The sequence below is a fragment of the Equus asinus genome, chromosome 21, assembly GCF_041296235.1.
Source record: "Equus asinus isolate D_3611 breed Donkey chromosome 21, EquAss-T2T_v2, whole genome shotgun sequence".
In the NCBI taxonomy this organism is placed as follows: domain Eukaryota; kingdom Metazoa; phylum Chordata; class Mammalia; order Perissodactyla; family Equidae; genus Equus; species Equus asinus.
Window position 1 is genome coordinate 56828714 of NC_091810.1, and position 117980 is coordinate 56946693.

The 117980-nt window shown below is 42.4% G+C and overlaps 2 protein-coding genes across 8 annotated transcripts; both read right to left on the reverse strand.

Annotated features, from left to right (window-relative positions):
- Nucleotides 1-387: 387 nt before the first annotated feature.
- Nucleotides 388-3446, reverse strand: RPL14 (ribosomal protein L14). Its single transcript, XM_014833471.3, has 6 exons — nt 3276-3446; nt 2621-2722; nt 2337-2431; nt 1154-1253; nt 991-1044; nt 388-728 (listed from the first exon to the last, which is right to left on the reverse strand). Exons 1-6 carry the CDS (start codon nt 3429-3431, stop codon nt 435-437), a joined length of 801 nt encoding a protein of 266 aa, XP_014688957.3. The 5' UTR covers nt 3432-3446; the 3' UTR covers nt 388-434.
- Nucleotides 3447-35417: 31971 nt separating this feature from the next.
- ENTPD3 (ectonucleoside triphosphate diphosphohydrolase 3) lies at nt 35418-71559 on the reverse strand. 7 transcript variants are annotated; one of them, XM_014859649.3, is made up of 11 exons: nt 71129-71559; nt 70341-70392; nt 66280-66407; nt 59091-59208; nt 51424-51574; nt 49129-49288; nt 47925-48158; nt 40580-40852; nt 40325-40435; nt 39761-39898; nt 35418-37494 (listed from the first exon to the last, which is right to left on the reverse strand). In XM_014859649.3, exons 2-11 carry the CDS (start codon nt 70378-70380, stop codon nt 37258-37260), a joined length of 1590 nt encoding a protein of 529 aa, XP_014715135.2. In that variant the 5' UTR covers nt 70381-70392; nt 71129-71559; the 3' UTR covers nt 35418-37257. The 7 variants fall into 7 exon arrangements, with proteins under 7 accessions (XP_014715135.2, XP_014715136.2, XP_070349378.1 ...); XM_014859650.3 differs by having other exon boundaries at nt 70341-70433; nt 71129-71400; XM_070493277.1 differs by having other exon boundaries at nt 66280-66422; nt 71129-71278.
- Between the last annotated feature and the right edge of the window lie 46421 nt (nt 71560-117980).

The window sequence follows — 117980 nt, forward strand, 5'->3', positions numbered from 1 at the left end:
AAGCTGAGAAGCCAGCTGTTGGTTAGAAATGATAGGTTAACTAGAAACTAACAGACCATAACGCATTTTAGTTAATCTTGCTTTTCTACAGTGTATTTTTATAAAATTTACTAAATTTTCAAGCATCAAAAGCTGCTGGGATTTTACATATTTATGAAGAACATATCTGTACGAGGAAAAAAAAATCACCTGGTGTCCTAATTATCACAATTTCCCATGAGAACATTAACCAGTTACATATGACCGTGTGTGACGACTTTATACTGGCCGAGTCTGGGCAGAGTGGGACAAAGTAACTGATTCTCTAAGGATGACATCAACAATTCTACCATCAATCTGTGTCACAATCCCAGCCCTAGCAAGACTTTAATCCATAGATCAAACAGATTTGCTAGCACGTCAAAAAGAATCTTTATTATTTCTATAACAGCCCCTTATGCTTTCTTGCCAGACGCCTTTGGAGCAGGTGCTTTCTGGGCTGGAGTTTTCTGACCCGGAGCTTTCTGACCCTTCTGAGCTTTTGGAGGCGCTGCCTTCTGGCCTGCAGCTTTCTGGGCTGGAGCCTTCTGGGCTGGAGCCTTCTTGCCCGCAGTGGTCGTCTTTTTTGATGGAACCTTTGCGGCAGCTGTTGCAGCTGCACCCTTAGCAGCAGGTGCCTTTTTGGGAGAAGCTTTCAGGAGAGCTGCCTTCTGAAGCTTCCTAACTTCAAGCTTGATTATTCTGTTCCTCTGAAAAATTTCAATATAAATATTTATCATACATGCATGCAAAAAATGTATAATTATGACATATGAATGCACATATTTTGTCAATCTTATCTCTACATCTACATAGGTTGTCAGCATATATAGCATATATGCGTATAAAAGACAACCCTTAAATCTAAGACTTTTATGAAGTCAATTTTGGTGTACCAAGCTTGGGTAAGCAGAATTACCAATCAAGTTTAGGGTTAGAATACAACAATCCTGATAATTTTTCAAAACTTACCATTTTCTTTGCCTTCATGACTTTATAACGATCAAAATCTGTCATCTTGGCTTTCTGTAAAAAAAAAAAAAAAAAAAACACAAAACACACAAAGATATTACCCCTCTCATACCAACCCTCCAGAAAAGAAAAGGTCAGAATTCAAATGATCTTAAGTCATTACCCTTTCCCTGGCTTCAATCTTCTTGGCCCATCTTGTGGCTGCCCATTTTGTATTGATATCTGCCTTCTGCCAGGCTTGTCGAACATACTTCTGGCGGGCACTATAAAAGAAGCAACACCATAGATTAAGGAATTAGCTTTGAAGCCACGCCAATCCAAGGACAGGTTTGTGTCCTCTGAAAAGCACAATTTATACCTCAAATTAAAAAGTGTACGCAAAACGATGCCAAAATTATCCTTCTCTTTTTTTATACTTCCAGATCTAGTTGTCTCCACTGTCATTTACTTATTTGAATGGAGTTCACTAAGCCAGGATGCCTTATAATGTCAAACACACAACTTTAATAAAAAAAGCAAACCAGACCATTTTCTGGATTTAAAAATCACCTCTTATGTATACTATCACTCCAGGATAGTGGATGTGTACAAAATGATTTCCTTTTCATAGAGAATGAGGTGAAGTTAATCCTTAGGCCTACTGTTTTATTCTGTATAAAATGTTTAAAGATTTGTGGTCAATCATCATAAAATCCAACTATAATCATTCTGAATTTCTTTCAAATATTTGAAGTATCAAAACTCAGTATACTTAAAAAATAAAGTAACAGTACACGTTCCATTGCACCGTCGCTGCAGCTCTCTAACGACACACCACGGTGTTTTAACTTCCATAATCTACAACGTGCGAAGAAAAACTCACTACTGACTGTCTCAATTCCTTTCAAGCAGCTGGTAGAACATGCTTAGCAGCTGCCATATTGAGATGATGTATGTTAAATACTAACTGACACACAGTAAAAGCTGAACTAATGATAGCTAGTTTTAGAAAAGAAATCAGTATCTTTGTTGGGAAGCCAAAGTAACTAATATTTTCCAAGAAAAAAGAATTCTGTAGGGAGGTCTTTGCTGTGTAAATCCTGAAAGGGGAACAAGAAAGAGGATGGCAAATCTGGATAAAGGGAAAGCCAGAGAACTACCAGATCACGAGACATTTAAAAAGTAAATAATACCTGTCTACATCTACACTGTAAATCCCCCTTCTAAATTGCTTTCTCTCCTCAACATTGTCTACTATATTTTCAGGGGAAAAACAAAATAGCAAAAACATTTTTTTTAATTCAACTAAGCAAACTTTTACTGGTATAAACAAATCTGGGGAGGGATGAAGGCTGGTGGATAATTACCTGTGTGGGAACTTGAGGATGAAGTCAGTGAGCTGCATGCATTTGAAAGGCATAGCCTGTCTCCTTACCTGAGTGCAAGGTCCATCAACCAAAGCCTAGAATACATAAGATCAAGGATCTCAGTGCAATACGTAACAGTAAGCAAAATGGATAAATACTCTTAAAGCTACCACCTAGAGCACTCCTACCTTAGAGGACCATTGGAATAAGCACCGTTACCACGTATACTACATACCATTCACTGCCACGTGAACTATACTTGTGACACTTTTCCTTACACTTACCCTGTTCTGATCAATAACATCTACAATCGCGACCAGCTTCCCGGCATGAGGTCCAAAGGAGACGTAGGCCACCCGGCCAACCTCCACGAAGCGCCTGAACACCTAAAATGGGGGGGTGGGGGGGAGAAGAGCGACGCTGACTAAAAAATACTCGCTAGTTTATAAGGATCTGCAGCTTAAAGACAACGTGGCTAAGTACCGCGGAAAAGAACGTCGGGGGGGGAACACGGCCAAATGTCATGGCTCGACCTGGACGGACAAAATCCTCAGAGCCGGCGGCGGCAAAAGCCGAGTTCCCTCGGGCCTCCAGGTCTATGGGGCCTGCACTCCCCAGCCCACCAGCCCACCAGCCCACCAGCCCCAGCCCGGCTCGGCCTCGGCTGCCCCACCAGGTCACCCGCCGCCCCAGCAGCCGGGATCCGCCGGGGGCATTGCGCACGCGTGGCCCAAGGCGCGCCGGGCCGGCCAGGCCCTCCACGAGCTCGCCTGCCACACGTCCGGGAAATCCCCAAACTCCGTGCTCCGCCAGCCCCGGGACCCTCACCACGGGCTACCTAAGAGCCGCTGGGCACCGTTCCGCGCCTCCGCTTCCCTGCAGAGGCAGCGGCAGAGCTGCACGGCGGTGAGAATTGGAGCCCAGAACAGCAATACTCACCATGTTGGCGGCGTTCGGCGAGAAGAGACAGGGCCCGCCCAGCCGTACGCATGTGTAGAAAGCCGCCCCGCCTTGTGGCGGGGGAGACGCCGACGTGTGCACCGATTGGTTTGGATTGGAGCGTGCGTGCGTGCGTGCGTGCGAACGCACACGCATGCGCACTGGGAAAACATGGCGGAGCCGGCCACAGTTGGCGTGTTCTTTCCCGGACGTGAGTCGAGGGATTGGTTTCGGTGATCTTGCGGGTGACGTGCAGGAAGGTCATCTCTTAGAATTTTAGGGTGAAGAAGAGCACCGAAGCTATGACGTCCAATGTAATTCTGTCCGCATTCCATTTGACTTCGTTTTTTAACATTCTTGCATCTTTCCTTCTATTAGTCAGTTCTCTGTTTGTTTTTGTCTAAATGTTGTTGCTCGTGGCTTAGTATTGTTTTTTCCCTCTCCCTAAGTGACCCTAGTAATTTTTTTAACCTTTCATTTTAAAGTAATTCAGATTTAGAGAAAAGTTACAAAACTACTACAAATAATTCCCATAAACTCTTCCTTAGATTCCCCAAACATTAACATTTTATGTTTACTTTATCGTTCTATCGGTTATTTTAGGAACCATTTGAGAGGAAATTGCAGACACGTTCCTTTATCTCTACATATTTAAATGTGTTATTTCCTAAAAACAAGGACATTATCTTACGTATTCAGAACAAAGATCAAAATCAGGAAATTAATAACGGTATATAGACTATTATTTAATTTGCAGTCCTTATTCAAATATTATCAGTTGTCCCACTTATGTCCTTCAAAGCAAATGAAAAAATTTTTTTTCCTGGCCCATGATCTAATGGAGGATTACAAGTTGCATTTAGTTATCATGTCTAGTTTTTAAAAACTTCGTAGTGAGTCTTTCGCTTTTCCTTGTCTTTCATAGTGCTGACGTTTTTTAAATACAGGCTAGTTATTTTGTAGAATGTCTGTCAATATGGATTTATTGTAGTTTTCCTCATGATTAGATTGAGATTATGCATTTTTGGTAGAAGTGTGGTGCCCTTGATCCACCACATCAGAACACATGCAGGATATCTCTTTGTTGCCTTTCATCACTTGATTATGGTAGTGATCATTGTGCTGACAATTCCCAGATGTATTCAGTCCTTTTCTTTAAGCTCTGTGCCCAGCATATCTTCCCAGGGCTGTTCAAACAGCCTTCTAAGTGACCTGCTTTCTCTGTTGCTCCCTTTAATCCTGTTCTCTGCTCATCAGTCAGAGGGATCTTTTTAAAAAATAAATCAGATCACATCACTTCCTGTTTAAAACACTTCAGTGGCTTTCTACAGTATTTAGAATAAAATCTAAACTCCTTACTCAGGGCTACAAGGCCCTGCATCATATGCTCCTGTATCCGAACACACCTTATGCTAGCCCCGTTCCCCTTCATTGTGCTTCAGCCACACTGGTCTTGAACAGGCTAAGCTGTCTCCTGCTCTATGACTTTTGCACCTGGTGTCTCCCCTGAGGAATGCTCTTCCCTCTGTTTGTACTTATCTCATGGCAGTGCCAACTCATCTCTTGTATTTTTTTCTAGTAGCTCTTCTGAGAGACTTAGCCGGACTACCACATAAAAGAAATAGGTCATTTCCCTTCCTGCTAGCTCAGCCTTTTGTCCCTCAGAGCTATTACCACAATTGCAATTGTTTGACTTACTTTTCTTTTCACTTAAGTTCTAGTTTTGTGCCAAATGGAATAAGTTCCATGAGGGCAGGACCTTGGCCATCTTCTTTTCTTAGCATAATGCCTGATAAGGGGCTCAATAAGTGGGTGTGAATGAATTAGTCTTTAGGCCTTGGTATCTTGCTTTATAATTTACAAAGCAAAAGACATGAATAAAAACATTCATAACAACACTTTTGTGGTAGTAGCCCCAAACTGGAAACTATCCAAGGCCCATAAACAAGAGAATGGATAAACTGTGGAAGTCTGTAGCAGTGGAGTCAACAGCAACTACACAGAACAATTTGGATGAATTTATACACAGCTGAAATAAATCAGACACAAAGAGTTTATGCTGTGACTTCATTTATATAAAGTTCAAATCAGGCGAACTAATCTATGGTTGTTAGAAGTAATGATTGTGTTTACCCTTGTCGCAGGCAGCAGTGGCTGGAGGGGAAGAGGGGCTTCTGAACTGCTGGTGGTGTTTCTTCATCTGGATATTTGTTACATGAGTGTGTTCAGCTTGTGAAAATTAAGAGCTCTACCCTTATGATTTGTGCATTTCTTTTCCCCAATTATATGTTAACTTAAATGTTTTTTAATGGAGTTTCCTAGGTCTACAAGCAGAGAATATGATATGCAGGTGTGGAGAGAGTCCAGAACCTGCATTTAAAAACAAGCTCCCCTACTGGTTCACTGAACACACTTTGGGAAACATTTTTGGATACTCCACACAGGAACAGAATTATTTTTCTAAAGTTAATTATCTGATTATGTCATCTCTGTCTAAAATCCTCCTAATGTTCATTTTTATTCCCTAGTCTATAGGATAAAGCCCAAACTCCCTAGCCTGGCATTCAAGGCCCTCCACAAGCTTACCCCAACACCTTGCTAGGTTTTTCTCTCTGGGCATTCTGTGTCCCTCATCCCTAATCCCGCTATAGCTACAATTCTGGCGACTTTTCCTGCAGCTGGGACCCCTCTTCCTAGAATGTGCTCCCAACTTTTTCTTCCTAGAGAACGACAGCGTGTCCTTGAAGAAGCATCTCAAGATCCCCTCCCGAGCAGCCCCAGGCAGTTTTCAGGTTTCTTCGAAGCTCTAAGAAAGCCTTGTCTACCTCGTGAGGTCGCAGTAGTCCAGGAATGAACAAGACAATCATTAGCAACTACAGACCTCAGAAACCAGATAACCAGACCAGCACATGCAGAGCTCGGGTTGGCGGGCTGCGCCCCTTCTGGGAGAACCAACTGGCTCGTCCAATCACCGGCAGGAACGGCAACTCGTGGGTGATGCCAGGATTCAACATGGCGTCTTGGTGCCGCTCGGCGGTCTATTCGGGCCTCCCCCTGCGGACCTACGCCGTAGCTGCTCGTCCAATCGCCAAGACGGAGGTCGAGCCTAGGTGCGCCCTTGCAACAAAGCTGGCGGCCAGAGGCGCTCACGTTTAAGGGATTCCGCTGGTCCTTCGTGCGAGCTGCCTTGGAGGTTGTGTCCCCCTGAACCGCGCCTCACTGCTCTTGCTGTGGCAAGAGACAGATGTGAGGGGCAAGGTGTACTCTCCGCTTCGGGTTCCTGCCCCGAGGCGCCGAGCAGAGGGGTTGCACAGGTCCCGGGTCCCAGCTGGAGGACGTGGGGAAGAGCAGCAGCACGCCCACTTCCCTGCAGTGTTTGTAGAGTACCTGCGCGTGTCACTGTGGCCAGAGCCGTCCACTTGTAACCAGCTGGACCCCAGTATTCCTGTCAGCTGCAGCTGAGTAGATGTGTCTCGTTTTTTTCTCACTCATGAGGGATGGTGGCATTAGTTTATCAGACAAAATGTCTGGGGCCCCAAAGAGAAAGAAAATTGAGCCTGTTCAAGAAGTGAACCAAAAGCTACCCCCAAATCTGACTTCCTTTCTTGTTCCTGTAAACTTTCAGATGTGTGAACCAATCCCAGTTATGACAAATTGGCATAGTAGTTCTATGCATGCCTACCTGGCATGGTGGACAGGTGCATGTACATTTAGGAGTGAAAAAAATGCGTTGTTACATCTGTTTTAAAAATTTGCATTTTAGGAGACCTGAAGCTGAGCAATACAGTGTCCAAGCCCGGTCAACCTGAAATCACCCGAAATAAACCTGTAGCCCAGCAAAAGTAGGTGTATTGATTCATTGCAGTAAGGGGCGCTGCACACCAGAAACACCATGGGGCATTTAACCAAATGAAGGAAAAGATACAGTTACAGGATTGTGGAATGGAATTTAAACAATTCCATTGTTTAGATGGAGCTTAAATGAAACACTGTTTAGAAAGGCTCAAAGCAAAGCAGGACTGTGTAAAGGGGTCAACATCAGGCCTAGACAGCAAAATGGACCCATGAAAATGTTGTCCAAAAACCCTTTTCTGAAGCTTTGCACCTGGGTTGTAAATTGAAACTGCTTTTCTATGTTAAAGTGACTTAGATCTTCCAGGCAAGAGTGAGATGTTTCATTTTTACTGATAAAATTTCAAAGACCAAAGTTTCTGAGAGTTTGATTTTAGAGAACAAAGTTTCTCAATGAGTAAAGCAGTGGTGACTCAAGAGTAGGGTTATTAAGACACTTTACAGATGTTGCATGACATTGGCAGAAATATTGTTTCCTGTTAACTTTACAGCTTTTTTTATGTTTTTCCTACCTGATAAGTAGCCATGTAGATTTTACTTTCTCAGTCAGAGCTAGTTTTTACTTAACAAGAATGCTGATGGTATAGCAGGAAGGTATTCTGAGGGTTAAGTCAATGGGCAAGTTTTAGATCTTTTCTGTTGCAAAGCAGGAGGTAAACTCACAAACTACAGGTGACAACATGTCCTGGGATGAGAAAGATGTCCGTAATGAGGAGAACATTGGCCTATTAAATCACAGGAGCCTGAGTGAGAGGCAAATGAAGGTCATTTTAGCAATCCAGTGGTTGCTCACCTCCAACTTCTTGTTCCCAAAGAGGCTGATGGACTCAGGAATGGGTCAGGACTCCTGCAATGCCATGCCCCGCTCCTTCAGAAATAGAAGCATTGGACAGTACTCTAAATGCTAGAATGGGGTTTTGTGATCTGTCTTTCGTGTTTAATAACCAAGGAGGTAGCGTTGGTTTCTATGCCTTTGAAAGATCGGTCCAGTGTCAAGAAAATACTTGAGAAACATAGCAGATCTAAGGGACATGGAAAGGCCACAGCAAATATGGAGGCTTTTGTTGCCTTTGAGTGTAAGAAACTTTTAACAGAAGTTGTGATGCCTTAAAATGGATCATTATACTCCTTATTCTCTGTAGAAAACACATTATTCCATTACATGAATGGCTCACTAACACCAAGAATGTATATGCATTCTCTCATTATATCACAGAAGTGGACTCAGTGGTAAAGAAGAATGTTAGCTAGGTACCACATGGTACTCTGGAAACAGCTGAACAAATGTAGAATGAACTGATCAAGCTAATAGGCCTCCAAATGGAGAATGAGCTCTAGGAGCAGCTAAAAGCAACCAGAGTCTTTAGTGTGATCCTTGAGGGGAGCACTGGTATCTCCTCCAAAGAAAATCTCTCCTTCTCTGTATGCTGTGTTCACTGCAGTGAAGAAGGTAAGGTGGAGCTTTGTAAGATCCGATCACTTTTGTCGAGGCCATTGGCATGATTGAGAATCTCCTGATGGAACTCTTCCTGCAGAGAATATCAGTCTGGGGTTTAGCCAAGGAAATTCTGTGGGGTTTCAGTTACCGGAGCATAATTCCATGAATGGTCAGCTGGCAAGGATTTGCAACATCTTTCCCAAGAACTTGCTCTTGGCCTCTAAGATGGAGGGGCTGAACCCAACTATTATTTGGTCCTGTGCATTGGAGCCCATCACCAGACTTGTGGTGGGCAAAGTCATGGTACTGCCAAAGGCATTCTCAGAGCACTTCCCAGCTCAGCTGGGGTTGCTGCAGGCATTCCTGATGAGTAGGGTGCAAAGCAGGAGGAAGATGAGGAGGAAGAAAGAAGCATCAGAGAAAATGCCAGGTGGGGCAGACTTTCAGTGTCTGAGCCTTTTAACGGCCCGCTGTACAATCCTCCTCAAGGTTTTTCAGGAAATAGGTACCCACAGGGAGGCTTAAAGATCTTTTTTATTCCATCACCAAGTTTGACTTCTTGGTAATGAAGGTATGGGCTGAGTGCATCCTTTCATATACTAAGTCCTTGCCTCAGGACGTGTAGCAGTCTAACTGACCTCATCTGCTTGTCATCTGAGGGTTCCTGAAAATGAAGGTCGATGGGACCCAGGCTTTGTGTCCTTGTACAATGAAGTAAAGCATGGGAATAGAAGAATCTCCCGCTTTCCCCATGTTGTGTGGTCAACAAGTTCTCCAAAATGTCTTCATGGCCACAGACCTCCAAGAGAGCCACAGAAAGGCCTTGTTTATTCCCCTTCTGAACCATGTCATTTTTGAAGTGCAGGAGCAGCTGTTAAAGTGCTTGCTGTGATTTGTTGCTCACTACCTCTTCCCAAGCAATCTGCATTTTCTGAAGAATCAGGAGTCTGAGATGGCACTATATGAGGCATTCAAGGGAGATATTCTCTACCTGGATAGGTATAGAGCAGAGCTGCAGAGGTAGCCAGCTGAGTGGATGGATGTTCCCAGGCAAGAGCAGCCAAATCATATCCTTGCTTCTCTGCAACACTTGAACCTCATCTGCTACCCCAGCATTAATACAGCCCTCTCTGTTCTGGCCACTACCCTGGCCACTATTCCTGTCCATGTCCCACCTGGAAAGTGAGAGAGTCACTCTGACAGAGGCACTCTCGAAGGGAGCAAGGGCTTGTCTGGGCTGGCCCTGACATGTATTCCTCAGGACATCTGATGTACATCAGGTCTCGGATGACTTTGACCCATACACACACTGACAGAGTGGCTGGAATGCTTCCTGAATTGCTGAGCTTATATACTGGTACTTGGAATTTGCCCCAGGACAAGTGAGTCTGCTGAACATATTTTTAGGTTTTGCTATCTATTTTATATGGTTGTTTTAAAAAGGCTTTCCAGTATAAATGGAGCTTGTACTTCTAATGAGGGAAGTGGATCTTGTGACCCTTTGATGCAGTGATATTAGGGGACAATAGGATAAGAGGCAGCCAGAGGTGCTCAGTACATTTAAAATCTAATCACTGTGGTTCAGTAAAGAAGAGTTGTGTATGGAGCTCTTAAATGCAAGTGGTATTTTAAGTTCTCTTTACCTGCTATTATTAGAACTTAAAACTTTGCAGAGAAACCTTGGGTAGAACCCAAGCATGCTTTTTAAAAAAGTAACAATATGTAGTATAGAATCATTAGAGTAGTCAAGGAATCCTTTTATGGGACTGGGGTAGGGAAAGGAAGGAAAAAGGGGAGCTTTAGAGAGAAGGGAAGAGAGAGAGAGAAAAGAAAGACATGCCCATGGTGAGGAGTGGGCACATAAATTCAGCCATTGCCTCTGGTTCTCTGGCAGAGAAGCAGTATGGTTTGCTGGGAGAAATACAAGCTGTTGAGGCAGCCCTGAGTTCACATCTTCCCTCTGTCCCTCTCTTGCTGTGTGATATTGGTTGAGTTACTTAACCTTTTCATCTCCTTTTGTCTGTTTAAAAGCTCTCTGTATTTCCCTAAACATTGTTGGAAGGGTAAATTGAGATAGGGTATGTGGAAAATACTGTGTAAATTATAAGATTGTGTATGTGGTTAACTACCTTGGTGCTGAGAGATTTGTAGTAAGACCGTAACTCATTGATTCAGCTGTTTAGCAAACTCTTAAGTACACATAATGATCATAGCTTTCATTTGTTGGTCACATTTTTTGTGCCAAGCCCTGTGCTAAGTGGGCCCTATGGTCCATAATACAGCCCCTGCCCTCAAAGAACTCTAGCCTGGGACAGCTCTTCTCTCATCAGACATGCCCTCTGGCAGCTCAGTGCTGCAGCCCTAGATGAATTCACCTGACAAGACTGGGCTTCACAGCCTGGGGCAGCCTTTCCCTCAAGGGAGCGGATCTGGATTGTTCTTACCTCTGTGCTGATTTGCAACTGGGACTGAGGGCTTTTAGTGGAGGTGAGCTGGCAGGACTTGGGAAGAGTGAGACAAGGTCGCCCTCTTTGATGGCTGTGTTGAACCCACTGATATTCCTTATTCACTTGTAGAATGAGTTTACCTCAGAAAGGTTGAGCCTGTCTGCTGGGGGAAAGGGTGGCAGAGATGTTGAGAGGTTTGTGGGGAGGTGTGCAAGGTTGGTTGGGATCCCAGGGCAAGGTTGGTGCTCCTGCACCAGTGGACAGGGTCAACTTCCGAAAAAGTAAAGTGACAGAAACACATAGGATGGCCTTTAACTCCAAGGAAGGTACACGTGATAATCTTGGCTGGCTTGATACTTCCTTGGAATTCTTTGACCTACTGTATCTTTTCATTGATTCTTTACAAGAGTCCCATGAGGTGGGGAAATGACTGTGATAGGAGACCATATGATATTGTCAAAAGACAGTTTGATGATGTTCTCAATCCTTTCTGTGACCCTGGGCAATTTACTTGCTGTCTCTAAACCTCAGCTTCCTCTGTGGCAAAATAAGGATGACAAATGTCAACCTCAAGGCTAAATGGAAGGATCTATTTCAGAGATCCACAAACTTTTCTTGTAAAGGACCTGGTAGTAAATATTTTAGACTTTGATAGCCACACAGTCTCGACCACAACTGTTCAATTCTGCCGTTTTATTGCAAAAGCAGCCATAGATAATATAAAAATGAATGGGCGTGGTTGTGTTCCAATAAACTTTACTTATAAACAAGCAGTTGGGCTAAAATTGACCCATGGGCCATGGTTTGCCAACCCCCGGTCTAGACAAAGTCCTTAACCTGTCAGAATTTGTCCTCAATTAGTCTCTGTAAAATGAGTGCTAAGATATTGAATATTTAAGTGTGTGCCGGGTGGATGTTCTAAGTGCTTTGGGCTTCATTGTCTTCAGGTAAAAGAGAAGCCAGATTCTGGCTGGGAGCTTGCTGGCAAGATTGGCTTACTGGTAGGAACTCTTCCTTGATTTCTTGAACTGAATTCTTCCTTGACTTTTGTGGGTACCATTATGCAGGTAACCTAATTTCCCGTGTTCCTGAGACAAATCTTTAAGGCATGCATATCTACTTGTCTGGGACAAATATATTGGAAGGAAAAGATGGAAAATAATACCTTATGTTTGGGAGAGTTTCATGGACTATCTAAGCTAAAGAGAAGAAGGATAAACAAGGTCTAGAATCTGGGTGAAGAGAAAAAGTATCCATGGGCCACGCTAAAGCCCTTGGAACTTGAACAAATTGCTCTTGGGCCACAGAGCCGTGAAGATTTCCCCCATTCTTCACTGGGGTTTTGTCCTCCAGGCTTCCAGGCCGGAGGTGACTGCTGAGGTTGGTGGGAGGCTGGGAGATTAATTGCAAGTGAGTTGCTGTTATGATGGCCATTCCAGACTGCCCAGCTGGGTCCCTGCTACTGCTAAGACTGGGTGACCACAGGCTGGGTTCAAACAGAGTAGAGAGGTGCACAGCTCTCCCAAGGCCAGAGGTACATGCTCTCCTTCTAGTTCTGTGAGATTGAGACACCACAGTATCTTTCCAATGATTGTTATTTGGAGAATTAAGCTAGTTTGAAGTGAATTTTTATTACTTAAAACCAAAAGAATGTGTGTATATTTCTATATATGAGATATTTTTTATTGTGTATTTGTATATTGATTGATTAACCTCCCTCTTTTCCAAAAGGGGGTAAGTTCCCTGGGGGTATGAGGCTTATCTGTTTTTAGCACTTCTCTGTCCCCAGGGACTAACACTGTGTTCAGCACATACACAGGCTCTCAATTGTTGTTGCATGTTATTGGGTGCCCCCGAGCACTCAGTGGTGTGGGGTGAGTCTTAAGCAGAAATTAGGGGGCAAGGAGTGAAGGAGGATATTGTAAAGAGGGGACTGAATGCTTGCTGGTTTGGATTGAGAAAAGTTACTGTGCACTCCTTTTGCAAGGTTTTCACTTAGCTTCTGGGTGAATGTTTGGCAGGTACACATAAATGATTATATCTTCCCTTGGTCCTAATTGATTCCTTTGGAAAGATAAGCTTTAGCAACTACACTTTTCACCCTCGGAGGAATAACTCCATTTATTCCTCATTGTGCACTATGTCAGGGGCAAAGAATGCTGGATAACTTTTTCCCATTGTTATATTCAGAAATGTATTAGCACTCCATTTTGGCAAGTACATCATGCCTGACTTCTTGCTCTTTCTCTTACGGGTACAATTTTGTTCCCTTATAAAGGTTTTCTATTCCCTTATAAAGTGTTTTCTATTATTGGCTCTTATTAATTGTGCCCTTTATTTGTTAGAAGAGTTGTGTTTTAGGGCCCTGGCTCTAGGGATGTTCCCCAGGCTATGATGGATCAATGGAAAACAGTCTGATGGAAAATGACACATATTTAGAATTAAAACACAAAAACTTGCACACAAATGTTCATAGCAGCATTATTCATATAGCTAAATAATGGAAACAACCCAACTGTCCATTGACTGATGAATGGGTAAATAAAATGTGGTACATTCATGAAATGGACTATTATATGGCAATAAAAACCAACAAAGTACTGATAAATGCTACAGAATGGATGAACCTTGAAAACATTACACTAAGTGAAAGAAGTCGGTCACAAAAGACCACATATTGTGTAATTGCATTTATATGAAATGTGCAGAATAGGCAAATCTATAGAGACAGGAAGTAGATTAGTGATTGCCAGGGGCTGGGGAGAGGTGGATGGGGGGATGGGGTGTGACAGCTAATGGGTATGGAGTTTCTTTCTGAGTTGGTGAAATACTCTAAAATGAGTATGCTGGCACAACTCTGTGAGTATATTAAAAACCACTGAATTAAATGAGTGAATTATATCATATGTGAATTGTAGCTTGATAAATCGGTTAAAATTTTTTTTAAATGTACACAGCTCTGACCTTTTGAGATTTGGTGTGAATGTGTGAAAAATAGTGAATGTGTCTATGCATGAGCAGCAGTGGTGTTGGAGAGTAGGAACGTCTGCTCTGTGTGTTTGTGTGTAGTAAGGGCGTCTGGGTGGTATGGAAGTATCAGGGTATGGTGGAGGGGCAGGGTATCTGTGTATGATGTGTAAGAGGGGCACAGGTGTGTGTGGTATGAGTGGGTAATAGCCAGGACACTGTGGTGGGTGTGTGGGGAATGGGCGTGGCTTTGTAAGTGAGTGCGTGCATGAGGGGGACAGACGTGTCTGTGGTGGGAGACATCAGTGTGTCTCTCTGTGGTGTGTGTAGTGTTCTGAAGTGAACCCAACTGAGTGAGAGTTGCCATGTCTTTTCCTCTCCTGAGTGCAAGGACAGTTATCCAAAGTTCATTCTTTCTAAGGATTATAGCCTCTAGAACTATTGGTTTGTTATGTAACCATGATCCTGAGCGCTTTTTTCCCCCCAATAAGCAGAGGAAATGTTGTGGTTTTTGCTGTACATATTTTTCTTGATGGGCTGTGAGTCCAGGAGCCAAGATAAGCAAGCAAAATCAAGATCTTTGACACTCTTCACAACATCAACAATAGGCTGAATAATTTATGATAGAACCAGGAAACCAGAGGGGAGTCACTGGTGTATTCCAGGGGCCTAAAAGAGTGCCTAGAAGAGAATAGGCCTGCCACAAATATTTTTAAGTGAATTAATGAATAACCAAAGCCTTGGAGTATACTACATGTCCATAAAAGGGGTCTGCTTTGATAAACTAGCCTACACAGCTGCTGAAAATCACACACAAATCACTTGGACTGCTTAGCTACCTATGCTGAGGGAGACTACTCTCCAGGGTAGGAATGGAAGTTCCACACGTGTTGGAGTCTTAACAGCACCAGAAATAGAACTTTGCTGCAAAGAGCTTTCCGAGAGGCTTGCTAAGTAGGTGAAAACTCTTGCATCACTATGGAAACCTCCCCACAAAATGAATCACATTACAACAAGAAGGATGCTAAATAATGCAATATAGAGAATATGGCGGTCTGATCCCCTATCATCTTGTTTTCCTCATGTCCTATTGCTCTCCCTCTAGCTCATTCTTTCTCCAGCCACATTGGCCTCCTTCTGTTTTCAGGTATGGCAAGCAAGTTCCTGCTTTGGAACCTGGGCACTGGCTGTCCCCTCTCCAAAACATTCTTCCCCCAGACATTTGCCTGGCTCACTCCCTCGTCTCCTTCAAGTCTTTGCTCAGATTCATTTTCTCAGTGTGGCCTATCCTGGCCATCCTATTTAAAGTCTAACATAAAATAATTTACTCCATTATCACATTATTGTTTTATTGTCTGTCCCCTCTCTGTCCCTACTAAAATTTAATCTCTGAGAAAGCAAAATAAATTTGTTTTGTTCTTTGATGTGACCTAGGTGCCTCAAACATCACCTCCTTCAATTGAATGCCCTCAATAAATATTTGTTGAATAAATAAATAACTTATTAATTGTGAAACTGAATCCTCTCTGAAAGGTTTGGGGCACCTTGTTTAAACAGCAAACAGAAAGTTCTGTGTTTTAAGTTGTGGCTGAGGTACCATCATCCATGATATATTTGGAGCTGGATCCTGTGATCTGGTCTCAAATAGCTGCTCTGTGGATAATTGTTGCTATCCTAGACCTTTGACCCATTCATCTCAGCCCACCTGTGTTCTAGCTATAATCCTAGAATTGGGCAAAAGATTCTACAATCCAAGGAAGATATATAGCCATGATTAAGCAAATCAAACACATAATTATAACACTTTGTGTTAAATGTAGCCAGTCTCTGAGTATTTGTTATTAAAGTATCTCTAATATTGAGACACTAACAGATTCTTCATGTAAATTCAAATGAAAACGTGTGATTGATTTTCAACTTTGCATTTTATGTTGAAAGGCTTGTGAGAATTTGATTAAGTATGTAGACAACTTTGAGATGTTTAAGAGAACTTGATTTACTACATTATACACTTGATCTTTTTTGGATTTATATGACTTTCTTTAGTGCTTATGAAGGTTTTTTAGGTTTGTAGGTCTGCCCTGTCAGGCATATGAAGTGCTTGAAAAATTCAAATATATGACATTTATGAAATAAATTTAAGAATTTCAGAAAGTTTAATTAGTAACAGTTTTAAGTGGTGCCAATGTTGCTGGAAATTTAATCTCTTAGACGAGACTTAGTTGGAGATTTATCACAGAGCAAGCTAAAGTTATTGTTTCTAATTTATAGAAAAATTACTAGATGTAAAGTCAAATATAAACAAGATTTATAAGTTGAAATCAAAGGTTTAAGAAAATTTAGGTGTTTAGACTTTAGACTTTAAAAAAAGTAACATTATATTAATGGCAAGAAACTGTCAGTCCATCCTGTGCACATAACCCTTCTTAGACATTTGAAAGGAAAAGTCTGTACTGACCACTTTGAAATAATGGGTTGAAGATAAATCCACAAACGAGCTTGAGAAGGGTCAGGACATTGAGAGCCCAGGAAACCTGAACAAAGACATAGGGCCACATCTGAACGAGAAGATGACCACATTTAATTCTGGTCACCTGGCCCCTGAGAGGTGGCGTCAGACCCAGGAAAGGCATCAGGGGGAAAACAATGACTGCAGCGGGGACTTAGTTTGCACCAAGTTCAGCTGTGAGTTACAGGGACTGTCAATAACTGTGGCTTAAAGTCATTAGACATTTATTTCCTTCTCTTGTGGGAAGCCCTGGGCTGGCCTAGTGCCTTGGCTCAGGGACACAGCTTACTCCTCCGCCACCCCTAATGTCCTGAGGTGGCCTTCTTCTCACTACCCCCGGCCTACAGATTCTGCCTTACACCCATGCAGCAGGATAGAGGAAGAAGGCAAAGGGGTCTGCCCACTGTCTTCTCGGGAAGAGTCTGGCCTGCCACATCAGGACACTTCTGCTTCCTTCCCATTGATCAGAACTCAGCCTCATCATTGCATTCACGCCTCCCTGCAAACGATGCTGGAAATGGAGTCTGTGTCTGGGTGGCCGTGAGCCCTGCTAAACCCAGACAGTCTAGTATTAGTACTGTGGAGAAAGGCAAAAACAAATTTCAGGAAGCAGATACCTAATACCCTACACCTGTGATGTGGGCAGCAGCAAGCCTCGGAAGGTGAAATTGGGTATCTTAAGACTTTCATCTGGAATGGCGGAGTTGAGAGGGGGTGGAAGTGACAGCCTTACTCACTGAAACGTGTACAGCGCGAACGTGGGCTTGCTCCCTAAACGTCACAGAACTATAGCTGGGGCTTATGTTTAAAACCGAAGAAAGGTCATTTAGGGCAAATAAGAAATGTTCTTTTAGATGTAGCATTTAAAAAACAAAACAAAAACTGAGGAATGAGTTAGCCTAAGAGACGGTATGAGAGGAAAATATAAATTTGGGTCCAGAACTTTTTCATAATTTTACCAATGACACGTTCTTAGAGGTTATTAAGAAGAGGAACCATATAAGGTTGAAAGAAACTGCTTTGCTTACAGAAAAAACAGCCTTTTGTGTACAAAATCTAGGCCTGGAAAGTCTAGTCCACATGTTACTCTTCTATTTTTTTTTTTTTAATTGAGGAAACCTATTCCTTTCCTCTTTCTCTCTTTTTAATTAAGTTATGACTTACCTGCAGTAAAATACAGAGATCTTAAATATATGGTTAATGGGTTTTAACAAGTGTTTCTGTCCTTATAACCACTATCCAGACCAAGATACAGAACATTTCTGTCACCCCATTAAGTTCTCTCTTGCTTCTTCACTCCATCCCATGTGGAGGGTGGTCTGCCCTCCCAATAGTGGTCAAACACTCTTCTGCCTTCATCACCACAGATTTATTTGGCCAATTTTTAAAGTTTTTGTAAATGGAATCATACAGTATTTATTCTTTTGGGTCTGGCTTCTTCAGCTCAATATTATGTCTGTGAGATTCATCCATGTTGTTCTAGGTATCAGGAGTTCAGTACTCTTTATTGCTGAGTAGTATTCCACTGCATGAATATATCACAATTTGTTTACAATCCCCTCCAAATTTTCCTGTTGATAGACATTTGGGCTTTTCTAGTTTGGGGCTGTAACAAATATAGCTGCTATGAACATTCTTGTACAAGTCTTTGTCCAAGTGGATATAGCCCCAACTTTGTTGTTCTTTTTCAAAAATTTTTGGCTAGTCTAGGTCCTTTGCTTTTCTATATAAAGTTTAGAATCAACTTAACTTCTATGAAAAAAGGATTTTGCATAGGGATTTTGACAGGGATTGCATGGAATCTATAGATCAATTTGGAGAGTGTGTTAGGTTAGAGTCTCTGTGAAACAGACTCTAAGACAAAGAATTATGTGCAGGAGGTTCTCTGGGAAGTGCTTTCAGGATCTACACCTATAAGGAAGTGAAGAAGCAGAATTGAGTAGAGGAAGAAGTTGAAGGCAGTGGAGTTACAACAGCATTCTCAGCCAACTGCTCAGGGAGCTCTGGAGCTGGGATGGCCCTTCAGAATGGTCCTTTTGTACCCCTCCCCCCACATAGACCAATCATTAACGGCAAGCTTCTCTTGGGTAGGAGGTGTAACTTTGGGCCAGGCAGCTCTCCTCAACCTGGGGACAAGGAGAGGGACTCAGATGGGAGCCAGCAGCAGCCAACACTCTCAGGAGCTGGGGCAGAACACCACAGCACCCACTACTGGGAGAATAGTAGTGACATCTTAACAGTACTGGCTCTTCCAATCCATTAACAAATGATCTGTCTCAATTTTAAATAGATCTTTAATTTTAGTCAATCCATTCAGTATCATAAATAACACCTTTTATTTATTTCTTTTAAAAAAGGATTTTCAGAGAAAAGCATATTCTACATCCCACAACTTACAGATTTCTAGGCCAATATGGTATTTTCTTTTTTAAATCAAAGGTGTACATTCACATAAAGAATCCAACAGTTTGTTACAGAAAACAGTAGTTTCCCCACTCCGTTCTTCCCAGACCATTCCAGAGAGGCAATCATTTCACTTCTTTCAGTTGATTATATTTCTTACATGCTTTTAAACAACAGATTTGTATAGCTACTTCTTGATTTTTCAGTTTTAAGCCCTATCTATTGATTCCCCACTGTGGAAGGTGAATATTTCTCTCTCTTTTCTCACTCTGTTTCTATCACATGTGCTCATATATGTTAGTGCAATGTTAAGTATTTACATTAAAGTGACCATCTAAAGTTACACTGCACAACTTTCCATTTCCCCATCATTAAAAATTTTTTTGGTTTTCATTTGCTTTCTATCTGTGGTCTTAATAATTTAATCTCAAACTCTTCTTCAATTATCTAAATCTCTTCTCAGGATATTAGTTTACATCAGATGTAAAATTCTATTTCATCTTTTTGTTGCTGAGGAAGATTCTTCTTGAGCTAACATCTCTGCCAATCTTCCTCTATTTTGTATGTGGGTTACCACCACAGCATGGCTGCCAATGAGTGGTGTAGGTCTGCACCTGGGAACTGAACCCAGGCCACCAAAGCAGAGTGTGCCAAACTTAACCACTAGGCCACAGGGCTGACCCCTGTTTCATCTTCTTGAAGATATTTCTGTCAGAGTCATCTGACTTGCTTCATTCTGGGCAGGTTCCCTCTATACCTTCATCATTGTCCTGGAGATTTCTTTCCTCTCTTCTCTCATATTATGTCTTCTCTTTCCTAGAGCCCATGCCTTCCTTTTTCTTGGTTTACGTCCTTGTTTCAGTGGAACACATTCTCCAGTTAGTTTCCTGTGAAAGGACACTGTCTGAAAATATCTATTCTGTTCTCACACTTAATTGATGGTTTGGCTAAATATAGAACTCAGTTTGAAAATAATTTTCCTTCGGAATTTTGAAGGCATTGTTCCTTTGTCTTCTTGCTTCCAGAGTCAGTGTAGAGAAATCTAAGCTATTCTCATCTTGAGCCTTTGTATATGAGCTGTTTTTTGCTTTTTTTCTCTCTGAAAGCTTGTTAGATCTATTTTTTTTATCTTAGCATTCTGAAATTTTATAGTTTTGTGCCTATAGTTTTCATCCATTGGCCTGGGTCTTTTCAATCATGTCCTTCTGTTCAGGGTAAAATTTTCTTTTTATTTCATGAGTAACTTCCTCTTTTCTATTTTTTCTTTTTGGAACTTGTGTTATCCAGATGGGGACCTTTGAGGACTGGTTTTGAAATTCTCTAGTCTTTTCACTCCTTTTTCCTATTCCTCTGTCTTTTTTCTCTACTTTCTGAGGGTTTGCCTCAATGTTAACTTCCAAACATTCTAGCGAGTTTTCTTTCTTTTTTGGAGGAAGATTAGCCCTGAGCTAACTACTGCCAATCCTCCTCTTTTTGCTGAGGATGATTGGCCCTGAGCTAACATCCGTGCTCATCTTCCTCTACTTTATACATGGGACACCTACCACAGCATGGCTTTTGCCAAGCAGTGCCATGTCTGCACCTGGGATCCGAACCGGTGAACCCCAGGCCGCCAAGAAGCAGAACATGTGAACTTAACTGCTGCGCCACCAGGCTGGCCCCCCTTCTAGTAAGTTTTCAATGTCTGCTGTCATGTTTTTAATTTTCAAGAGCTGTTTCTTCCTTCTGAATCCCACCTGCCCTTTAAAAAAATTTGTTTCTATTTAATAAATGCAATATCTTCTTTTATCTCTCTGAGGTATTAATCATAGTTTCCTCTTTTGTTTAAAGTTTTCTTTTCCATGCATGGTTTCTATTTCTTCCAATTCACTTTTTCTTGTTAGTTTGTTTTGTTCTTTATCCATATATTCCAGCTAATAGATGTTGATTGATAGGTTATTAAGTATATAAATCTGGAGTTAAGGGGAGAGGGTCAGAGGATAAAAATTTTATCTACCTCATATAGCTGTTGTAAATATTAAATGATATAATGCATATAATTTACTTATCACAGAGCTTGGAATATCATTCAAATGTTAGATATTACTTTTATTTTATTATTTAATGACTGCATACAGCCCATAGATGAACATAATTAACTTAACAATTCCTCTACTGTTATTGAGCACTGGGCTTCCCCCGCCCCCTTTTTACTGTTATATAAACAGGAATGTATGTCTTTGTGAAAACAGCTTTATTCACATATTTTTAAACTGATATTGTAGAAAATTTCAATCCTATACAAAAGTAGGGAAAATAGTATAATGAACTCCCGTGTGCCCGTCACTTAGTTTCAGTAGTTACCCATTTATTGCCAATCATCCAAACATGTTCATGTGTAATGAGAAATTTTGTTTTATGTGAGTATATATAGATTCTATACCAGTCCTGTCCAATAGAAACATAATGTAAACCACAAATGCAAGCCATATTTATAACTAAAAATGTAAGTTAAATGTGACTTAAAATTTTCTAGTAGCTACATTTGAAAAAGATGAAAGAAATAGGTGAAACAATTTTAATATATTTTATTTTACCTCATATATCCAAAATGTTATTTCAATATATAACCAATATGCAAGTTATTAATGACATTTTACTTTTTCTTTTTGGTACTAAGTCATTGAAATCCAGTGTGTATTATATAGTTACAGGACATTTCAAATGGACTAGCTCAATAGCCACATGTGCCTAGTGACTCTCATATGAGAAGATGTAAATATACTCCACCAAACACAATTATTTTGAAGCAAAATAATTTTATTTTGCCTCAGACATTGTATCAATGTATCCATAAATATCTCAGTATGTATCTCTAATAAGAATGTCCACATTAAAAAAAAATCCTTAGAATAAATTCCTAGAAATAAGATTGTAGAGTTGAGGGATATGCTCATTTAAAACCTTGCAGGATATTACCAAATAGTTTTCCAGAAAGTTGACACCAATTTACACTCCAATCAGGAGTGTGTGATGGAGCCCACGGCATCCATAGAGTGTATTTTTATCCCTGGCCATGGTTCTGAAATCCAGAGAAAAGCAACGAGACTTTCCCCTTGCTAAGAGGTCAAGTTCTAAGATGATTCAGAGGTGAGTTTTAGGCAGACAAGAGCAAAGGAACAAAATGAGGGGCCTCTTAGAGCACTACTTTTTTTTTTTTTTTTTTTTTTTTTAGGAAAGAAGAGGGCAAATGAGAAAAGGCAGAGGAGAGATAAGAATAACAACATATAGAAAGACCTGGGTAAAGATGGCTGATAGAACACAAATGTCCAATTGCATTCCTACCTGACACTCCACTAAAACTGTAATGAGGCTTTCCTTAGATACTTGGCAATCTTGTTGATCTTCTCATATTTAAGCGGGGGAGGGATAAAAAGCTGATGGAAGTTCTGAGCTGTTGACTTAAGCTTCAGTATAGGATGATCTGACTGGGGAACTCCAAGTGCCAGCACATTTTGTCCTTCCTCCTGGACTGCTTGGATTCCCCATAAAAGAAGACTCTTCTGATGTCCTGCCTGGAAGACAAAGTTAGCCCAGAACCTGGGTGTTAATGGGGTTAGAGGGCTTGGAGTCAAAACACTGAATATGAGCTCATTCCCTAATCCTACTGTTTTGGGTGTGATACCTCTACCTGCAACTGTGACTTGTGCCTTCTGGTTCCTCTGGCTGAGCTGGGGAGAGGTAATCGCTCATCAGCGAAGAGTGGGAGAAAAGATTAGGGAGCTACTACTACTTAAACAGCTTTAAACGAATCATGTTTATTTTATGCCCACCAACCCAACTTTCAGCTGTACCTGATGCCAGGAATTCCTGAGCTTTTTGATGATGCTACTGTTTAAATTGGTTGATTCTTAATTTCCTCGTTGATTTAGGATTAAGCTTTCTTGGGTCTGCTAAGTCAATTAGCCTTAGTCCATCAGCTTTTCAGGCGCCAAAATGTTGTTGCTGTTTTCTTTTCTCCTATTCTCCCATGCTTTGGATCTGTGCTCATGCTAATAGTCTTTTTTGAAAGCAGTCTGGATTCTAACCTTCTTCCTACTAAACCCTCTCCCTCTGCTGTATTCACATCTCAGTTAATGGCAACCCCATATTTTCAGTTGCTCAGATAAAATTTTTGGAATAATTCTTGACTCCTCCTTCTCTCTCTCACTCCACATACATACATCAGCATTGTGGGCTCTATTTTCAAATATATGCAGGATCTGACCATTGCTCACAGGCTCCACTGCTACCACCCTGATCCAAGCTACCAGCATCTCTCATCCAGATGATGATTTTTTTTTTTTGAGGAAGATTAGCCCTGAGCTAACTGCCACCAATCCTCCTCTTTTTGCTGAGGAAGACTGGCCCTGAGCTAACATCGTGCCCATCTTCCTCTACTTTATATGTGGGACGCCTACCACAGCATAGCTTTTGCCAAGCAGTGCCATGTCTGCACCCGGAATCTGAACCAGCAAACCCCGGGCCACTGAGAAGCAGAATGTGCGAACTTAACCGCTGTGCCACCGGGCCAGCCCCGCATCTGGATGATTCTAATTGCCTACCAATTGGTTTCCCTGATTCTGCCCTTGCCCTCTTCACTTCATTCTTCTCACTGCGGCTAGAGAGTCAACCCTTAAAACCAGAAGCCAAATGTCCTTCCTCTGTTCAAAACCCTCCAATGGCTCCCTTTTGCACAGTCTACTTCCTGTTAACTCTCTAACCTCATTTCCTACATCTTCTAGTTGTTGTTTCTGCTCCAATCACACTGCCCTCCTCTCTACATCTTGAATGTGCTCCTACCTCAGGGCCGTTGCATATGCTGCTTCCTTTACTGAAAATGCCTTTCCACCAGATATTCAGATGGCTGACTCCATTTTCTTCAAATTTTTGTTCAAATGTCCCCTTATCAGAAAAGACTTTCCTGACCTGTTTGTCTGAAGTAGCAATCCCCATCCCCTGCTCCTGGCACTCCCCATCCCCCTTACTCTGCTTTTATTTCCTCTGGATTAGTTACAACCCCTTGTAGAGTAGGTATTTGGTTTCTTAGTATCTATTTCTCCCACTAGAATGTCAACTCGGTCAAGGCAGAGACTTTATCTATTTTGTTCACTGGTGTAGCCACAGCACCTAGAACAGGATCTGGCTCAAAGGACACACTCAATCGGTATTACTTGAATAAATAAATGAATGGATTGAACGACTATAGAAACTGAGGCATAGAGAGCCCAAGAAGTTCAGGCCCAGGTCACCTGACAATGAACAGCAGAACTGGGATTTGAACCAGGTTTGTGTGATGTCAGGGCCTGAGTTCTTAATCATTTTGTTTGATATTTGGGAAGAATTTTTAACGAGGTGTGAAAGTGCCAATGGTATAATGCTATGAAAAAAGTAAGATATAAAACTGTTGACTCCAGCATGATCTTAACTATGTAAAAATGTATAGAGAAAAAGGTCCAGAAAGAAAAATATGAACTATAAAGCAGTGAGTTTCTGAGGGTTTTTTAAATTATACTTTAAAACCCTTTTACTGTAGAAAATTGTGAAGAACACAAAGCAGACAGAATAGTATAATGAACCCCCTTGTACCCGTCACCCCAGCCTCAAGGACCATCAAACCATGGGCCACCCCTGTCCCATCCACATCCTCCTTTCCATGTTATTTTGAATCAATTCACAGATGTGATGGTCAGTTTTATGTGTCAGCTTGGTTAGGCTACAATCCTCAGTTATTCATTAATTAGGTGTTGCTGTGAAGGTATTTTGTAGATGTGATTAAAACCCAAAATTAGTTGTATTTAAGTAAGGGAAATTAGCCTAGGTAATCTGGGTAAGCCTGAGTAAATCAGGTGAAAGACCTTAAGAGCAGAGCCAAGTCTTCCCTGAGAAAGCAGAAATTCCCCCTGGGGAGAGCCGCGGTAACTCAAAGCCTAGACCTCCAGCCTGCCCTTCCTGATGGCCTGGCCTCAGGGTTCGGATTTGCCTGGTCAGCCCCCACAATCACATAAGCCAATTTCTTGCAAATCTCTTAAGTATGTCTTATACTTTAAACCCTGACCACTATACCTGACATGTCATTTCATTTGGAAATAGTTTAGGAACTATCTAAATGGTAAAGATTCTTGAAAAAAAAAATACACAATGTCATATCTCACCTGAACAAAAAGTAACAGCAATTCCTTGATATCATCAAATGTTCAGATGTCCAGTTGTCTCATTATTTTATAAAATTAAGAATATTTTCGGAGATCTCGTCAAGATGGCGGCATAAGCAGACTCTGAACTCCTCTCCTCCCATGAACACAACCAGGTTGCAACTATTTTTTGGAAAAATTACCCTGGAGAGAAAACTGTAAACTGGATAAAAAGAACCCCCACAAGGGACAGTCCTGACTAAGGCAGAAGAGGCAGGAATTCCTGCTGGAGAGGAAAAAAACCACCTTTGGGAGCAGCAGAGCTTCTCAGCTGGCCAGGCGGGAGCCACGCTAAGGTACGCAGGCCTCCATGGAGGAGTGAGGTCCGGAGTCGGGGCAATACTGCTATAAGCATCCTTCAGACTCAGCCCAACTGAGATGGGGGTCTTACCATCTGGCTTTGCTGGCTATTAACTGCAGTGAGGATATCCCCAGAAAAGCTATCCACCAAAAGCTGAAAAGACCTGGGTCTTAAAGGGCACATGCACAAACTCACTCATTGCAGCAACCTAAAATCACCAGAGAGAAGGCTGACAGTCCTTTGGTGAAATGGGACTCACTTGGTGGGTTCTGGGGAATCTTGGTGAGAGGAGGGACCTCTCTGGAGACTGAGACATTGGTGGGGGCCATTGTTCTGAACTGGTCCAGGAGTGCTGACACAGACCCTGGTGGGCACCATTGAGGTTCATCCCTTGGCCTGTTAGCCCAGGGGTCTGCCACGCCCACTAGAGCACAGATTTAATCCAGTTCAGCCAGGGCAGACAACCCCCCCTAGGGACTGGCCCCACCTAATGGCAAACCCTCAGGCTACTTTTCAGCCTGCATTGACTGGGTGTCTTGATCCTCTACAGGCAGGCAAGAGTGTCTGCCTCTGTGGGGCAGGGCCTGTGTGAGGATCAGGTGAACTGTGGGGGGCATTGGTGGAGAGGTGGGGGCCTCTGCAGTGCGGCATTGGGGTACGCTCCAGGGGGTTGAGAAGTGTGCACCAACCAGGACTGTGTTGACAGTGTGTGTGGTCCTGGGGGTGGGGGGGTATGAGGCTTATCAAGGCAGAAGACCTGTGCTTCACAAATAGCCATAAAAAGGATCAGTCCCACCTTCCAAAGCCTGAAACAATTAAGTGCTCCCATGCCTAGGGCCAGCTGCACTCAACTGCACTCCTAAGAGAACTGACAACAGCCTTGTAGGCCTGAGGCCTATCACAAATGTAAGCCCCTGAGCCTAGCAACCAGCTACACTGGGCACCAATGCAATTAAGAGGAAAACTGCAGTAGGAGTGTGCTGATAGACTTTGTAGCCAACAGTGCTGAGGCTCCCCAAATGGGATTTACAAACAGGTGGCCAGGGAAGGAAAGACTAGACTCCCTGGGTTCCTGCAGTGGGAGCAACCCTGCCACAGCAGAAGGACACAAGTAGCCCACAAAGGGGTCACTCCTGGATCTTCTGGACTGGTGATGAGAGGGAAGCACACTGTTGGGCCTCATAAGGCATCTCATACATAAGGCCACTTCTCCAAGATCAGGAGACATAGCCGACTCACCTAATACATAGAAATAAGCACACAGAAAGAGGCATAATGAGGAGACAAAGGAATACTTTCCAAGCAAGGAAACAGGACAAAACCCCAGAAAAAAGACTAAATGAAACAGAAACAAGTGACCTACTTGACAAAGAGTTCAAACAAAATATCATGAGGAGGCTCGCAGATATGGAGAGAAGACTGGAGGAACACAGTGAACACATCAGCAAAGAACTGGAAGATATTTAAAAAAATCAGAAATGAAGAATACAATACTGGAAATGAGAAATTCACCAGAGGGACTCAATAGCAGAGTAGAGGCTGCAGAAGAACTGATCAGCAAGCTAGATGAAAGACTAGAGGAAATCACCCAAGCAGAACAGAAAAAAGAAAAAAGAATTAGACAAAATGAGAACAGTCTAAGGGAACTCTGGGACAATATCAAGCATGCTAACATTCAGATTATAGGTGCCCCAGAAGGAGAAGAGAGAGACAAAGGGGTAGAAAATTTATTTGAAGAAATAATAGATGAAAATTTTCCTATCTGAGGAAGGAAACAGACATCCAAGTTCAGGAAGCACAGAGAGCTCCAAACAAGATAAACCCAAAGAGACCCACACGAAGACATACTATAATTAAAATGTCCAAAATTAAAGATAAACAGAGAATCCTAAAAGCAGCAAGAAAAGTGCCACAAGTGACATATAAAGGGAAGCCCATCAAGCTATCAGCGGACTTCTCAGCCAAGACCCTACAGGCGAGAAGAGAGTGGCACGATGTATTTAAAGTGCTAAAAGGAAGAAACCTACAGCCAAGAATACTCTATCCATCAAGGTTGTCATTCAGATTGGAAGGAGAGATAAAGAGGTTCCCAGACAAGCAAAAATTAAAGGAGTTTATCACCAAGAAACCAGTTCTGCAAGAAATGCTGAAGGGACTTATTTAAGTGGGAAAGCAATGACCACAAATAGAGATAAAAAAAATTATTATCAAAAAAACAAAACAACAACAAAACAGGCAACAAAATCACTTGTAAAGGTAAAAATATAGTAAAGGTAGCAGATCAACTACCTGTGAAGATAATATGAAGGTTAAAAGACAAATGTACTAAAATCACCTATTTCAATGATAAGAGGGTAATGGATAGACACACACTAAACAAGAGACTATATATGATTTGAAAAACATAAAATGTGGGAGGAGGGGAGTGAAAAAGTAGAGCTTTTAGAAAGAGGTCAAGGCAAAGAGTCTGTCAACTCGATATAGACTATTCCATACATGGAATATTAAATAGGATCCTCATGGTAATCACAAATCAGAAACCTATAATAAGCAAGCAAGAAAGTAAGACAAAAGAAATTCAACATATTACTAAAGATAGCCATCAAACCACAAGGAAAGAGAGCAAGAGAAAAAGATAGGAACAGAGAAGAACTACTAAAACACCCAGAAAAAACAGTAACAAAATGGCAATAAATACATATTTATCAATAGCTACTTTAAACATCAATGGACTAAATGCTCCAATCAAATGCCATAGGGTGGCCAACTGGATAAAAAACCAAGACACATGTATATGCTGCATACAAGAGACACACTTCAGACCTAAAGACATTCACAAACTGAAAGTGAAAGGATGGAAAAAGATTCCATGCAAATGGCAAAGAAAAGAAAGCAGGGGTAGCAAAACTTATATAAGATAAAATAGACTTTAAAACAAAAACTGTAACAAGAGACAAAGACAGGCACTACATAATGATAAAGGGAACAATCCAACAAGAAAATATAACACTTGTAAATATCTATACACATTCTTTTCAAATGCACATGGAACATTCTCCAGGATTGATCACATATTGGGCCACAAAACAAGTCTCAATAAATTTAAGAAGATCGAAATAATACCATACTTCTTTTCTGACCACAAAGGTATGAAACTAGAAATCAACTATGGGAAGAAAACCAGAAAAGCCACAAAAATGTGGAGATTACAGAAAATGCTACTGAACAACAATTGGGTCAATGAAGAAATCAAAAAATTACTGGAGACAAATGGAAATGAAAACATGACATGCCAAAATCTGTGGGATACAGCAAAAGCGGTTGTAAGAGGGAAGTTTATAGCAATTCAGGCGTACCTCAACAAAGAAGAAAAATCCCAAATAGATAATCTAAAAGCGCATCTAAAGGTACTAGAAAAAGAACAACAAACAAAGCCCAAATCAGCACAAGGAAGGAAATAATAAAGATCAGAGCAGAAATAAGTGAAATAGAGACAATAGAAAAAATTAGTGAAACGAAGAGCTGGTTCTCTAGAAGATAAACAAAATTGACAAACCCTTAGCTAGACTCACCAAGAAAAAGAGAGAGAAGGCTCAAAAAAATAAAATCAGAAATGAAAGAGGAGAGATTACAACAGACACCTCAGAAATACAAAAGATAATAAGAGAATACTATGAAAAGCTATACGCCAACAAATTGGATAATCTAGAAGAAATGGATAAATTCTTAGAAACATACAACCATCCAAAACTGGACCAAAAAGAAGTAGAAAATTTGAATAGACCGATCACCAGTAAGGAGATCGAAACAGCAATCAAAAACCTCCCAAAAAATAAAAGTCCAGGACCAGATGGCTTCCCTGGTGAATTCTACCAAACATTCAAAGAAGACATAATACCTATCCTTCTCAAACTCTTCCAAAAAATTGAAGATGAGGGGAGGCTTCCTAACTCATTCTACAAAGCCAACATTATCCTGATACCAAAAGCAGACAAGGACAACACAAAAAAAGAAAATTACAGGCCAATATCACTCATCAACATTGATGCAAAAATCCTCAACAAAATACTAGCAAATTGAATACAACAATACATTAAAAAGATCTTACATCATGATCAAGTGGGTTTCACTCCAGGGATGCAGGGATGGTTCAACACATCTGCAAATCTATCAACGTGATACACCATATTAACAAAATGAAGAATAAGAATCACATGATCATCTCAATAGATGCAGAGAAAGCATTTGACAAGATACAGCATCCATTTATGAAAAAACTCTAAATAAAATGGGTATAGAAGGAAAATATCTCAACATAATAAAGGCCATATATAACAAACCCACTGCAAATATCATTCTCAATGGAGAAAAACTGAAAGCTATCCCTTTAAGAACAGGAACCAGACAAGGATGCCCACTGTCACCACTCTTATTTAACATAGTATTGGAAGTCCTAGCCAGAGCAATCAGGCAAAAAAAAAAAAAAAAAGAAAGAAACAAAAGGGATCCACACTGGAAAAGAAGTGAAACTGTCACTCTTTGCAGATGACATGATTTTATATCTAGAAAACCCTAAGGAATCCACTAAAAAACTTTTAGAAACAAGAAAGGAATACAGTCAAATCGCGGGATACGAAATCAATGTACAAAAATTGGTTGCGTTTCCATACATTAACAACGAAGTCACAGAAAGAGAAATTAAGAATACAACCCCATTTACAATTGCAACAAAAAGAATAAAATATCTAGGAATAAACTTAACCAAAGAGGTGAAAGATCTGTACACCGAAAACTATAAAACATTGTTGAAAGAAATCGAAGAAGACACAAAGAAATGGAAAGCTATTCCATGCTCTTGGATTGGAAGAATTAACATTGTTAAAATGTCCATACTTCCTAAAGCAATCTATAGATTCAACGCAATCCCTATCAAAGTTCCAACAACATTTTTCACAGAAATAGAGCAAAGAATCCTAAAATTTATATGGAACAACAAAAGACCTCGAATAGCCAAAGGATTCCTGAGAAAAAAGAACAAAGCTGGAGGTATCACACTCCCTGATTTCAAAATATACTACAAAGCCATAGTAACCAAAATAGCATGGTACTGGCACAAAAACAGACACACAGATCAATGGAACAGAATCGAGAGCCCAGAAATAAACCCACACATTTATGGACAGCTAATATTTGACAAGGGAGCCAAGAGCATACGATGGAGAAAGGAGAGTCTCTTCAATAAATGGTGTTGGGAAAACTGGACAGCCACATGCAAAAGAATGAAAGTAGACCATTCCCTTACACCATGCACAAAAAGCAACTCAAAATGGATTAAAGACTCGAATGTAAGACCCAAGACCATGAAACTCCTAGAAGAAAACATAGGCAGTACGCTCTTTGACATCAGTCTTAGCAGCACATTTTCAAGTACCATGTCTGACCGGGCAAGGGAAACAAAAGAAAAAATGAACAAATGGGACTACATCAAACTAAAAAGCTTCTGCACAGCAAAGGAAATCATCAACAAAGCAAAAAGACAACCTAACAATTGGGAGAAGATATTTGCAAACCATATATCAGATAAGGGGTTAATATCCAAAATATACAAAGAACTCATACAGCTCAACAACAAAAAAACCAACAACCCAATTAAAAAGTGGGCAAAAGATCTGAACAGAGATTACTCCAAAGAAGATATACGGATGGCCAACAGGCATATGAAAAGATGCTCAACATCATTAGCTATCAGGGAGATGCAAATCAAAACTACAATGAGGTATCACCTCACTCCGGTCAGAATGGCTATAATTAACAAGACAGGAAACAACAAACGTTGGAGAGGATGCGGAGAGATGGGAACGCTTGTACACTGCTGGTGGGAGTGCAAACTGGCGCAGCCACTAGGGAAAGCAGTATGGAGTATCCTCAGAAAATTAAGAATAGATCTACCATATGATCCAGCTATCCCACTGCTGGGTATTTATCCAAAGAACTTGAAAAGACAAAGGCATAAAGATACCTGCATCCCTATGTTCATTGCAGCTTTATTCACAATAGCCAAGACTTGGAAGCAACCTAGGTGCCCATCAAGAGATGAATGGATAAGGATGATGTGGTATTTATACACAATGGAATACTACTCAGCCATAAGAAATGATGAAATCCGGCCATTTGTGACAACGTGGATGAAACTTGAGGGCATTATGCTGAGTGAAATAAGTCAGAGGGAGAAAGTCAAATACCGTATGATCTCACTCATAAGTAGAAGATAAAAACGACAAACAAACACATACCAACCGAGAATGGATTGGTGGTTACCATGGGGGATGGAGGGGGAGGGCAAAAGGAGTGATTCGGCTCACATGTGAGGGGATGGACTATAATTAGTTTTTGGGTGGTGAACATGATGTAATCTACACAGAATTCGAAATATATTATGATGTACATCCAAAAGCTATATAATGTTATAACCCAATGTTACTTCAATTAAAAATAAATAAATAAAAATAAAAGTGTCAATATGAAAGAAATATTTTCGAACTGATGACTTTTTTCAGTGTCTTTAATTAGGGAGGAAAAAAACCAAAAGTGCAACCAGGGCAGGATTTTCTCCTGGCTCCAGCAGAGGGCCTTCAGGTCTCACGTGTTCAAGAGGAAAGAACTTTGTCTCATTTCTCCTACAGCCTGGATCACTCAGCCCGATGCTCAGCACATGGAACTTTTGGTAAATATATATGATGAGTAAATGAAGGAATAAGTAAATAGGCAAAAGAAATACATTTAAAACCTTTATTCATTGGCCATACTCTGTGCCAGGCACTGGCAAAGTGCTAAATTTTCTCTTAACTATCCCAGGAGGTGGGTATTATCCCCACTTTATATATGAGGAAATCAAGGCTGAAAGAGATCGAAAGACTTTATGAAGATCACAGAGGTAGCAAATCTTTGAGTTAACCCAGATATATAATTTTATTTTTTAAAGGTCATATAAGACATATAGAAAGTGTATAAACGGTTGAAATATGGTAACACCTGTGACTACTATCCTATTATAGAACATCACTATCACCCCACAAGTCCTGTTGTTACGGACCACATGTTTGTGTCCCCCCAATATTCATATGTTGGAGCCCTAACCCCCAGTGTAATGGTAATTGGAGATGGGGCCTTTGGGAGGTACTGAAAGTTAGGTGAGGTCATAAGGTTGGGGTCTTCATGATGAGATTAGTTCCTTATAAACAGATACACCGGAGAGCTCACACCCCCCTCTCCCCACCAGCAAGCACAGAGGGAAGGCCGTGTGGGGCCTCAGCGAGAAGGCGGCTGTCTGCAAACCAGAAGGAGGGCTCTCACCAGAAACTGGATTGGCTGGCACCTGGGTCTTGGACTTCTCAGCCTCTAGAACTGTGAGAAATAAATTTCTACTGTTTAAGCCACCATCTGTGGTATTTTGTTATGGTGGCCCTAGCAGACTAAGACACTCATTTATCCCTTTCCAAATACAACCTCCATCCTCCCCCAAATTGAAGAGTAATAATTTCCTTGCTTTTGTTTAGAGTTTACTTTCTGTGTTTAGTTTTGCCTGTTTTTGAACTGTATATAAATGGAATTATACTACATATATATTTTTTGTGACTTGCTTTTTACCCTTAAATTTACCTTCTTAAGATCCATCCATATTGAACGTATATTTGTAGTTCTTTTGTTTTCATGCTGTATGGTATTTTCTAGTACAGATATTTCATTATTCCTTCTTCCATTTTATGAGATGCGCATCTTGGTTGCTGGTAAGGACATTCTTAGGCATGTATCCTGGTGTACATTAGAACACATATGTCTAAGGTAGTATATACTTTGGACTGGAATTTCTGGGTCATTTGTATGTAAATCTTCAACTTTATTAGACAATACCACAGTTTCCCAGGGAGGTTGCATTGATTGACATTCCCACCAGCAGTGTATGAGAGTTCCCGTTGTTCTACACTCTCATTGACACTTGGTATTGTCAGATATTTAAATTTTTGCCTAACTAATGGATATATTCTGTTATCACATTGTAGTTTTAATTTGCATTGACCCAATCTATGAATGAGATTGAGCACCTTTTCATATTTATTGGACATTTAGATTTCTCTTTTTGTGAAGTGTCTTTTTGAGCCTTTTGCTCATTTAGAAAAATTGGATCATCTGCCTTTTTCTTTCTTTTTTTTTTTTTGAGGAAGATTATCCTGAGCTAACTAATGCCAGTCCTCCTCTTTTTTGCTGAGGAAGACTGGCCCTGAGCTAACATCGTGCCCATCTTCCTCTACTTTATATGTGGGACCCCTACCACAGCCTGGAGTGCCAAGCGGTGCCATGTCCATGCCCAGGATCCGAACCGGCGAACCCCGGGCCGCTGAGACGCAGAGCGTGTGAACTTAACGGCTGCACCACCAGGCCAGCCCATCATCTGCCTTTTTCTCACTGATTTACAGGAGTTCTTCATATACTTTGGAAACTAGTCCTTTATCAGTTATATATGTTGCAAATACCTTCTTCCCCTCTGTGGCTTGTCTTTTCACTCTTTTAATGGTGTTTTTTGATCAACAGAAGTTCTTAATTTTAATGTAATCAAATATATCAAGTATTTTTTATGTTAATGCTTTTTTGTGTACAGTTTAAGAAACCTTTCCTTTATTCAAGATCTCAAAAATTTTCTCCTACATTCTATTCTAAAATCTTTATAGGTGTATCTTTTACACTTAGGTCTTTACCTACCTGGAAATGATTTTTGAAAATGGTATAAGGAAGGGGTCAGATTCTCTTTTTTCTCCATATGGAAACCCAATAGTCCCACATCTTTTCCCGCTGCTCTAACATGACATCTTTGTCATAAATAAAGAGTCTGTCTGTGAATGGGTATGTTGGATGATAAAATTCTAAAGCCAAACTCTTAACTGCTACATGATACTGTCTTTCTTTGTAAAAGGAAATGTGATGGACATAATGGGCTTTAGACTCAACCAGGCTGGAATCTCAACTCACAGTCTCCACCTCCTGAAATGCTGCTGGCTGAGTGATGTTGGCACATGATTTTACCACTGAGCCCATTCCTCTCTCACATGGCTCTTGGAAGGAATGGGCACAATTGGCGACACCGCATCGCTTTTATCTTCACCACATATTTCAAATGTAAGCACTTGCTCTGGTTGGAGCCTTGGGGCTTGGGTTCTGTAGTTGTATTAATTTTCTATTGCTGTGTAACAAATTGACACAAACTTAGTGGCCTAAAACCAACTTCAGGTTCTGTAGGTCAGAAGTCTGGGTGGGCTCAACTGGGTTCCCTGCTGAGCCTCAAAAGGCTGAAATCAATGTGTCAGTGGGGTTGAGCTCTTATCTGGAGGCTCTGGGGAAATACGCTTCCAAGTTCATTCAGTTGTTGGCTGAACCCAGTTCCTTGCAGTTTCAGGACTGAAGCCCCTGTTTTCTTGCTGGCTGTCAGCCAGGGGTTGCTCTTAGCTCCTAGAGGCTGCTCTCAGGCCCTTTCCACCCGGCCTCCTCCATCTTCAGGTTAACAACAGATGTCAAATCCTTCTCATGCTTTGAAACTGACTTCCTCTGGAAAAAATACTCTACCTTTAAAGAGCTCATGTGAAGAGATTAGGCCTACATGGGTAATCTCTCCATTTTAAGGTCACCTGATTAGTAATTTCATCTGCAAATCTCTTTTACCATGCAACATCATCATCTCGGGAGTAACACCAGAGGGCGATGGTGCTGGGGACAATTTTAGACTTCTGCCTACCATAGTAATACTACATATGTTACTTGGACTGCAGATTTCATGATGGCCCATCTCATAAGAATTCTTTGATATATGTCAGAAAACCCAAAATACTTCATCAGCTTATTCCAAGTTCCCAAATGGGCTAGAAACGTTGACTACAACTTGCCTTCCTGGAACCTTGGCCCTGTTTCCTGCACAGACATATCCTTTTTTTCTTGCAAACTCTTGGTATTCGGATGCTATTTTTGTCTGATATCTCTACAGTTTATTGTCCATCCCTCATTTATGTCATTTATGGAAATAACATCAGTCAACAAATATGCCAAGTATACACTATATTCATAGCACTTATCCAAATCCAAGATCACACCTGGCGAGGTGTTAGGCCGATAGTAGTTGTTTTTTGGATGTCTGATGAATGAATGAGTGAGTAATGAATGATAGGCATTGCGCTTAAGTAGCCTACTGTCTACTTTAGAAATAAGCCATATGCACATATACAAATAAATAATAATATATTACACAGTTTTTTAAATGTAGTCAAAGAGATAGATCATAGTGTGTGTGTGTGCGCGCGCACGCGTGTGTGTGCGTGCAAGGAAAACTTTGTGGAAGAAGTAGAGCTAGCATGGGGCCTTGAGAAACAAGCATTATTTGGACTGGTGGGAGGACGACCCACAGTCTGATAGGGAGAACTGTGTGAGCAAAGGTGCATCTTGGAATGGGTGCAGCCATTCTTGGTGGGAATCAAGATCTGAATGGCAGGTTGTGGCCTTACAGAAGCTTTGAATGTCAAATAAGGTAAAGAAATGTTCGCCTCACTTATCTCAAGGAGCCAAAGGTTTATTAAAGTGAAGCACTTTGAACTCTCTGGAATAAAGGGGATATTAATGCATGATTTTCTTAACTCACTAGGAAAGTTTTCTTAAGAAAATTTTCAAAACTTCCTCTGGTAAATACTACCATTGCAAGTCAAAATCAGAGTCCTTTATTCTGTATTCAGCCAACAAACAACAATCTGAAATAATGTTGATTTTTAGTTTGCAGCCATTGGAGTTGCTCGAGTTCTTTCCCATCCCACTTTGGAATTAACTGTCCCTGCAGCTTCCTTTCTTTCCACAAAGTCAAGAAGTATGGCTACTATACAGAGAGGGCTATGATCTAGGAAAGTAATTGGTAACAAAATCATAGAATAGGATGTCTCGGCATCAGGTACACCTGTGGGAATGGTGGGCAAAATGTACAAACCCAGCTAACGATGAAAAGACAGCTCTAAGGAAAAGCCTAGCAAATGCAAAAAGATTTGGAACACAATAGCCCCTCTAGGAGTGCATGTTTTGCAGGAGAACACAGCAATGTGAACGGGAGGGAAGGCCGATGATTTACAGGCTGCAAGCTAATGACCAGAGCACTGAGTGGGAATCTCACTTTGGGAATGGCCTGCAGTTTTCTGGGAGACTGTCTGTGTGTCTGTCCTTCAGGTCCTGCCTGCATGACAGAAGTCTGGCTACGGCCACTGTCATCGGGGGGAAAGGAGTCTTCCCCTCCAGATACTATATTCTGCCAGTCTGAGGGAGCTCAATGTTTATGGGATCGCTAAAGGAAAGTCTTAGTTAAGGATCAATGGGAGGAAGCCATAAAATGAGATATCTTACTGGGCCAAATGCTTAATGGGGGCCTGCCAGTTTCCAAACTTGCCTGGAGGAATATGGCATTGCTGAGGGAGGAAAAATAGAAACTGAGTCTTGAGGTCAATTCTTCAACATTAAACTGTCATATTCTCAACTTACTCTTCCTCTGGGGCACTTGGAATAAAGAGCCTAACCTTGATGGTCTGTCTGTCCTCTGTTCCCTAAGTAGGTCAGCAAGTAGGTCAACATTACTCCCCTAGGTGGGTCACTGGGGGACCAATGTGCACAGAACAGTTGAGGGACTCCCCAAGAGGTGCTTTGGCATAAATCAGTATCAGAGAGGCACATGACCTAGGTATTTCACTTTAGTGGTGTTTCCTGAAGAGGGACACTTTGTTTGCATTGTCTGGTGCTACCCACGCTGGTTCTTAGGCTCCAGGAGCTGCTTTTTGAGGCTCACGCAGAATCCACTGCATGAGTGAAGGCCTGCTGGGCACGCCTCTGATTCCTGGATGACACACACAGGTACACAAGGAACGCCAGACACAGCAAGGTCACTACGGAGAAGAAGGCGACGGTGCACCTAAAGGCAGATGGCTTCAAGGGCAGGCGGATCAGGGGGCTTTCTGCTGGGATCTGGTTGGTCAGGCTGAGCATGTAGCCGAGAGACCAGGCTATGCTGCTATTTCCCACCTGTGGAGTAGAGGAGATGGCTCAGTTCTCAGGGCAGGGCTCAAGGTGGGAATGACATACCTGGGGCACCCCACTGTCACCCTCATGAAACACCCACAGGAAACTATGGCCTAAGGAGGCCAGAGGACTTGCCCACGTTCAGACACTGCAGAGACTAGGCGAGAACCCAGGTCCCCGTGACCACAAAGTCTCGAGGCCCTACCTCCAACACTGCAGAGAAAACAGTCAGAAGAACAAATCCTCACAAACTCGCCACAGCCAAGTGTGAAGAGGGTTCAGTTAACAACAGTGAAAGTTTTCCTGTTGTTGGGTACACAAGTGTCTGTGGCTCAAGAAAGAGGGTAACGAGTGATTCACTGAACCCAGTTCCAGTTTCTAAGAACACAAGGTCAGTGTAAATGGGAAATAGATCTTGTCAATTTCTTCTGGTAGTTCTATCAATTTTTGTTTACATGCTTTTCGGCTGTTTTATTAGATATATAAATGTTTCGAACTTGCAATCTTTGTAATGAATTGAACTTTTTATTGTTATGTTGTAATCCTCTCTATCTCAATTGATGCTCTTTATCTGAAAGACTTATTTTGTCAGATATTAAACAGTTACGCCAGTTTTCTTTTGGGTAGTGTTTGTTTGATAACTAAACATTTTTTTTTAACTTTCAATCTTTCCGTATCCTGAGGCTTAAAGCCTAAGTGTTTCTCTTAGAAACAACATATACTTGATTTTTAAAAATTCAATCTGACAATGTCTGTCTTTTAATCAGTAGGTTTACTCCATTTATAATTATTGTGATTGTGATATATTTGGACTTCCTTCTAATATCTTAGTTTCAAATTTTTAATTAGTGCTATTTTCCTATATTTATTTTTTCCTTGCTTGCCTTAAAAATGATATATATATGTTCCTCTATACCAGATGAGCATCTTTGGCCACTTTTATGTTCTTGTATCCTATGACGCCCCCACCCCACCCCCAATCACAGTAGATATTAGCCATACTTGAATTCTGGGTTGTTATGAGTGGATTCTTCACCTTTACTTTTCTTTGGTGTTAGTTTCCTTTCTTAATATAAATTTTAAGCCACATCATTTATTCTTACTTCCTATATTTTTATAACATCTCCTGGATTTATTTTTCTTATTTAATTACTTCCTCCAAAAATATTTTCAGCATAAGTCTTTGTGTGGCAAATCTTCTGACATCTTTTTATGCCCTCACATTTTGGATACTAATTTGACTAGATACAAAACCCTTTATGAATAAAGGAAAGGAACTCGAAGCCTAGAATTCTGTATCCATCCAAATTGGTATTCAATGGAAAGTCATTCTCTGTTTTCCTAATGTACTCTGCTGGTAATTAGATTCACCAGAAGCAAAGCTTAGAGAGCACATGCTACTGACAGGCCTTATATGTCTCAGACATCCTGACTCTTTCTGGATGACTCAATTTTATTTATGTAAAAGTAGACAAGCACAGGCCTAATACCAGATATTGATTGGTTTGATCTAATTATTGCCGAAGCTAATACTGAACAGACTTACTCCAGACATACCTCAGGCTTTCTGTCAGCTATTCCTGACATGAGAAAACCCTCCCAGAACCTGGGGAACATATTGCTGGATGAACTTATTAGCAAAGCTGAGTCTTGCACAGAAACAAGGTCCAGAGGGTTCCTGAGACCAGTCACCTGTGACAGGTGTGATTCCAGCTTCAGACCATTCTGGACACTTGAGAGGAAATACAGTGACCTCAATCTCATTCCAAGGGAAAATTCTCATTTAATGCTGTAATCCTTCACGCTCTATCTTATTCTGGCATCTGCGTAAAATCTGTGAGCAATTAGTTACTATCCTTGTAAAAAAAAGCTGTTATATTTGAAGCTTCTTTTCAGGATGAGAAGTCTCAAGTCCTTAACATATGTGTTTATTCACTCAACAAGCATTTACTAAGCATCTTCTAGGTTCTCGCCCTGTGCTGAATGCCAGGAATACGAGGATGATAAAATAAGTCCTGGCCTCACGGAACTGAGTCCATGGGCTCTTGGCCTCCAATCCTTTACTCAAGTGGGAGGGTCTCCAGTGAACGCCTCCTGTGAATTCGCTATCATCTCTTCTGAGAAGCTCCAACTGATCATAACCCCATCGGCTCTGTTCAGCAAGTTTAAATCACCAATACCCTTCTACCTTAGGCATTTCTTTCACACACGTACACACAAACTGCTATCTTGAGAGGAAGAGGAGAAAACAACTTGTGCTTTGACTTACTTCTTTTTTAAAATGTATTTGGGGCCAAGTCTCTTTGGTGAATTTGTATCCATTTACCAGCAAGTGATAGATATAGTGGGCTGAGAAGCAGTAGGAGCGGGCGTACACCTCATCAAACATGGGGAGCAGCTGCGGGAGCTGAAAGGAAGTTCAAAGCAGGTAAGTGGAAGGCCAGGCAGGCATGTTTTAAAAGGCACCTTTCAGAACACCTTAGGTCAACAGTCCTATTTTAAAGAATCTTATCACCCAGAGTCTCATAATAAAAATTACTATAAAATAATACAATTATATAATATAATGAAAATATCACGTAAGAATAATCTCTAAGTTTATAAGTGCTTATTATTTGCCAAACACTGTTCCAACCATCATGCCTGCGGTTAGCACTTTAATCCACAGTGCAGGTATGATGTGGGTTTCCTTATGATCCCCATTTTATAGATGTGGTGAAAACAGGACAGCATAAAGGTCACATTCAGAACGTTCACACACGTGCACACGGATGGAATACACTCTGCTCTACTGCTTTGTACCGATATTGATTCTTTCTCTTTAAATACTGACCTGACTCCAACTCTGTGAGCAGAAATCCCAGGTGCTTGAGTTGAAGGTGTTCAGGGAAAAACTACCTGAAAGATTCATAGCTCTGGCTGTGTAGTAGAATCCCGCAAAAGCCTGCAAGGAAGTAGTACAGCAGGAAATTAGTTCTCAGAATGGGAATAAGAAAGTGGGAAACAAGTCAGCAGAAGAGAAAGAGAAAGATGAGAAACAAGTATTCAATGGGGGAAAAAGGAATCTTTCCATGGATTTTGTTCTTACCACAAACGGCCCCTTAACTTTTGGCTGATAAACTCCATCAAAGGAACAGACTTCCTGGTCATGGCAAGCATCGAAGTCAAACAGAGAAGCCACCTTTTCCCTACACAGGGATGGGTCCCCGGTTCCTTCAAAAGTGATGATGGCACTGGGCTTGTAACTTCCAGGCCTCAGGTCCGCTGTGCAGAAGCTGCCAAATATGTGGTCCCCAGTGAAAGTGGTGGTATAATTCCGAGGGTAACAGGGGTTGATGAGATGGGTTTTCATGGGAGAATTCTGCAGGTACAAGAGTGAGGTGTTAGAAATCACTCTTTTATGGAGACCAAGTCCTTCCCTTTTGCAAATTCTCACTATTGCTACGCTCCAACGCCAATAGAGATGGAAAAAATGCCATTCTGTGTCAGTGTGTACTTGCAGGCGATGCCCACATTGTCTAGATAACTGAGGTGGAAGTGCAGGGACAGTGACTCTGAAGCAGGCACAATGCTAGGCTGTTGCTCACATTATCTGCTCCAGCCCTCATGATAGCCCTGTGAGGCAGGTTTTAGGAACTCCATTTTGATGAGAAAACAAGATCTGTTTTGATTAACTGACAATTTTGAATCGAATATTATCTCTCTACCTAATAAAATTAATCCAAAAAGTTCAAATAATTATGAAAATTGTCTCCTTCCCACCCACTTCCAACCACCAGCTCCCCTCCCCGGAAGTAACCACTATTGCCAGTTTTCCTATATTCTACCAGACATTTTGTGCATACTTCTTGTATGCATAGGCAAATACATTTTCTTTTCCCCCCTCTTTCTTTCTTCTTTAAATCATAAATGGTAGTACTCTATACATACTGTTTTCCTACTTAAAAATACATCACACTCACAATTAGAATATACAACTATGTACTGGGGGGCTTTGGGGAGAAGAAGAAGAAAAAAATAAAAAAGATTGGCAACAGATGTCAGCTCAGGTGCCAATCTTTAAAAAAATATATATATCTATCTATATATCTTTGAGATCTTTTCATTCATTGTACATGTAGAGGGGCCTCTCCCTTTAGAAGCTGCATAGCACTCCACTGTACAAATAAACTATAATTTATTTAAGGACTTTCCTCTAGATGGAAATTTAGGTGGTTTCAATCATTTTACCATGACAAAACAATTCTGCAATATTCTTGTTACATGTAAACCTTTGATCCTTTCATAATTTATTTGTATAAAGATTGTGGTAGGGACCCACAATTGTATCCCCTACAGTAAAATCTTGACCCAGACAACATTCAGGCCAACTCATGCATTTTACTGATGAGGAACTGAGGTACACTTCAAAATAATGTAATCATTTAACAAAGGTCAGTGATAGGATTCTGCACAGAAGTCCAACACTCATGCAATATAACTCACATGATCATCCTCCAGAAAGACCTTAATATAACTCTGTGGAGGCAGCAAATTGGCCCCTTTCTGCCTCAATAGTGTGAAATAAATCTATTATTTTCAAAAATTGTCGTGTCTAATTTGTAACATATCACTCCTATGTCACCCTGTGGCTGAAATATTGGTTGAAAGAAAAAAAATTAAGTCAACCAACTGGTTTTTAGTTTCCCCCTCAAATTTTACTCATATATATATATATATATATATATATATATATATATTTTGGCGAAGAAGATTTACTCTAAGCTAACATCTGTTGCCAATCTTCCTCTTTTTTTTCACTTGAGGAAGATCAGCCCTGAGCTAACATCTGTGCCAGTCTTCCTCTATCTTGTATGTGGGTCACTGCCACAGCATGGCTTGACAAGTGGTGTAGGTCTGCACCCAAGATCCAAACCTGGGAACCCAAGCTGCTGAAGTGGAGTGTGCTGGATTTAACCACTACACCATGGGGCCAGCCTCTAATTATACTTTTTTAATAATTAAAATAATTTCTGTCTTAGCCTGGGGAAGAAGCAAGACAATATAAATTATTTCTGGTTTGGAACATAGAAGAAGCTCAGTAAAGATTATTTCTATTCTCTTTCTGGAGTTTGAATTATTTGTTATGGCACTCTGTAAATATAATTTGCCAATGTGCCACATTGCTCAGGCCCTCGACATTCAATAAGGCTTCCCTGAACTTAGTGTTTGCAGGCACTGGCATGAAAGTGTCAACCAGTGGGTGTGAGAGAAAAAAGGCCACTAGAAAACCAGAACACAATCTGATCTTACAGTAAAACCTCTTATAAATAGAAACAATAGTGATCAAAACTATTTAAAAAAACTTACAAGGAAACTACCTTTAAAAGAAACATATAGGACCAATGACAAAAACTCTTAAGTTTTACTGAAGGATACAAACTAAGAAGTAAATAAATGGAAGGACATTTTATAATTCTGGATAGGAATTCTTATCATTAAGGCAATTTTTACCAAATTAATATATGAATCAATGCAATTCCAATCATAATCTCAATACAAATTTTTCTTTTTGTTACTACCTAAAATGATTTTGAAGTTCAAAATAAATGTCTGAGAGTAGAAAAGCAAACTACTGCAACCAGAACAACATGATACTGACTCAAGAATGGACAAATGGATGAATAGAATAGAACAGAAAATCCAGAAATAGATCCTCATCATCCAAAAACTTATCATTGGAATGTCTTGGAATCCCTGAAATTATAAGATTGCAAAAAGTCATCACAACATTGTTGGTAGGAATCTGAATGGTTTTAATTTTGTTGGAAGATTGCCTATTTATCCATTTAAGCAAAAAATATACCTATCCTTTGACCCTATCCTACAGAAGTAATATCACTAGTTCAAACGTTCTACGTACAAGAAGGTTTATAATATTATTGTTGTAGCAGTCAAACAAGACATAGCCTAGTGTCTAACAGGAGAGGAATGGTTGATAAATTTTGGAATATTAAATAGTAAAGAAAATAAGTTATATATTGACCTGGAAAGCATAGAACAACAACATTCAAGCTGTGATCAGTGAGGACGTCCAGTGAATAGGATTGGAGGGAGGTTTTTAAAATTTTTACTTTAACACCTTTTTGTACAGTTTGACATTTTTATAACAAAAATGTACTTTCTTTTATAATCAAATGATGAATATAATTTTTCTTTTTAAATAATGGTACTTGGAATATTATGCACCCATAAAACTAACAATTTCAAAGGACATTTAATAACTCAGGAAATTCCTCATGATATATTGTTAGGTGAAACAAAAAGCTGTCTATAAAACTATATATACCATATGACACCAAATTTGTAAATACACATATTCATGCATTAAAAAAAAACTAGAAGAAAATACAACAATATGTTGATAGTGGTTAATTCTGGGGTTTTTTGCTTGTTTATTACTTATATTTTTGTGTGTCTGAATTTTCTAAATTTTTTTCCCTAAACATGTATTACTTTAAAAACAAAAGAGAAAGTCTAGCTTAAAGAGGAAAAGAAAGAAAAGGAATGCATGTCTCGAATGTCTAACATGTCAGAGTGAGACTTGAGCCCTGGGGGGCCTAGAGACTTGGTAACAAGAAACTAATTTGCAAACTACATATCTAGGTATCATTCTCACCACACTACTAGCCCCTTAATATTACAGACAAGGAAATGAGACCCAGACTGCTGGAATTTACTCAGCCAGTGTCCAGGATGCAATAATCTGCATGAACCTTCTAAGTCGGGGTTGGCAACATGTATTTTGGTGCATGAAAGTATTGGTCAGGCAGGTCCAGACATGCGTTTGTGGGTGATCCTCATCACACCCGGATCCTTCCTCTCACCTGAGTCAGAAGGCTTAGAAGGCAGAACCACCCTCTCAGGCATCCAGAGGTTGCCAGGCAAGGTGGAGAGACACCCCTGTCTCTGTGAGCTAACTGTCCACAGCAAGGGGCTGGGGTTTCCCACCTCTGCCCAGAGTCCTCGGCTCACACGTTAGACCTGTGTTCTCAAACCCAAAGGAGACCTCAGACAGGAGGAGTATTCACTTCTCCACTGTAGACTGTTGGCTACATAGATAATCGTTCTTTAATAAACATTTAATAAACACATGTACACACACACATACCTATTCCTCAGGGCCGGCCAAATTTAAGAGGTTAGCTTCTCTGAACTCCACTCACCCTGGGAAAAGGATGATTTATCTGCGCCCTTCTCCTGTGGGAAGCTCAGAGGAGCCCCCCACAACTCCATCTCTGCCAGGGCCAGAGCTGGAGGAAGGGGCATTAAGCACTGCTAGAAACAAAAGGAGATGCAGAAAAGAGAATTTTCCAGAGCTTTCCTCCTGGAAAGAGGCATGTTGGATGAAATCCTTTAATGAGCGAGTGGAGATGAATGGTGGTTATGGAGACCTTGCTTGGGAGGGTTGATTGAGTCCCTAGTGGGGTTTGATTTGGCTGAGTTGGGGGTGTGTGAGAGTCTGGGGTGGGCACTGAGTCTCTTGAGGCCTGGAAGAGTAGCTGAGGGCTGCCCGCAGGGGTCCCCCTCTCTGTCTTTCCCAGACAGTGCTCAGCCTCTCCTGACAATACATGTCACATCATGTGCACTGGAGCTCCAGTCTTTTCTGTAAGGCTGAGAGAGAAGTTTTGAGGAGCAGCCTAGAACTGGAGGGCGAATTCTCACAATCCACCCTGCACGTGTGTTATGTGCCATCAAGTTGGCTCCAACTCCTGGCGACCTATGAATGAGTGATGTCCACAATGTGCTGTCCTCAACAACCCTTCTCAGCTCCTGTAGACTCATGCCTATGGCTGCCTTTATGGAGTTAATTCATCTTATATTTGGTCTTCCTGCTGCCTTCTACTTTTCGCAGCATTATTGTCTTTTCCAAAGAATCCTGCCTTCTCATGATGTGTCCAAAGTAGGACAGCCTCGGCTTTATCATTTTTGCCTCCAGCAATAGTTTGGGCTTAATTTGCTCTAGGACCCACTTGTTCATCTTTCTGGCTGTCCAGGCTATCCCCAGAGCTCTCCTCCAACACTGCATTTCAAATCAATCAGTTTTGTTCCTGCCAGCCTTCTTCACTGTCCAGCTTTCACACCCACACGTAGTAATTGCGAATATGAGGGTGCGGATAATCTTGGCCTTACTCTCTAAGTGTCTTCCTTACACTTGGTGATCCTTCCTAATTCTTTCACTGCTGCCCTTCCGAGTCTCAGTCTCCTTTGATTTCTTGGCTGCAGTCTCTATTTAAATTGATGACTGGACCAAGGTAAACAAAACCTTTAACAATTTCAATGCCTTCATTGTCTATGTTAAAGTTGTGTAGCTCTCCTGTAGTCATGATTTTTGTCTTCTTGATGTTCACAAGCCATCCTGCTTTGACTCTTTCTTCTTTTACTTTCGCCAGAAGTTGTTTCAGATCATTGCTGTTTCTGCCGGTAAGATGGCATCATCTTCATATCTTAGATTGTTGATATTTTTCCCACCAATTTCAATCCTCCTTCATCTAAGTCTAGCCCAGTTTTTCATATGATATGTTCTGTGTACAGATTAAACAGACAGGGAGATAAATTGCACCCTTGTCTAAGCCCTTTGCCTAGAGGAAACCATTCTGTCTCTCCATGTTCTGTCCTGCCAGTGGCTTCTTGTCCACAATACAGGTTATGCATCAGAACAATCAAGAGCTGAGGTACGCCCATTTCTTTCAGAGATGCCCAGAGCTTTTCATGATCCAGCAGACAAAGGCTTTATTGTAGTCTATAAAACATAGACTAACCTTCTTTTGGAATTCTTTGGAGCACTCCAGTAACCAACAAATAAATAATCACAATTAGAATTTGTGTGCCTCTCCCTTTTCGAAATCCAGTGTAGACACCGGGCATTTCTTGCTCCATATAAGGTAAAAGCCTCTGTTGCAGCACCTTGAGCATCTTTACTTGCATGGAAAATTAGAGCCACAGTCCTATGGTTACTGTATTCCTTGGCATCTCCTTTCTTGGGGATTGGGATATATATTGAGCATTTCCAGTCTATCAACCATTGTTTTGTTTTCCATATTTGTTGGCATAATCTTGCTAGGATTTGGACAGATTCAGTCTCCGTGGCTTGAAATAATTCTATCAATATCCCATCTACCTCTGGTGACTTACTTCTTCCCAGTACTTTCAGTGCAGCTTTCATTTCACTTTCTAGAACTACGGGCTCGGCAATGACTACTTGGTATATACAGGGGTCTGAAGGTGTGAGTTTTGCAGGTGACACTTTCATGAGCCAGCCCAGTTTTTCTGCAGGCTAGTGGATGGGGAATACTACTTCCTTTTCCAGGTACCAAAGTAGGCTGAAGGGGTGGTGCTTAACCTTCTGATGCTGTGCTCACTGTGTTCACTAGCTGACCCAGCCCTTGTCCCCTGCCCCTGGGCCCCATCAGAAGCCACGATCTGTGGCCTCTGGTTGGCTTTCTGCCCCTTTAGGTGGTCAAGGCCCCTTCCCTTCATCTTCATCTTCCCTTCTCAGCCATAGCTGAGACTGATGCTTCCTGAGCCCTAGAGTTTGGGGTCCGGGGTGTCATGCATGGAGCTAGTGCTCACTGAAACACACTTTGCTAATGTCAAGTTTATATTAGTGACAGCCTTCCAGCTGATGCCTGAAGCAGCCATTTGTGCCATGGAACAGTTACCATATGAATTACTGACTGATGTGAGAATTCTGTTGCTCTAAAATTCCAATATATAAAGGGCATCAAAGCTGCTTAATAGTGGCCAGCCCCATGGCTGAGTGGTTTAGTTCGCACGCTCCGCTTTGGCGGCCCGGGGTTTCACCAGTTTGGATCCTGGGCATAGACACGGCACTGCTCATCAAGCCATGCTGAGGTGGTGTCCCACATGTCACAACTAGAAGGACCCACAGCTAAAAATACATAACTATGTGCTGGGGGGCTTTGGGGGAGAAAAAGGAAAAATAAAATCTTTAAAAAAACCCCCCAAAACTGCCTAATATAGGCCCATCTTAAAAGAGACAGAGCCTGGGGAGGAATCTGCCCTCTCCCCATTAGCAAGCATTTCTCTTGTGACCACTTTTATTATTTTGTCTGCACTCAGGGGAATTTCAAAATTCTCAGGCTTATTTAGCTACTGATTTAAAACAGTTTGTGTCCATAAATGGAGCCCAGGTCTTGAATCACTTACAAGACATCTGGAGCTGTGGAATTTCCCTGCACTTCTGACTCAAATATACTGGAAGTGGTCAATACAACAGACAGACAGCGAGAGAGACAGCACTTGGCCCTTGGAAAATGCTGTTGTTTCTATCTATCTTCTAACTGTAGAGGAAAGGAGGAACCCTGGAAGGCAAGGCACCCTCCCCTCAGCTAAGACCCCCAAGGGATCACCTGCTGCCCCAGCTCAGGTACCTGAAGGAGTATTGCCAGAAATCTCTTCTCAGCCTCGTTCCGGCCGTAGCACTGGAAGCTATGTGTGTAGACCGTGTACACATAGCCGTACAGGGACACCTTCATGATGTCGCTGGTGTTCAGCCCCACCTTCTCTCCAGTGGAAAAGGATATTTGGGTGGAGGCACCACCTAAATCCAGGGCACCTGTGGTTTCCACTCCATTCGGATGCACCCACATATGCCACAGGTTCTTCTGCACAGTGGGAAAAGGAAGCAAGAAAAAAGGCCAAAAGCACTGTCTCTGTTTTCCTAGGATTCTCCACTCTGGACCCAAGACCCATTTCTTATTGCCAAGAAGTATGACATGGGGAACATTCAGGACCAAATCTCTTCACTACTTTGGGCATAGTGAACTCAAATGCTTACAGAGGCTGGACAGGTAACATAAATGAGTGAATTAGATTGGGGTATACAACAGGGAATGGTGGGGAGTGTGGCAAACTGGGGAGTGCATGAGCTACACTCTGTTTCAGTCAGTTTTGCCATGCAGGAATGTGAGTCCACTGTGAGCAGCTCTTCCAACTTTTGGGGAGTGAGGGGGTCAGGAGAAACTAGAAAGCTAGACTTTTATGTGAAATTTATAAAACATTAACTGTTGGCAATTAATTAAAACTTTTAAAATATATTTGAAGGGGAACAAATTAGATCTTGGGCTGGATATGGTGTGAGTGCCTTCAGTTTATGCCCTCTGTAACATGGTGACTGTCTCTTGGAGTCAGCTTTCCTCACCAAAGGAGCAGGAAGTGTGGGGAATGGACTGTAAGAAGACCTGGGGACACAGAATGAGTTGGGAAGCAGACTGTCTGAGGGCTCTGTAAATTCCAGAAGGCTATGGAACTTCTTGGAAGAGTCACTCTCCAGCTGCCCTTCAAAAGACCCATTGCCCAGTGTTTGATTTAGATCCCTCCAATTTCTTACCAGAAAAATATCATCACTTATTAGTAAAGTGATGATATTCCCTCTCCCCAATTTGGTCCTGCTCATGATCCAAGCTATACATGTCTTTTCTTATCTGTTATCTCACACGTATTTCCCTAATGCATTACACAATGGAAATGACACAGGACAGATGCCCCTGTTGGCATGCACCTCTGCTTACGCTACCCCCCACAGGGGACGGGACAAACAGCAAGATTAAAACCCATGCATTTGTTTTCACACACCTCCAGGAAATTTCCCATTAAATAGTTGGCTGTAATCCATCCATATATCCCTTCCTCTTGCCCAGAAATGATTTGAGCATCCCTAAAGTCAAAGGGCTGGGACTTGAAGTAGTTTTGGATGCTTGCAAGGACTTCATTAGCTGCTGTTTCGTTTTGCAACCTGTGCAAGGCACAGAACACAAAAGGCTGAGTGTCCAGACAACACAGTCTTCAAATAATCTCGCTCAGGTGAAAACGTAGGCTTGCCCACCCCTGCGGGCAGGGATGATTTTCCAGATGTGTGCGAGACATGGCAACCCCTCTTGCAAGTTGAAGCCTCCCAGGCAACCATGTGAAGGCAGGATGCACTTGTTAGCGGTCAAACTGCCAAGCAGGAAAACAGCCTACAGTAAAAATACCACTTGTTCTCTCCCCTTATCAGTTCCTGTTCCACTCTCTAGCAACCAGCTAATCAAAAGAGCCTCCTGCTTAATCACCATTGCTCTGTCTCAGATCAGCAGAGGAAAGGAAATTGCTGAAGTCATGGGAGTGGTGTAAACAATCTCTTGGGGGCACCAAATAAAGAAGCCCTCATCAGCCCAGAAGAAAGGGGCACTTAGGAGGAAGAAGGGAAGGAAGAAGATTGAGTTTTCAGCTATCACTGCTTCAATCTTTGGGAAAGCTCCATCATGAGAGGATACCATGGCCATAATGGCTGTCACTGGATTAAAATCCATCAGTGTGCTGACCCATGGAACAGTGGCAACATAGCATTACTATATCACCCATGACATAGCGTTACTATTTCATTCATCTCCTTCCATTTCAGCCTACAGCAGAAAGCTCATTAGGGAGATTAGTTTCCTTTTTATCAGTGAGTTAAGAAAGCCAGGGGCATATGGCTTAAGAGCAATGCTACAAGCGGAAGTACATTCCAGTTCAGTGGCAAAATACCACTGCTTGGAAATGAAATCCAAGTTTTCCCAGTTTGATCAGTTCCCATCCCAGCTGATTCTCATTAACTGTTTTTTTATATTTGACTTTTGTAGCAATTAAAATGTCCGCTAGTTCCTCAGAAGAAATGGATCACCATCAGAGACATTTTAACAAAGAGGAGTTAATATTTAACTTATTCAAATGGGACATTCACTTTTTTTCCCCAAGTGGTGAACTTTCTATTCCACGGTTTGTGTCACAAACTATAAACGACAGAGCCTTTTAATTATTTCTTACTGAGAGGACTGGGAGAAAAAAGCAACCAAGAAAAAGTCAGGTTCTTAAGAACTGTTTCCATAAGATAGAAAACTCAGAGGGAGGAATTTCTACATCATTTCTGTTTCAGGTAAAGAATAAATTTCAAACACAATGCAGACTCCAAAACTGAGCAAAGAAAGTGGACTTCCTTCCCCATTCTATGGTCAACCAGGACACAGGAATAGAAATAAAGATAGGAAAACTATAAGGGAAAGGCCCAATCCAACTGCAAGTGCTCCCAGATTTCTTTTGATGATCGTGTTTGCTCGTTCCTTTATATTTTCCGCATGCCCACACATATGATTTTACATCACTGGAATCAGACACAAAGCATCTTAGAAGCAGAATGAGTGTCATCTTTTGGGGATGAAACCTTGTTTTCAAAGTCTGGAGCAGCCTCTACCCTGTAGAGATTTAGGTTTGCTGTTTTTTTGTGGTGTTTCTTTTTTTTCCGAACTATTTTTCTTTTATTTCAAAGTCAAGGAAATACTATAGTGGAGAAAAAAATGAAGAGAAAGGACATTCACAAACAGCGCGCCTGGGCTAAAAGTCATGGTTGCAAATTTAGAAGGTAATTGAATGAAATGAGATGTTTGTTTCATAATAACTCCAAAGGCTTTGACTGGCATGAGGTGCAAAAATTTCATTATTTTAAAGCAGATCTCAGCGACATTTCGTACATGGGAAGAAGCTCCATAGCTATGGGTCGCACTTAGTGAAGCTGGTTGTGTACAGGTGTAAAAATACCAGGTGTCAAAAACAGTTTCTACTTTTCCAAAAAATTAGAGGCATACCCCACGAGCAGATTTCATGTTACCTTCCTTCTTTCCGAGTCCTCAGTAAAATCACCAAGGGAAAGGGAATCAATTTTAGAACTGTTTCTTTCTGGGTATTAAAATAAAGCTAAGAGTTTCCCAACTTTAATAGCCTAAATTTATGGCAGAATATGGGTTTCTTTCCTTCAGATATGTCCCAAGAAACAGAATTCCATTCTTGGCAAGATTCAACACATTCTTGGCTATTTTGGTCAAATGGGCTCCTTTGTGCCATTTCGGGCCTTACCTCAGCAAGCGCATCCCAGCTGTGGCCCCCAAGTAAATGCGGGTAGACCCATGGAGGTGGGCTGGAATCTGCCCCTTGACTTTTTGCATGCAATCATTAAAGCCTTTGGGGGCATCTTGAGGGTTCCCCCCATAGCTGGAGATTCCAGGGCCTGCAAAGCAAGCAGTCAGCAATTGTTAGCATTCCCAGGAACCGACAAGAGCAATACAATTTTTAAATAGAAAACAAATCAGCTTTGGAAATTAGTGGGTTTTAGTAGAGGGTTGGAAACAGGTGGATGTGCTATGTTCCATGTGGTCACAATGATGAGTCAACTCACAAAATATGGAAGAAAGAAATTACAAAGATGAAAAAAAAGAGCCAGCATGTGCTTAAAAAACATTTCTCATTACGGAAATTACAAACATAAATAAAAGACGAAGAACAGTATAATGAACCCCGTGCACCCACCTCACAGCTTCAACATCAATCAACTCCTGCTTCATCCGCACTCTCTCTCATTCTCTCCCCACAAAGCTAGCTGCAGACATGTTACCATTCCATTCCATAATCAGGACATTAGTATGTCATTAAAATACAAGAATTCTTTAAAGGAGCATAACCCAGTCCTATTATTATATCTATAAAAATTAAAAATAATTCCTTAATATAATAAAAAAAATCTAGTTAAGGTTCACATTTCCTCCAGATTCATATTTTTTCTCTCCCTTTCTCTCCCCCACCTCTCTCTTTCTATCTAGCTTGAAATAAATTCCATCCATTGCAATTGGTTGGTATGTCTCTTAAGTCTCTTTCAATCTATAGGTTCTGCCCTCCCTTTCTATTTTTTTTCCTTGTAATTAAAAAATTGTTTTCCTTGCCATTTTATTTGTCCTGCAGAGTTTCCCACAGCCTAGAATTTGGTGATTGTATCCCTGTGGCTCATTAACATGTTATTTGTTCCCGATTTTTCCTATATATTGAACGCACACATAACTGAATGCAGAGAATTAATCAGATTCAGGTTGGAACTTTTTCAGAGAGAACAATGTGTTGGGATTAATGTGCATGTCCAATAGGAGGCACATGTGTCCGGCTGTTTCTCTTTGTACCCTTAGCAGGCATCAATGATGATTGCTCAGATCCATTAGCCCATTAGGGTTTATGAAATGGTGATATTTTATTTCCATCATTCTTGCTTCACTTATTACCTAAAATGCTTTTATAAGAGGAAAACTTCCCCACCATTAACCATTTGGTTCCCCTACAGTACAATTTGTACAGGGACGGCAGGAAAAGTGTGTGACTCTTTCCCTTTATTTATCAGCTTAAAAAATACAGATTTCAATTGCAATATCCTTCCAATTTAACCATGAGTAATGGTATTTCATGTCCAAAATTTCAAAGCTAGGGTGCCTACTGCAAGTCTTTTCAGAGGACAGACCTAGGGAAAACTTTATTTCAAGAGAAAACATATCGCTAATTCTTACTGGTACTTCTAATTCAAAATTACAGGTTTTACTTAACTTGTTGGATCTTATATCTTTATCTTTTTTGCTATGCTAAAAATCCTGTTTTCAAGCAACTTCAACTTAATAACTTGCGCTTTATTTCACAATCCACACATAACAGTCTCAGTATAATAATACCAGCACTACCCACCAACTGTATGATTATTGAAAACAGTTTAAGATCTTTTCAAAGTTCTTTTTGTCCTTAGGCTATATCCCATTAGGCATGTGCAGTGTCCATAAATAAAGTTTTCCTGAAATAGACACATCCTAATCTGCCTGCATATTGTCTATGGGTACTTTCACACCACAGTGGCAGAGTTGAATAGTTACAACAGGGGCCATATGGCCAACAAGTAAAGAATATTTATCACCTAGCTCTTTACAGAAAAAGTTTGCTGTCCCCTAACTTAGATGATTTATAGGCATCTCCAACTTAATCCCTGTCATGCCCCCAATCAACTCCACTCCCAGTGTTCCCCACTCTCAGGAAATGGTCCCATCATGCACACAGTTACTCAGGTCAGCACTGACGCTCAGGCACCATCAGCTCACAATGAATCTATCATAAAATCTTGTTGGCTCTACTTTCAAAATAGCTCTCAAATCTGAGCACTTCTCACCCCCTTTCCCAGAACCATTCTAGATCAGAGTTTTTCAACCTCAGCACTACTGACATTTTGGGCTGGAGAATTCTTTGCTGTGGGGACTGTCCTGTGCAGTGTACAAGGTTTAGCAGCATGCCTGGCCTCTACCACTAGATGCCAGCAGCATCACCAATCAAAAATGTCCCCCCACACTGCCAAATGTTCCCAGAGGGGGCAAAATCGCCCCATGCTGAGAAGCAGTGGTGTAGGCCAGACCACTGCCACTTCATCTCCTACCTGGACTGCTCTCAGAGCCCTGGTCCCCGGGCTTCTAATCTTAGCCTCTGACCACGCGTTCTACATCAACCGCGTTATCCGTTAAAATTATAAGTCACATCATGTTAGTTCCCTGATCTGAATCTCCTCATGGCTTTCAAAAGACTCTGAAGAAAATTCATTCAAGTGAAAGTCAGATCCCTTCCTGCATCCCAAGGCCTCGGTCAGCCGGCTGGGCTACAGCTTTGTCTCATTTCTCACCTTTCCTCCCCTTCCTCATTCAGCTCCAGGCACACTGGCCACTTTGCTTTTCCTCAAAAATGCAGAGCAGCTTCCACCTTTGGCCTCTTCCCCTGCCATTCCCACTGCTTAGCACATTGTCCCCAGGACATTTGCCTGGTTACCCTCTTGTCTCATTTTGTCTCTGCTCAACTCTCACCTTCTTCGCCCTTCCCTGATGATCCTGTCCCAAATAGCATGATCCTGTCTCTGTCCACCTCCCTCACTTGATTTCTCTTCACAACATGTCTCCCTGACAGATTATATATCCACTTATTTACTATCTCCTTCATTAGACTCTAAGTTCTATAATAGCAGAGACTTCGTATATTTTGTTTATTTTAGAATTTCCAGTGTCAAGAACAGTTCCTGGCAAACAGCAGGCACCCAATCTGAATTTATTAAATACATGAATGAATCAATCAATCAATGAGATTTTCAAACCAGAATGCAATTCTACAGTAAGGGGATCATGCAGTCCAATCTGGAGCAAACAAAATACATTCTGCTAGAGCTGGTCTCTGGGTAGGGGCTGGTTAGGAGCAAGATAGAAGGTTGAAACTTGGGGTATCTGAGCATGTCACCTGAGGGTCTGTTTGCATAAGGTCCCTTAAGCCTCACAGATGGAAGAGGAGATTGGACTTACAGGTTCATGGACACTGAGATTCACCCTCTCCCCTCTCCCCCTCAAAAAGAGTTAAAAGTGCCAATCTGGGGAGAATGGGTTGGACAGATAGCACAAAACTCACTCAAGGTGGGACAGAAGCAAAAGACATGTGCCTCAGCTTGGGCTCGGGCCAAGAATTGGCAAAGGATGCTTTTCAACATTGTAGTGGTCTGATCCCTGAAGCAACTCTTTAAGGTATTTCAGTGGAGGAGATGGTTAAGTTTAGGCTTCAGTGGAGTTTGAAAACTTTTTACCCACTGGCTTAAAGAGAAAACATGAATGTACCTCGTAGGGGAAGGCAGCAGCAGGCATGAGCCCTGCACAGTGCAAAAGAGATGAGCGGCATGCAGGGAACCAGTCCCTCCTGGAGATGGCTTTACAACCAGCAGCCAGAGCTACAGACACCAGCACAGGACCAGCAGCAACAGCAGCACCCAGTGAACTCATGGAAAAGAGCAGCAACGGAGGACTAATACTCCCCAGGGACCCCCCGACAAAGAAATTTCTGAGAGCCTGGGCATCCAGGAAACACTGCTTGGTGAGAAAGCATTCACTACCTCCTCAGAATGACCTAGGCAAAAGAGTCCTGGGGAAATTTGCAACTGAGAAACAAGAAACCCAAATTATCCTTGGAGAAGCCACATGGCCCCAAGGGGATGACACTTGCCAAACTTCAACTCTGTAATTTGAGCTTTAGTTTGTGGTCATTTGGTCATTCAGAGTTTATATGGATCCTCAAGGCTACTGTGATCAAAGAGGGGAACATCCATTTATGGATGTGGTGTGGGTTCCATGACCCTGCCCCTCCCCTACACAACAGCTGGGGTGGGCCAAGGGGCCCTTCCCCTGAGAGAATGCCTATCTTCCCCATCAAAGTCCCACCTCTCCCTATAGTCAGAGGGCCATCAGGACTGAGTTGGCTGAATTGCTTTCTTGGGTCTAAAGACAGATCTTGTAACTATGGAACAGAGTAGCCATTTGGCAAGAATAACCACCAGGGGCCCGGCCCAGTGGCGCAGCAGTTAAGCGCCACTTTGGTGGCCCGGGGTTCGCCGGGTTGGATCCCAGGTGCAGACATGGCACCACTTGGCAAACGCCATGCTGTGGTACACATCCCACATATAAAGTAAAGGAAGATGGGCATGGATGTTAGCTCAGAGTCAGTCTTCCTCAGCAAAAAGAGGAGGATTGGGAGTAGTTAGCTCAGGGCTAATCATCCTCAAGAAAAAAAAAAAGAATACCCACCAGAAACTCTAGAATGTGGTGCCCCATGAATAACAATGGCTAATACTTATTGAGCACTTACTGTATGCCAGGTATTTGCTACCTGCTTTACATATATTACATCACTTAATTTTCAAATCATTCCTATGGGGTAGGTATTATTATGATGATTCTTATCTTAAAAAAGATGAGGGGGTCAAGATTCAGAAAGGTTTGATAACTTTCCAGAGCTCACACAGGAGGGATGAGGTGGTCTTACTCACTACTCTACACTATACTCTCTTTTCTTGAAGAGGATGGTCTCTTTTTTCTACAGGAGCATCCTTCTGCCCTCTTTCATGCTTGGAGGTGGGGAAATGGCTCAGAAGTTAGGAGAACAGAGATGGGATCTCTGGCCGAGGCCAGAACAAGGCTATGCTGCCTGTGTCTTGTTGACAACAATGCAAGCAGCACTCAGACAACATCCAAGTCCCCCGTTGTGGTGAGTCCAGAGCAGTGCCATGCAGATACTACTTCAAATAAAGACTTACTGTCCCAGCTGTCAGCTCCTTCAGGGTTTACCTCAGCTGCAGAGAGCTGCTTTGCTCAATGTCTTGCTCTTCCCAGGATGGCAACATCCGACGACTGATGGTGGCAGGGTATCACAGCCCAAGAATTTCAGGCCATTGCAACCCGATGTAGGGTAACTCTGATTGGCTGAAGCGTTGTCAGGCCTATGTTGCAGTGTGACTTCTCCTTCTGTCCAGTCCTGCTTCTTCTCCCTTCCTTCCACAGGCATGGATCTCTACCTTATATCCCAAATTCTCAGCATCTGCTTCTAGATAACCTAACTGTGAAATCTAGGCACCAGGGTAGGTAAGCTGCTGGCTGCCCTCCATGGAAGGGCAGATGGTCAAAACTCAACCCTGGTTATTCAAAGAAGGCTCTTGGTCTTCCTTTGGGAGAGGCTAATTCTGCTTCCCAACTTTTTCAATGCCATGTCCCCCAGGAAATTATTATATTTGGATGGCTCATGGAGGGACATTTAGGAGGTTGCCTGGGGCTGGAAGGACTGGTCCAGAGTCTCTAATCTCTGGTCTTGTGGGCTGAGGGTGTATTCTGTAACCCATACAGGACACACTGGTTGGGAAGCTCAGGCCAACTCAAAGATCATAATACTCTAAAGAGGGTGGCTTTTAAAAAGGCACATGCACATGGGTGCTCACACACACACACACACACACACACACACACTAACTGGGCTTCATTATATGGACTAAAGACTTCACTGTAAAGGGAAAAATTACAAAACTTTTGATAGAAGAATATCTTTATGACCTTGAGATAGGGAAGGATTTCTTAAATAAAACATAAAAAAGAGCCGACCACAAAGGAGAAGACTGATAGTTGTACCTACATAAAAATTAAGAACTTCTAGTCATCAAAAGACACCATGAAGAGACTAAAAAGACAACCAAAAACTGTGAGAGGATATTAGCAACAATACAATAATATTGTTCATATTCAGAATATACATATGAAGAATTCCAATGAATCAATAAGAAAAAGTCAAGCAATTCAGTAGGAAAATGAGCAAAAGACACGAGCTGACATTTCACAGAAAACAGAAACGGTCATAAACATATGAAAAGATATTAGTAACCTTATTAGTAACCACGGAAATACAAATGCCCATCAACAGGGAGAAATGAACAAGCTACTGCTGCTCATATCAACATAGATGAATCTTAAAAACCCAGTGTTAACGAACAAAACAAATCACAGAAGAATAAATGTTTAATTCCATTTTCAAAAACAGGAAAAACTAAATGCATAAGGACAAAACTATAAAGAAGAACAAGGAAACAGTCAACATAAAATTCAGGCTATGTTGTGGAGGAGAAAGGGAGTTTGCTGGAGGATCATTAAAGAAGCTGATAAGGTTCTATTTCAGGGTTGGCAGCTCACAGGCCAAATCCAGTTCACCACATTTTATATACAGCCTGAAAGCTAAGGTAGTTTTTACCTTTTTAAAAGGTGGGGAAAAATTATATGAATAATTTTTATTTTGAAGAAGATTAGCCTTGAGCTCACATCCACCGCCAATCCTCCTCTTTTTTCTGAGGAAGACTGGCCCTGAGCTAACATCCATGCCCATCTTCCTGCACTTTATATCTGGGACACCTGCCACAGCATGGCTTGACAAGTGGTGCGTAGGTCTGTACCCAGGATCTGAACCGGTGAACCCCCGGCTGCTGAAGCAGAATGTTTGAACTTAACCACTGCGCCACCAGGCCAACCCATATATGAATAATATTTTGTGACATTTGAGACTCAAATGAAATTCAAAATTTCCGGGTCTGTAAACAAAGCTTTACTGGAATAGAACCATGCCTGTTTGTTTACATATTGTCCATGTTCATCCCTCTCTCCACCACATCCCCTCCCCCAATGACATACACAGTCAATTGGAATGCAATTCCCTATGGGAATACAATTTTCCACAAGTCTCTCATGTTTCTACATATCTTATGAGCAGAGGCACTGACTGCCTTTGTTCTAGATTATTTTAACAAGGATGTCTGCATAATGAACAGGCTCAGAAGACAGTGATAGTGTTTCCCCCCCGAGCAAAAGGCAAGTATGCTCAGTGCCCATAATACAAGTTTCACATTCCCTAATCTCAGGGTTCCTCTTCTGTTACACAATCCGCTGTATGCGCAGGTACTATCTAGCCCTCTTTACATCATCCTGTGCAAAGTGGGGCTCAGTGAACTAGTGCAAGAAAATGCTGATAGTCTGGCTACCGCTATTACTGTGAGTAATAAACAGTCCTTCATTTCCAACCAAGGAATCTTTTGTCTTCCATCAGCATCCATGCAAGTGTGGCATGGTAAAATCTCATACCATTCACAGTTCTTGACACGCCTTCTCCTCCATGTTTTACAGATGAGAAAACTGAGGCCCAGAGAAGGGAAGTGACCAGACCAAGGTCACTGCACCGATGAGTAACAGCCCAAGCACAAGATCTCCTATTTTCCTGGCACCCAGTTAGTGCTCATTCCCTGCCCCCAGGTAGCTTCTCAGGACCCCTCCAGCCTCTGGAGGACATTAGGACTCTCCCTTGCTTCCCTTTGGGCCTCCCAGACTCGCTCTGGGCCTTACCTTTCACCTTACATTCGAAGGTTTGATTGACCACTCCAGTATTATTCTCCTTCTCTGCTGGCCACTGATACACATAGAGTGTGGTTCTGGAAGACCCAGCATCGAACACGATTCCATACTGAACAAAAAGAGAAAGGGAGAGTTAGAAATGGGCCGAGCCCTTCTGAAGACTTCTTTTCCCAGTGGGCCACTAAGAACCCCAAATATTCTCAAGAGCTTAATCCACACTGCCTCATTTAGGTAGGGGCTGACCAAGAAGAAAAAACTGTTTTCTCCAAACCAACTTTACCTCTTTGGATTGTGGGGGAAGATGACAGGATGAGGTGGGCCGGGTGTTTTAGGGCATGGTTCTCAGGCTTGGCCACACTTTGGAATCACTTGGGGAGCTTTTAAAACTCCTAATTAAACTCCATTAAATCAGAACCTCTGGGAGCGGGCCCAGGCAGCAACAGTTTTTAAAGCTCCCTTGGTGATTCCGATATGCAGCCAAGGTTGAAAATCAGTACTCCGAGGATCTTGTGTGCAAAGACAGGTCCCCTGATCCCTCCTCATCCAGACCACTGAGGTGGGGGACAGAAGCCACCTGGGTCTCAGGAGGGAAATGAACGGTCGGTCCCCTGGTGCCCTCTATTCTCCAAACTTCCAGGCCTACCAGTCTGGAAATAAACAACCAAAAGGACACTAGAGGTAAGAAGTTCTCACAAGGGAGAGACACATCAGTATCTGCATCAGCCTTCAGAATGAAAGTATTCACAATTAAGGAGGAAAAAACAAAAGACAAACTAATGTCGAAACATTGTCCCATTTTGCTAACGTGTGTACGAACAAAAGGATAGGAGGGTATTGCCAGAGCAGTGCCAGGGCTAGCCGTGCACCAGAGAGTAGGCTGGGATTCCTGGGCCATCTCACCCAGCTTGAGGCAGGCACCAAGGAGCTTCACCTGAAGGTGTGGGCCAGCCCAGGCCTGAACCAAGCCTGATCAGAAAAGAGCATGTGACAGTGGCCTATGGGGATTGGAATGAGTAATGCTGACCTAGGTCAGTATCTGGTTGAGCCTGGAGCCAGCCCAGGGCATCAGAGGCTCTGGGTGGCAGCTCTTCCCCAATTCCACCGCTGTTGGGTTACCCTAGCTTATCCCAGGGAGGAAGATGGAGTTGGGTTGTGGTGGCAAGTCCACTCGGATGGATTCTCCCTTTTATGACCCTGGGTGAGAGGTCTAAGATCTCTGGGTTTCCTGATCTTGAGACAACTTACTTGCAGATGTCCATAGGAGACCATATGCCTGATGCTTAGTGGGTGCTCAATAAATACAGGCTATATAGAAAAATCAGTAAAGTAAAATAAACAAATAAAATTACAAACCAAGAAAAAGAGAATAAAAGTAAATAACACTCCTCAATCCAACTATTCTTTTCACACCTTGTTATCTATCTTTTCCAATGGTCATCTGTGCAAATAGCTACATATATAAATGTGTTTAGACACATTTTTAAATCAACACAGGAGTGTACTGTACACAGTCTTTTCCAATGCTCTTTTCTTACTTAAAAAGTATAGGATGAACAACCCTCTCTGCCAGTAAAAATACTGATGTCATCATTTTTAACACATTCATCACATCCATTGTGAGATGCATAATTTATTGAACCAGTTCCCCAATTCCAGACATTTAGGAGGGTTCCGACTTTCTACTATCACAAATACTTGTTTCATTTGAAATGGGACCAAATAAAAAAATGTTGCTCCAGCTTCTCAATCACAGCTTCTTCATTATATTGCAGTAGAACATCCTGTATACATTGGTATTTGAACTTGGACAGCCTCTTAATCTCAGCCATTCAGTCTGATGAGTGTTGACTGGGATCCTGACATGACACCCCCCATGGCGAACAAGGGAGGCATTGTTCATTATCTGTTCCAGGCAGAGGCTCCCGGTGAGATTAAAGCACAGGTCAAAACTGAAGGAAACCAGGCCCTCAAGAGGTCTGAGCCTGCATATCAGTCGGCTTTCTTTCCTCCCTCCTACTGCTGACCTGATCACCACCCCTTCAGTGCCCCTCCATGCCTGGTGCTGACAAGAGGAGAGAGAGAATAAGAGGACAACTACTCCAGAGGGTACCTGCCTTTCCCCAAATCTTTATTCCAGCCTTTCACAAAGAACGTGTTTTCCCTGTGTATGAAGCTCGGGGCTGCTGAGCCAAGATCAGAAAAAAGGAAGAACGTCTCTTCTCCTCTGTAACTCAGCTGGGATCCAGTTTGCACCCGGGTAGGGGGCAGCTACAGACTTCGCTCTGGGAGCCTGGAGAAATGGCTGCACCTTAGGCACTGCCGAGGTGCTGACAGGGGCCAACCTTGAGGCCCAACACTACTTCTGGCTAACACTGACCCACTCCCGTCATCGTTCACCGACATTTTCAACAGTGAAAAAATTGGTCTTTAACCTGTCTTCAGAGTTCATTTGCCTAGATCCGTGGAACTCAATGTGGTTCCTGGGAAGGAGGGGAGAGGAAGGAATGAACTTCATTCAGTTCAGCTAGGTGGGTGATGCTTGGATGAAAAGGGATAAGTAACCCTCTGCCTAATGCAGTGTCAGAAAAAACACAGCTAGAATGTGGAAGTGAAGACACACTCTGGGTTAACCAAAAGGAAACAGCCTTCCATATGAACCCTGTGGTCCAAAACTTAAGGACTGTGTGAACTTTTAACAAAAGCAAAAGCAAAGGTCAGATCAGCGTTCTTAGATTTGTTTATTATTATTATCACTATTACCATTACTATAATAACAATAGCAGGAGTAATAAACATTTGTTGAGTACTTATAATATGCCAGGCCCTGCACAGAATGCTTCAGTGTTGCATTTCTAAGGCAGGTATTATCATTACCCCACGTGACAGATGAAGAAACTGAGGCTCACCAAGGTAAATAATTGCCCAAGGTCACAGACTTGGGATCAAGCCTCGGTCTAACTGACTTTCACACGTGTACACATAGCCCCCATGCTTTCACTGAGCTCCAAGGAAACCAAGTCTAATGGGCTGACCGCTTAGTAACAAGGTGACTGGTATGTCACACTTTCTTTGTTCAGACAAAAAGTCCCTCGAAGGCAAACTCTTTGTTAAGTGGAGTGCAAATCTGGCTGGAAAAGAGGTGGACCAATTGGAATAGGGAGCCAGGGCTTTCTGAAAAGGAAGAAACCAATTGTCCACCTCTTGCTCTCCAAGTGGTAAACCAGGGTGAGCCAACAGGCATGGATCCAGGCCGACAACTGAGAATGGATGAGGGTTAGAAGGGAACGGTTTTAATAGAGGCTGGCACAGTGGCTGTGCTTTGCAGACTAATGGCTGAGCATGGGAGTGTGACCCAAGACGGGGATCTAATGTGACTTGAGCAGGTCATGGCAGAAAAGCTGCATCCCTCAAACCATGAGACCATGCAGGCCTCTTTTCAACAGTGACACTGTGTAGCTGCAAGAGGTAATAGTAATGGGGTCTTGACAATATTGGTCTGAGAAGCTCCAGGCTTCTGGACAACTGTGATTAGGGGTGAGGAGGGGGAAGCCTCAAGAGGAAGATATTGGACTTAATAATAATAAAGCGGGTGGGGGCCTGAGTGAAAAATAAAAGCGACGTTACCATGTTTCATCTTCAAGCTGGTAGAGCAGGTCAGACCAGTAACAATGAAAAAGAGAATGGGGACATTTCGAGCCTTAACTAAGTTTTAATAGTTCTGCTCTTAAACTCAGATAAACCAGGTTAGGGAAGCCACGGTTTGGATTTAATAGCCAGATATCATGACCTTGCATGAGGGTCTTGAGGAACATTCCAGGGCCCTCCAGATAGGCCACTGTGGAGCTGGCCCCTCATAACCAACTGTCAGCTGCACATAAAAGCAAAACAAGGTTCAGAGTATGAAAACATAAACCTAACAGTAAAGAAGCCCTTAGATCCATTCAGCTTCACCTCCACAATGGCCCTTTCTGTCCCTAGCATGTACTGCAGAACAAAGGGAAAGAGCGACCTCAGCACCTGAGCAAAGCCGCTCGTGGAATGCTCTCTTCCAAGCTGTCATTCTGCTCCTGGTCCAACTGGCCCAGAACATCTGTCTGTTCTCACATTGAATCCACTCAATTAAGCGGAGTGGGCTTTCTGAGCCAATATTCCAATGTTATACAACTTCCTGTGCCCTACAACTGTGACTGGGGCCTGATAACAAGAATCCGAAGAGATTAAAAATCCTCTCTTTGAACTGTCTGCTAATTGGTGAGGGTGAGTCTTCTACTCCTTCCAAACCCTTGCTCAAAGCCAAGGTTTGTGGTTCTCTTTTCTTCCTTCTATACCAGTTCTGCTACTTCCGATCTGGTTAACTATGGGAAGCTATTTGCCCTTTCTGTTCCTGTTTTCTCATATGCAAAATGGGGATAATAATAACCGTATCAGCATGGAACAGTCACTGAGGGTTCCCTGCTCACAATCCCTGTGACCTTGCCACTGTGATGTGCAACCATGCACTTGCCACCTGCCTGAAGTCTTTCTCTAGTGGCCTGAGCCTACCTGAGCACACAGTATGCCAAAAATACGAGAGTTAGCATAGCCCTCAGTGAATAACAGAAGTTGGTGTGTATTTATGCCCTTGAGTGAGATAACTGTGAGGCAGGTGTCCTATATATCCCTTGGTAGAGGACAAGTCTGAGGAGAGCTCTACACTGGCTCCCAGAGATGCCCAGCAGGACGGAGAACCAGTTGTCCACAGTGATAAGCTGCCGGGTAACAGGCCCTCCACTGGCTGCCTTCCCTCCTGTCTCACTTCCCTATCCCGTACCCGTGCTTCTTGCGGACATTCCTGGGCGGCCTACTTACACTCACATCTTTCACTAGGGGAACCCATCTGACACAGCAGCATTAAATATGTGTGGTTCCTCCTTCAACAGTGCCCTTCATACTGCTCCGGAATCTACGTTTCTCCACTCAGTTTGCTCTTCCTGTCTTCTAAGTCCTCCATGTCCCTCAGTGTGAACAGAGGACTTACCTCTCACCTCCCAGAATAAGTGGAAGCCAGTAGCTGGCACTCCCTTAATCAGTCCATCCCTAACTTTCATAGGGCCTGAGGAAAAATTATACAAATAAAGGCTTTTGCTTTGCTCTCCCCGCCGCCCCGTCTTCTTCCCATCCTGGCAAATCCATGAAGTGCCTTGTGCACTTGCATGTTGACTCTAGAAAGTGGAAGCTCAGACCCCACATCCGTGCTCCGTCTGTACTCCCTGCAAGCAGCTGCCCCCTTGCCACCCCTCAGACCAGTGGTGAGGTTGGCCCTCAGGAGGAGGCTCAAACAGACTCTGGATTCTGGGGTCCCAGGCACCACAGCATGTTCTAGAAGGGAAAGCATGGCTCTGAGTGGGTACATTTCCTTGTCCCATGGAGAGAGATAAACCTACAGTGCAGCTAGAGTTGGTTTCTCTGAAATATGGGGTCTAAGAGTGGTTTCTGAGGTCTAAGAGTGGTATTAGCCTTCCCCTCAATTGGGAGGTACTTCTCTCCCCCAATTCAGCAACCTTCCTGCATTTACATCCATCCTCCCCACCTTCCCTCTCTACAAAGGAGGAAGTGCTCTCCTATCAGAGGTCAATACCTCCTCCTGGGTTCCCCATTCAGAACTTAGGATCAAGGAGAGCTGGGCGCTAAGTGAAGAGAGCCCTGGCCTTGGGAACAGGAGGGACCAAGTTTCAGTCCTGGTCCTGCCAACCACTGGCTAAACATATGCTTCCTCACTTGCAAAATGGTGGTGACAGTGCTTGCTCTGTCCACTTTCCATGGCTGACACAAGGTTTAAATGAGATAATTCAGGGGAAAAAGCTCACTAAACTGAGTAGTAATTTACAAAGTGTAAGGAGATGGTATTACTCCTAGTTTCAATCCTGACTTTATATAGTTCATAGAAGAAGGCAGTGCCTGGAACTTGGGAAAACAGCTTCCCTAGGCCTTAGCTAGTATCTTTGGACAACCAGATAATTTGTTTTCCTCTCACCACTGGATAGATGCATAAGGGTTTTTTTTTTCTTTTTCTTTTTTATTCATGGGAGGCTGAGATTCTTAAGTAAAATGTCCTATAAAAGAACCAAATGCCATTATCTAAAGGAGATTTTACTTTAATGCTTTAGAAAAGTGGCCTCAGAATGGTAGATCAAACCCACCCTCAGAGCCAACGCAATATTAGTTTCTTTTTTGTCTTCTAAAAACTTCTATTTCAGATATAGCTTTTAACAGTTGCTAACAGCCAGAAGATGGAGAAAGGACTCGTGAGGCCAAGGGTAAACGCCAAATTAGATTCAAATAAAACAGATGAATTACTTGGCCTCAGTGGCCCCCCAGCTAAGAAAGGTGTTTATTTTTAAAGAGTCATAAGAAGATAAAAACAAAAGATGTGCAACAGAGACTATAAATAGCCTCAAAGCCTAAAATATGTCCTATTTGGCCCTTTACAGAAGAAGTTTGCTGACCTCTAACCAAAATGATTGACGGTCTCACCGACTTTCTTCACCTTTCATCTGACAGTCCCTCATGGGATCACCTCCTATCATCCTTACAGCCAAGACTGGGGTGATATATGAGTCTCAGCCTACCAGAGACCATCTGACAGGCCATTTGGGGATGGACTTATCAAGGGCTGAGAGAGGCCTCTGGAACTGAGCAGGAGGTCCCGAGTAATTTTTCAGGGGGTAGAGTCAGAGGGATCGTGGCACACTTCTAGATCTAAGAGATGTGGCACAAAAATGGCTCAAGGAGACTTTTCAAGTCCTTTATTTTTTGTTCACCAGACTAGGCCAAAAGAGGGGCCTGGGTTTCCTAGTCTCCACTCACAATCAGGGTTATATGGTCTGGGGGAATGAACAAGCTGATGAATCTTTCGTAGCCACCTGTAACTCTTGGCTACAAAGCCCAGCTTTGGTTCTAAGAGTCAGGAGTCAAAGCAAGACCACGCAGTCCTTGGAGAAGGTGTCACCATTATCAATCTGTAGCCTCAAACATCACAAACCACGTGTTTCCAGATGTTTTCCCCTGGGTCTTACACTACCTTCCCTTGGCTCCAGCTGGAGGTGAGGGAAAGGATTTTCTTCTCTTCTAATGCATGGCTTTAGAATTATTGATGTCACAGAACATTGCTTCCCTTCAATGCCAAACTCTTTACACTCACCTTCAGACCTGGAGGGAGGACCTCTTTCTGGTGAATCTGGATGACCGTGATAGTCACAAGCACCACAACGCTCAAAAGTAAGAACACCAAGGCAACGATGGCTGGGGTTCGAGAGAGAGCCTTGAGGCCTAAAAATGGGAAGACTCAGAAGACACATAAAGAACAAGGTACTGGCCTTCTTCGTAGAATCCAAGAACCGTGTGTATAAGTCACTTCCTCTAACTTTAGTGAGACCCACACTTTTAAGGAGGAGCAGCAACTGGACTCCAATACCCACTTACCTTCCCACCAAGGAGTAGACTAAAACAGTGCTTGCAGGGAGGGTATGCTTGGTTTAGTTTTCTGGTATTTCCCAGTGTGTTATGCATATTACTGGTCATCCCTGAGATAATTTACAATAACATTTGTTTTAACATAGATTAAAAAAATAGAAGCTTTCTATTAAAGCAGGTGATATAATTTATTTCATTTAAAAATAATCTCAGATAAATAAAAAGAAATTAATACTGTATTTCAGATATAATCAATGATTATAAAGGTGACTTTTGTTAAGCAAATGGTAACGTCTGAATTTCTAAAATATTTGAGTTCCCAATAAGAACTCAACCTCAGTCATTTTTCCTTTGTCTATAGTGAAGGCATTGGGTCTCAGCTACATCTTCACAAATCAAGAGCAACTAGACCTTATCCATGTGTTCTCTCCCAAAGGAGCCACGTAATATCTGGTATTTGTATTTTAATCAAAAGACATAAATTATATCCAATCACCTAAAAGCAAAAAAAAAAAAATGAAGCATACAAATAATCTTCAACTATATAGGCTCTGAATAATTATATTATTATATATGTATTGTATAATTATATATAGTGTTATAATAGACCAGTCTATTCATTAAATTTAAACTAATATTGCTTAACTGGATGATTATGAGCAGATATTTACTTGGGTCTTTTTCTTTTTTTTTGAGGAAGATTAGCCATGAGCTAATATCCACTGCCAATCCTCCTCTTTTGCTGTGGAATTTTGGCCCTGAGCTAACATCCGTGCCCATCTTCCTTCACTTTATATGTGGGATGCCTGCCACAGCATGGCTTGGTAAGCTGTGCATAGGTCCGCGCCCAGGATCCGAACTGGTGAACCCCAGGCCTCCAAAGCAGAGTGTTTGAACTTAACTGCTGCACCACTGGGCCGGTCCCTACTTGGATCTTAACAAACCAGTGTGGGCTAATAAAAATTTCGTAAATAGGGGCTGGCCCGGTGGCCGAGTGGTTAAGTTCGCGCGCTCCGCTGCAGGCGGCCCAGTGTTTCGTTGGTTCGAATCCTGGGCACGGACATGGCACTGCTCATCAAGCCACGCTGAGGCAGCGTCCCACATGCCACAACTAGAAGGACCCACAACGAAGAATGTACAACAATGTACTGGGGGGCTTTGGGGAGAAAAAGGAAAAAAGTAAAATCTTTAAAAAAAAATTTCGTAAATAAAGTAGCGAATACATTAAACAAAGAAACTACTACTGCGATACACTGAAATGATTCCATTTATGTGAAGTTCTAAAACAGGCAGGTGACAGAAATCAGAACAGTGATTGCCCCGGGGGTTTGGGACAGTCATTCACTGGGAAGGAACACATGGGTGCTTTCTGGGGGAACGGAAATGCTCTTTATCTTAATAGGATTGTGGGGCATATGGGTGTGAGTTTTTGTCAAAATTCACCAAACCTTTCAAAGCTTTTTGGGAAAAATCTGAAAATCAAGGTAAACTAGCTCCTTAAGCACAATTTCCCTTAAAAAAACAAAAACGATCCTGATAAATTGTCCCTATCCTAAATACATCCTTTTGGAAAGCAAGAATACCCAACTTAGGGGCATAACTGAAGATCTACCTATTTCAGTGTATATAAGTTATACCTAATTTTTTTAAAAGATAAAAAGACATTCAATTACAATGTTGACTAAATAATAGTCTTGGTAGAAATATTATGGCATAAATATAAATGGTGACACCTAAATGGCTGAATAGGATAAATATTGGCATAACAGAAAGATCAGTGGATTTGGAGAATCCCAATATGTCTCTCACCAATTGGGCATTTAAATGTAAATTAATTAAAATTAAATATAAAAATTCAGTTTCTCAATTTCACTAGCCACATTTCAAATGTTCAATAACCACATGTGGCTAACGGCTACCATTTGGACAGTGTAGTTACAGAACAATTCCATCATCACAGAAAGTTCTATTGAACAGCAATGGGCTAGACCCTGTCCTATTCCAGGACATTTATTTTTAGATCAACATAACCTATGCTTTACTCCTTCATTATTTCTAGGAGACATTTTCCCAGAAGAAAAAAAAGATGTGTATACCAACATACAGAATTAGATTCAGCCTCAATATCCAGTCATATCATAACACTTATTACCTGGGGAGTCCAGTCATGCAGTGGGTCTCAATGGCTCAGAACAGCTACATCTTTCTGCCCCATCTGATTCCCCTGCAGGACAGATGCTGCTACAGACACTTCCTGACATCAAAGGTCGGTCACTTAACACCTTGAGTCTCCCATCTTGTGACTGGGAGTGTAAATTAGCGCAGCACCAAGGGAGGGCAATTTGTCAATATTTATCAAAATTGCAAATGTGCACACCATCTGACTTGCAATCCCACTTCTGGGAATTTATCCCACAGAACTAGCCCCTCATGTGTAAAATGACTTATACAGAAGGTTACTCATTGCAGAATTGTTTGTGATAGCAACTGCAGGGAGGCCAACACTGTGGAGTTGACCTTGAGAGCCTCTGAAGGGATCCTCGATCATTTTCCTGTGATTCCGGATAACATTACATGAACCAGCCAGGAATCAGTTTATCCACAGAGGCAAATTTTTGCATCAACTTTTAAAGAATGCACATATTGATTTCAGTTATAGAGATTCAAGAAATTTGTTCCCCCCGAACAAGACACGGTAAAAGTTTAATCTGCCAAGTTAAACTTGTCCTCTGGAAGGAAGGTAACAAGTTAGCCTGTATGTGTGTGTTACAGTATATGTGTTAAAATTTCAAAGTGTTTGGGGAAAACCTGGCAATCAAAGTAAACCAACCCCTTAGGTACAATTTCCTTTTACGAAAAAGAAGATTCTTTAAATTGCCCCTACTATCCTAAAATAATATCCTTTTGGAAGACAAGAATACCCAATTTAGGGGCATGACCAAAAAACATGTGTCCACGGGGTGGGAGGGGGTGACATACAAGCGGTCTCCTGACCACAGCCCCGTGGCTGGCCTCCTGCATCCTCTGTGCTGCAGCAGTTTTCAGGTACAAAGCTATGATTACCTTAAGCAAACACTTGCCCCAGTCGAAAAGCCTATCACAAAGCAAAATGGACCAGACGAGGTTTCTTTCATTTAGGGAATGCAGCCTAGAGCTGCACTGTCATTAGGGCTGGACAAACACTGTAATTACGAGGTGTCTACCTGAGAGTGGAGAGGCCAGACGCTTCTGGGCCTACACACGGGCAAATGCACAAAGTGCTCCAGAGGCGGGCAGGCGGGGCAAGCCTGAAAGTGTGTGTGTGTGTGTGTGTGTGTGTGTGTGTGTGTGAGAATTCTACACATGTGCCTGCAGTATCAGTGGTAACAACGCTGACCTATGGTGGGGGTGGGCAATGCTGGGGGTGCTGTGCCAGCACCAACACTTGGATGGAAACAGAGGAAAGATCCGAGTACTTTACAATTCATCACAAAATCAACAATATTCTAAAGCAAACCTTACACACAGTTGGGTAAGGGAAACCACAAGGGCCAAATTAATGGATTATGCAAACCGGAAAAACCTTTCAAATGAACCTGCATGTTAGTCCTTGTTCTCTGTGGCTTTGATGAAAAGCATTACTTTTATCTGAGGAATGCTGGCGGTGAGGGCCTGATGAGCAACTGAGTCTCAAACCAAAGAGGTGAGACAGTCATTTGCAGGGGACACGGATGAACAACTGTGGACCGAGGCTGGGATTCTCAGGGCGTTTGACAAAATCACACTTGCTGACTGCTGAGAGATACTAACCTGCTTGCTCACAAGGTTGGCGAGTCAGCACAGTGAACATCCTTCCTCCTGGCTGCAGGTGAGAGAAGACAGAACACAGTGTGTCCACGGCCCCTGACAAAAGAAGCTCAAAAAACTTGCACAATGTTAAAGCACAAACCCACTTTACTTTTTCCACCCCAAAACCTCATAGGGGACAGATGAACCTAGAACTTCGGAGATAGACCCAAAGTTGGGATTAAATTCTAGTGTCACCTCCCCAGATGCAAGGAAAGGAAGATGAACGGGTTAGTTGAAATTTTAAACTGAAAAAAAAACCTCAGAAAATAAGTCAATCTTTTCCTGCAGATTTTTCCGCTGAACACACCACCCCCTGCAGAACAAATCTTCCACTATTATTAACATTCGCAGGGCTGAGGCAGGGCTGTTCTTCAAAGCGCACCAGCAAGGGAGGTTTCTGCGCGTGTTCCCCATCCGCGAGCCTGGAGTCGCCCTTTCAAGACCCAGGAGGGGTACCTTGACCTGCTGGCTGACCAACTCCAAGGGGATGGCGAGTCCCCCGGAATCCAGCGCCCCAGGACCTGGGCAGCCCCACTCTGGACTGCGCCCCGACACAGTCAAGGCATCTATGCGCCTAGCGCATCTCCGGACCCACAGAGGCGCCCGGTAAAAAAGTGTCCTCCTCTCAGGGCTTGGCAGGGACCACCTCCCCGCAGCCCGAGAATTTGGGGCTCGCGTCCTTCAGTCCCTCCCTCCCGCTCTCTGCGGAATCCGATTCCGTTTCCTTCCCTCCCCGCCCTCAGACTCACGAAGCTTCCCGCTCCTTCCTCGGCGGCTCGGGCGCGGGGTCCCCTGTCCTCACCTGCGCACGGACGACCCGTGGAAGGCGACCGGCGGGGCCGCAGTGGCAGCCGGCGGCCAGCGCGCAGGAGGCTTCGGGCAGAGGAGGCGGAGCGGGGCGGGGCGGGGGCGGTGCAGCGCGACCGGGGACCGCCCCCTGGGCTGGCTCGAGGCCGAGCACCTCTTCACCTTCCCTCTTCTAGTTCGCTCCACCATGGCCTGAACCCAAAGTGCGAGGGGCAGGGGCGAGGCCTCGGCCCTCCCCCACAATCCGGCCGGGCCTACCTGGAGAAGAGGGGTAGGCGTTCACTGCCTGCCTGCCTCTTCCTCCCATGTCAAGGCCAAGAACATTTTGCTCTCTCTTTTAGTTCCCTCCAGCAACACCCCAAGCCTAAATGGAGAGGAAGTTGGGGGAAGGGCGGGACGGAAACGGAGCACTCCGTGGGTGGACACAGATCGGCCAGGTGCCCCATCTTTCTGTAGAGAAGAGGCCAGTAAACGCCTGTAATGTTGGGGGTGACGTGAGTAGGCAAACTGATCCCTGGGCCACCTGGGCCAGGAGAGACATTCCCTCTCAGATATTGTAGCAGACTGCTGTGGACATGCCCAGGGACATTCTCACTGCTCACTAAGCAGTGTTCTCCCATACCCCATTTTATATGGGTGTCTTTAGGCCAAAACTCAGGACAAGCACTGTCTGGAAGACGCCGAACAGGAAAGAGAACAAAAATATAGCGATTCAAATGCCCCCAGAGTCTGTTTTTAATGCAGCAGCAGGCAGCCTCCTGGTCCCTCTGAGTGACCCCAAGGACTCTTGGAATGATCCCAGCAAGAGACCTAAGCAGGCCTCTGTTGGACCATCCCTCCTTGTGGCTTCGGAATATTTGGAAGGAAGAGCTGAGTCCAAGCCTGTGTCCTGGGCCTGCCTGCCCTCTCCTGGAGAGAGAGCTAGGCCCGGTGTACCACTAGTTTCCTGTCCTTTGCAGGTGGGGCCAAACCAGAGATTTGAGATAAGAGGACCTGCAGAGAATGCCCCTGCTTTGAGACCTCTGAGCCCAGAGAGGAGGGCTCCAAGCTGTGTGTGTGTGTGTGTGTGTGTGTAAGCACAAGAACACCAGTCACTCGCCCTGAGTTGGATGGAAATGAGCTCTTGCTGGGAGATTTGTACACAGTCTGCATTGGGGGGTGTCAGATATTCCGTGAATGCTTGCTGAATTACAGGATTTATTTGTTTTGAAAGCTGTGGGCCAATGAAAGGTAAGGCATACGACTGAGAGCTGAGGGACCCTCTGCACCCAGGGGGGCCTAAACCCTCAAAGAGCTGCTGGTGCGGCACCTAGAGCTGAAGTCAGTAACATTGGCTCTAAGGAATGAACGGCTGACCTTAACATCCCCAGTGATTTCCCAGGAGCTGAGAAATGTTTTTGGGCCTCCAGGGCCTTGAAATGGAGTTGGTGCTAGTGTCTAAAAATAACAGAGATCAGTTCGTATCACCAGCTTCCCTCTCTGCTTTCCTCAATCTACAGGCCTCCTAAGTGTGAGCAGCACCCTCCTTTGAGAGTCCTGTAGTCTCCAATTCTCCTTATATTTTTCCAGACTTACCTGGAAACTCTCTGCTCCAGGCACTGTCTCAAAGTTCTTTGCAGCTCCCAGACTAGTCCCAGTCATTCAAAAGCATGTCTCCTCCAACCTTGCATGTGTAAGAACACACACCACTTCCCCATCAACCCTCCACATGGAGGAGTAAACACACATACATATACATATATATGTACACAACCTTTATGGTTTTTCCTGATTATAAAATAATGCAGATTTGCCTTACCAGACGAAAAACCACCATAAAACAGCCTGGTTTGGGCACAGGAATATACCAAGAGATCTAAAGAACAAAGAGACAATCCAATATCAGACTAATCGATATGGGATTTAGGATAACATAAAAAGGAGACTGAAAGAATTCGCTAACTGGTGTTGCAACTACTTGCTCACCATTTGGAAAAAATCCCAGTCACTCACCATACGCAAACAGAGATTTTAGGTAGATTAAAGGTTTAAATGTAAAAAAGGATTTAATATCCTAAGAAAACAGAGGAGAACATTTTTATGATCCTTGAGAAGGAACAGCTTCTTCTAGCATGAGATTAAAGCAGGACAGTAAAGTCAATCTTGCTTCCATAAAAACGTAAAACAATAGCACGGAAGAAGACATCCAAAAAGAAATAGGATAAATTGCGCGGAAATGCTTAAGAATGTGATAGCAAAGAGTGAAAAATCATAATATTTACTGAGGTCATACAAATCATAAAAAATGTGAATATCTAATATAGAAAAATGGACAAATGACATGCACTGGGCAATTTACAAAAGAAATTTAAATGGCCAATAAACATGACAAAGATACTTAATCTCATTACTTACTTCAAAGTTGCCAATTAAAACTTTGATGTCTTTAAACAAGATTTTTTTTTTTTTTAATCCCATCAGTTTAGCAAAGCTTAAAAAGATCCGTGGTGCTCTGTGTTGGAGCAGGTGTCGGGGAAACAGGCCCTCTTGAAGCCTCTGGGATGTGCCATGCTCTAGTTTTCTTCCCATCTCTCTAGATGCTCTCTGAATGCTTTTTGCTGACCTGAGCTCCTCTCCCAAGAGATTCTCAAGACTTAGTCCAGGGCCCTCTTTTCTCTTCACTCTGTGCTCTCTTCCTAGGTAATTTCATCCACGCCTATGGCTTCTGTTCCATTCTCAGAAGCCTCTCAAATGCACGTGTCCTGCTCAGGCTTCCCCTCTTGAGCTGTAGAGCTAGAGAATTGCCTGTTTGACTTCTTTTGGATGTCTTAAAGTCATCTCAGTTTGCTAGATTTCAAGATGAGCTCCTCACCCTCTCCCACCAAACCATCAACTCCTCCGGCAATTCTTGTCTCAGTGGATGGCCCACTCACTCATCCAGGTGAGCAAGCCAGAAACTGGAGAGTTATCTTTGGCAATCTTTCCCTCATTCATCATAATCAATCAGTCATTAATAACTGTTGATTTTTTTTTTTTTTTTTTGGTGAGGAAGATTAGTCATGAGCTAACATCTGCTGCCAATCTTCCTCTTTTTGCTGAGGAAGACTGGCCCTGAGCTAACATCTCTGCCCATCTTCCTCCCCTTTATATGTGGGATGCCTGCCACAGCATGGCCTGACAAGCAGTGTGCAGGTCCACACTCAGGATCCGAACTGGCAAACCGCAGGCATCTGAAGGGGAACACATGAACTTAACCACTGCGCCACCAGGCTAGCCCCTAATTACTGCTGATTTTAACCTCTTATTTATCTCTCCAATATGTACTCTCTCTCCACCGTCACCATAGTCTCATAGGTTTTCTCAATCTAGGTGCTATTTATATTTTGGGCCAGGTAATTCTTTGTTGTGGGAGCAGTCCTGTGTATTGTAGGATGTTTATTTAGTAGCATCCCTGACCTTCACCCACTAAATGTCTGTAACATCCACCCACATGGTGTGACAACCAAAAATGTCTCCAGACGTGGCCGAGTGTCTTCTGATGGGTAAAATTTCCGTGGTTGAGAACGACTGGTCTAAGCTTCCATTCTCTCTCTCCTGGATGTTGGCAATGGCCTCATTTATCTCTCAGTGTCTACTTTCTCCCTTTCTGATCCATTTTTCCCACTGCCACTGACCTCATCTCTTCAAAGCAAATCTCAGTGTGTCAATACCCTCCTTAGCAAACTCTTCTGTACTACTCATTTCTCAATGGATACAGACTCGATCTCAACATGAGCTAGAAGGCCCTGCACTGTCTGGTCCCTGCTTCCCTTTCCAGTCTCTTTTAGCTCCATCCATTTTATGCTCTGAGGACACACCAGTCTTCTTTCTGTTTTTCAAATATGCTGTATTTCCTCCTGCCACAGGGCCTTTGCACATAATTCCCTTTGCCTGTAGTGTTTCCCCCATCTTCTATCCTTCCCTAGTTAGCTCTTGTTTATACTTTCATTCTCAGCTCAGTCACTTCATTGATACCTCCCTACACTCCCCCATCTGGGTCACACATCCAACACGGTCGAGTCCCTCAGTTACATCCTTCTTCAACATGCATTCTTTTCCTTCACCTAGTGTTTGATTATGGTAATTGTTGAGCAAGTGACACCTGTTGCCTACTACCAGGAGCAGCAGTCCCAGGAGGTCAACCCACTGCATGGTTTGCAGGTGTCAAGGTTGCCAGGAAAGACATGACTCACACGGGCACTCGATGGAACAACACTTTACTCACACAAAGAAGAAACAGAGCAAGATGAGCTTCAATAGCCAGTGTCGTGCCCTGTGGTCAGCAGCTCTTACCCCATGGCCGACACAGGGAGATGGGCTTCATGTACCCCTTCTGAGCTGCAGGAGAAGAACCCCATCCCCTCTCTTATGGGGTCTGGAATATAGAAAGCTGAGGGCCATTGGCCCATGAACTAAAGCAAAATAAGAAAGTACATGTCAAACCCAAACAGGGAAAGATATTCCAGAGCCAAGAGATATGCCTAACACAGATCATAAGAGCTCTTTATCTCTTTGTAAGGAAATGTTTTAGGCCCAGGGCCACTCTTATGCAACCACGCAGGGGGCAAGAAGCTGCACATGATTGTCTTTCCTAACCGTCCACCCCCAGACCCTTGCTTGGCTGCTGAAACAGCAGATAAAGCATATGAAATCTGATAGGACCATCATCCACCCTGACTATGGAGGCAGAGCTGGGTCTGACAGGCCTCTGAACAACCTGTATGGATGCCATTTTCTTGCAGAGACTCCTCGTCATTTTGAGGCAGCACCTTACCAGGGTCACTAGGAGAACCAGACCCGGGAGGACGATCAGACATCCCTGGAGGATGGTCTTCAACCAGGAACCCCAAGTGCCTGGATTAAGCTAACTGATGAGGTCAAAAAATGAGTCTAGGGGGACTGCGGGTGTACTGCTCATAACCATCCCATCTGAGCATGGATCTTCTCCAGCTCAGTTTCTACTTTCCCTGAATCATTGATATATACACAGCAAGAAGTGCTGGCAATAACACAAACACCACGCTGCTCTGCCAGCAGGTAATCAAGGCCTGTTCTGAGGTCCATCATCGTCTTGGCTAGTGAGGTTAGTGAGTTTTCTTGGTTTTAGAGGGCTTGAGGAAGGTCCAAGTCATTGTGCACTCGCAAGGCCGTCACATTGGGAGTGTAGACAAGAGGGACTTCAGTTTGGGTTTGCAATCCACCATTGTTAGAGCTTTCCACCTCTAGTCCCTGCTGTACTGATTTTAATCGGGGTGTTGTGTCAGGCACAGGCAGAGGCATCTGTAGGAATGAGAAAAGGAAAGATTAATGCTCCTGTCCCTCTCCCCCTCCAGGAGCCTCCTGAGGCCTCCACTTGTCCTGTGATGAGGGTGAAGATTGCTCAGGTACAGCTACTCAGGCTGTCTGTCTCAGTCCCAAGGCTACAACTTCTGCAGAGACTTGTTGCCTCTGTTGTTGACCTGAAACTTTCAGCCTCTGGCATCCAATCCAGGAAGGGAGGGCACATTCTGAACAAACTTGTCGTATCCTGTAATATTACCCACCTGTATCGAGGGATCAGAGTCCCGGCTGTGACCGGGGGGAGGTGGCTGAAGGTAGCATTGCTTCCAGGTTTGAATCAGGAGGCCCTACTGGTGACGCCACTGTGACCCAGACCACAAACCACTCCTAGGGAATGCATTCCAGTGGGAAGTAAGAAGAAAACAAATGATTGAGTATACTTAGGTTGGGATTTCTCAGGCACAGTCTCATTAGGCAACTGCCTGGTCCTCGCTCACCCCAAGCTCAGTATTTCCCAACAGTGTTGCAGTGCCCTGTTTCCCTTCCATTGGATTGCAGTGTTTAATGTCCAAATGGCTTTTGCTGAGTGGGGTTACCACCTGGTAAGTTGTCCTTCTTGATGGCCTTTGTGTAGTTGTTCCTCGAGCCACCCACTCCATTGTTCTACCACCCCATTCCTCTGGAGGTGATAGGGAGCAGAAGTCCGTCCTATGCCATGGGAGTGTGCCATTGCTGGGCAGCTTATGCAGTGTGTGCTGTGCCTTGATTGGGTTGTAATCCTGCTGGATATATGAACACATGGCAAAGGAGTTTTTCTAAAGCCACAGAAGTAGTTCTCATATCTGTATGACATACTAGAATGATGGAACATGGGTCCATGGTAATGAGGCACCACAGAAACCCAGGACTGGGGTCTAGTGGTCCAATGTGGTCAATTTGCCACACTCATGTGGGGCCGATGCCCCAGTTGGTGTGGTGTAGTTTGTCATGTTGCAAGACCTGGGCTTGCTGGCAGGAGTCATATGATTGTGTTGTGTCTTTGGCTTTCCTTTTTTCTTTCCTTAGCCTCTTTCCTTGGCCCAGTCTTGCATATGAGGTGGACTTCCATGTCACATTCTGTGGTGGACCCAACAGACAATCATGGTGATTTGTTGAGCCCACGTTAGGTCAGATTGCAAGTTCCATTCACGTTTCCTTTTGAATGGTCCTTTGCTATGGGTGTCAGCAAGCATGACAAATAGGTCTCTTTTCTAATCCACAAAGCTGCTGCCACAGTTCCTGTTCCCACACAGGGGAGACCTTAATAATCTAATCCTTAATCACCAGTCACTGGACCACCATGTGGCTAGCCAGTTTGCATCAGCCCGTGAATCTGTAAATATGTAGCAGGGATTTGCTGTTGGAGTGGCCTGCACAGCCATCGCTACTGCATGGAGTTCAGCTCCTTGTATACAGCATCCAGATGAGAATGTGCTGAGAGAAAGAGGGAGAGGGAGAGGGAGGTGTTAGCCTCAAAGCTCCTGATCAGAGCATCAGATGAGATCTCAGTCAAAAGGTGGCCATCCTTAGAGCAGATGGCCACAGGAGCCTATTGGACTCCACTAGCTTTGAGTTTCACAAATCTGTCTGTGAACCGAGCCATACCGTCAGCTGGAACATCTTTGAACCAAGGGCTACACTGAGCTAAGGGAGGGACAGGAGTGTTCTTTATGGGCTGTTCAGCCTCCTCCAGAAAAGCAGCTCCCTGAAATCCCACTACGGCTTGATCTTGGATGTAACATTTCCATTTAATGGTGGAGTTTTGCTATGCTTGTCCTACTTTATTCGTAGAATCAATGAGTATCCATATGAGGGTGAGCAGCCCAGGTTGTTTGATCACATGGTGTTTCTGTGGTCAGGCATTCTGTTTCCATTAGGGCCCAATTGCAGGCTAGGTATTGCCATTTGAAGGGGGTGTATCTTGCAGTCATCTCTGGCAATATATGTTTCCAAAACCTGAGGGGTCTATGCACCCCAGAAGCAGTCTCTTACAGCCACAGGCTCCGATCCTTTGGGTATGTTGTCAAAATGCATAGCTCCATAGGGCTGGCAAGCTCCATTGGTCCTAATGACAGGGCCCACGCCTATGCATGTTGCATGGCTTATAGAGTTTGCTCTTGTTGGGGGTCCTACCCAAACATGGCCACCTGGTAGGTAGCTGTGACTAAAAGGGACAAAAGAATATCCAGGTGTGGTTCATGTTGTCTCCAATAGCCAAACAGGCCTACCAGCTGTGGAGCTTCTTTCCTGTTGGTGGGGGCTGCCAAGAACAGCAATTTTTGTTTGACTTCATCAGGAGTACTCCTCTGATTACCGACCTCGGTGGCTCCCAAGAACTGCATTTTTGAGCAGGTCCCTGGATCTGATCAGGGTTGACAGCCCATCCTAGGTGTCATATCTATGACCTTATATAGGGACTGGTCAATTTGTTTCATAGTCAGGCCAGCAATGAGGATGTCGTCAGTATAGCGGAAGACATGTACTTCTGGGGGTAATTGGGCTCATTGCAGAGCTAGTCCTATCACTGGTGGCACATTGCAGGGGGATTGAAGTTTCCACGCACAAGTACAGGAAAAGTAAACTGCACGTTGTTCCATGTGAGCACAAATTGGTCCTCATCTTCAAACCACAAAGGGATTGAGGGGAAGGCACTAGCCAGATCAATAACAGGTATCAGTCTCCTGTGTGAGTGTCACTGCCTTGGTGATGGCAAAGATGTTGGGTACCACAGAGGCCAAGGGTGGCATCTTGGCATTCAATATGCAGTAGTCCAGTCTTAGCCTCCAAGCTCCTAAGGCCTTTTTTATGGGCCAGACTGGGCTGTTTAACTGTGACAGGGTGATGCCTAATGCTCCTGCCTGCAGCAAGTCCTGTGTCAACATGTAATATCTTTTCCTCTGCCCAGCATGCAGTACTGCTTGCATTGAATAACCTGTCAAGGCTGGGTAACTTAAGTGGTGGGCAGGAGTGGATGTACCTGCTGTATGGCTCGAATCCTTTGTTGTGAAAAGCATACCCCTTGAAGTGTCAGTGATGTTCTGTGTCACAAGCAGCCACAATGTCAATACTTACAATACACTCAGCAGTGGGAACCATGACCACCAGCACCTGAAATGGCCCAAGACACTCCACCCATAAGCGCATGAGCACCTGCCTGGCATGGGTCACAGTGTCATTGTTGAAGCCTCCTAATTTCGTCAACTTACTCCTATCCCTGTGGGGGACTGGGAACATTATCATTTGGGCACTAATATCCAAGAGCCCTATAAAATCTGAGACTCCACATTCTCCCCTTTTCCTCTCATAGGAGCACAGGGCCACTGCTCCCCACCAGAGGCTGGCCCCATCACTAATAGTCTGTCTTGAAAGGAGTAAGGGCAAGATACATACAAAGAAGGTCTTTCTCCCTGTCTGACTCATCATGCTCACAGTCAGGACTGTCTTCTCCACTGTCTGGTCAGGTTTCAGGGAACCTTGGCCCCTCTGTGTCCCCACTTCCCCAAACTGTTTCAGGGACCCGGAGAGCTGCTCTGTGGGACATGAGATCTTTCCAGGCCTGCGAGTTCTCCTCCTCTTGCTCTTTTATGGCTCTAACCAGAGCCTTAACTTCTAACTTAGAGGGACCCCCTTCAACTTTATAGCTTTGGCGGAGATCTTCCGGGGACTCATTAATTTCTGTTTCGTCTTTTCCCTGTTTCAATACCCAGATCGACCTTGCTCTGTGGGTCAGTCCTGCCCCCTCCTTCCTATTCCTCTAGCAACTTTTGAGTTCCCTTTTTGGCCCTTTGGGTGTGGCTTCCTATTCCTGGGCTTCAGTCATCTGGACCTGCTTGGTGGCAATGGCTGAGACCACTTTGCTATTTCCACTACAAAATGGGATATTGTAGTGGAGTTCTTACATTGCCTCTCCCACTGTCATTCTTGGAGGCAGTAGGAGGGACAAGGGTCCTTCCACTGAGGAAGCCCTGGTCCTGTGAAAATCTACAAGGCTGTCCAGGACAGGACTATGTGGTCCACATCCTGTCCAGGAGCAAGACCATAAAACCAAATGTCTATTGCCTTCACATGCAGGGCAGTCATGGCCTCACGGACAGTTTTCCAGGGGATCTCACTCTTAGAGAAGTCTCCACAGTAGGGATCACGGCCCTCAAGTTTCCTGCCACCCAGATCAAGATCAGCATGGATTTTTCTCTGTCTCCGTCTTGTTGGTTGTGCTGTTCAGTGTTGACAAAAATACACTGCGGCAGACATCAGTGGTTAGCTTGTTTAGACTGTGCCATTTGGCCCAAGACATTTGGGTTTGCAATGTCCCTCAACAAACAGGTACGCTAAACAACAGCATGGGATTCCCCTGGTTTCTGCCATATCTGTTTTTCAGTTTTCATATTTCACCGTCAGAAAAAGACCTCATTTCAACAGTTTCCTTTTCAGCAATGCCTACAATGATTTTGAAGTGAGTGAAAACAGGTCTTGCTTGAGGTCTGCAAGGGACCTAGTTTGGGTAGAGCTCGCTGCCCATGGTCCCTGACCTCCCTTGCATGTCATCTGTGACCCCTGGTGTATAGGGTTCTCCAGAGAAACAGAAGCAAAAGGATATATTCATTCATTCATTCATTCAGAGGAATTGACTCATGCAATTATGGAGGCTGAGAAATCCCACAATCCGCCATCTACAAGCTGGAGACTCAGGAAAGCTAGTGATATAGTTCCAGTCTGAGTTCAAAGTCCTGAGAACCAGGAAAACCAATAGGGTAAGTTCTAGTGCAAGACTGAAGGCCTGAGAACTAGGGCTCTGGTGGTTGTAATTCCAGTCTGAGTCTGAAGGCCTGCGAACTAGGAGCACCGAGGGTGTATGTCCCTGTCCAAGGACAGGAGAAGATCAATGTCCCAGCTCAAGTAGTCCGACACAGAGAGCAAGTCCTCCCTTCCTCCACTTTTTATTCTATTCAGGCCCTCAACAAATTGGATGATTCCCACCCACACTGGGGAGGACAGTCTGCTTTACTCAGTTTACTGATTCAAATGCTAGTCTTTTCCAGAAACACCTTCACAGACACATCCAGAAATAATGTTTAAGCAGATAACCGAGCATCTCATGATCCAGTCAAAGTTGACACATAAAGTTAACCATCAAGCCTTGGATACTGTGGGAGCTCGAAGGTGGTTTGGGAAAGCCATGGTGACCAGGAGCCACGGTATAGTTTCCTTGCTCTTTCTAGAACCCTCCTCCCACATCTCCATCCTCACTCATTGCTCCAGCTCATGCCTGTTGACAGGGAGACCGTCTACACCACACTTATCCTCATGTGGCCAGAGGAAAGCCAGCACCTTAGTTAGCCTGTCACCCTTGGGGAGCCATGCTATGCTAGGATGACTGAACTGATGAATCCTTGCACCTCCACCTGGCCATGGTGTGCTTTGTTGGTGCCCCTGCTTGCTGAGCCAAATTATCAAATGAGTGACATCTGTTGCCTACCACCAGGAGCAGCAATCCCAGGATGTCAACATACTGCATGGTTTTCAGGTGCCAAGAAAGATATGACTTGCACAGGCACTAGATGGAACAACACTTTACTCCCATAGAGAAGAGGCAGAGCAAGATCAGCTTCACTAGTGAATGTCGGTCCGCCATGGCCAGGTTGCCCCACAGCTGACGCACCCACCTTGTGCTGCAGGTGAAGGATCTCGACTCCTCCCCCAATGGGATCTGAAATACAGAAAGCTGAGGGCAGACCTGAGGGCCATTGACTCGTGCTTAAGCAGAACAAAGAAGTACACATCAAACCCAAACAGGGAAAGGTATTCCAGAGCAAAGAGATATGGCCAATACAGGCTGAGGGTTCTTTATCTCTCTGTAAGGAAAATTTCCAGGCCTGGGGCTGCCCTTCTGTGCAGGAGACAAGAAGCCGCAGACAATTGCCTTTCCCAACAGGTGATTTCTGATTAGTCTGTCTCTGCCCACTAGACACTAAACCCCCTGTAAGTAGAAACCATGCAATTTTTACTTACTATTTTATTCTCAATGTCGAGCACAGTCGAGTACCTAGTGAACACTCAATAAATGTGTCGAATGAACAGGATGCTTTTTTACAGATTAAGGATATAAACTCTTTGACTATCTTATATAATACTTTCCCGCAGTTTCCCATTTAAGACTCAACATTTTTACAACTGACTTCCTATCTCTCTGACTGTATGTTGAGGCTGATAGTATCTGAGTTGAATAGAGGATATCTAATTGGAGATCGTTCATAGCTAACTAGAATGTAGACCAGAGGGGCAACCAGGTTATCCAAGAGAGTGCTAAGCTCGTTTTAGGAAACCTGGCTTGTAGTCTCCACTAATTACCAGCAAATATGTGACCCTGGACACATCTCTAGACTTCTAGGATCCTCAGTGTTTTCATTTGTGAAATAAAGGCATTGGGTGGATCAGATTGCCTGTGATTCCATTTTTTTTGACAACTCAAGGCTAAAGATGTTGGAGTTTTGGACAAGACTAGAAATGACCAAGAGTAAAGGTCTAAGGGTAGAGCTCTGGGGCAGAAGTCAAACTGCCAGAGGTCATGAAGAGTGGATGAGGAGGAAAGGGACAGGCGCGTGTGCATGCGAGCAGGGGCCCCAGGCAACCCTAACCCTGCTCCCCTCCAAAGCAGTCCTCACCTCCACCACCGCAGCCAAACTTAAGTTCTACTGAAATTCAACGCCCATTTTTCTTAATATTCTTTGGTTTATTAGCAAATTTAATAAAGCACAAAGAACAAATAATTTTTCTCCTAATTTAAGGTTTTGTAACATTTTCACAGGTGAAGTGTTGTAGACAAAGAAGATCATTTTCATCTGATTACTTTTAAAAATCTGTATTAGTCTGGGTTCTTCAGAGAAGTAGATACAATAGGGTATATATATTAAGAGATTTATTATAAGGAATTGGCTCGTCTGGCTATGGCAGCTGAAAAGTCCCAGGATCTGGAGTTAACAAGCTGGAAACCCAGGAGAGCCAATGATATATTAGCCTGAGTCTGAAGGCCTGAGAACCAGGAGAGCTAATGGTGCAAGTTTCAATTTCAGCCCAAGTCTGAAGACAGGAGAAGACTGATGCCCCAGCTCGCAGACAGGCAGGCGGAGAGTGAGTTCTCCTTACTCTGCCAGTATCTGTTTGACCACATATCTGGGCATTTGATGATCCAGTCAAACTGGCACACAAAATTAACCATTACAAAATCCAATTGCCTTTCCTTTAATTTTGTAATTCTGACCCCAAATCCAGATCTTGCCTGGGTGGTGTCCTATAGCGCTAGCTGTCACTTGCAATAGAAGTTCTGGGTTAGTAAAAGCCTTGCCCCAACCTGCTTTTGTGGAAGACATTCGGGAAGACGGAAAAATGTGCTTTTCTAGAGTGGTTCAAGAGTCGCACGTATAAAGGAGAAAAGGTAAATTTGGAAAAAGATCATTGAAATTAAAAGCTAAGACCAATGTGTGATTCTGGGCTGTGCGAAGGCTCAGAAGGGAATGAGCCCTTTACGTTCCGTAGGGTCCCTGCTAGTCTCCATCCTCCCACATCTACTCTAGTGCCAGACCTCACTGGACTGCAGCCAGATGTGATGCAACAGCTTCTCTTCCCTTTGACCCTTCCTGCTTTCTAGGCTCATAAGCCCACTCACTGGACCAATCCAGCATGTTCCACTTCACCATTGCCTCCTATGCCGGTTCCGTTTTCCATTCACTTGACAATTTGACTTGCTGGCTTCTATGTTCCAGGTACTGTGCTAGGTGCTAGGTGCTGGACTGGGCAGGAAATGAGTCAGACACTTGTGAGACTGAGCTTCACCCTTATCCTTCACCCCCTCCTTCCTGCCCTGCTGTCACTGGACCAGACTGCTACAGCAGTCTCCAGATATCTGCGCCCCCGCTTCCCACTCATAGCCATCTCACTTAGTTTTCACGTTTTTTGTGCTGTGGACCCCTTTGGCAGTCTGGTGAAGCTGATGGACATTCTCAGGATCTTTTTTGGTAAAATATTTTTATTGTGGGCTAAACAGTTTATAACATTGTGAAATTTCAGTTGTACATTAATATTTGTCAAGCACCATATAAATGTGCCCCTGCACCCCTTGTGCCCACCCTCCCCCCTGCTTCCCCTGGTAACCACTAAATTGTTCTGTTTGTCCATAAGTTTGTTTATACTCCACATATAGGTGAAATGATATGGTGTTCGTCTTTTTCTGTCGGGCTTGTTTCACATAACGTGATGCCCTCGGGGTCCATCCATATGGCTGCAAATGGGACAATTATGCCTTTTTTATGGCTGAGTAGTATTCTGTTGTTTATATATACCACATCTTCTTTATCCAATCATCAGTCGCTGGGCACTTGGTTTGCTTCCATGTCTTGGCTATTGTGAATAATGCTGCAATGAACATAGGGGTGCATAAGTCTCCTTGTGTTGTTGATTTCAAGTTCATTGGATAAATGCCCAGTAGTGGGATAGCTGGGTCATATGGTAATTCTATTTTTGATTTTTTGAGAAAGCTCCATACTGTTTTCCAAAGTGGCTGCACCAGTTTGCATGCCCACCAGCAGTGGATGAGGGTTCCCTTTTCTCTACAACCTCTCCAACATTTATTGCTTTTCTGTCCTGGTGATTATAGCCATTCTAATGGGTGTAAGATGATATCTAAGTATAGTTTTGATTTGCATTTCCCTGATGATTAGTGATGTTGAGCATCTTTTCATGTGCCTGTTGCCCATCTGTGTATCTTCTTTGGAAAAATGTCTTTTCATATCCTCTGCCCACTTTTTGATCAGGTTGTTTATTTTTTTGTAGCTCAGTTGTGTTAGTTCTTTATATATTATGGAGATTAACACCTCATTGGATATATGATTTGGAAATATTTTCTCCCAGTTGGTGGCTGTTTTTTTCATTTTGATCTTGGTTTCCTTTGCCTTCCAGAATCTCTTTAGTCTGATGAAGTCCCACTTGTTTATTTCTTCTTTTGTTTTTCTTGTCTGAGTGGACATTGTATTTGTAAAGATCCTTTTAAGGCTGATGTCAAAGAGTGTACTGCCTATATTTTCTTCCAGAAGTTTTACGGTTTCAGGTCTTACCTTCAAGTCTTTAATCCATTTTGAGTCTATTTTTGTGTATGGAGAAAGATAATGGTCTACTTTCGTTCTTTTGCATGTGACTGTCCAGTTTTCCCAGCACCATTTATTGAAGAGACTTTCCTTTCTGCAGTTTATGTTCTTGGCTCCTTTGTTGAAGATTAGCTGTCTGTAGACATGTGGTTTTATTTCTGGGCTTTCAGTTCTGTTCCATTGTTCTGTGTGCCTGTTTTTGTACCCATATCATGCTGTTTTGATTACAATAGCTTTATAATATGTTTTGAAGCCGGGGATTGCCATGCCACCAGCTTTGTTTTTGTTTCTCAGGATTGCTTTGGCTATTCAGGGTCTTTTGTTTCCCCACATGAGTTTTAAGATTCTTTGTTCTATTTCTGTAAAGAATGTCATTGGGATTCTGATTGGGATTGTGCTGAATCTGTAGATTGCTTTAGGTGGAATGGACATTTTAACTATGTTTATTCTTCCAATCCATGTACATGGAATATCTTTCCATTTCTTTGTCAGTCTCAACTTCTTTCAGTAATATCTTATACTTTTCCTTGTATAGGTCTTTCACCTCCTTGGTTAAATTTATTCTGAGATATTTTATTCTTTTTGTTGTGATTGTAAATGGGACTGTATTCTTGACTTCTTGTTGTGTTAGTTCGTTATGAGTATAGAAATGCCACTGATTTTTGTAAGTTGACTTTGTATCCTGCAACTTCCCTGTAGTTGTTGATTATTTCTAATAGTTTTCCCATGGATTCTTTAGGGCTTTCTATATATAAAATCATGTCATCTGCAAAGAGCGAGAGTTTCACTTCTTCAGTGCTTATTTGGATTCCTTTTATTTCTTTTTCCTGCCTAATTGCTCTGGACAAAACCTCTAGTACTATGTTGAATGAGTGGTGAGAGTGGGCACCGTTGTCTTGTTCCTGTTCTCAGGGGCATGGCTTTCAATTTTTCCCCATTGAGTATGATGTTGGCAGTGGGTTTGTCATATATGGCCTTTCTTATGTTGAGATATTTTCCTTCTACACCCATTTTATTGAGAGTTTTTATCATGAATGGGTGTTGGATCTTGTCAAATGCTTTCACTGCATTTATGGAGATTATCATGTGGTTTTTGTTCCTCCTTTTGTTGATGTGTTGTATCACATTGATTGATTTGAAGATGGTGAACTATCCCTGTGTCCCTGGTATGAATCTCACTTGATCATGGTGTATGATATTTTTAATGTATTGCTGTATTCGGTTTACCAATATTTTGTTGAGGATTTTTGCATCTATGTCCATCAGTGATATTGGCCTGTAATTTTTCTGTGTGTTGTCCTTGTCTGGCTTTGGAATCAGGGTGGTGTTGGCCTTGCAGAATGTGTTAAGAATATTTCTGTCTTCCTCAATTTTTTGGAATAGTTTGAGGAGAATAGGTAATAAATTGTCTTTGAATGTTTGGTAGAATCTCAGAATCATTTTTTTACAGGTATAAAATGAAACACATAGAATTACAAAGGAAACCTTTATATTAAAATGCATTTTCAAAATGTTTTGAAAATCAAATTTGTAACACATGCAAGGACACAAGCCCCCTAAATTCTGTCTGCAGACCCAAGGTTCAGAACCTGCTAGACTGTTCTTATAGCAGAGGTGTGAGTTTCCTGCTCAAAATATTTTGATGACTCATTCATTGAGCCATGAGCACTCACTGCCCACTGAAGTAAGTCCAAATTCAGTTTGGCATCCAAAGATTCACTTCCACTAATTTATTTTTTTCTGCCTTTTAAAACATTTACATAAACGGTATTCTATAGTCTATTCTTCTGCCACTTGACTTTTTCGTTCAAAGTGGGGTTTTTTTCTGAGATTTATCCATGTTATTATCTACAGATTTAGTTGAAGATAAGCTGTATAGTATTCTATTGTAGAAAAAAACTACAGGCCACTTATGTTTTTCTGTATTTGTGGATGTTTAGATTGCTATGATTTTTGCATTGTTTGTGAACAATGTTGTATTGGATTTATTATTACTTTAGTAGAGTTTTTTGTTTGTTTGTTTTTTGGTGAGGGAGATTGGCGCTGAGCTAACATCCGTAGCTAATCTCTGTCTATTTTGTATGTGGGATGCTGCCACAGCCTTGCTTGATGAGCAGTGTGTAGGTCCACACCCAGGATCTGAACCCATGAACCCTGGGCCGCCAAAGCAGACCACACGAGCTCAAACATGATGCCACTGTGTGGGCCCCAGGAAAGTATTTTTTCAATTCCTAGTTTTTAATTCTAATGTATTAAATACAGGTAGCTAAAACTCATGAAAATAAAAGCTCTTTGGGGTCCTGAGAACGTCCGTTCTAGGCCTATTCTGCCTGAGTCACAGATTGGTGCACACCAAGCCCTTTCTTAGAAGTAAACCTTGTCCAGGCCAGGGACCCAGTGGGCATGGGTGGGCCTAGCCAAAGCTTTTCAGGGTGGTTGAGATTTGTAAACAAGATCTGTACATATCCCCTGGGCACCAATTTTAATTGTAACCTCTTTCTATTTTTTATCACCTGATTTGGGGGAATGAAATCCTGCACTCCTACTTGGAATATGCCTAATTTCCTTCTCCACTTGACAGGCTTCAATTTATCTTTTTTCTGCCTGATTGGATTCTGCGTTCTTTTCATAGTTTTCTTGTCTGGCTCTCAGCCACAATTCTGTTGTCATTTTATTAATAGTCCTCTTTGTAATGTGCCTTTGTTTGCAATTATAGCTAATTTTGTTCTTATTTTTACTATTTCCCTATCTCTACTTTTGTTTTTTTTGTTCTTTTTCTAACTTCTTGAGCAAAATGATTAGCTTATTATTTAAAAAATTCCTGTCTTCTATATGTTTGTCTAAAACTATGCTCTTCATTCCAAATGCCACTTTAGCTAAGTTCCACAATTTTTCCTATTTAAAGCTTTTGTTATTATTCAGCTCTAAATATTTTGTTATTTCTATTGTTACATTCTTTGACCCATTTATTTTTTAAATGTATTTTCTTAGTTTCCAAAAGTATGAATTTTGGGAGCTAAATTTTAATAACTGATGTAGAGTTTTATTGCACTGTAGGTAGAAAATCTGGTGTGTATGATATTGATCTTTGATAGTTCTTAAGATTTCCTTAGTGGCCGTTGGTTAATTTTGTAGACATTTTATTGAGCTTGAATAGACTGTGCTTTTAAAATTCAATTAAAAAATTTTTTTGCACACAGTAGAATTCCTGGTTTTGATGTACAGGTCTATGAGTTTTAGCAGATGCATAGAGTCAAGTAACGACCACCACAATAGAATCTGAACTGCTCTATCATCCTCTGTTGCTCTTTTTTGGTCAACCTCTCCCTCACCCTCAGCCCCTGGCAATCGCTGATCTGTTTATTTAATTTTGCCTTGTCCAGAATATCACATAAATGGAATCATAAAATACATGACCTTTTGAGTCTAGCTTCTTTTATTCGTCATAATGCATTTGAAATTCATCCATATTGTTGCATGTATCAATAATTCATTCTTTTTTATTGCTGAATAGTGTTTCCTTGTATATACATACTACAGCACGTTTATCTGTTAACCAGCTGAAGGACACTTGTATAATTTTCAGTAACATTATGTGTTTTAAATTATTTGGAGTAGAATTCTATGTATGTCCATTATATAAAGCTTATTGTGTTGTTCAAATTTTCTATAGACTTAGAAAATTCTTGTCCATTGGATCCATCACTTTCTGAGAGAGATATGTTAAAATCTCCCATTATGATATTATATTTGTCATTGTCTGCTTAGAACCCCTGTGGTGTTTTCTATGTATACTGAGAAGCCTATATTGTTAGATTCATCTAGGTACAGAATTGTTATATCTTCCAAATGAATTGTTCCTTTTATCGTTAAGCAAAGCTCCCCTTTATTCTTAATAATGCTTTTCATCTTGCAGTCTTTTTTATCAGGCTGAATACTGCCATGACCTTTGCCCACCAGATACATTCTCCACCCTTCTCTTCCCTGCTCTGACCCACAAACCGTTTCATCCAAACTTCCTTGCCAGCTCCTTGTGCTTAGATGTGAAGGGTGGCAGAAGATGTAACAGTGGAGAAGAGAGAGGTTAAGGCTTTTGTATCCCTCTCTCCTCACTCTAAGCTGCATTATCTGGCAGACGCCATGTCCTTCTATAACTATAGGGCCTGTGAAGATCTCTCCTCCAGGACTCCAGCGTCCTCTGAAGTCTGGCAAAGCTGTTCATCCCCTTGTCACTTCCAACCGGAGAGTGGCAACAGCTTATCTCTGTTTCTCATCCCTGTTTTATTTCCTACCCCTCTCTGTGGTTTGTCCCTAAAGTCTTTGAAACCATTTAACCTAGATTCTACTGGGACCCAGACTGAACCGCTTGGTAGATTTTTTCCATCCTTTTACTTCAACCTTCTGATGTCACTGGATTTTGTGTTCCTCTTAAAACCTTTCCATTTCTAAGGTGAATTTGTGATTACTGGTATGTTTTCAGTCCTTTTTCTACCAGTTATTTAGAGACTTTTATTTACTATGCTTTGTCTCTTTGTCTTTGCTTCTTTTTCCCTTTATTCCTGTCTTCCATTGGGATTTACTGAACTTTATTTCCTTGTTTTTCATTCACCAGTTTTGAAGGTATGCATTCTATTTTTATTCTTTTATTGCTTACTGTGACATAATAAGAAATATATACTTGGTCTCTGCTCTGGTCTCTGACACAGAGCTCCTAAAAACTGTTTTAATATCCTGAGTGATGGGGATAATAGGAGCATCCTACACAAAGATCCTAAGTCCCTTGAAATTTCCTGGGTGATAGGAGCATCTTTGTTCTAATGAGGTGACTCTTGGTGGGCTCCTGGATCGTGCTGGTCACTGGAAAGACCAATGTTAGAAGCTGGGAACTTTTACCGCGCTGCCCACCCCCACCATTCTCCGGGAAGAGGAGAGGAACTGGAGACTGAGTTAATAATCACTCATACCTATGTGATGTGGCCTCCAAAAAAATCCCTAAACTATGGGATTCAGAGAGTTTCTGGGTTGGTAAACACATCCATGTGCCGGGAGGGTGGCTCATCCCAACTCCACTGCACTTGGAGCACTTCTGGACCTCACCCTATGTATCTTTTCAACTAGCTGTTCATCTGTATCCTTTATTTTATCCTATATAATAAACTGATAAATGTGTTTCCCTGAGTTCTGTGAGTAGTTATAGCAAATTATTGAACCCGAGGAGGGGGTTATGGGAACCCCTAATTTGAAGCCAAGTAGGTCAGAAGTACAGGTGACAACTGGAGACCTGTGATTGGCGTCTGAAGTAGAGGCAGTCTTGTGGGACTGAGTCCTTAACCTGTGGAGTCTGCATTAACTCCAGGTAGTTAGTGTCTTAATTGACTTCTAGGACACCCAGATGGTGTCTGGAGAGTTGGAGAATTAGTGTGGGGAAAAACTCTCACGCATTTGGTGTTGGAAGCGTTGAGAGTGGAGGAAAATAGTTTTTTTTCTTTTAGTTACTCTTTTCTCTTTAACATGTATGCTTGACACAACAAAGATATAAAATGTATGCTTGATGAAGATAATCAATATCTTTATTTTACTCCCAAACGATGCACGATCTGTCGAATGCAGTCACTCTGATCCCTTCCCCCATCTGCCATGCATCCATTGTATCAGTCTGCTTGGGCTGCTGTAACAAAATACCACAGATTGTGGCTTAAACAAAATAAATAAATTAATGAATTTATTTTCTCACAATTCTGGAGGTCAGAAGTCCAAGATCAAGGTGCTGTCAGGGTTGCTTTCTGATGAGATCTCTCTTCCTGGCTGGCAGACAGTCACCTTCTTGATACGTCCTCATGTGGTCTTTCCTCTGTGTGCATGCAGAGAGAGAGAGAGAGAGATCCAGTGTCTCTTCCTCTTCTTACATGAGTCCTGTTGGATTAGGGCCCCACCCTGACAGCTTCATTTAACATCATTTACCTCCCTAAAGGCCCCATCTCCAAACACAGTCACATTGAGAGAGCTCCAACATATACATTTTGAGGGGGCGCAATTCACTCCATAACATCTATATATGTATGTCTCTCTCTGTGTCCTGTATCTCTCTCTGTCTCTGGCTCCGGCTCTCTTTTTATCAAGCACTGGGACATCCGCTCCCAGTGATTTTGATGTAAGTGGCCTGGAGTCAGTATTGCTGTTACTTCATTTTTACGTTTGTATCTTTTTACTTCCTCAGAAGTAGTCAACTATTTTTTAAATAAAATTTTCATTTTCGAATAGTTTCAGTTTTACAGAAAAGTAGCCAGAATATCTCAGAGGGTTTTGGGGTATACCCTGTGCCTGGATTTCCATATTGTTAACATTACTATGATACATTTATCACAAGTAATAAATTAATATTGATACATTATTGTGAATTCAAGTCCATATTTATTGATATTTACTTAGTTTTTACCTAATATCCTTTTTCTGTCCCAGGGTCCCATCCAGACACCACTTTGCATTTGGTCGTCATGTCTCTTTAGGCTCCTCTGGACTGTGATTTTTTGCAGATTTCTCTTATTTTTGATGATCTTGACAAGTTTGAGAAACACTGGTCAAGTATTTTGTAGAATGTCTTTCAATTTGGGTTTGTCGGATGTTTTTCTCGTGGTTGGACAGGGGTATGCGTTTTGGGGCTAAAGACCACAGAGGTGAAGGGCCATTTTCATCACATCATATCAAGAGCACATGCTATCAACGTGATTTGTTTTTTTTTTTTTTTTGAGGAAGATTAGCCCTGAGCTAACTACTGCCAGTCCTCCTCTTTTTTGCTGAGGAAGCCTGGCCCTGAGCTAACATCCATGCCCATCTTCCTCTACTTTATATATGGGACGCCTACCACAGCATGGCGTGCCAAGCGGTGCCATGTCCACACCCGGGATCTGAACCGGTGAACCCGAGAAGTGGAATGTGCGAACTTAACCGCTGGGCCATCAGGCAAGCTTCAGTCAATGTGATTTGATACACTGACGATGTTGACCTTGACCAACTGGCTGAAGTAGCATCCATTCGGTTTATCCACTGCAACGTTCTTCTTCTTCTCTCCTTTTCCATTCTGTAGTTTTTAGAAAGGAGTCACCAGGAGCATCCTACACTTAAACAGTGGGGAGCTATATTCTGCTTCCTTGAGGGCAGAGTATCTACATAATTTGTTTAGGATTCTTCCTTACAAGATGTTTAGTGATTTATTTTTACATTCAGTTATTATGTTTACCAATTTCTTTGTTCTCCATTGCTCCTTTTTAAAATTTTTATTATGGAAATTTTAGCAATATACAAAAATAAAGAAAATAGTGTAGTGAACTCCTATAATCTAGCTTCAATAACTAACACTTGGCCAGTCTTGTTTCTTCTCTACTCCCCCCATCAACATATTTTTCTGCAGTATTTTTTTCTTTTTAGGTGAGAAAGATTGGCCCTGAGCTAACATCTGTTGCCAATCTTCCTCTTTTTTTTTTCTCCCCAAAGCCCTCCCAGTACATAGCTGTATACTTTAGTTGTAGGTCCTTCTGGTTTTGCTACGTGGGATGCTGCTTCAGCATGGCTTGATGAGCAATGCTAGGTCTGCGCCCAGGATCTGAACTGGCAAACCCTGGGCCACCAAAGTGGAGCACATGAACTTAACCATTCAGCCATGGGACCAGCTCCTTCTGCAGTATTTTAAAGCAAATATCAGACATGTCATTTCACCGGTAAGCTGATAGGGACATCAAAAAACTCCCATTCCCTTCCACATGCAGAGCTAACAGCAATAGTATCATATACTAGGTGCTTTTTATAGTTTGTTTATTTGAATTAGGATCTAAACCACATCCATATAATACATTTAATTGTTAAATCTCTTAAGTCTTTTTTGCTCTATTGTAGTCCACACTCATTCTTGTTTTTTTCTCCCATGTCATTGATTTACTGGGCAGCCTGGGCCCTTGTTCAAGACTTTCCCACATTCTGGATTTGGCTGACTACTTCCTTGTAGGGTCGTTACCCGGTAAACTGATAGTTAGCTATAGAAGCTTGGTTGGATTCAGGTTCCATTGTTTTTGGCAAGAATGCTCCATAGGTGGTTATGTGCACTGCTTACTATTCCATATCACGTGGTGTACAGTGCCTGGTTGCCCTATTTTCAGAGATGTTAAGATTGGGCAGTGGGTTCAAGGTCTCAGAAATACGTTTCTTTGCTGCTTTCTCAGGCTGCTGGAGGTAGTTTTTCAAGAGCCTTTATTAAGTGTGCGACCATCTTTAGGGGATCTGGGCTTTGTGTGGGGGGCTCATCCAGTTGTTTTGCCATCTCATCTCCTGGAATTCCATCCTCCAGCCTCCGAGTCCTATATTTGGGTCTGACATTCTCCTGGGCTGGAGTGGTCTTTAGCTTCACTGATCCCTCTGGCCTCAAATTCTCTCTTTGTTCATGGCACCTTCCTCTTTGGTTTATGGCACCATTCCCTTACTTAGGTAGATTTCATCTGCATATTAACAGTTTGTTTGTATCATTATGCAGCATTTCTACGAGCTTGTCTGGAGAAGAGAACTGCCCACATCTGCTCAGTCTGCCGTGCTGATGGAAGACCTAACTCTGCTTTTTGTTTCCTTCTATTACTTATCTGATGCTACCTAATGTTATAGTAATCAATGTATACTTTCCTCTCCACTAGACTGCAAACTCCTTGAGAGCACCTTAGCCCCAGTCCATAGCTCAGAGCATAGTGGACACCGTGTTTATTGATCTGAACTGAGATGAATCCCTGCCTAAATGTCCAGTCACCTGTTGTGAGAGCCTCAGGTAAAAACTGTTGTTTCGATTGACTTCATGACGGAGCAAGTGAACCAGTGTAGCTAACGTAGGGGGTCAGGCTGCCTGCCTGTGAAATGCTGTGTTCCTTACCTGCAATGTGACCTCGAGTAAATTATTTACTCCTTTTTGCTTTGGTTTCTTTACAAATTCCTTATAAATAACCCCTTTTACAAAAAGATTTTCTGAGGATTATATAACTCATAAAGTTTATAAAAAATAATGGTTTGGGGGATTATATACAACTCATAGAGTTTTTTGATGATTAAATAACCAAATAATATAAAGTGCTTAACTCAAGGCTTGACACATAAGAAGGGCCCAGTGAACATTGGCTTGTTATTACATTATTACATGTGGAAGGTGGTTTATCATCTGGTAAATAAATTTTTCAAGAGAACGGAAAGGTGCTTTTAAGATTGCGATAATCATACATCATGATCAAGTGGGTTTCATTCCGGGGATGCAGGGATGGTTCAACATCCGCAAATCTATCAACGTGATACACCACATTAACAAAATGAAGAATAAGAATCACATGATCATCTCAAAAGATGTAGAGAAAGCATTTGACAAGATACAAGATACAGCATCCATTTATGATAAAAACTCTAAATAAAATGGGTATAGAAGGAAAATATCTCAACATAATAAAGGCCATATATAACAAACCCACTGCAAATATCATTCTCAATGGAGAAAAACTGAAAGCTATCCCTCTAAGAAGAGGAAGCAGACAAGGATGCCCACTGTCACCACTCTTATTTAACATAGTATTGGAAGTCCTAGCCAGAGCAATCAGGCAAGGAAAAGAAATAAAAGAGATCCACATTGGAAAAGAAGAAGTGAAACTGTCACTCTTTGCAGATGACATGATTTTGTATCTAGAAAACCCTAAAGAGTCCACTAAAAAACTTTTAGAAATAACAAAGGAATACAGTCAAGTTGCGGGATACAAAATCAATGTACAAAAATCAGTTGCATTTCTATACACTAACAACGAAGTAGCAGAAAAAGAAATTAAGAATACAATCTCATTTACAATTGCAACAAAAAGAATAAAATACCTAGGAATAAACTTAACCAAAGAGGTGAAAGATCTGTACACCGAAAACTATAAAACATTGTTGAAAGAAGTCGAAGAAGACACAAAGAAATGGAAAGCTATTCCATGCTCTCGGATTGGAAGAATTAACATCGTTAAAATGTCCATACTTCCTAAAGAAGCTATAGATTCAACGCAATCCCTATCAAAGTTCCAACAACATTTTTCACAGAAGTAGAACAAAGAATCCTAAAATTTATATGGAACAACAAAAGACCCCAAATAGCCAGAGGATTCCTGAGAAAAAGAACAAAGCTGGAGGTATCACATTCCCTGATTTCAAATTATACTACAAAGCCATAGTAACCAAAACAGCATGGTACTGGCACAAAAACAGACACACAGATCAATGGAACAAAATTGAGAGCCCAGAAGCAAACCCACACATTTATGGACAGCTAATATTCGACAAGGGAGCCAAGAGCTTACAATGGAGAAAGGAGAGTCTCTTCAATAAATGGTGTTGGGAAAACTGGACAGCCACATGCAAAAGAATGAAAGTAGACCATTCCCTTACACCATGCACAAAAAGCAACTCAAAATGGATTAAAGACTCGAATGTAAGACCCAAGACCATGAAACTCCTAGAAGAAAACATAGGCAGTACGCTCTTTGACATCAGTCTTAGCAGCACATTTTCAAGTACCATGTCTGACCGGGCAAGGGAAACAAAAGAAAAAATGAACAAATGGGACTACATCAAACTGAAAATTTTCTGCACAGCAAAGGAAAACATCAACAAAATGAAAAGACAACCTAACAATTGGGAGAAGATATTTGCAAACCACATACCAGATAAAGGCTTAATATCCAAAATATACAAAGAACTCATACAGCTCAACAACAAATAAACCAACAATCCAATTAGAAAATGGGCAAAAGATCTGAACAGAGATTTCTCCAAAGAAGATATACAGATGGCCAACAGGCATATGAAAAGATGCTCAACATCATTAGCTATCAGGGAGATGCAAATCAAAACTACAATGAGGTATCACCTCACTCCGGTCAGAATGGCTATAATTAACAAGACAGGAAACAACAAATGTTGGAGAGGGTGTGGAGAGAAGGGAACCCTTGCTCACTGCTGGTGGCAGTGCAAACTGGTGCAGCCACTATGGATAGCAGTATGGAGTATCCTCAGAAAATTAAGGATAGATCTACCATATGATCCAGCTATTCCACTGCTGGGTATTTATCCAAAGAACTTGAAAACACAAAAGCATAAAGACACTTGCACCCCTATGTTCATTGAGGCATTATACACAATAGCCAAGACATGGAAGCAACCCAGGTGCCCATCAAGGGACAAATGGATAAAGAAGATGTGGTATTTATACACGATGGACTACTACTCAGCCATAAGAAATGACAAAATCCGGCCATTTGTGACAACGTGGATGGACCTTGAGGGTATTATGCTAAATGAAATAAGTCAGAGGGAGAAAGTCAAATACCATATGATCTCACTCCTAAGTAGAAGATAAAAACGACAAAAAAAAACCACACAGCATTGGAGATTGGACTGGTGGTTACCTTTGGGGAAGGGGGAAGGGGGGAGGGCAAAAGGGGTGATTAGGGTCACATGTGAGAGGATGCACTATAATTAGTGTTCGAGTGGTGAACATGATGTAATGTATACAGAATTCGAAATATGATGTACGTCTGAAAAAAATAAAAATTAAAAAAAAAAAAGATTGTGATGATGACAGCTCCCTCAGAGTTGTAGTCTCACCTGATTTCATAAAATATTTGCCCAATACAGTGACCAGAAACTACATACACACGTATACTCTAACTCACACACTTCGGGAAATACAAAAGCAGAACTTGTCAAGTAAGATTTCTCACCATGAGCCCTCTTCCCTCTACCCGCATGGTCCTGAGAAGCCATGAGTCTAGTTTTCCCAGGGTGGGTGGAGGATCCACGTGGGTGTTTACGAAAATTTGAGCAGTCTCTTTTGCGCAATTTTTTCAAAATTGCCTAAGCAATCAAATTCAATAGCAATTTCACTGAGTTTTATAAAACAAACAAAAAAAAAACAATAAAAAGGAAAAGGAAAAATAAGAGAGTAATTTCTTATGGTAAGATAATCATTATTTTCTCTCTTTCTAAAATTAACGTGTTTCTATAAGGAAGAACAAAGATTTTATCGGAAAAAGAAAGCATCCTTCTTCCTAGCCCCTCAAGGCCTGGCTCTCGCACCCCTGGCACTCCCCAAAGATCTGTGTGTCCTCCCCAGGAGGGCTGTAAGCCCTTGGACGTGCCCTCTGTGCTGTAACTTTGAGATGAGACAGCACAACTCAGTACTGCCCTTTTGGATAAAATAGTTATTTTGTTTTCGTTTTGTTTTTGGTGAAGAAGATTCGCCCTGACCTAACATCTGTGCCAGTCTTCCTCTGTTTTTTATGTGGGATGCCTCCATAGTAAGGCTGATGAGTGGAGTAGGTCCGTGCCCAGGATCTGAACCCACAAACCTGCAAACTTGCCAACCTGGGCTGCTGAAGCAGAGCACGCGGAACTTTAACCACTTGACCATGGGGCCGGCCCCAAGAATGTAGATATTGATGCGTTCTGGTATGATAAGTCTTCGTCCTGTGTCCTGGACCTTTCTGGGCACCCTTGTAGTATTCTGCTATATCAAAGAGCCAAATAAGCCACCCTTAGAGATTTGATTAGTAATGGTAAAAACGCTACTACTGTCAGCAGATACAATGGGTGTGTGTGTTGCTAACATGACTCGGCTCAGGCGTCCCCACTTCCCCAAGAACAATTACAAGGCTTCACCCCTTCATCACTCTGGGTATCCAGGGGCACCACTGGGTGTAAGTTTTCCTGGGACACTACTGGGTGGGATTGAATGGAGCTGGGCACTCAGCTAGGGATGGAACAAAATCGCACTGTGGTGCTGGGTTTTGCTTCTTTGAGAACTCACCAGGTAATGGGCTGGTGCAGCCAAAGTGATTCTGACCTGAATGGTTCTCTTCTGGAGAAGGTGGAACATTCAGCTAGTGAGACCTCAGCCTTCTGATGGTGCCTCTCACAGTGATCCTGCACAACACAACTGCAGGGGGCGCCATTCATGTCGATTACAGCTCTGGAGTTGTGCAGTGTGCAACCTACACAACGAAACACAGTGGCCTGGGCCTGGCTAAGCACACAGGCTTCCAGAGCAACAGGGTTCCCCTCACTCCCCACTTCTTGCCTTTTTGTCTCCATAACTTCCAGAGGATCAACTTCCAAGCTTGAAGTTCCAGGTGTGCACCCCCTTGAGCACCTCACACTCATTGCTGGGATTATTTGAAGATCAAGTTCTTCCTGCCTTTAGGAACTGTGAACCAGTTGTTGGATGCTATTGATTCTGTCTCCAGTACTGATGGGCCATCAAGGTTATTACATAAGATATATATATATATATGAATTCATGAATAAAGCATAGATTTTTTTTTTTTTGGTGAGGAAGACTGGCCCTGAGCTAACATGTTTTGCCAATCTTCCTCTTGTTTTGCTTGAGGAAGATTGTCATTGAGCTAACATCTGTGGCAATTTTCCTCTACTTTTTGTACGTGGGATGCCACTACAGTGTGGCTTGATGAGTGGTGTGTAGGTCTGTGCCCAGGATTTGGGCCTGCGAACCCTGGGCCATCAAAGCAAAGCACACAACCTTAACCACCACACCACTGGGCTAGCCCCTAGCATAGAATTTTTTGTGTATAGGGATAAGGGGGTGTAGACAGGAACATCTGAAGGCAGGCACGGTAACTAGCCCATTTTTTATGGATGTGGAAGTTGGGGCTCGGAGAGATTAAGTGATTTGGCCAAGATCACCCAGCTAATGTGTGGTAAAGGTAACTCCTGGTTCATGTGACCCCATTATGGTGGAATCATATATTACGTGATTAGTGATTTCTAGAGAGGGAGGGGAGTAAAGTAAGTTTACTAAGTGTACTTTCTGTACAGTAAAATGCACAAATCTTAAGTGCTTAGTTCAGTGAGTTTTTAATGTGCAAATCCCACCTAGTTCAAGAGATAGAAATTTCTATCACTCCAGAATGTTCCCTCGTATCTCCACCCAGGGCTAATCACTATTCTTTTTTTTTTTTTTAAGATTTTATTTTTTTCCTTTTTCTCCCCAAAGCCCCCCGGTACAGAGTTGTACATTCTTAGTTGTGGGTCCTTCTAGTTGTGGCATGTGGGATGCCGCCTCAGCGTGGCTTGATGAGCAGTGCCATGTCCACGCCCAGGATTCGAACCGACGAAACACTGGGCCGCCTGCAGCGGAGCGCGCGGACTTAAACACTCAGACACGGGGCCGGTCCCACTAATCACTATTCTGACATCTGTCACCATAAATGAGTTTTGCCTGTTCTCGACCTTCATATAAATGGAATGGCACAGTATGTGTTCTCCACTGTGACTTCTTACTCTAGGTAATGGGCGTGTGCATTCTAGTGCACGCTTGTGTGCTGCTGAGTCTTGTTGGTCCTTCTTGGCGATGCGCTGAATACAAAACCAGAAACAAACACCATGCACTGTGAATGGGTGTGTGAGTCACGGGTGCTCTGTAGAGCTCTAATTGCCAGCCTTGGGGTAAGACAGCATCTTGAGTGAATTGGCTTCATTTATATTTGTTTTGGGCACAATAATGAAAATCATTGCCTTGGTGAACTTCATCTATTTGTTTAATAACTTCTGTTCCTTAATCACATTAGATGTTCATTTGGAAACAGAAATTAACTCCACTGGGGAGATTGGATTGGTGGTTACCATAGGGGAAGTGGGGGGAGGGCAATAGGGGTTATTAGGCTCACATGTGAGCAGATGGACTATAATTAGTTTTTGGGTGGTGAACGTGTAATCTACACAGAAATCGAAATATATTATGACATACGTCTGAAAGTTATATATTGTTATAACCCAATGTTACTACAATTAAAATAATAATAATAATAATAAAAAGAAAGTTAAATTTGAAAAAAAAATTAACTGTATTGGGACAGCACTGTTTGAGAAAGTGCTTATCCCATTGGATCAGAGTGTAGGCTGTAGTGAATATTGCAATCTCAAGCTTTTAAAGGATGAGGGCCATCTCCTGTTTCTCCTATCTCTTTATAGTACAGTGCTGGGTAGAAACACACCCAAAAGAAAATGAGAACTGCTCGCTACTGGTCTTGAATTGGGCAGGAGGAGTCTTGCTTTTCCCTTTTCTTTTCTCTCCTCTTTCATTAGTGGTAACATAAGTGTTGGTACAGGCAGTAAAGATAAACACTGTGCACATTCCACAGGCTGGCTTATCCTTCATGTCTTAAAGGCGGTGTAACTAGCTGATACAAATTCAGGCATCGCCATTTACTAGTTGTGTGAGGGCAGCTGACTCACCCTTTCCCTGCCTCTACTTCCTCAGCTGTAGCGTGGGGACAGGAATTGTACCTACATCATAGGGTTGTGGTGAACGAGTCGCACATTTGTGCACACACATGAAGCACCTAAAGCAGTGCCTGGCACGTAGCGAGCTTTCAGTAAATGCAAACTATTATAGTTATACAGCAGTGCTCAGGGCTTATGGCTCTTCATGCAAATATTTGAGACTTGAAAAAATGTTTATTGGCACTAAAATATAAAAGGTAAACTGCAAAATAAAATCAGTAAATATTAAATAAGTTTTGGGGCAGGGATGTTTACTGCTCATGAATAGCCCTGGGATCCCCCATGTTTCCTAATTCCCTTGCAGTCGGGCAGGGTCTTGTGGCTGGTTCTGCCACTGGGTATGACTGGAAGTGGGTTTTGTCCCTTCTGGTGTTAAGCATTTAAGAGCCAGTGCATGACTATCCAGCTTGTTCCCTCCCAGTTATGGAGACTCAAGAAGTCATGTGTTCTCACTGGTGCAGCTATGAGATGGTGATGCCTTCTGAAGTCTGGGTTCCCACATGACTATATGGAGCAGAGCATCTCCAACCTACACTGGACATGTAGTGAGTCAGAAATAAGCTTATGTTATGTTAGGCCACTGAGATTCAGGGATTGTTTCTTACCTCAGCATAGGCTAGCCTTATCTGACTAATACAAGTATCTACTTAATGAAACAGGCCAACCATTCAATTATACTCAACTCAATTCAATCCGACTCTTCCTTAGTTGTATATAAATTAAGTAGGATAAAGGGTCCACAAAGGTAGGGATCTTAGGTTTGTTCACTAATATATGCCAAGTTCCTAGAACAATGCCTAGGACAATGTAGATATTCAATAAATATTTATGATATGGGTGCATTTTAAAGGATTTGATAAGACTATAGGTAGTGCTTTCAAAAGTAAGAATGTTGAAGACCTATGAAGTTCTTAAAATAGCTCAGATGGGTTTGGACACAATCAGGGATGCTGGTTGTGTTACATGTTGATGAGATAGAACCCCCATAGATTCTTTGGGGCCCCACCCTGAAGTCCAGCTGATGACATGAAGGAGACAAAATTCAGAGGTAGATGAACCACATTTCATCTTCAAAGTCTTTCTCATGTTCTTCCATTTTTAAATTCCTGTCTCCTATTGTTCTTTATAGAGAAGAGAAGAGAGTTAAACACATCCTTTCAATAATGTAATTTAAAAATTATTCCAGAGCAAAGTCAGAAGATGTGATGTGTCGTCTGCTAGTCTATACTTTTAACTTTTAAAAATTTTAGTTTTAATTGTGAGGTATTATGTTATTTTTAAATATAGAAATGTCAAGTTCTAAAACTATCAAAGTTAAGATGACATTGGTAATTATACCGACAGCTGCAGATATTAGCATGAACTCACTACCAAAATCAGTAGGACCTTGGATAATGAGAATCAAAGAACACAGGCAGTAGGACTAAAGAAGTGAATGTATTTTAGCTCTTCTTTTTTTGAATTAGGTTTTATTTTGAAATTGTGAACCTACCTTGCTCTTCTGATATTAGAAAAAAATATGATGGACCAAGGGAGTGGAGGCTAGTTCTATCTGAGCCTGAGGGCAAAATCTTTGACATCAGGAACATGTCTGGTACCTTGCACCCACTGTGATACTGGGCACACAAACAAATACTTGCTACTGATAAATTCAGCTTGTTACCTTGAATGTGTTCTGGTGTGAATGAAGCATATTTACACCTTGAGCCCCATCTACCTTGTGAAGCAGGGGAGGGAGTTCCAGGGGAGAACATTCAGGATGTTTTGGCAGCCCTGGAGAGGCAGGTGAACAGCTAGTGTGAACAAAGGAGGCTCTTGGAAGGGAGTGAATCACCTTGGATGCTCCCGCCAATGACCAGCATTGATACTCTCAGGACAGGCGGAATAAAAAAAAATTCTAGGGGAAATTTGATGTGTTTGGGCATTGGGAAGAATTATTGTTAGACATATAACAGATCTATTGGATCACTTGAAAAAATATCATAGAGAATTAAGTAAATAACAACTGTAAAAAGAAAGGAAGCAAATGATAGAACTACTTGGCTCACCAGTGAACAATACTTACATTGGCTGTTTGTTAAACCAAAAAACTGTGATGTAACCATATTGTGAGGATGAAGGAGAAGCAGGTGGTCACGGTGTGTAAGAGAAGCAAACTCAAATGCCATAATTGGAAATTAACAGACACTCTAGAAGTGGCAACAAGAGCATCCTTCTTAGAAATGTGAGGCTAAGGGGGCTGGCCCCGGGCTCGACTGATTAAGTTTACATACTCTGCTTTGGCAGCCTGGGGTTTGTCAGTTCGGATCCTGGATGCAGACCTACACGCCATTCATCAAGCCATGCTGTGGCGGCATCCCGCAGAGAAGGACTCGAACGACTTACAACTAGGATATACAACTATGTGCTGGAGTTTGGGGAAGAAAAAAAAAGAGAAAGATTAGCAACAGATGTTAGCTCAGGGCCAATCTTAAAAAAAAAAAGAAATGTGAGGCAGAGAATGAGAAGAAGTAGCTGAAAGAGTTGAAAGTAGATGCTTTTGAAGAAGAATAGGGTGGGGGTGGGTGTAGCGAGAGGTAGGGCAGAGAACTGCCTTTTTAATAATATTTGTTTTTAACTTATGTGCTTGTGCTATTTTATTATTAATTTTTTAGACTAGAAAATATTTTCATGTGTCTCAAAATTCAAATGGCATAGTAAAAAGTCTGCTTTCTTCCCTGCTTCTTCCTACTCAGTTTCCTTCTGCAAAGGCAACCAATATTTTTTCCCTTGGATATAGTTTTAAAGATAATTTGCTTATGTTTTTAATTAAAATGAATATTAGTTTAAAAGGAGTTAAGACAAAAATAAAATCACCTGAGGTGTGTAATTCACATGGTCCAATAAAATAAATTTAATCTTAATGCAATGAAGTGACTTTTGCGGAAAATTGATAGACTATCATAATTCCTTGATGCTATCGATAGTAATTTATACTGTTGCTTTAATAATAGTTTTTCTGGTAAAAATAATCATGTAATCATGTCATTAAATTAAAAATCAACAAATTTACAATAACTACAACTTCTCCTTCTTTCTCAGAGGCATGAAACTCAGATTTTAATTTCCTTGTATTTGCTGCTACTTTTAGAATAGGAGGATGCTGACTTCAAGCCAAATGTTCTGTCCTTAAACTTGGCAATAGATCTCTCTCCTGGAGCTAATGGTGAGTTTGGCTGCTGGTTTACTTAAAAGTCAATTACAAATATTGTTAAAGACAGGATGCAATTTTGGGGCAGCCTGCACTGTTATTTACTAAGCTGGATGTGTTTCATCCAGTGCTGGTTAAACACTTTTCCCCAGGGCTCTAAGGATTCACTCCCAAGTATGATATCCAGCAGGTGGAGAGCCTGAGGTGGGGGTGGGATGAGGCAGAGGAACAACGTCTTCAAAGCTGCCCCGTTTAATGGTAGAGGAGATAAGAGAAGCCCCATCCTTATATCTCCATGACCATCATGTCATTTGCCACATCCACGACAAAGCAGGATCCAGATAGTCTGTTAAAATCTGCCTTGTAGGGCCGGCCGGGTGGCGCAGCGGTTAAGTTTGCATGTTCCGCTTCTTGGTGGGTGGGGTTCTCCGGTTCAGATCCTGGGTGCAGACATGGCACCACTTGGCAAAAAGCCATCCTGTGGTAGGCATCCCACTGTATAAAGTAGAGGAAGATGGGCACGGATGTTAGCTCAGGACCAGTCTTCCTCAGCAAAAAGAGGATGATTGGCAGTAGTTAACTCAGGGCTAATCTTCCTCAAAAAAAAAAAAAAATCTGCCTTGTATTCACTTATTCATTCATTCAAACATCAAACATTATTGACTGCCTACCATGTGTCAATGCTGGGCTCCGTTCAGGAACTATAGAGACGAGGAGTCACGCTGACAGGGGCTCGTTGGCAAGATGCTGTTTATTTTTTGTGATGCCAACTAACCAAGCGACTTGATGAAACCATAAATTTTGGAGCTGGAATTGCCCTTAGAAGTTATCTTTCCAGCTGGGGCCCAGTGAAATTAAGCAACTGGCCCAGAATCTCACAGGTGTTTGCAGAGCTGAGATGAAAACCAGCTTCCAACCTGGTTAGGTCCATGCAATAGATTGTTCAAGGTATAAGACAACTAGAGGGGCTGGCCCAGTGGTGCAGTAGTTAAATTCGCACGTTCCGCTTCTCAGCTGCCCAGGGTTCGCCGGTTCCGATCCTGGGTGCGGACATGGCACCACTCGGCAAACGCCATGCTGTGGTAGGCATCCCACATATAAAGTAGAGGAAGATGGGCATGGATGTTAGCTCAGGGCCAGTCTTCCTCAGCAAAAAGAGGAGGACTGGCAGTAGTTAGCTCAGGGCTAGTCTTCCTCAAAAAAAAAAAAACAAAACAAAACAACTATAGACAATGACATTCTGCAATAATTTTCATAGTAAGCTTTTGGATACATGACTGAATGGGGCTCCTTGACTTTTCAGAGAATGAACAACTCATTGAACAGCTCTGCCAAGGAGAAGGGAACTGCCCCCAAGGTTCAGGAACTTCCCTGACCCTCTAGGCCAACTGCGTGGTCTGTGGGAGCAGGCATACTGGGGGAGACCACAGCAGTAAGAGCCTCAGAAGGTGATGAATAGACAGCAGAAACTGTGAGGGGAGAAATCAGGAAGTGCAAGAATCAGGAATAAAATACAAAGTCCCAGGTGACATCCACAGCTAAGGTAGGGAAAAGAAGGAGGGTGTGTGGAAAGAAGGATGGGAGGCCAGAAGCTTGCTGTGCACTCAGGAGGAGCTCCCCAGGAACCACTGTGTTCATAGATTTCTAAGAGAATAGAAAGCATTGTCCTCGAGGGAAAAGTGTACGGTTTGATACGCTGAAGACAAGGGCTGGAAGCTCTCTTCTGTCTTATCAATACCTTCTGATCCACAGGGAATAAAGCAAGCAAGCATCTTTCAGAAGTAAATGGTAGCCGAATTACACTTCTTGAAAGAGAGAGATATAAAATACATCTCACACAGTTTTCAGGAGTAAGAATTAGGAAGCCGAAACACAAAAACATGAATTCATAGTAGAACATATTCATTCGTTCAGGATTGATGCTAATTCAGTTGCAGGGATGAAGACAGGGAAACTTGAAAGGGGAGGATAGTGTTTAGAGAGAAACAACAGAGAAGGAAAAGGGTGGTGGGTAGGGAAACAAAGAGAAAGAAAAGGAAAGATAGAAAAAGGCCATGCTCGAGAGACAAGTGAGATTTCAAAGAAATAACATGATGATTCTTCACGTCTGCCATTTACCTTCCCTCCTTTCATCCCCAGTAGCTGTGGAGTTCAAGGTTTCTGGTTCCACCATCGCCCATGAAGATAAATCAAGCCATCAAGCCCAGCATCCACCCCCTTCCCTGCAGAGATCATATAAATCTCTAGTTTTCTTTAAGGGTACCCAGCTCCCCAGACTTCTACTGCAGTTTTCTTCAAGCTCTTCACTTAAAGAATATTGTAAAACTATATACCCTTGACACATTTTTAAGTTAACTTCTACTTTTTTTCCTCTTAAGATTAAATAACTGCAAAGGATAGAATCTCCAGTAATATAACATGTTATACATGAGCCTTATATATGTATTTTTTGTCAAAACATTGTAGCTGCAGATTGAGCTTATTCAATTTATGGAAATGTCTGCCATACAATCTAATTAGCAATGCCAGGCCTCGTGGTCAAACCCATCCACCAAACTAGGCTTACTTTTTCTCAGAAGAAGTCTGGTTGTGTTTTTAAATTCAAATCAATATGCTATACCTGCTCCTTTATAATCACACCACTGTACAGCACCGGTGGGGCCACAGTCTCCCCCAGGAAATACATTCTTTCCTTGTCCAGTTTTGGGATGCCTCAGAGGTGCCTGTGTGCTAGGGCAATTCCCTTTGAAAGCTTTGGGATGTGGGAGAAGCGAGCCTTTTCTTGGTACAATGGGAGAAGGAGAAATGGAAGAGAGCAAGTTTCTTGTCAGATTCATATTAGCAAGGAGGAGTACATAAGGAAGTTGAGGGTCTGGAATCTTATCTGCTCTCAGAAATCCCTTGGTACCACCCAGGAGCATGAACGTGTTCTGAAGAGGGCCACTCTACTGCCCCATTGCTTTGTCATGTTCTGTTCCTCTTTGGCCTTGATGCAGCCACCACTCCTCTCCATGTCCTCAAACTCTGTATATGGCTCCCGCCTCAATCACTTCTGGGAATATTCCCCCAGAATCCTTGCCTTTAAACCCCCTGGTGGCTACCAGGGGTACCTCCCCACAAATAGCTTTTTATTCTCCCACAATTCAGGGTGGGGAAGTGATTATAATTTTTTACCCCATCCTCTTGTAAAAGTCTCAGCTCTGTTCTTGGTGGGAACATAATTTGGGGCAATTTCTATGGAGGGCATTTTGTTAATTTTTACCATACATGCAAAAGCACATATCTGGCCCAGAAATTCTACTTCCAGGGTTTCATCCTTGGTAGGAGTTTATGGCCAACTACAAGGTTAGAGGAGACAGTCTCCACACCAGACCACTTCTGACACCACCTGCAAGCTCAGGGGATCTCCAAATCACCTTCAGGCTTCATAATTCACTGGAAGTGTAACCCAAAGTTTGGTCTCTGAACCCGATGCCAATCCAAATAACGAGAACAGAGTCTTGAGTGAAGAGGAAAGGTTTTTACTACGCCAGGCACAGGGAGCAAAGCAAGGGCTCATGCCTCAAAAATTGCTAGCTCCCCGATCAGGAATGGGTAGGGATTTTTATTTGGGGTTTTGGGGAGGGGAGGGGGCGCATGCAGCTTGTGCAGCTTGGTGCTTTTCCAACAGCCTGCGTTTGGCCTTGAGAGGCTGCTTGCAGCAAGGGAGGGGGAGCAGGGTGAGATAGGAGGATGGCGTCCTTCTCCATTGTCTTGTCTTCTTGTTTGAGGCGGGTTCGAGCGCCGGGAGTCGAGGAGTTGAGGTCTGGGAAGCCTCCGCTCCTTGATATTCTTGAGACAGCGGCTTTCCTGGCAAACTTCAAGGACACATGATTAGCTAAACTTTAGTGTGCCTCCAACTCCAGGCCACCTGGGCTGTTAACAATTTGTAACTCCCATTTAGTTGTAAAGCTCAAGGAGTCCAAGTTTAAAGAAACAGCTATTTACATGTGAGTGGAGCTAGAGAAGCAGGAAAGGGGGTGGTGGGTTTTAGTTCTAACCCCACATATGCTGGGTTCAATGTGGGGAACTGATATCAGGGCTGATGTTAAGAGCCTGTAACAGAAGCACTCACAGAACTCACTGAAAGCAGTTATACTTATGGTTATAGTTAACTACAGGGAAAGGACACAGATTAATATGAGCCCCCCACCCCCCCAAAAAAAGAGAGAGAGAGAAGCATAAGGCAGAGCCCTGGAGGGTTACAAACGTGAGCTTCTATCATCCTCTCCCCAGGGAGTCAGGACACACTACTCTCCCAGCATTGCTGTGTGACAATAAGCATTGAGCGGCATCAACCAGGGAAGATTAGCCAAGATTCAGTGTTCAAAGTTTTTACTGGTGTTCTGTTACCTAGGCATGATTGATTGATTAATTGCTTATGTGGTTTAACTCAGTCCCCAGGCCGATTGATACTGTGTGACCCAAACTTCAATCCTAAGTCACATGGTTGGTCTTTCTGGCATGGCCAGCCCCCACCCTAAGACTTTTGGGTATGGCCAGCCTCTACTCTGAACAAAGATCCTCCTATTAAGTGTGACATATATTATTTTCTAGAAACTGAAGGCAAAAGCCAGACCATCTCTTTGGGAAAAGCCAAATTCTTTAGTCCACAATCCCAGATTCAATGCAATCCCAATCAGAACTTCAATGACGTTCTTCATGGAAATAGAACAAAGAATCCTAAATCTTATATGGAACAACAGAAGATCCTGAATAGCCAAAGCAATCCTGAGAAAAAACAACAAAGTTGGAGGTATCACATTCTCTGAATTTAAAATATACTATGAAGCTACAGTAATCAAAACAGTATGGTACTGGCTGAAAAACAGACACACAGATCAATGGAACAGAAGTGAGAGCCCAGAAATAAAACCACATATCTACGGACAGCTAATCTTTGACAAAGGAACCAACAACATACAATAGAGAAAGGAAAGTCCCTTCAATAAGTGGTGTTGGGAAAACTGGGCAGCCACTTACAAAAGAATGAAAGTAGACCATTATCTTGCACCATACACAAAAATTAACTCAAGATGTATTAAAGACTTGAATATAAGACCTGAAACCATAAAACTCCTAGAAGAAAACATAGGCAGCATGCTCTTTGATATCGGTCACAGCAGTATCTTTTCAAATACCGTGTCAACTCTGGCAAGGGAAACCAAAGAAAAAATAAACAACTGAGACTACATGAGACTATAAAGCTTCTGCACAGAAAAGGAAGCCATGGACAAAATGAAAAGACAACCCACCACCTGCGAGAAAATGTTTGCAAATCATATATCTGACAAGAGATTAATTTCCAAAATATATAAAGAACTCACACAACTCAACAACAAAAAAATGAACAACCCAACCAAAAATTGGCAGAGGATATGAACAGACATACAGATGGCCAATAAGCAAATGAAAAGAAATTCAACATCACTAATTATTAGGGAAATGCAAATCAAAACTACAATGAGATACACCCATCAGAATGGCTATAATTAACAAGACAAGAAATAACAAGTGTTGGAGAAGATGTGGAGAAAAGGGAACTCTCATACAATGCTGGTGGGAATGCAAACTGGTGCAGTCACTATGGAAAACAGTATGGAGATTTCTCAGAAAATTAAAAATAGAAGTACAATATGATCCAGCTCTTCCACTACTGAGTAGTTATCTAAAGAACTTGAAATCGGCAATTCAAATAGATATCTGCACCCCTATGTTCATCACAGCACTATTCACAATAGGAAAGACATGAAAGCAACCCAAGTGCCAACCAATGGATGAATGGATAAAGAAGATGTGGTGTATATATATATGTAGAATGGAATACTACTCAGCCACAAAAAAGACAAAATTGTGCCATTTGCGACAACATGGATGCATCTGGAGGGTATTATGCTAAGTGAAATGTCAGACAGAGAAAGACAAATACCATATGATTTAACTCATATGTGGAACATAAACAAACAAACACATAGATTAGGAGAACAGGTTGGTGGTTACCCCAGGGGAAAAGGGTTGGGGGAGGATGAAAGGGGTAAAGCAGCACATAGGTATGGTGATGGATATAAACTAGACTATTGGTGGTAAACACAATGCAGACTATACAGAACTGAAATATAATAATGTACAACTGAAATTAACACAATGTTATAAGCCAATATGACCTCAATAAAATAATTTAAAAAATAAGTAAATAAAATAAAAAGTATATTCAGGGTCAGGCCAGATGGCACAGCAGTTAAGTGCGCTTCCGCTTTGCTGGCCTGGGGTTCACCAGTTTGGATTCTGGGTGCAGACATGGCACCACTTGTCAAGCCATGCTGTGGTAGGCGTCCCACATATAATGTGGAGGGAGATGGGCATGGATGTTAGCTCAGGGCCAGTCTTCCTCAGCAAAAAGAGGAGGATTGGCAGCAGATGTTAGCTCAGGGCTAATCTTCCTCAAAAAAAAAAAAAGCCAATTATATTCAGTAAAGTAAAATGAAAGAGAACACAATGAGCATCAGATATTCAAGGCCTGTGGTCACAACTGCTCTTAGAGACACACGAACCACATAACCAACTTACACAGAGATGGACATTTGCTCACAGCCAGCATGAAAAAGTTAGGTCTCCAGGCTTGGGCTCTTTGCCTAACTGCCTACTGTGGGGCACACTGTATCTCAGATCAGTAATGAAGTACTCACTGTCCATCATCCAGATAGAAAATCAATAAGGAAACATTGACCTTAAATGTCACATTAGACCAGATGGAGTTAATAGATATAAACAGAACATTCCACCCAAACCCAGAAGAATACACATTCTTTCAAGTGCACATGGAACATTCTCTAGGATAATGAGGAGTGTCATGATCTCACTTAGATTTTAAACGCTTTCTGATGACTTTGTATAGCATTGACTGTAAGGGGACAAGAGTAGAGGCAAGGAGATGGCTAGGAGTCTATTGCCATTGTTCAGGTAGGAGATGATGGTGGCTTGGATCAGAGTGGCAGCATTAGAGGTGGAGATGAGTGATTGGATTTGGGATATATTTTGAAGGTAGAGCCAGCTGGATTTCCTGACAAATTAGTGATGGAGAATCAAAGAGAGGAGTCCAGGATCATGCCAAGGTTTGGGCTTGAGTGACTTTCTAGAGTTGCCATCCACTGAGATGGGGAAGACTGTAGATGGATCAGGTCAGGGGGTGAAGATCTGGAATTCATTTTCCGAAATGCTAAATTTGAGATGTGTTGAGTAGACAATTGGATCCATGAAATTGGGTTCAGAAGAGAGGTCTGGAATAGAGATATAAATTTAGGAGTTGTCAGTAGGTAGTTGGTATTTATAGCCAAAAGACTAGATGAAGTCACCAAGGGAGTGAGTGTAGCTAGAAGGGAGAAGAGTTCAAGGACTAAACTGAGGGACACACACATATTAAGTCTCAGAGAATGAGAGAAACAAGCAAAGGACTGAGAAAGAGGCACCACTGAAGTGGAAGGAAAACTGAGAGGATGGAGTCATGGAGGCTAAGTGTAAAAAGTGAATCAAGGAGAGGGAACATATTATTTGTTTTGAGGACATAACATTTAATGTATACTGTTAATTGTTATTCAAATATTCTATATTCTTATTAATTTGTAGCTACTCTGTCATTTTCTATTTTAAATATTGTCATAAAGATTATGGATTTGTCCATTTATCCTTGTATGTCTATCACTTTTGTTTGATATATTTCAAAACTTTAATGTTAGTTGCATAAAGTTTCACTTATATAATTTTTCTACCAATTCTTAAAATTTACTTAGATCCCTGTTGTTTTATTTGAGGGAGCTTAGAGTAGAATGGAAAACAACATGATGTTAAGGGCAGGGACTCAAGAAATGGCCCTGGAGTAAGCGATTGAGGATGGGAAAGAAGCAAGAACTAAAATATATACCAGAGAAAAGCTGCAGCTATTAAACACTATCAAATACAAGGTCCCCAAATATCACCAACACTACCTATTGATAAGACAATGCTAAGTTGATTACCCACTGTGGTAGGGGAGAACACCACCACAACAGAGCTTTGGCTCTGTCTTCAAGGGGCAAAGGCAAAGCTGGATTTTGTTGAGAATTAGTTTTATTTAAAGTGGATCTTTCAGTGAGATGCTTGATTAGGATTGGTAAAGATCATGACATAATGGCTTAAAATTGGTAGAGACAGTAAGGTGAGGATTTTGAGATAGAGAATTCAAAGAATCTTAGGAAATAAGCTGTCTGTTGATGCTTCTTATAATAAGCATTGACGTGTCTTTCGGAAGCTTCATGCAATGAACCTTCAAGCTACTTTCCTGGGCAGAGTCTTCTGGCATGGCAAAGTTATGCTAATGAATATGATGAAATAGTAAAGTCATGTTAACATGGAAAGTAAGCTCTGTGTGTGTAGGGGGAGTGCGATGTGTGTTCATTTCAGTTACTCAACACAAAAAATCTAGCTGGACCATTTCTCACAGCAGATACAGGCTTCCAATCCCCAGCCCTGACCACGATGTGACCAGTAACTGTTGCCTCCTAAGGCTTTGAGTTCTCTTTCTAAGGAGGTAGTTGATGGTTCTACATCCCCATAATGCTGTAAAGACTTTGCAGTCAATGAAACTGCAATTCCTAATGAGCAAAGTCATTTTAAATCGAAGAAAGCATAAGACTTTGACCAATAGTGTTCATTGTTTATCTGCGGTGGATGTCCCAATAGACCTCATCTTTTGTCCATTACTGACAAATTGGATTTGGAGTTTTCAACTCCCATTTTGTTCTGTTACAAGTTTTCGGTTACAAGTGATTTATGGCTGTAATTGTCCTGACTTGTTCAGACAGTGCTTCTATTTTTAGGAAGCAAAGATTTCCTGGTAGGTGTGACACTCTCCAGCTGCCAAGAACAATTTACAGTATTCAACCTCATTCCCTTAAATTTTCTCAATACCCTGGGCATTATTGAGAAAGGCTCAGCTTACAATATGGTCTTAATTTTATTACTACTATTATTTTCCCTAAAAGAATCCTCAAGGTCCTAAGAAAGGCTTAACGAGAGTTTTAATTCATCTCCCCTTATTATTATTACTATTATTCGCTCTTTGGTCATATCACTTAACTAATTGAATAATTGCGTAACTAACTGAATAAAAGCTACCATCCAGTACAGAGATAGGCATTATGCATTGCCCAATGGAAAATGTAATCAACAGTCCTCTCTGTAGTGGACACTGTCGGTGTTCCACCCAGATGCCTTCACCAGGCCAGCTGACCCAACCCCAGCAGCTGGGAGTGTTGGTGGCTATTAACTTACAGCTGTCCTCTTCAGAGAGTTGCTCTGGCAGAACAGGAGCCATCTGGCCCGGAATATTATATCCCCAATCCACCCAGGACAGCCCACAGCCAGTGAGTGACCAACAAGGGGATATAAAAGACTGGCCCCCTTGCCTCAATCCGGGGCCAACTCTGTGGTTCAATTCAAGCTTCAGAGCTGCCCATGGGATCAGGCTGAAGCTAACTCCAGCTGAGACCCCTTTCTTGCTTAGCTCTTCCTCCTTCTTCATCCTGTTTCCTTCCCTCACCTTTCTCCTAAGAACATTCCCTCCATAAATCTTATGCATCCAATCTTCATCTCCTGCTCTGGCCTGTGACACTCCTCCCATCAGCTGTTGTATGGTGATTCATGAAAAGACAGGGACTACTCTGACTGGAGTTGTAAAAAAGTATATTGACCTGAAAATGAAAACCGCATAAGGGCAGAGAGAAAGTCTATTTTGCTCATCAGTGTATTCCTAGCACTTAGCGCAATGCTTGGCCCATTGTAGATGCTCAAGAAGTATTATGAAATCAGGCAATGCGGAATCTCAAGGCAAGATTCACGAAGGTCACTTTCATGACTTCTTGTGGTAGAATCATCTGTTCTTGTCTATCCTGAAATTCTGGCTTTTATTCTGGTGAACTACCCCACTCCAGGTTTGGCTCAGGTGGAGGTGACCTCACCCCAGCCACTGCCTAACAGTGAAGACAACACTGAGGAAGGCAGAATGGATGACCTAGTTTGAACTCCTAGATTCAGCTGTGACTGAAGAGCGTTATAACCGTGAATCTTTAGTTTAATGAACCAATAAATAGTCTTTTCATGCCTAAGTTAATTTGTGCTGTGCTTCTGGCACATGTGACTAAAATAGTCTGGACTACTAACATATACTTCTATTTATTTATTACTGTGAAATATCTTCCCTTTCAAAGTATCTGTATCCCTATAATAGCCTATATCCCAAACAGCAGGGGATGACAGAAGATGCTTACTTATGAAACTTTCTGATTTTTATTGCCATTTGAGAGATGCTCATCCAGGGGAGGTATATGTCCTCAGGCATCTTATCTTCTGATCTCTGTATCTTTGATCAGCACCTGAAAACCCTTATCTACATCAAAATACTCTACTTGACCTCTGGGACCAGAAAACATTGAACAAATCTTACAGCATCTTCCTCAGTATTTACTTTGGAGAAGAAGTAGGAGTCATATTGTTTAGATAGATTTGGTTTAAATTGTTCAGTAGATCAAGATGTTCAACAATTCACAATAAAACCTAGAACTAGTCAGTAAGATTGGCCATAAAAATGTTCTCATGCTTAAGCTTTAGTGAACTTTTTCTAAGTGGAGCCCAGTTTAGCTCTCTGTTAGAGTAGATCTTCTGAGGGAATAAACGAATGGGCCAAAAGCCCTTAATTCTGATATGTCAGTGTTGTCCGCAGTCGCAAAGGGCAAGCAATGACAGGTACTGCCAAAGCTACTTGGTTGTTTCAGCAATCAGAGTTTATTGATAAAGGGAAACAGAACGAGCAGCAGGGATAAAGAGGAACAACAAATCAATACTTACAACATCCACACCACAATCAGCTGGGGAAGTCCCAATAGTTTGTACAGTGGGTGGGAGTGCTGATTGTCTGGGTCTGAGGCAGAGCGTCCTCTCCTCAGTGAGACTCCCAATTGTTCTATGCCTGTCACTGTCTTTTATCCTAAGGTTTCTCTGGGTTCTGACTCAGGGTTTTAGACATTTGGATACTTTGAGTTATTTCTTCTTGTTCCCATGGATGGGGTGCTTCTATCTTTTTTGTTCCCACAGATGGGATGTTTCTAAAGTCCAGTCAGGTGCCCGTAGGAGTGGCCAGCCCAGACAAGGAACATGACGCAGGACATATTCTTTGTAACTTGTGCCTTAGAGTCAGGGCCGAAGTGGCCATCTTTGGCCCCAAGCCCAGACACATTCCTTTGCATAGGGCCTAGGTCCAGCGTATTTGGAAGGTGGGGAGGTCAATGAACTCTGTACAGTCAGCCGTGGGCCCCTTGAGTTCCCAAACGGATCCAACAACTGAGCATGAAGAATGGGGCAGAAACAGTTTACTTCTATACAAAAGGGGTAATCAAAGTCACATCCTCTGTGCACCACGTCCATCACACATCACAATGAGAGTCCTGCATTGAGGTTGTGGTGGGAAAACAGACTGAGTAGAGACAGTTAGTGCCACTGACTCCTTCTGTGGCATCTTTGCTCTAACACTCAAATGACTGGTTTCTTTTCTCTTTTTAGTTGAGTGCTTAATTTGTCAAATCATGTGGAAGGACAAAGGAGAGTCCGGTAACCATTTATTTGGCCCAACTTCTCCAGCTAAATCAGAAATGCCTGCTGGAACACTATGGCTTGCTTCCACTTCATTTAAATATCTTTTTTTTTTTAAAGATTTTATTTTTTTTCCTTTTTCTCTCCAAAGCCCCCCCAGTACATAGTTGTATATTCTTCGTTGTGGCATGTGGGACGCTGCCTCAGCGTGGTTAGATGAGCAGTGCCATGTCCGCGCCCAGGATTCGAACCAACGAAACACTGGGCCACCTGCAGCAGAGCGCGCGGACTTAACCACTCGGCCACGGGGCCAGCCCCTAAATATCTTCTTTTAAGCATTATTCCTTAAAAAAAATTATTTGAGTTCCCTGATAGACTCTGTGGAAAGGTTTTTGTTTTGGTTTGACAGTAAATGGGAGAAATTGATCCCAAGTCAGGTTAAAGGAGGGCTTCAATAAGGAATCGAGTGGTTTTTAGAGGTGAGTTATAGAGTGATGAATATTCCTCAATAATGGGTCGAAGAACCTGTGAAGAATTCAGCTAGAGAAGTGACAAGGAATGACTATATTCATGGGATAAATTCCAACACACATATCTTGGTAAAAAGAACAAGAAAGAAACAACCCAAATGTCCATCAATGGATAAACAAATTGTGGTATAGCCGTACAATGGAATGTTATTCAGCTATAAAAAGGAATGAAGTACTGATATATTCTACAGTGTGGACAGACCTCAGACACATCGTGCTAAGTGAAAGAAGTCAGACCATAGGTCACATGCTGCACGATTCCATTTATATGGAATACTCAGAATAGAAAAATCCATAGAGACAGAAAACAGATCGCTGGTTTCCAGGGGTTGGGGGTAGGGGCATGAGGAAAATTGCTTAATTGGAATGGGGTTTCCTTTTAGGGCAATGAAAATCTTTTGGAACTTGATAGAGCTAGTTATTGCACAACATTGTGAATTTTACTAAGTGCCACCGAATTTATCCCTTTAAAATGGTTGATTTTGTGTTATGTGAATTTCATCTCAACAACAACAAAATAAAGGATATTCCTGCCTCTATTACCAGCTCATTTAGGAGCAGGACAGGGGAAGGCATATTTATTGCTGGGCTAGGCTCCATACAATCAGGGCAGGAGGAGGCTCTGGTTTGTGGTGTGATCAACCTCAGTAGCCCTCGCCGGACCCCCTGTTTTGAGCAAAACTGCTGGGCCCATGGCCCCACCACCAGCTGTTCCCATCTACTCCCTGCCTTGAGCAACTCTCAACATGGTATCCCCTAATTTGTTGCTGAACTCCAGAATTATATACCTCAAAAAGTGACCAACAGAGATGGGGATGGCAGTTTGAGGAAAAGAAATGTGAAGTTGCCGGAGGATGGTGACTAAGAATAACTCATTGATGCTTTCACACGCTCTCATACACTACTGATGGGGAAGTAAACTGACTCAGTCATTCTAGGAAGCAACTTAGCAATGTGTTTCCAAAGCTGTTAAAATGATCATAGCCTTACGTAGTAACCAGGTCAAAGTTACTGCACTTCTGTAAAGTCAGTCTTAGGAAATAGATGATTAATTAGGCAAAGAATCAGCTACATGGAGCCTCACTTCAGTGTTACTTATAATAAAAAAGAATTGGAGACAAGCTAAAGCCCAAGAAAGACGAATTATATGCTCATGCAATGTAATACTGTTTTAGTTATCCAATATCATTTATTATCTCCCATGGTTTCTGTGGTCAGGAATTCAGGTAGGACAGAGTAGAGATGGCTTGTCTCTGCTCCGCGATGTCTCGGGCTTCAGCCGGAGAACTTAAAGGCTGGAATCACCTGAAGGCTTGTTTGCTCACATATTGGCAGACGTTGATAACCAGCCAGAGGCCCAACTGGGTATGGCAGCTGGAACAGTCACATGTTGCCTTTCCGTGTAGCTTGAACTTCCTCATAATATGGTGGCTTGATTCCAAGGTTGAAAAGAAAGAAAGTGAGCCAGGCAGAAGCCATACTGCCTTTTACGATCTAGCCATGGAAGTCACACAGCATCACCTATGTCACATTCTATTTATTGTGGAAGTTACAAAAAGTTCAAAGGGAGGAAACAAAGACTCCACCTCTTGATGGA

What these genes read in the sequence shown, in the direction of transcription:
- RPL14 (XM_014833471.3), bottom strand. Translation starts at nt 3,431, where the DNA reads ATGCGTGTGCGTTCGCACGCACGCACGCACGCACGCTCCAATCCAAAC. An exon ending in CGCCGAACGCCGCCAACATG is followed by an intron (nt 2,723 to 3,275) that starts GTGAGTATTGCT and finishes CCCCCATTTTAG; the next exon opens with GTGTTCAGGCGCTTCGTGGA. An exon ending in AGATTGAAGCCAGGGAAAGG is followed by an intron (nt 1,045 to 1,153) that starts GTAATGACTTAA and finishes TTTTTTTTACAG; the next exon opens with AAAGCCAAGATGACAGATTT.
- ENTPD3 (XM_070493277.1), bottom strand. Translation starts at nt 70,380, where the DNA reads ATGTTCACTGTGCTGACTCGCCAACCTTGTGAGCAAGCAG. An exon ending in GCTGGGATGCGCTTGCTGAG is followed by an intron (nt 49,289 to 51,423) that starts GTAAGGCCCGAA and finishes TGCCTTGCACAG; the next exon opens with GTTGCAAAACGAAACAGCAG. An exon ending in AAATACATTTTAAAAAAGAA is followed by an intron (nt 37,495 to 39,760) that starts GTAAGTCAAAGC and finishes TCTACTCCACAG; the next exon opens with GTGGGAAATAGCAGCATAGC.